The sequence below is a fragment of the Triplophysa dalaica genome, chromosome 9 (assembly GCF_015846415.1).
Source record: "Triplophysa dalaica isolate WHDGS20190420 chromosome 9, ASM1584641v1, whole genome shotgun sequence".
In the NCBI taxonomy this organism is placed as follows: domain Eukaryota; kingdom Metazoa; phylum Chordata; class Actinopteri; order Cypriniformes; family Nemacheilidae; genus Triplophysa; species Triplophysa dalaica.
Window position 1 is genome coordinate 1,274,406 of NC_079550.1, and position 123,053 is coordinate 1,397,458.

General features: G+C 42.2%; 1 protein-coding gene and 4 non-coding genes across 6 annotated transcripts; 3 read left to right on the forward strand and 2 right to left on the reverse strand.

Annotated features, from left to right (window-relative positions):
* The first annotated feature begins 32,003 nt into the window (after window positions 1-32,003).
* Window positions 32,004-32,077, forward strand: trnar-ccu (transfer RNA arginine (anticodon CCU)). The gene has a single exon. It is a non-coding gene; the product is annotated as a tRNA-Arg (tRNA).
* Window positions 32,078-32,698: 621 nt separating this feature from the next.
* trnag-ucc (transfer RNA glycine (anticodon UCC)) lies at window positions 32,699-32,789 on the forward strand. Its single transcript is given in 2 exon segments — window positions 32,699-32,735; window positions 32,754-32,789. It is a non-coding gene; the product is annotated as a tRNA-Gly (tRNA).
* A 182-nt stretch (window positions 32,790-32,971) lies between these two features.
* On the forward strand, window positions 32,972-33,045 carry trnat-ugu (transfer RNA threonine (anticodon UGU)). The gene has a single exon. It is a non-coding gene; the product is annotated as a tRNA-Thr (tRNA).
* Window positions 33,046-40,649: 7,604 nt separating this feature from the next.
* Window positions 40,650-40,739, reverse strand: trnar-ucu (transfer RNA arginine (anticodon UCU)). The gene is given in 2 exon segments: window positions 40,650-40,685; window positions 40,703-40,739. It is a non-coding gene; the product is annotated as a tRNA-Arg (tRNA).
* Window positions 40,740-76,144: 35,405 nt separating this feature from the next.
* Window positions 76,145-103,219, reverse strand: LOC130429107 (membrane frizzled-related protein-like). 2 transcript variants are annotated; one of them, XM_056757471.1, is made up of 10 exons: window positions 102,586-103,219; window positions 96,517-96,736; window positions 95,849-95,979; window positions 95,574-95,705; window positions 95,413-95,489; window positions 92,847-92,995; window positions 92,457-92,587; window positions 78,102-78,236; window positions 76,927-77,054; window positions 76,145-76,392 (listed from the first exon to the last, which is right to left on the reverse strand). In XM_056757471.1, exons 1-10 carry the CDS (start codon window positions 102,710-102,712, stop codon window positions 76,168-76,170), a joined length of 1,455 nt encoding a protein of 484 aa, XP_056613449.1. In that variant the 5' UTR covers window positions 102,713-103,219; the 3' UTR covers window positions 76,145-76,167. The 2 variants fall into 2 exon arrangements, with proteins under 2 accessions (XP_056613449.1, XP_056613450.1); XM_056757472.1 differs by lacking the exon at window positions 76,145-76,392 and adding an exon at window positions 76,618-76,656.
* Between the last annotated feature and the right edge of the window lie 19,834 nt (window positions 103,220-123,053).

A 123,053-nucleotide genomic window follows, 5' to 3' on the forward strand; every position in this document is an offset into this window, starting at 1 on the left:
ACTAAGATGTCTAAGATAGAGACAGCTTCTGATGGTAGTGGCAAGTCAACTGTCTTCTTGGATTTACCCATGCATATCATTGTTTTTCATGATGACACAGTATCTTGAATTATTGTGCACATTGTTCTATTTGAAAACTTCTTTTTAATGTAATTTATTCCCTCGATGACAAATATACATGTTCAACATAATTTCTACATTTAGTATGCCATGTCACAGAAACTCAAATTACCTGTAAATGTTGGAGGCATATATGTTTTGTCCATCCTTATAACGATTACATCTGAGGCATCAAATGCATCAAATCATTATGTGTATCAATGCATCAGAGATATAAAAACACCAAGTTTAAAGCATACTACATTACAAAATTTAAGTTACCGTGCAATAAAAAATGATAATACAAATTTTCTTACAAAGCATTGCAGTGATTATTATAAATAATTTATCCATGCGCATTATTATTTTTGTAAAATTAATTTGCACTTGTAATCTTTAATCAAAAACATAAAGCTCCTCTCCCATCTAAACAACAACTCTTCTCTTCATCACGTACTGCCTGAAAAAAGGAAGAACTATTCCGACTGTCCAATGGGTACCGGTGGTGTAGCAGACAAACTTACAACGATCCAATCAATTAGGGGAAGCCCAAATAATGTCCCTCCCTTCATCTTTTCAAATTTCAGAAGCCGTTTCACACGGATGTATGTCACAATACAGATAAGAAGACAATTTGAACTTCCGTCTTATAGTGACTACTTTAATGCCCAAGTGCAATTCGTTACGTTTTTATAAACTTACAGCATTTAACATTTACATTAACATTTATTAATTTCGCAGACGCTTTTCTCCGAAGCGACTTACAAGTAGAAGAGCATAAAAACATTTTGTCAACACACAGTATCGTTAGTTTACAACTAATGTGTAATGTGGAACTCCTATTTTTGGGTCATCTGGCCCAAATCTCATGTTTTATAAGAAAAAAAGAGCATTCAGTGCCTATTGAATATTGTCAATGACGTTACTGTAAATGGTAGAATAAAGCCCTATTTGCACGTGATCAGTATTACATGGGGAGCTATAGTCATTTAATATAATTGCACAGGTTGTCTCTGATCTTAATCCTGTGCAAATCATCCATGTCTGCAATTTGTAAAGACAAATTCCCCCACGAATGACCTACCATATTTTGATGAACACATAGCTCCATGTGACCTACGGCCGTATGTCTTGGAAACTCGGGTGAAGAGAGGGGCGGAGCTGTCAACTGATCACCACCTGGTGGTGAGTTGGATCCGATGGCGGGGGAGGAAGCTGAACAGACTCGGCAGACCCAAATGTACTGTGAGGGTCTGTTGGGAACGTTTGGCCGAATCGCCTGTCAGAGAGATCTTCAACTTCCACCTCCGGCAGAGCTTCGACCAGATCCCGAGGGAGTCTGGAGATATTGAGTCCGATTGGACCATGTTCTCCGACCTCCATTGTCAACGCGGCCACTCGGAGCTGTGGCCGTAAGGTCTCCGGTGCCTGTCAAGGCGGCAATCCCCGAACCCGGTGGTGGACACCAGAAGTAAGGGATGCTGTCAAGCTGAAGAAGGAGTCCTATCCAGCCTGGCTGGATTGTGGGACTCCAGAGGCAGCTGACAGGTACCGACAGGCCAAGCGGACGGCAGCCCGAATGGTTGGGGAGGCAAAAACGCGGGCCTGGGAGGATTTCGGTGAGGCCATGGAGAAGAACTATCGGTCGGCCTCGAAGAGATTCTGGCAAACCGTCCGGCGCCTCAGGAGGGGTAAGCACTGCCCTACCAACGCTGTTTACAGTGGAGGGGGGCAGCTGTTGACCTCGACCGGGGATATCATCGGGCGGTGGAAGGAATACTTCGAGGATCTCCTCAATCCCGCAGACATGTCTTCCATTGAGGAAGCTGAGGCTGAGGGCTCAGATACGGACTCTCCCATCACCTGGGCCAAAGTCACAGAGGTAGTCAAGAAACTCCTCAGTGTTAGGGCACCGGGGGTGGACGAGATCCGCCCTGAGTACCTCAAGTCTCTGCAAACGAACAACGTCTTGTGGTGCCATCCCATAAAGGTAAAAAATCTCTCTCGCGCATCTTCTCCGGATCTGTTCCACCTATGTGGAATGATCTGCCCACTGCTACAAGATCTGCAGATTCTGTAGCCATCTTTAAGAAACACCTGAAAACACATCTCTTCCGCCAACATCTGACTGATCTGTTCTGACTCTTTTCTTCTCTACTCTTTTCTTCTCTACTAAAAAAAAAAAAAAAAGGATGAATGAATGGTTCCGTATACTGTGTCAGGCTATATGAGACCAGTCTTCTTTTTCATTGCACTTATGCTTTTGTTGTACTTATGCTGTCCTAATTGCTTCCATTATCTACCCCACTTGTAAGTCGCTTTGGATAAAAGGCTCTGCTAAATGACTAAATGTAAATGTAAATGTAAGTCTCTGGATATTGTGGGGCTGTCTTGGCTGACACGCCTCTGCAGCATCGTGTGGGGGTCGGGGACAGTGCCCTTGGACTGGCAGACCGGGGTGGTGGTCCCTCTTTTTAAGAAGGGGGACCGGAAGGTGTGCTCCAACTATCGGGGATCACACTTCAACCTCCCCGGGAAAGTCTATGCCAGGGTACTGGAGAGGAGAATCCGGCCGATGGTAGAACCTCGGATTCAGGAGGAACAGTGTGGTTTCCGTCCCGGTCGTGGAACACTGGACCAGCTCTAGGGTGCTGGAGGGTTCATGGGAGTTTGCACAACCAATCCACATGTGTTTTGTGGATTTGGAGAAGGCATTCGACTGTGTCCCTCGCGGCATCTTGTGGAGGGTGCTCCGGGAGTATGGGATTCGGGACCCTTTGATAAGGGCTATCCAGTCCCTGTACGACCAGAGCAGAAGCTTGGTTCGCATTACCGGGAGTAAGTCAGACTTGTTTCCGGTGCATGTTGGACTCCGGCAGGGCTGCCCTTTGTCGCCGGTTCTGTTCATAATTTTTAACAGGCGCAGCCAGGGGCCAGAGGGCATTGGGTTTGGGTACCACACGATTTCATCTCTGCTCTTTGCGGATGATGTCGTCGTGCTGGCCCCATCAGACCAGGACCTTCAGCATGCACTGGGACGGTTTGCAGCCGAGTGCGAAGCGGCTGGGATGAGAATCAGCACCTCCAAATCTTAGGCCATGGTTCTTAGTCGGAAAAGGGTGGCTTGCTCACTTCAGGTAGGTGGAGAGTTCCTGCCTCAAGTGGAGGAGTTCAAGTATCTGGGGGTCTTGTTCACGAGTGAGGGAAGGATGGAACGGGTGATTGACAGACGGATCGGTGCAGCTTCTGCAGTAATGCGGTCGCTGTATCGGTCTGTCGTGGTGAAGAAAGAGCTGAGCCACAAGTCGAAGCTCTCGATTTACCGGACAATCTACGTTCTCACTCTCACTTATGGTCGTGAGCTGTGGGTCATGACCAAAAGGACAAGATCCCGGATACAGGCGGCCGAAATGAGCTTTCTCCGCAGGGTGGCTGGGCGATCCCTTAGAGATAGGGTGAGAAGCTCGGTCTCTCGGGAGGAGCTCAGAGTAGATCCGCTGCTCCTCCACATCGAGAGGGGCCAGCTGAGGAAAGGTGTTCCGGGCATGTCCCACCGGGAGGAGACCCCGGGGAAGACCTAGGACACGCTGGAGGGACTATGTCTCCCGGCTGGCCTGAGAACGCCTCGGTGTCCCCCCGGAAGAGCTGGAGGAAGTGTCTAGGGAGAGGGAAGTCTGGGCATCTCTGCTTAGACTGCTGCACCCGCGACCCGGCCCCGGATAAGCGGTAGAAAATGGATGAATGGATGGACATAGCTCCTGTGATAATATTAGTCCCGTGAGAATTGGCATTTCTGTGATTTGATGGGTCATATATCCGTTTTCAAGGTTTTATCCACCGTTTGCGAAAAATGGAGGCTGTGTTAAATGTTTTGATATTATTTCGGGTGCTGGGTAATATCCATATCTGCCAACGCTGTCATTTTTGGCCAGGAGTCTCCCATTCTGTTATTTCTCATGGAAACTCTCAGAACATTTGAGACTCAAATGTTATGAGAAAATGCTGATAGGGACGGTCGTACTGCATTATACACCATACACCTATAAGCTATACAAACTATACACAAAGCCTAGCCACCACATCCGAGAAATAAGTCTGTAAATTTTAGGAAAAATCACAGGCTTCACTTATCCCGTGCAAATGCGGCAGATGATTTAAATATGTGGGGATAATGCTGAAAAAACACTTTTCTTTGCCCGTGTCCTGTGAAGGTCACATACTTAAGGTTGGGCTAGAATTACAGTAAACGAGACGTCCTTCGAAGGACATACAGAGAGAAAACAGGAAGTATCGCATTGCTATGACAACACATTGCACTCTCACACCTGTCAAATGAATAAAAATGATTTCTATATGATGCAAGGTGAAAAGTTGGTTACTTTCTACCCTAAACAATGCCAGAAGAGAAATTTACCATGTCTTGCTTGTACTGGTTAAAACATTTAAAAATCACAAAATGTCTCTCTCTCTTCCCATTTCAAGCCTTGAGGAGGAATATAAATGCACCAAAACACGGTAAGAGATGACGCTCAAAGAATCCTGTGATCCCTGTGTAAGAGATGCTGCTCCAACAGTAGCGACAGGAAGGAAATGGAACCTAACAACAGCGGTAGGAGATACAAAGGCAGCCCTCAGACATAAGGACACATTGGGACATGAGTAACATGGCAGTGGGGGACATGGTTTGGCATCAACCACACCCACGCAAGGAAAAAGTGACACCAAAGGAACAGTGGCAGTGGAGGAGGTTCGGTGTCAAGAGGAAACAAGTAGATGTGCCAGAGCACTCTCTCAAGCCCAGCAAGACCCTTGGATGAGGTGAGAAGGCATTGAACGGCGCAAAATCGCTTGGAGTGAGCTGTGGAGTATGGAAACAAACTGCCTAATATTTGTCATAGGAGCTACATATGATGTGCCATCTTAACCAACAAATCTGCATGTTTTGTGTGGACAGGATCCAGCCTGCTGACTATGTGCAGCTCCAGTAAACCTCAAACATATTCTGCGGGTTGGAAGAAGAGCTTGACACAGGAGAGATACACATGTCGTCACAATCAAGTATTAAAGTTCTTGGCTGCAGCAAATGCATCCCACAAAAGGACATGGCTAACTCTCTAAAAATGCAACCCTTCATTCGGGAGGGCCACAAACTGCGGGGCCAAGCCCCTAACCACAGATTCAGGTCTGCTGAGTATAGCCAGGGATTGGGAAATAAGAGTTGATTTAAACCACAGACTTACTTTCCCTTGGAAATCTCAGCGACCAACCTGCAACCAATCTCCCAAAAACATTAATAATGTCTAGAATAGCCGCAGACTCACATGAGGTTTAGTAATATACACCAATATACACCTATAAATCATCTGCATATAGAGAAATTTTATTGACTGTATTTAAAGTGTTAATGGGGAAACCTTGCCTGGTCCCTCTTGGACGGTTAAAAGGATCAGACAAAGTATCACATTTACATTTAGTCAAATAGCCTACCACAGTATACAAAGCTCAGTTTTTCTTTTTTCAAAGAGTAGAAAAGAGATGTGTTTTCAGGTGATTCTTAAATATGGCTGTATTATTAACTAATAACTGTGCTTTGGGGCTTTTATACAGAATCCTAAACAAATTTATAAAAATCTATAACCCACATTAAATTTTCTAGTACAGAGATAAAAAAAATGTCATTCTACTTGATTGAAAGCTTTTCGACATCGAAAGAAATGATTACCACATCTTATTTAGCTTTAGGGTGGTGCATTATGTTAAATAGGCGAATGGCGTTTTGTGAGACACTCCTGCCAGAAATGAATTGATTTTGATCCGGTTGAATTAAAGTACCAATTAATATACCAAGTCTATTTGTTAGAATATCTTACTGTATCTTCTGATCTACATCAAGGTGAGAAATTGATCTCTATCCTTCCACTTCCTCTGTATTTTTACCTTTTTTTGTGAATAATAAATAATTTATTATTGCTTCACTAAATGTTGAGGCTAGCCCAGCCACTAGTACCTATTCAAATGTTCTGAATAGGTAGGAGGAGACTGTATCCTTAAATTTCTTATACAGCTCAGAGGGCAGGCCGTATGTACCGAGGCTTTTACCACTCTTCAGGGAATTTATTGTGTCTTTTAGAGATATATCTTTATTCAGAGAGTCTTGCTCATCCTGAATGAGTTAGTGGAGATTACATCAATTTATAAACTCATTCATAGCTTGTAACTCAGTGCACAAGTCTGAAGAGTTTAGGCAGGGAGCTCAAAAGCGGGCCATCTTGGACGATGCGGGAACTCAGAAGTGGCCATCTGGGACGAAACAGGAAACTCTGTGGAATTCTAAACAGCCTCTGGTGCGGACAAACAACACACTGCCCAGACACTCAGCAGGGCAGCAGCCACCACAAGCAGAGCAGACACCAGACTTGGGAAGAACAGCCAATCGCAGAGTCACCAGTAGAGTGTCTGCCAAACTAGAGTGTCTGCCAAACCAGACATTTGACCCTGTAACCAGCTATCTTGCGAGCAGGCTATGAACTGGCGGCCAACTTGCGAGCAGGTCTTTGACTGGCGGCCATCTTGCGAGCAGGTCTTTGACTGGCAGCCATCTTGCGAGCAGGCTCTGGGCTGGCTGTGATCTTGCAACAAGCTGTGGACTGGAAGCCACCTTGGGAGCAGGCACTAGGCTGGTGTCCATCTTGAGAATGACTCGAGACTTTCAATAGAACAGGTTCAATAGAATCTGGAAGAAAGGAGGCGGAGTCGGCGTGGACTGGGAGACAGAATTACTTTATTCTTGCTTTCACTCACAAGACGTTGTGCTAACGCGGTCTTCATATATTCAAAATAATAAACAACAGTTCTGTTCAGCTTCCTCAGCATACAGTCCGCAAGAATCACTTCCGGGTTACAATACAAGGTTTGATCAGCTTCAGGTCTCCCAGTCCGTCTCTCACACAACTCTCCTCTGAGTTTGTGAGCCTTTTAAGCTGTCTCCTCACAAATCACTGAAACGACACACAGGTGATCTTAATCTGCAGTCGACCTCCTTGCTTACCATCTTTCCCTTGTCTCTCCTCCCCGGTGCAGACTAACTAAACCACGCCCCCCTTGCCACGTACCCCCAGCCGCCCGACTCAGGCCGAGGCCCTATCTGGCCTGCAGCCTCCCCCCTCCTCCTGGAGAGAAAGTCGGCCACGACCATCTGAGACCCCGGTCTGTGGATCACCTGAAACTTAAAGGGTTGTAACGCCAGATACCATCGCGAAATACGGATAGACACCCCTGCTCTAGATTTAAGCCAATCTGATTTAAAATTTGATATTTAATTTATTGATGTTAAATGTTTATAATGTTTATAAATTGACTTCCGTTTCATGACTTTACAGGCTGTGGTTCTGATGAGAGGAAACTTTTCTCGCTTCCCAAGCAGACTGTATTTACACCATACAGTGTTGTTTGCCACAGCCCGCATAACCCTTCTCACACATTCCTGGTTAGACCAATAAGACTGAGATGATGAGTTTGAAAAAAACATCGGATAGAATTACATTTACATTTACATTTAGTCATTTTGCAGACGCTTTAATCCAAAGAGACTTACAAGTGGGGTTAGCAATCAAAGCAATTGGGACAGCATAAGGACAACAAAAGCATAAGTGCAACCAAAAAAGAAGACTCGTCTCATATAACCTAACACAGTATACAGAGCTAAAAAGTTAGTGACCAACACGTGCTGGCTCTGCACTAGAGGCCGGAGCCTTCTCAGCGCAAGCTGCACAGCCCACAACTCTAGGCAATCCAGCGCAGACGGGGGCCCGTCCAGCGCCCTGCTTCTGCGTGCCCGTTGAACACTGCACCCCACCCCTGCAGCGTGGTGTCCGTCGTCACCACCACGTGCCTCGTAACCTGCCCGAGGGGAACACCCCACCCGGAGGAAGGTCATGGAAGACCAAGGGGTTAGGGTGCATCGACAGCAGGGCGCCATCACCATGCGCCTGCTGTCGGTGTGCCACACTGTCCTAGGAACTCGACTCTGTAGCCAGTGTTGAAGCGGTCTCATGTGCATTAACCCGAGGGGTATTACCCCGCGGAGGATGCCATGTGTCCCAGGAGCCTCCAGTTCCGACACTGACTGGGCGCGTGCTGCGGACAGCTGCGCCGACAGAGTTTAGTTCCATACCGAGAAAGAGGATGCTCTGCACTGGGGAGAGTTTGCTCTTTTCTCATTTGTCCTGAGATCCCAATCGATCTAGATGCCGGAGCACCAGGTCCCTTTGTGTACACAACAGATCCCACGAGTGTGCCAGGATAAGAAGGTGGTCGAGATAGTTCAGGGACAGACCGAAAGGGAGGACTCTGTACTGATATGCCCACCCCTCGAACACGAACCGTGGAACGGGCGGTGTCGAGAGGATCGAGACATTAGAGTAAGCGTCCTTCAGGTCGATTGCCACGAACCAATCGTGACACCTGATAGATGTCAGGATGCGCCTCTGCGTGAACATCTGAATGGCAGCTTGTGAAGGTGCTTGTTCAGGGTACGCAGACCGCGGCGCAACCCGCCGTCTTTCTTGGGAATGATGAAGTGCGGGTCGTGACCCACTGAACATCTTGGTTTGAGGGACGAACTCAATGCCTGTTTCGCCAGAAGGGTGGTGACCACTACCCGAAGTACGGAGGCGTCCCTGCCTCTGACAGAGGGAGAGATGATGCCCTGAAACTTGGGAGAGTCTCTGGCGAACTGGATCGAGTAACCAAGACGGACCGCCCGCATTAGCCAGCGAGACAGTGTGGGCAGCCCTCTAGCTCCCAGGGACTGTACAGGGTGACCAAGGGGGCAGGCTGCTTCATCATTCCCACGGGGGGTGGTTCGTCGGCTGGCGAAGCTAACCATCTGTCGCGGGGGTCCCCGAAGGGAAGGTTGGCTCCGCCTTTTTACCTGCCTGGCGGGACAAAGGTACGCACTGTCGGTTTGAGAGTGGTGACAGCTGTCGTATGTGTACAACCTCACACCTCGCCAGGGTGTGAGGTCGGTTTGCCGAGCACAGTCCAGTGGAGTGTGTGATCGGCTGCAAGTACACACGGGGAGAACGGAAAAACTCTTTGAGTAAGTGGGCGCCAGGCCCTGGCGACGATGCAGGAGTCGTCTCGTACCGACCGATCAGAGCCGTGGCTGTGAAGGTTCGGGCCCGATGTTGTTCTCCCTGGAGTCTTCCCATCAGTGTCCCTTCTCGTGAGAAGTTTGCTGATGGGGTGGAGGTTTTCCCCCTCGACCTCTGCTTCCGGGGTGCCGACTGTGGGGGCACAGGAACCGGAATCAATGTCGAAGGGGTCCTGGGTTGCAGGGAAGCAGACGTCACGCGGGATCTCGGAGGCCTTTAGGCGGCCAAGTCGCGGTGAGAAAAATGTGGTTAATTGCCACTGCCTGCTTCACCGTCAAAAACTGCCGAGCGCAGTCCTCGACGGTGTTTACAAACAGCCCACCCTGCAAGATGAGTGCATCAAGAAAGCAGACTTCCTTGGTGTCACTCTTCTGCACAAGGTATAGCCGGGGGTGTCACTCCTGGACCACTACCGTGGACATCGTCTGACCTAGGGCCTAAATGTCTAAATGTAAAATGTAAATCTCCGTGCCGCCGCTGAGAGTGCTCTACGGGTGACTAAGGTGGCGGCACGGAGATTTACATTTTACATTTACATTTAGACATTTAGCATACGCTTTTATCCAAAGCGACTTACAAAGAGTTTAGGAGCAATAAGCGATAGTTCATACAGGAGCCATAATACATTAGGTGCCAATACAAAGTTACTGGTTTCAACAAAAGCTAGACCACTACCTGTTGAGAGAAAGGGTTAGTGTATTTTTTTTCATTTGTTTGTCAAGTATTCACAGAAGAGATGGGTTTTAAGTAGTTTTTTAAATGTTGTGAGAGATGTGGTTGAACGGACAGAGATAGGAAGAATGTTCCACCAAGAAGGAGTTGAGAATGAGAAAGAGCGGGAGAGCGATTTACTGCCCTTATGGGAAGGCAATACAAGAGATCCTGCATTATACCCAGGTCGGCCTTACCCTCGTGGGGCTCTCTCAACGCCTGGCCTGGCATAAATTTATATTAATTGAAGCGTAACGCCGCTAGCATATTAGCGTGTTAGCTTGCCTTCTGTTTACAGTGTGGAATATCATCTCCCCCTATTTGTCTTGTGTGCTAACTGTTTCTCTTTTTAAGTGTATATACTAAGACTCATCAAGCAACCTTGGTAAGTTAGGATTGCACTTCATACCCGGTGAGTTATGGCTTCTATTCCTATTGTTGTTACTTGCACATCATGTCATATGTTTAGCTTAGCCTTCTCTGTCAGCGGCGAGGGTTTTACATGTGATAAATGCAGGGAAGTAGTTAGGCTGACGTTGAAGATCTTAGAATTAGAGTCTCGCATCCAATCTATATTTGAGGATAGTAAGAGTGTTAGGACTGTAGAAAACACTTCGGATGCGAGCAATGTTAGCGCACTCAGCTCGGTTCCGGTTGAAAATCCCCTGCAGCTGGGAAACTTTGTGACGGTGAGACGGCATAGTCGCAGGACAAAACATCACTCAACCGTTCCGATTAAAGTCTCGAACAGGTTTGCCCCGCTCAGTGACGAACCGACTGAGAAACCTGCTGAAAGTGCCCTAGTGATCTGTGATTCTATTGTCTGGAACGTTAATATAGAGACACCAGCCACCATAGTCAAATGTTTACCGGGAGCCAGAGCGCCTGACATCAAGTCAAATTTAAATGTAATGGCTAAGACTAATCGTAAATACAGTAAGATTGTTATTCATGTCGGCACAAATGATGTTAGACTCCGTCAATCGGAGATCACTAAAGATAATATTAAAGAGGTGTGTGAGCTCGCAAAAACGATGTCAGACACTGTAATATTCTCTGGCCCCCTCACTGCTTACCGTGGTGATGAGATTTATAGCAGATTATCATCACTAAATGGCTGGTTGTCTGAGTGGTGCCTGCAGAATAATATAGATTTTATAAAAACTGGAAGAGTTTTGAGGGCAGACCTGACCTGTTGAAACAAGATGGAATCAATCCCTCTTGGGATGGGGTTTCCCTCCTCTCTAGAGATTTGGCACACAGTCTTAATAATGCTAAAGTCTGACTACCTAGGGCCCAGGTCAGGAAGGAGACAGAATGGCTTAACCAACTGTCTGCTTGCCGTCTCGCGTTACAGAATACACAAAATATACAACATGTAATAATCCCTTCTTACAAACAACATAAAATAGAGACTGTGTCTGTCCCCCGGATTGGCAAACATAAGATATTGCATAAACCTCTTGAAAGTAATTTAATAAACGTTAAACAAATCAAACATGAACAAAATACAGATAATCAACTGTTACGACTCGGATCGCTTAATTTTTAGATCTCTCTCAAATGAAGCACTTTTTGTTAACGATTTGATAACCGATCATAAAATAGACATGCTTTGTTTGACAGAAACATGGCTAAAGCCAGATGATTATATTACTCTAAATGAATCTGTTCCCCAAGATTATTACTATAAACACGAGCCTCGTCTAAAAGGTAGAGGGGGAGGTGTCGCTGCACTTTACAATAACTCTTTTATCACCTCTCAGAAGTCTAATTTTAAATACAATTCTTTTGAAGTCATGGTACTTCACGTATCGACACCTATTACTAAGGACAAAACATTTTTAAAATTTATTCTAGCTACTGTATATAGGCCTCCAGGGCACCACACAGATTTTATTAAAGATTTTGGTGGGTTCTTATCAGGACTAGTACTGGCCGCCGATAGAGTCCTTGTCGTCGGTGACTTTAATATCCATGTAGACAATGATACAGAGGCCTTGGGACTGGCTTTCAAAGACACTCTTAACTCCATGGGCGTTAGTCAACATGTGTCAGGACCCACTCACCTTCGTAATCATACTTTAGATTTAATACTTTCTTATGGTATAAATGTGGACGATGTTAAAATCGTTCAGCAGAGTGAAGACATTTCGGATCATTATCTGATATTATGTTTGCTTCAATGGCCTACGGCTGCAAATCAAACTCCTTGTTACAAATATGGTAGAACGATTACTTCAACTACCAAAGATGCGTTTCTCGATAATCTGCCTGAATTGTATAAAATATCTAGCATGAGTAAAAACGCTGACGATTTTGACACTACTATTGAAAATTTTAACACTACTTTCTCGGAAATATTAGACACAGTTGCTCCTCTGCGTTTAAAGAAAATTAAAAATAGCAGCACAACACCGTGGTATAATGAACACACTCGGACTCTAAAAAAAGCGTCCCGGAAAATGGAGCGCAACTTTAAGAAAACTAATTTAGATGTATTTCGTATAGCATGGAAGGATAGTACTCGAAATTACAGGAATGCAATAAAAACGTCTAGATCCGCCTACTTTTCAACACTAATAGAGGAAAACTATCTCAACCCTAGGTTTTTATTTAAGACGGTGGCTAAATTAACAAAAAATAAGTCGTCATCGACGTCAGATTCTGATTATCAGCATAACAGTGATGAATTTATGAACTACTTCAAGAGTAAAATCCAAGATATAAGAGAAAAAATGATAACAATGCAACCTGTAGTGAAATGCGCTGAACAAACTAACTACAGCACCCCTAAGGAGAAATTGCAATTATTTTCTACAGTAGATCACGATGAACTGTCTAAAATCATAAGATCATCTAAATCAACAACATGCATGCTAGACCCTATACCTACAAAACTACTGAAAGAAATTCTCCCAGAAATTATAGATCCTCTTCTCAGTATTATTAACTCATCTCTGACTTTAGGACATGTGCCTAAAGCATTTAAGGTGGCTGTTATAAGGCCTCTTTTAAAAAAAAAAAACTCGACCCTAAAGAACTAGGGAATTACAGGCCTATATCGAATTGACCTTTTATATCTAAAGTTCTTGAAAAAGTAGTTTCAACTCCGTTATGCTCCTTCCTCCAAAGGAATGACATTAATGATGAATTCCAGTCTGGATTTCGAGCATGTCACAGTACAGAGATTGCTTTGATCAGAGTTACAAATGATCTGCTTTTAGCGTCTGACCGTGGCTGTATTTCATTATTGGTACTGCTAGACCTCAGTGCTGCATTTGACACCATTGACCACAGCATACTTCTACATAGACTCGAAAATTACGTCGGCATTAACGGAATAGCATTGAAATGGTTTAAGTCTTATTTATCTGACCGTTTTCAATTTGTAGCAATAAACAATAAGGTGTCCCGCAAATCACAAGTCCAGTACGGTGTACCACAGGGCTCAGTCTTGGGGCCTCATCTCTTCGCTTTATACATGCTACCTCTAGGAGATATAATAAAGCGACACGGAATTAGCTTTCACTGTTATGCTGATGATACTCAACTTTATATGAAACTCAGCAGTTCCATTGAATAAAGGAATGCATAGCTGACTTAAAAATGTGGATGAGTAACAATTTTTTACTACTAAACTCGGACAAAACAGAAGTGCTACTTACTGGACCGAAAACTGCAATGCGTAACAACCAAGAATACTGCTTAACGATTGACGGATGCTCCATAAAATCCTCGTCATCAGCTAAGAATCTTGGTGTTGTATTCGACAGTACTCTGTCATTTGAAAGCCATGTCGCCAACACCTGTAAAATTGCATTTTTCCATTTTAAGAATATATCTAAATTACGTCATATGCTGTCACTGTCAGATGCAGAGAAATTAATTCATGCATTCATGACATCAAGACTAGATTACTGTAATGCACTTCTAGGTGGTTGCCCTGCGGGCCTATTACAAAAACTGCAACTGGTTCAAAACGCGGCAGCTCGAGTTCTTACACGTACAAAAAAGTATGAGCATATAACCCCGGTTCTGTCAACCTTGCACTGGTTACCTATAAAGCATCGCATTAACTTTAAGATCATGCTTATTACCTATAAAGCCCTACATGGTCTAGCGCCGCAGTATTTGAATGAGCTTCTATTGTATTACAGACCTCCACGTACATTACGTTCTCAGGCGTCCTGTCAGTTGGTAATACCTAGAATTTCAAAATCGAGTGCAGGTGGTAGATCCTTTTCTTATCTAGCACCTAAACTTTGGAATATTCAACTTTGTTTTTCCTACAACATTTAAAATGCTATTAGATTGTTAATGATAATCTTAAATCCTTAATTTTTATATTTTATTAAGCCTTGTTGTGCAAGCACTGTTGAGCTTGTGCAGAGGCAGCAGTTTTTGCCAGAGGGGAACTGGAATCCCCTGGTTGGGCCCGGGTTCCCTGAGGTTTTTTTCTCGATGGGAGTTTTGGGTTCCTCACCACCGTTTGCATATTGTTTTGCACTATCTGCCTGGCCTTCTTCATACTTCATAAGTATCTTCATACTTGTATTCAATGTGTCTCATGTACAGCTGCTTTGTAACAATGAAAATTGTAAAAAGCGCTATATAAATAAAGTTGAGTTGAGAGTTGAAGGCTGCTTAAGAAACTGCCAGCATCAGCCTCATCACAGGTGAAACCACTCCCACTAATTTCCTCAGACCTGTTTAACAAAACCAAACCAAACCAAAAAATACAGAACACAAAAGCATTCATAACATTTGTACGTGTAAGAACTCGAGCTGCCGCGTTTTGGACCATTTGGAGTTTTTGTTATAATCCTGCAGGGCAACCACCTAACACTGCATTAAAGTAATCTAGTCTTGATGTCATGAATGCCATCCATAGCTGGAATCTGCTTCCAGAAGACATCAGATGTTCACACACTTGTTTAGCCTTGTGTTTACAACCTGAGCACTGTGCTGGTTTACATCAACTGCATCTCTATTTCTAATTTATTTTTCTTTTGCTCTTTTTATATATATACACTCACATTTTTTATCAATTTTATTGCTTTTTTATTATTTCTTAAAATCTAAAGTATTTGTGAATCGTTTGCGTTTTAAAGATACATCTTATTTCTCTCTGTCAATTATTTTATTTAAAGCACTTTGAATTGCCCTTGTGTATGAAATGTGCTGTATAAATAAATTTGCCTTGCCTTGCGTTACCTACAGGTATGCTTCAAATTTGAATGCACTGCAGTTGTCAAAGCTGTTGAACAGCATCGTCAGTGAGTGGACGTTAAAAACTCAACACCATAGATCTTTTCCTCTGAAGACAAAGTTGTGCAGCAGACTTTGAGCGTACTCTGATTGCTTCTTGAGTAGTGTTGGAGATACTAAGAAGCACATGGCCACGCTGAAGTTAAGGAAATGTTGATACATCGCCTAGAATGCCTTTTAGTACCAGCTTGCCAGTATAGAGCATGAACTTATGAAATTCTGTTGCCTTTCACCTTTCCAGGCTTCGAGGTTTGCGAGAAAAGATGGGTGGGATCTCAGTTCTTAGGTGAAGAAGCCTATTGCTCACCTCCTGTTTTTGTGTAGTGGAAAGTCTGACACCTCTTGCCCCACTAGTCCAACTAAGAAGTAACTTTTTCATCACCCCCAGGCATGACTGATGCATCTAATCACTTGGGAAGCTCTTGAACATATGAATGGGGATCTGAATAAATGCGGGAAATGTTGTGATACTGGTTTTGAAGTTTGTTTCGAAATGACAAATCTGTTCGAAGGTTGAGGTTATTGGTGTCCTGCAAGGAGACTCTGTTGAACCAATAGCCTTCCTTTCTGGTCACATTTATAACAGCCATAATATCCAGAACACAGCTTTGTCCCACGAACCAAAGCTTTAGCTGGAGAATCACAGACAATACTGAGAACATTTACGCTGTACTTTTTTACTTTCAGGTCCGCAACGACATCGTCCAAGAAATGAAGATCACTTGGCCATTTGTTTCCACATGTCAATGTCGTAGGGAAAACAATGACTGGATCAAGATGGATGGCGCAGAGAACAGGTCACATCGATTTCCCTGAGCTTTTAAATAATGGTAAGCCATCAATATTAAAACACAAGTTAATGGAGTTGTGGTATTGTAGCCTGTCTGTAGGGTACTTCTCCAGGTAGTCCAGTAACTTTTGATGCAGTGGGTAGTGTGAGTATTCCATTTGTGATTTTTGTGTTGTTACTATGCGCCTAGGTGTTTTCAGGAGAGTACGGGCAGTAGATGGAAGGTCTGTGTGGCCATGTCGCTGAAGAATATTTAACAAATGATCAACAGCATTGTTTTTTATTTGAAAAGTGGATGCCCAGGTTGCCAGATCTGTTGGCAGGGATGTTTTGTCTTTTGGGTCATATGTTCATTTATCTCTTCAAGGTGGCCATGGCTTCCACAAAGTCATCCTCCCAGTCACTGTCTTCAGAAGAACATGATGTCTCAGTGATGGTGGTCTTCCGTGGGACATACATAAGCTTCATCGGAGTCATTTTGACACTGTGGCGGTAGATCTGTGTGATCTTTCTGTGTTTTCCTTTTTTCTATATTTTTAAGAACACGTTTGGTAGCTCTCCATGATCTGAGATATTATCTTGATCTTTCTTTCTGTTCCTGACTCATGAATGGTTCCTGTAAAACTGTATAGTGATAGTTCCATGTTTTCCTAACTTTATACTTTCAGGCAGATATTTTTTTAATTTAATTTTTTTAATTTAATTTCCTACCTTTATTTTGTATATGTATTTATACAGAGGACTTTTATTTTACATGTTTCCTGAAATATTTTTACGGTCTGAAATTATGAATTTTACATTGAAATTTACAAATGTTTTATAACCCACCATTTTATATTGAAGCAAAAAAAATAAAAATAGAAAAAACTATACTGTAAACACAGAAAATCATGGCAATTGTGCATACGTGGGCTCATGAATCCCGTCGTCTGTTGGGGTCTGGCCACAGGATCTCATCGACATCGCAAGCAATGTCTGGGGAAAATATCCCCTTGCATGTCGAAACCATCCATAGATTGCTGTCACCTGAATGTCGCCGCAGGCCTGTTCCATTGCCTGCAGAAGAGGCATGCGGGCATGTGGTTGGCAGTCATATACACGCCATGTCCAAGCCGAAAATAATTCCTCTATAGGGTTTAAAAAATGGCGAGTAAGGGGGCAAGTATACCACTTCAAATTGATTGTGGTTGGTGAACCAGGCCTGGACCAGTGCAGCCCGATGGAAACTGACATTATCCCATACCACCACAAACCTGGGCTGATCTGGTCCGTTCTGTACAACTATATTATGGAGAGCATTTAGAAATGTTCCTCCTCCTCCCCCTCGCACGTGGGGTCATGCAAATTACTAACTAACATAATGAGCTACTGTTATGAAATTTAAACAAGTTGAATTGGTCTGTATTTTCATTTTTTCCTGTGATTCCTGCCCTGAATCTGTTGATGCTATTGACTTTCATTGACCCTTGTGTTATTATTTTGTTCTCACTACATTATGCCAAGTATATAAGAAAAGAGTTTAAACTTGAATATTTTGTTCAGTTATGCTAATGATGTGTGATTCAAGTGTTCCCTTTTTTGTGTCACCGATCTCCATCTTAAACATGTACACAAAACCTTTGTTGTGTAAACTTTTTCCAATAGGAAGATGGCTATATTTGAGTTTTGCTTATAACAGGCTCAGTGTTTTCTTCTTGTGTATTGTTTTACTAAAGCGATTATTAACTGCGGTACCAGTGCCAGAGCATATTCAACTCTGCATGCAACTTAAATTAAATTCCAGCCTCTCAAACATAACCTGCTTTGTTGTCTCCTTTTCTTTTTTCAGTTAGCAGACTACCACAGATGTTTCACTGCTGTGTCGTTGGCATAAATGTCCGACCACCATTATTTCAGAACTTTGTGTTAGGTTTTTTTGTTCTTTTCATGTGCCATGATTGCCTTTTTTGTTTGCTTGTGTCCTTTATTATTGCATTCAGGCTTTTTTGGTGAAATACATATTTGACATGAAACAATAACCTTATACTTTTGATTTTTTTTGTAAAGCACTACTAACTTTTTGTAAGGTGAAAAACAAGTGAGTTTATGAAGAATTTTGTTGGTTGTTTCAATGTCTTCTAAATGTAATTGTGTTAAGTAAACATTTTTGCATAAATGCATGAACTTGTGGAAATACCTACATTTATTAGTTGATGAGTCAATGTTTTGTTGTTGTTTCAACCAAATGTAAAGCTGTGTAAGGCATATAAAACTAATGATTATAGTATGTGATAAACACCTTCATATGTAATACCTGTCAGTTATACACTTAGCTTTATTGTGAATGGTTACTGTGTAGGAGCCAGTTCGACTTATTCAAGGTTTGTCCAGGAGGAGGAGTAGTCACGATTCTGTTAAGGGTACCTTGGTAATCAGAGAGGAGGTGCGTTGGTTATAGAGCATACAGTCTATTGACCGTATTGAGAACATATTACTTTTTGGCTGCTTCTGCAACCGAACGTGAGGCGAGGGTGGTTCCTGGGCTGGGGTGGTGTTTGGGATCCGCATGGCTTTCGCATGGCCAATGAGAAGTTGGAGTGGCCCGATGACATGGAGACGAGGGAGGGAAAAGCAGCCTTCGGAGCGGCTAGAGGTGACAGGCTCGCGCCAGCGGCCACAGGGCCGGAATTCAGAGAGAGGTGGGCACGCCGTTAGTAGGAGCTAAAGGGTGGAGATTTTCCTGTGGGAGGAAAGCCAAGCCGGGGGTTGGGGCTTGGGTCGATAGTTGGAGACTCAAGCCTGGAGCCGAAATTGGAGCTGGCGACCCCAATGAGAAATTAGTAAATGATGGGGTGGTTGGAGTTGCAGCTGGAAGGCCGGTGGAAGAGACAGGAGCCGGCGCCCGCAGGCTGCTCACCGGGGGCGTGGCCCGAGCTTGCTGAGGTCCTGTGGCGGTGTACTGACCTCGCGGCTGAGCCAATGGCTCGGTTGTCGTGTCCTTGCCGGGAGCGCAACAGAGCGCAGGAGAGTGCTTGAACGAGCAGGTGAGTCACAGACAGTGGAACTGTCTCGTCCGGATGATGAGAAAGTAACAGACATGTCGAGGTTGTTCTTTAAAGGCTTCGGCGTAGAGATTTTGGTTGAAGCAAAAGCAGAGATAATTCCCAGACTTGCGAAGTTGAAAGACTGAAAAAGTGCAGGTAAAATGGTTACCTATTTATTGAAAGGTTCGCTGGGTCTGATTGGTTGAAATTTTGATAATTAATTTGAATCAGCTGCTGAGCTAAAGCGGATCGGCTGATTACTGATGCGCATCAGCCGGGCTTGATCATATGCTCCGGCTCCTCCCGAACTTAGTTAATAGAACATTATTATGTTTGGGTCAAATGAGTGCATAGAAATCTATTGGGGAGTTATGCATGTTGGAACATATATGGTGTATAAGGTATGAACGATTATTCTCTATGTTATGGATGGAAAGAGCCATATGTGATGTACTGAGGCAACACTATAAAGACAACAAGCAGTTATACAGAGGTGTGCAATGCATGGACTTTATTATCAAACGTGTCATTACTTGGTAATTTACAACCACCACCAACATCAGCGGCATATAAAATCAGCCGTAACAGTTACTGTTACTGAATTTTACAAATGTGAGACTTTAACAATACTGTATGTGGGCACTCTTACCTGTGAAGATCTTACAAAAGCTAAATACAGGCCTGATCTCAGGGGGTAGTTTTTTATAGGTTGGTCCGTTAGTCACGTCAAGTCAACTATTATAAAGCGCTTTATACAATATTACTACAAGATGCACAATATTAAAAAAAATATATAATTTGAATATATTCCAATCTATTTTTAAAACATTTACAATTTACGACAAGATTAAAAACTTCGGTACATAACGAGAGTTTCACAGAGTCAGTTTATGCAACATCTGAAAACAGTGCTGCCAACTCTCACGCTTTCACCGTGTGACATGGGGATTTGCCTGTTTTCACACACACTCACCACAGAAAAAACGATTGTGGGAAGAGACTCGTTCGTTCCTTTTTAAAGTCACTGACGGTACATGGTGCTGATGGCTGGCCGCACCCCGAAGTTAGCGACAGAAGAAGAGATACCCCGCCCGAAAGACAACGGGCTCTCACTAAATCCTTGGTGTTTCCAGTCAGATCCATGGGCATGGCTTGTTGATTTTCACTCAATCCTCTGTTTCAACTCTTACGAGACCTTTACCCTAACCCACACCCTAACCTTACTCTAACCATCTAAACTACCTATGATTGTTAAACTTGCCAAAAAACACAGTTGCGTGATGACTACAGACTCGAAAGCAGCTAAATTGTAGGATGAATGGGTAAAGCATGGATATGAAGGTTAATGCGTATTTGGCATGCTGTGCTAGGAGTGGCCTCCGATGGTCTATCCGGTCCCGAAGCACTCTACCCTGGTTAGGGCAAGTGCGCCGGTTTCAGAACCGTCTCGAGCCCAGAACACATCCCCCCGGGGGTCCTGCGGGACTGAGAGGAAAATGAGAAGTGCTGGGGTGGATGAGGGATGTTAAACTCGCGAGATGCATCAGGTAAGACTGCTTGTCTATTTATGATGGAGCTTGCTTGAGCTGATAGGGTAAATGCTGTGATTGCTGATTTTGTACCAGCCGAGATGATTGTGATGAGGTCACATGCTCGAGCTATATTTGATTGCTGATAATAGACCAGCAGGCTGATTATATGCTTAGGTTCCTCCCGAACTTTGTTAATAAAACATCATAAAATACGTATAAATAATGGTGATTAACCATAACTAGTACCATGGGCCAGAGGAGCATGACCTTCTGGGTGAGGAGTTTCTAAATTATCAGACCATGCCAATGATATCCCTGCAGGACAAAACTGAAATGGAAAGCTTCTGGGCTGACATGGCAACCCGGAAACATGAGGTACTTTTTTTTGTCTTTCCTTTTGGCAGGTGTGGCTTGGCTACATTTGTTGCATGCATATACTGTATGTGTCATGCAAGTTGCAAATTATGCAAGTTTTTATCTTTACTTTGTTAATGGATCAACCTACAGTATACTTACAGTATTAATCACTCAAAAGTCAAGGTATGTGTGAGAATCTGGATTTTGTCCTGTCCTCTACAAAAATTGAATCTGTGTTTAATACAAAGTTCATATTCCATTCCATTCCATTTTCTACCACTTATCCGAACTACCTCGGGTCACGGGGAGCCTGCGCCTATCTCAGGAGTCATCGGGCATCAAGGCAGGATACACCCTGGATGGAGTGCAGGGCACACACACTCACTCATTCACTCACGCACTCACACCCTACGGACAATTTTTTCCAGAGATGCCAATCAACCTACCATGCATGTCTTTGGACCAGGGGAGGAAACCGGAGTACCCGGAGGAAACCCCCGAGGCACGGGGAGAACATGCAAACTCCACACACACAAGTCGGAAGCGGGAATCGAACCCCCAACCCTGGAGGTGTGAGGCAAACGTGCTAACCACTAAGCCACCCCACAAAGTTCATATATCATATCTATTCATTCGTATTCATTCCTATTAATATTAGCTTCTATTCACATAAGATGTGCCTTACTTTCTTGTTGTTTTACCTCCGTGAAAGTTGTATCATGTCTTATGCTGTCTTATGTTCATATAAGTATCTGTTGTTCTCCATCTCAAGGTTCCTAATGATATCTAGGGACAATTGTTTTGTTATTGTAATATTAAATATGTAATCATATCTGATTGTTCAGGAGGAAAGACTAAACAGAAAGTCTGGTGATTTTCCACTGTTTTGGTGGTTTTATATGAAGCCTCCTGATGCAAGCTTATAAGTATTAGTCCTTAACAATAAACTTTGGACTCTGATTGAACAAGCACTTGTGTCTGTGTCAAACTTTGTCTCCAGGCCTGAAACTCTGTGTGTTCCATCGATTAGACTATTCAACCGTAGAATATTGTTTAGACAAGGGGACGTAAGAAGTTTACATTCTTTCAGTATGTTTATTCCATTGTGAGCTTGTGTTGCCCCATGCAAACGCAGATGCTGAGATGGTGTTTTCAGTTGTGGGACTGAACAAAACCAAGAGAAGAAACAGCATAGCATTGGATGGCACCCTGTCATCAATAATGACCATGAAGATGGCCAATCTGGAGCCCTGCTTAATATCGGAGCCCACCCTCAGATATCATCGAGGCCTCCAAGTATAACCATGCCCACAGATCCTAGACAAGGACTTTACCCAGCTTCTGATCTGCATCTGATACTGATTTTGCCTCATTTTTTGTTCTTTTTGTAATGCATTCATCTGTTTTATTGCTTGAAAAAGTTGTACTGTTAAAGCACTTTATTTGTTTCTGATGGACCATGTGGTGGGCGGATTTGAATGAAGAATAATGTTCCTCCCTAACTAATCTTGTGTTGTGTTTGGCTAAAGATTAATCGCCAGCAGCCATATCACCCTATAGCCCAAGACTGGTTGCCCACTGGAGCTAAGCAGCGCTGAGCCTGGTTAGTACCTGGATGGGAGACCTAGTGGGAAAGCTAAGTTGCTGCTGGAAGTGGTGTAATTGAGGCCAGAGGGTGCTCACTCTGTGGTCTATGTGGGTCGTAATACCCCAGTATAGTGACTGGGACACTATACTGTCAAAAAACCGCCGTCCTTCCGATGAGATGTTAAACTGAGGTACTGTCATTAAAAATCCTTCGAATAAGAGTAAGGGTGTAACCCTTGCATCCTGGCCAAATTTGCCCTTTCAACTCTGTACATCATGGCCTCCTAATCATCCCATATGTATTAATTGGCTCAGCAACTCTGTCTCTTCTCCACCAATAAGCTGATGTGTGGTGTGTGTTGTGGTGTAATATGGCTGCCTTTGCATCATCCAGGTGGATGCTGCACATTGGTGGTGGTTGAGAAGATTCCCCCCTTCCATGTAAAGCGCTTTGAGTGTCCAGAAAAGTGCTATATAAATGTAATGAATTATTATTATAAGTGCTCTTAAAAGTACAATAATTCACAACAAAGGCTAGGTTTCAGTTAAGAATTACTTAAATACCATTCTTATCAAAAATCAATCAACCTACCTTGGTCAAACCTTAAACACTGGTCTATGAATAAAGCTTTATTGTGGTACATAGGCAGTCATTTAGGCACACCAATAGTTTGTTCAGCTCAAGTCTAGAAGGCCCTACAAGTCCTTATGCCGAACATGAATTAGAATAAATTCAGGCATTGCACATCTTTAGCAGACCATACAAAAATCCACTAGAATGCAGGAAATCACATCTACACAATCCAAAAATTTCCTGGGGGTGGACCTTCAGCTATGTATGCTTCACAGAATGTAACCAATATTGTCCATCTCAAGTAGGCAGCCCCTATCAATGGCTTTGGGCCTCCCCACAAACCACCAGAATGCAGGGTACAACATCAAATTAATTCCAACTCTCTGATATCTGAGCCACCAATTTGTGTGGCTGCATGCGTGGCATAATTTTGATAACCCCTGATAAAATCTCACTCCAAGGTTTTTTGAAAAGTTGGCAGGTATAGAAATACGGAAGTGCAGATACATGTGCCTAGCAGTAAACCGATCTGAGCGCCGCCATACACAGCAGTCAAGGCACCAACAGACGACCATACTCCACTCTTTTCCGTGCATGGGGATGGTGGTCTAGTGGGTAAAACCACTGAACTGATAAATCAAAAAGGTTGCTGATTCGATCCCAGCAGCCACCACCAGTGTGCTCCTTGATCAAGACACTTTACTCCATGTTGCTCCAGGGGGATTGTCCCTGTAATAAGTGCACTGTAAGTCGCTTTGGATAAGCATCTGCCAAATGACTAAATTTAAATGTACTTCCCCGTGAAGGGTGGTCCCAAACAATTATAAAGTATCCAGATACGACTTTGTGCACCAAAGAGCTCCGCTAGCTCCGCTTGTTTGTGAGCGTGCACTCCCGTGAAGGGCGGTCCCCAACAATTATGACGCATCCAGGCACAGAGCCACTCCAGCCTAATATACCCTGCCACGAACAAGTTTTTTTACCGCTATACTAAAACCATTATTATCCTTAATACACTTAATGTTCAAATGAAGATATTCCATTCAAGAGCAACTGTATACTGAAATGTTCTTTCACCGTACAAGTTTTTGAACCTGCATAAATCCAGATCCATAATGCTCTGTCTAGTGCTATAAGAATGGCTTAAGTTAACCCGTGAAAAATAAGATTTAAAATACCCTGGAGCTTTATTTTTAAATAATTTGTGGACCATCTTTACTTTAAAGCAGGGGCGTAGCGAGAACATTTTTTTAGATGTGGCCAGGTAAGACCCAGTGATTTTAACAGGGTTACCAAAAAAAACTTACAGACAGAAATTCTTTCGTTTCTACGCTTTACACCACTTCTTTTCTTCACATAGTTTGCTGGTTAAAAACATACAAAAAGAACGTAGAGTAAACAATTTATTTGCAATGCTTTCATATGTCTTTTCCTGCTTACTCTTAAACGTGTTTGTTTTTTGTTTGGCTAATTAAAAATCTGCCATACAAACAGATAACTGCCATACAAAAAGCTAAGATGTTACAAATTATAAGAACATTAGCAAGGGGTTATATGAAACAAAGTGTGTAAAACAAGAAACTGAAGTCATTTTCTGTTATCAACCACATGTACATTATTTTATCAATCACGCATATATTATAGTGCTAACACCTTAATTCTTTGAAAGACTACATGGAGCTGAGTTTTATAAATCAAATGACATCATTGCATTTCTACAAAATATCAGTACACAGACAATACACTGTCACAAAGCGGTTAGCAGCTTTTCAGCTATAGCGCTCAGACTGTTTGCCTCAGTGCGTTAGCGTATGACATCATATTAAAGCGAGAGTAATGTTCTCGCTTTACATTCATGGTATACGTTAAATGATCTACGCAGCACTCCGTACACTCTGTCACATCTCAAAACTGCTTCACACTACATACAGTTGTGTTCAAAATTATTCAACCCCCACTGAAATTGATTGTTTGGTCGGTTTGACATTGATTATGATCATTCAGTCATCCTGCTTACAATTAAATCAAAGAGGCACGTGTAGGTCAGACAAATATAACATAACATTTATAATGAAATAACCACAAATGTCTTTTCTGAGCTCACATCATTATAAGTTTTATTCAACCCCCAAGTGACATTCAATCTTAGTACTTAGTACAACATCCTTTTACAGTTATAACAGCTTTTAAACGTGAAGCATAGCTTGACACAAGTGTCTTGCAGCGATCTACGGGTATCTTCGCCCATTCATCATGGGCAAAAGCCTCCAGTTCAGTCACATTCTTAGGCTTGCGCACTGCAACTGCTTTCTTTAAGTCCCACAAGAGGTTCTCAATCGGATTTAAGTCTGGTGACTGCGATGGCCACTTCAAAATGTTCCAGCCAACAGTTCTAATTTTGTTTCATCAGTCCACAGAACACTATCCCAAAACTTCTGTGGTTTGTCCACATGACTTTTGGCATACTGCAGTCGACTCTTCTTATTCTTTGGGGACAGCAAGGGGGTGCGCCTGGGAGTTCTGGCATGGAGGCCTTCATTACGCAGGGTGCGCCGTATTGTCTGAGCAGAAACTTCAGTACCCACATCTGACAAATCTTTTCTCAGTTCCTCAGCAGTTACACGGGGACTTTTCTCCACTCTACGCTTCAGGTAGCGCACAGCAGTCGAAGTCAGCATCTTCTTTCTGCCACGACCAGGTAGCGTTTCAACAGTGCCCTTTGCCTTGAATTTGCGAATGATGCTTCCTATGGTGTCTCTTGGTATGTTTAACATCTTTGCAATCTTCTTATAGCCATTGCCCTTCCTGTGAAGAGTAATCACCTGTTCTCTTGTCTTCCTGGACCATTCTCTTGACCTCACCATGTTTGTAACCACACCAGTAAATGTCTAGAAGGAGCTGAGTATCACAGTCATTTTAAAGCTGCCTAATTGGTGCTTATTAGGCTTTATTGCTGCTCCCTGATATCCACAGGTGTTTTCAATACCTGATTGAAAACACTTCATTGAACCTCTGTTCTTCAGAGTGGTAGTCTTTAAGGGGTTGAATAATTATGTCACTGAAAAATTCACAAAAGAAACATTTACTACTGTATTACAAAACTAATTGATGTCATTTTAGTTGCATATGGTTCTTTAAGAAGTCCTTGTAGGATTTCATTCTGAATACAATTACAAATGTACACTAAATTCCCTAAAACCATTAACAGCATTGGGGGTTGAATAATTTTGAACACAACTGTAGGTGCCCAGATAGGTGGCCATCAATCATTCAGGGGTAGCCATGGCCACCCATGGCCACCATGAACCTCAAACTGTCACTATCTAGAAAGCTAGACTACGTGGAGATTGTTTGTGAAGAAGTTTTTTTAACTAGCATTGGCTTTGCCTAAGACACTCCATGCTATACTTTGCCCATTTAAATTTTTGACCAAAATACACATCAGGTAGTTTACTGAAGATTCTGAAGAGTCTTCATTTCCAGCTCTTCTGCCTTACTTGAGTTATAATTAGACCCAAAGAGAATTACCTCTGACTTGCCTAGATGTAAGCTAATTACTGGCCAGCCATTCCTTCACATTAATGAGCTCGTCCACCAGTTTCATTTGAATAATATTGACTGAAAGTGTCTGAAAAAATCTGGTTTAAATAGACACAGGTTAATACAATCATGGAAAATGAGATCGGTCAAAAGGTAATGGGAAATGTGGTGAAGAATAAAACGGGTCATGAGAGGGGGCTGACAGACGTTACAAGTATTGTCTTGATTGTACTAATTGTCTAATCATTTTCTAATTTATGTTACTGTCTTGCAAGTAATTTATGTGATTTATCCCCAAATTCAAAATATTTATATTTTTGGAAAATTAAAGATTTATTTAATTTATCTGAAACTATTTTAATATAGCTATATCTTAACTGTAAAATTGTTTTGTGTTTTTCATGAGGGCTTTTGGCCATTTTCAATTTTCAATATTCAATTGATTAATTTGTTTCCCTAACTCTACAAGTTTTGCTTAATGCATTTTATTACCTTTTGACCGATCTCTCACCCCGCTCATAGACTGTTTACTCTCCTGCCTTCCGGCAGGCGCTTCAGGTGCCTCCGGACAAGAACCAGCAGACTAGGAAACAGCTTTTTTCCCAGAGCTGTTTCATTATTGAACTCTGCTCCCCGCTGATTCCACTACCCCTCATAACTTTAACTGTAATGCTGCTATTACATTGTTTACATTGCACTACATGGCTGCCATTCATGACTGAACTGTACACACCAGTACTTCATGTATCTGCTCTTTCGGACTGTTTATACACACAGCATCATTTGCACTCTATACTGCTCACTTGCACGCCAGGAATACTACACTGAATGCTCATTTGCACTAATGGACTACTCTCATAACTAGATTACCTCATCTAGTGCACTGTAACTTTCATAACTGCATTACCTCATCTACTGCACTGTAACTTTCATAACTGCATTACCTCATCTACTGCACTGTAACTTTCATAACTGCATTACCTCGTCTACTGCACTGTAACTTCAATAACTGCACCAACTTCTCTACTGCACTGTAACTCATCTATTGCATAACTGCATCTATTGCATAACTAACTGCATCTACTCATCTATTGCACTATAACTTCAATAACTGCATTAACTCATCTACTGCACTGTGACCTTATTAACCGCATTAACGCATCTACTGCACTGTAACTTCTATAACTAGCACTAACTCATCTACTGCACTGTAAATGTATAACTGCATCTACTCATGTATTGCACTATAACTTCAATAACTCATGTACTGCACTGTACCTTTAATAACCGCACCAACTCATCTACTGCACTGTAACTTTAATAGCTAATGTCTGTAACTAATGCACACTCAAGTCACTTGCACTATTGTATAGTCTTTATTGTTATCTGTTCATAACCACCTGTACATTAATGTTCACAGTATATAGCCTTCTGTCTATATTGTTCATAGTACATACCGACTGTCACATTTTCATAGTACATGGCCATTGTATAGTATTTTCCTAATATTGTATTCTGAATTTATTCACACTGTATATCCTGCACTTGCTAATTGCACTTCTGGTTAGACCTAAACTACATTTCGTTACACTGTACTTGTATATGTGTAATGACAATAAAGTTGAATCTAATCTAATCTAATCTTATTCCTGGACCCCTAGTATGAGATAACACATCCTCTTCAAAAGCTTTCAGTGTTTCCCAAAGTAGTCCTGATGAAACTTCATGTGTATCATTCTTCTCAAAACATATTTTTAGTTGGGTATCCAAGTAATTAATACATTTGGGATCATTGACAAGATGAGGATCCATTCTCCACACCTGACACAGGGATGTTAAAGGGCCACAATCTCAGAAAATGCAATGGTGTAGCCTTTAGCCACTGACAAAAATGTCTAAAAAACAACAAATGTGTGCTGTTGTTGTATGTAAAATGGAACATAAAAGTAGTCCGGGAGGAGAACTTTCCGTCGAGCCTGGGTTCGTCCCGCTGCCACCTCGTGGGCCAGAGTTAAAACAATCGAAAGTCTCGAATGGGACGATGATGAATTGGCATTTGGAAAAAAATGCTTTTTTCGGATCGACAAATCAACATTCACACAATCTGTATTTCCATTGCAGAGAGACTTAGAGAAACAAGCAAGAAATGTGTCTCTGCCGGGGTATTCGAACGACGCTAACCGCGATTCGATGCAACACCTAGGTCGAGAGCTAGAGCTCCCGGTTGCCGGAAAGGTTGAAAAATCTATGCTCCGGGAACCGGTGGTCTGTCAGTAAATAATGTAATTCACCACGAAAAAAAAGATTCTCAAGAGTGGATGTGAGAATTTGGGTTTTGCCTGTGTTCCAGATATTATGTGAAATGCATTGCAATGATTATTGTTCACGAATCATATTATGTGAAATGTATTTCAATGATAATTGTACATGAACTATGTCTAACCTTACTTGAGTTTAAGTGCTGACCGAGCTAACAGAATGTTCAGTACATCGTGCTGCTTTTTTCTATAAATAATAATGTACTTCTACGAACAATGAACTAACTCACGTGGATAATATCATTATAGGTCTGGTATGTTTCCATGACATAGCTGTCAATGACATATTTACTTCCTCTTTTATGAATATAAGAATTGGAACTAAATTCAGTAAACTTTGGACTTTGATTGAACTGCCCTTCTGTGTCTGTGTCATTCTTGGTTTCCAGATCTGAAACTCTGTGTGTTCCATCGACTAGACTCTTCAACCTTATACCTAGACAAAAATATTCTTACAGTGGATCAGTACCAGCTGTTCGCGATCAAGCTTCATCTCCGGAAGAAGTAAGTATTACACATCGTTTTTTAAATTGCATTTCTTAAATAATGTGTTTTGCATAATAGCGGCTGTTGTTTACAATTTCGCGGCCAGACCTGAGACTTTACATTGGTCAAAGACATGTGTTATGTCGTCACGTTAGTGGTAAAATGAATAGCTTCCCTCGGATCAGAAGACTTGTGACCGACATCATTTCTGTAAAGCTTATTCATTACTACGAAAGAAAGTTATGGCAGTGTCTTTCTCAGTGAGTTCAGTGTTTTCTCAAGACAACCTGGTTGCTGATCTTAACATACCTGTCTGTCATAAACAAGTACTCTGAATGCATGTTTTTGACTCTATCCTTGTTTATGTCTGTCAGTAATTTGCATGCACATGATTATTCATCAATGGCCAACATTTCATACAGCATATGTTGTTCTATCTATATTTAGGTCTTCTCCATTTAATTCGCATTTATGAAGAAGGCATTAAGGTGATTTTTATTGCAGTTAGTGTAGGGTTTTGGTTGGATAGGGCATTATAGACGTAATTGCGTTTTCCGCCATATATTTTTTGTGGTCATTCAAAGCACACCTTTAAGCGCTCTACATCATATTTTTCATAACACTGACTTTTGTGGCAAGTTTCAGTTAAAAACATTTTGTCAAGTTCGCAAACCGTTATTGTTGTATCAAAAACGAAGACCGTGACGGTTTTGAAATAAACTGATCAATTCATGCTTGACTCTTCCCCAGTGAGGCCCTCAGTTCCCATACCCCTCTACGTCAAAGGTGATTTTTTTTCTTGCTCTTGGGAATGGTTTTGGCATGCACCGCAGCCATGGTGAAAAGGGACAGGAATAGGACTTGTAGCAAAACGCGGCTCGACTAGTAGTGACTACGCCACCCCGAATTACCGGGGAAATAATGTAATAAACGGGACACAAGTCCTGTTTGCTCAAGAGAGGCAGGAGGGATGAGTTCACAATTTAAAAAACAATTTTATAATTGTTAGCCAAAAAATAGCCAAATACAAACTAAGACAGGCAAATAAACCAAAACAAATTATGAAATAACAGAAACAAAGCCCTTTAAGGCCCCCCTAGAGCCCAAGACAGATCGCCAGAGCAAAAGACGAGATGGGATCCCAAGTAAGTTCGGTTTCCACCCAAAGCAGCAGACGTGGCTCGAAAAGCAAGGGTTACTGACAGCAAGTTGTAATTATAGCTGCTCAACCTGGCTTTAAGGAGAGCAAAGAAATTTTCTAAACAAATATTTATTAATCATCCAATTAAAACAATTGCAGATTAAAAAGAAACGATAGCTAATGTGCTCACCCTGATTGAATATCGGCATGCACACACACGCGTAATCACAGACACAAAGTCATACGATGGATCTGTTAGTGAGTCAACAAACAGCTGGCATGTTCTGTGAGTTCTGCCCTTGTTTTTATTTTATTTTTAACGTGGCAAAAAAAACACCGTCGTAGAAATTTACATTTAGCAGATGCTTTTATCCAAAGCGACTTACAGTGCACTTATTACAGGGACAATCCCCCTGGAGCAACATGGAGTAAAGTGTCTTGCTCAAGGACACACTGGTGGTGGCTGCTGGGATCGAACCAGCAACCTTTGATTTACCAGTTCAGTGGATTAACCCACTAGACCACCATCTCCTGTATAATACAATAAATACAATAACATCATTCATTCAGGAGAGTATACAAAAAAAAATGCTCTTGCTAGTAGGATGCCTGATTGGGAAATTTTAAATACTGTAGCAACCAGGCAAATGTAAGTCAGAGACCGAACACCACAGGGACAAGTATGAAAGCTTTATTCTGTTAAAACCATAAATACACTTCAGTACGGCACATTGCCCCCCTTTAGTCAAGGCTTGCTTCTCTCCCCCAGCCACCAACAGATCCCTGAGGACAGGAGACACAGAGTTCGATCTCGCACAGGGTCAGGCAGTAGTCCAGGTGTCAGTGGCACCAGCACAGGAAATGCCGCAGCTCTAGCAGTCACTTAGCTCTAGCACGTAGTCAGGCTATAATCCAGGTTTCAGTGGCACCAGCACAGGGTATGCAGCAGCATTAGCAGTCGTCAGCTTTCGCTACGAATCAGGAGCTCTCCTAACCAACAAAGAAGGCCCTCACTGACTAGCTCTATTAACTCCCCCCTCTATCTAGCTACCTGTCTTGACCGCCGGAGACACTAGTTATCTCGAGCGGCCGTTTAGCGTGTACCCACACTCGAGCTCCCGAACACCCGCAGCAGGTACAGGTACAGGGATAGCACTCAAGACTCTGTGGCGCAATGGATAGTGCATTGGACTTCTAGATTGAGTATTGTGGGCATTCAAAGGTTGTGGGTTTGAGTCTCACCAGAGTCGTGGTTGATTTAAGTTTGCAGGAAACTCTTCAAAAGCATCTTAACTAGGAAAGGATGTATTATTAAACACATTCACTTCGCTTTAAACAATCCCTCTGCATGTTTTCCTCCTTTGTACTGGCAGTTTTGCCCCTTAGTAACTTTTCAGTAACATGAGCTGTTGACATGTAGGCGCCGTGGCTTAGCTGGCCAAAGCACCTGTCTCCTAAACAGGAGATTCTGGGTTCAAATCCCAGCGGTGCCTAGTGCTTTTACACTTCTTGTTGCAAATCTTTGTGTACTTGAAAGAAGGGTTTTGTTCTTTTACATGTTCCAGAAACACCCAAGAAGTGAACTTGCTCACTTAATCCTGCTTACCTGCACTTTATTGCAATACTGCAGTGATGATGGATGTCAAGCAGTCCTCACAAAACACTGACTTGTGTGGCAAGTTTCAGTTAAAAAACATTTTGTCAAGTTTGCAAACTGTTATTGTTGTATCAGAAACGAAGATCATGACGGTTTTGAAATAAAGTGAACAATTCATGCCTGACTCTTCCCCAGTGCGGCCCTCAGTTCCCATACCCCTCTACGTCAAAGATGACCTCTTCCATGATTCCAATCTCTTCTTAATTGTTTGTTTTGCCACTTTGTTGCTTGTCAGTCACAATCATATCAAAACCATCATTGGCATCGGCGCGTGGCTTAGATGGTCAAAGTACCTGTCTAGTAAACGAGAGATCATGGGTTTGAATCCCAGCGGTAGCTACCGTGTGAGCTCTTTGCTTACTACTCCCTTGTCTTTGAAGACTGATTTTTTTCTTGCTCTTGGGAATTGTTTTGGCATGCGCCGCAGCCGTGGTTAAAAGGGACAGGTTGCACTCAAGGCTCTGTGGCGCAATGGATAGCGCATTGGACTTCCAGATTGAGTATTTATGGGCGTTCAAAGGTCGTGGGTTTGATTCCCATCAGAGTCGTGGTTGATTTAAGTTTGCAGGAAACTCTTCAAAAGCATCTTAAATAGGAAAGGATGTATTATTAAACAAAGAGGGCACACACATTCCCTTCGCTTTAAACAATCCCTCTGCATGTTTTCCTCCTTTGTACTGTGAGTTTTGCCCCTTAATTACTTTTCAGTCACATGAGCTGTTGACATGAAGGCGCTGTGGCTTAGCTGGCCAAAGCACCTGTCTTGTAAACAGGAGATCCTGGGTTCAAATCCTAGCGGTGCCTAGTGCTTTTGCACTTCGTGTTGCAAATCTTTTTGTACTTGAAAGAAGGGTTTTGTTCTTTTCACATGTCAAACATGATGATGGATGTCAAGCAGTACTCACAAAACACTGAATTCTGTGGCAAGTTTCAGTTAAAAAACATTTTGTCAAGTTTGCAAACTGTTATTGTTGTATCAGAAATGAAGATCGTGACGGTTTTGAAATAAACTGATCAATTCATGCCTGACTCTTCCCCAGTGCGGCCCTCAGTTCCCATACCCCTCTACATCAAAGGTGACCTCTTCCATGATTCCAATCTCTTCTTAATTGTTTGTTTTGCCACTTTGTTGCTTGTCAGTCACAATCATATCAAAACCATCATTGGCATCGGCGCGTGGCTTAGATGGTCAAAGTGCCTGTCTAGTAAACGAGAGATCATGGGTTTGAATCCCAGCAGTAGCTACCGTGTGGGCTCTTTGCTTACTACTCCCTTGTCTTTGAAGACTGATTTTTTTCTTGCTCTTGGGAATTGTTTTGTAGTCATCATAGACTTGATAACTACAAAACATAGACTTGATTAAATCTCACGGAGCCGATCTAACCAATATCGATGTTATACCTCAAAGCGACGATGTTTCCGATCACCATCTTATAACATGTACACTGCGCACTGCAGAAATCAGTTGTATATCTCGTTATCGACAGGGTAGAACAATCACCTCAACTACTAAAGATAGTTTCGTAAAGAACTTGCCAGATCTGACTCCTCTAATAACATTTCCAACTAATATAGAATCGCTCGATGACATGACCAGCAACATGGGCACTATTTTCTCTAATACATTAGAAGCGGTCGCACCTATGAAGTAAAAAAAGATCAATGAAAAGATCATAGCACCATGGTATAATAACACCACTCGCGCCCTAAAAAGAGAAACGCGTAAACTGGAGCGAAAATGGAAACAAACCCAATTAGAGGTCTTTAAAATTGCATGGAAAGAGAGTGCAAGCTGTTACAAAAAGGCACTAAAAGCAGCAAAAGCCGAGCACTTCCGTAACCTCATAGAAAATAACAAAAACAATCCAAGGTTTTTATTTAGTACAATTGCTAAACTAACAAACAAACAGACTCCACCTGATCTGGGTATTCTGCCGCACCTTGGTAGCAATGAATTCATGAAGTTTTTTACTGAGAAAATCGATATACGAGACAACACGGCGAAAACCAAACCTCCAAGTGTGTCGGAAGAATTAGTTTCAACCGTCACCCAAAAAGAAAAGCTAGAGTGTTTTTCTCCTATAAATCAAGAAGATTTAATTAAAATTATTGCAACATCCAAACCGACGACATGCTTATTAGACCCCATTCCGACTACTTTATTAAAAGAGTTACTTCCTGCTGTAATTGAACCCATTTGTAACATAATCAACAATTAATCTAGTACATGTCCCAGGGCCCTTTAAGATGGCTGTAATTAAGCCTCTTATCAAAAAACCAAACTTAGACTCCAATGAACTTGGAAGCTATAGACCGATTTCAAATCTCCCTTACTTGTCTAAAATACTAGAAAAAGTAGTACACAACTCAACTGTGTACCTTCCTACAAAATAATGACATGAACGAAAAGTTTCAGTCTGGCTTTAGACCGCATCACAGCACTGAAACTGCGCTCGTTAGAATTACAAATGACCTCCTTATTGCATCAGATAAAGGTAACATTTCACTCTTAGTCCTGCTTGACCTTAGTGCTGCTTTCGATACTGTAGACCATAAAATACTACTAGATCGTTTACACAATTATATCTGTATTCAGGGACAGGCACTGCAATGGTTCAGATCCTACTTAACAGACATATATCAATACGTCCATTTAAATGGGAAATCATCAAATCTTACACAAGAAAATTATGGATTACCTCAGGGATCGGTTTTAGGACCCTTGCTTTGCATGCAGAGGGCATTCACTTCGCTTTAAACAATCCCTCTCCATGTTTTCCTCCATTGTACTGTGAGTTTTGCTCCTTAGTTACTTTTCAGTCACACGACCTGCTGACATGTCAGTCAGCAGGTCCCTAAACAATCCCTCTGCATGTTTTTCTCTGTTTTGTCTCGGGGCCCCCACGCGCCCGGGGACCCCATGAAAAACGCCGGAAAGCACCCCACGGAAACAAGGTTAGGGCCAATATGAGGCGAAGCAACCAGGGGGCGACTGCACGTATACCTGTAACAAATTTTCGTGCGCGTTGATTAGGTGGCGAGTGGGCAGTCAGAACGAATTCTAAACGTCCCCTTTAACCCTAGGGCCTGGCTCCGCACCCGGCCTCCGCGAAGCGCCTACACATCCCCCTTGGCACCTATCTTGGGCAGGGCATCCCAATGGACACGCCTCCATCCTCAAAATGCCTATGCATCCCCCTTGCAGCCTAAACGTATCGGAGGCCCAGACGACGCCCCGGACGCCCACCGATGCCCCAAAGAACCCAAGACATGGGGTTCTCGTGGCCGGCCGCCGACTCCCGCTCCATATCTGTGCTGACTGGCCAGATTCGAGCCGAGAGGCCCCGAATGGCGGTGCGATGTACACCCAGACACCCAAGAGCCCTTCGCTTCGAATTTCGAGTCATAAAAGCGCGATGTGTATCCAAACCTAGTTTTCTCACACCTGAGATTTATTCGAAAGCGGCCCCAAAAGGTACACAGTGCGAGATCCCTGTCAGTGGTCTTGTTTACTTCGGCAAGGAGTTATACAGCCTAAACCAACTGCAGAGTGCCTAACATACATGGTCCTTCGTGATGATGTACTTTAAAGCTGTCAAACAAGTTATGTGTGGCATGCACATTCGTAACTTATTTAATGGGGCACTCATAGGTAAATAATGGACAAAGCCTATTAATAGTCATTAATTAACCTTGGAAATGAGCCTTTCAGGTAAAACCAATAATATAGATCATATGAGACACAATCCTTCACACTGATATGCAATAAAGCATTAATTCTGTGAAACTAATCAGAGGGATGCACTTTTGTGAATTGTTATTTTGTCCTATAGTTTGGGAATCCATAGGACTTTGTAACACATGGCTATTTCTTACAACTCTAACTTATTTGAAGGGGGGCTCATAGGTAAATAATGGACGCAGCCTCTTAAGGGTCAAAAGCCTAAATAAGGAGTTATATAGCTTCAAACAACAATGGAGTGTATAAGAGGCACATCCCTTCACAATGACGTGCATTGAGGCTCATAGTTGTGTTCCAGAATCTTAAAAATGGTGTGTCCATCATTTACCTATGGAGACCCTGTCAAACAGGTTATATGTGGCATTTACATTCGTAACTTATTGAATGGGGACCTCGTAGGTAAATAATGAACACTGCATGTATGTGTTGTTACCTGTTATTTACAGCATTATAACACGTTTATTAAGCTTAATAACGGCGTGTCCATCATTTACCTATGGAAGCCCTGTCAAACAAGTCATGTGTGGCATGTACATTCGTAACTTATTTAATGGGGACCTCGTAGGTAAATAATGGACAATGCCTATATGTGCTATAACATGTTAATTACAGTGTTATAACATGTTTATTAAGCTTAATAACGGACTGTCCATCGTTTACCTATGTACACCCCATCAAATAGGTTATGAGCGGGATGCTTTTTTTGACTTGTGTTCCAGAAGCTTAAAAATGGTGTTGTCCATCATTTACCTTTGGGAGCCATGCCAAAAGTGTTATGAGTGGGACTTCCTGTGATCACAGGAAGTCCTAATCGTAACGTATCCAATGGGGCCCTACTAGGTAAATAATGGACAAAGTGTATATTCATAACATAGAAATGGTGTGTACATGAGACACGTACGGGGGCACCGTCAAATAAGTTACGACTGGGACTTCCTGTGACTCATCAAAACACCGGAAGTGACAGTCATAACTTATTTGACAGTGGCCTCGTAGGCTTCCATTGGACAAAACTTTAAATGGCTTATTTTAAGACTTTAAACAACTTTCGTATGACAAACCCACAGATATGCATTCTAGAAGCACCCCATAAAGATATATTACACAATTCAGGCTGTTAAAATGCTTATTTTGCATACAAGTGGACTTTTGACAGAATTATGTCTCTTCCCAGCTTCTTATGCATAATTATACTTTAATTTTGTGCAAAAGCTTTGGGGCTTCGAATGCTAGTCCTTCACATCATTAAGCATCACATATTCAAAGCCCATACCCCTCACGGTAGGGCAAGTGCTCAAATTTTTTTCCAAAAATAAAACGTCTCACATGGACCACAAAATGGTGGTAATATATCACATAACGTGGCCGTACACACTCCATACGCTAGGAAACGAATTAGGGGGCCGTGACAAGATATAGAATTTGAACTGGGGTCGTTCTTGGGTCGTTGTACGATAGCAACCTATGACCACACCAGAAAAGGTTGCGCGTGTCAGAGGCTCCCGTATGGCCTGCGCAGGCCCCAGGAGCCCGAAATCTAACAGTAAGTTGCGTCACGTAGCCCTCGCCGACATACCGAGGGGGCTAGGTCGGGACGCAAAGTTAAATATATTTACTTATATTTCATACATGCCACTTCCTGGCGTTGATATGGGCCGTGGGCCTGAAAAAGGTTCATTTTAAGACTTTTAACAGCTTTCGTGTGACAATCTCACAGATATTCATACTAGAAGCACCCCATCAAGATATATTACACAATTCAGGCTGTTAAAATGCTTATTTTGCATACAAGTGGACTTTTGACAGAATTATGTCTCTGCCAGGTTTTTATGCATAATTATGCTTTAATTTTGTGCAAAAGCTTTGGGGCTTCGAATGCTAGTCCTTCACATCATTAAGCAACACATATTCAAAGCCCATACCCCTCGCAGTAGGGCAAGTGCTCGAAAAAAAATCACAAAAAATATTACAAAAAAATTAACGGGTCAGCGTACGATAGCCACCTATGAACACACTTTCGCGTTTTAGTGGCTCCCGTACGTCCCGCGAAGGCCCCAGGAGCCAATACCTAGCATAAAGTTGCGTCACGTGGCCCTACACGACATACCGAGGAGGCTAGGTCGGGACGCAAAGTTAAACACCCCCACCGTATCCCTTGACGAACATCGAGGCCCTGTGACCTTTTGACCCCTGTATTCCAGAGCGTAAATTTCCAGCCTTTTTGTAGGCTGTTGGTGTCTTTCTGGGCATACCGAGTGGTCAACGAGGTCGGAGGGGTGCGGAACTCCAAGACCCTACCCGGGGACCAGTGACGGGCCACATATTTGAAAATTGGGCCAATCGGACCATTCTGCGGCAGTGTCCATCATGAGCCTATGAAAATAAATGGAATAGGTTACGAGTATCAGCGGCCCTCGTAGGGCCCAAGGGGTCTATAGAGTCCTCCAAATTTATATTCTGGTAGTCTGTAGGCCCTGTTTCATATACCAAAAGGGCGGCTTTCTAGAGCCGAAGTAAACAGCTTTCAGTGTGTTTCCCTAAAATCTCTAAATTAGGCCTCTTCGACTAAAAGACACAAAGAGGCTCTTTCATTAGCAAAATGAACCAGAGTGAGGTTCAATCTTGTTTCACAAAAATGGTACTTCGAAATGACCTAGAATGACGACACTCCTTATCAAGGTTCATGGGACGCCTACGGCATACCTTGATGAACGTTGAGGCCCTCTGACCTTTTGAACCCTGTTTTCTAGAGCGTACATTTGCAGCCTATTTGCAGGCTGTTGGTGTCTTTTGGGGCATACCGAGTGGTCAACGAGATCGGGGGGGGTGCGGAACTCTAAGATCCTACCCAGGGCCCGTGACGGGCCACATATTTGAAAATTGGGCCAATCAAGACACAAAGTTAAATATTACCAGGGCGCGTTTCGGCACTTTCGGGGTGTAGCGTCATCAATAGGCAGCAAGGGGCGTCAAACTACCAACTCTTGGTGCGCAATGGACGTGAGGAAGACTGCGGTAGAGTTAGGCTGTTAGAGGGATGCGAAAGGCACCTTTTGGACGCAGTGATGAAGATTAGGCAGTTAGGATGTTTAGGCATTTCGCGTGAAAATGGTACATTTCGCAGTACTTCATCACCCCTTGTGGTGTCAGCACGATGCTAAACTCTAAACTACAATAAGGGAAAAACTGTCACTTGCCATTGCAAAGTGTGTGAATTGGGCATCCAAATGAGGCACACGATCCCTTCGCACCCCTAGTTTTCCAATGGCAATCATTATGAATGGGTTTTTGTCCACCGTTTACATAACTTCCCTTACACGTTACGACGTTCTTTCCACCGTAGGTTGCACACGCATCCAGCTTTTGCGAGGATTAATGCCCATCCATTATCTCTAAAACATTTCAAAAAGGGGCAGTTTAAACTGTGTAATGAGGAAAACTTAATGTCGAGAGGCAACGGATAGGTTTCCCTAGTCTCAACATACGAAAGGAATCACACAAAGTTCCCAGGCACCACTGGGATATGAACCCAGGATCTACTGTTTACAAGACAGGCACTTTGACCAGCTAAACCACAGTGCCAACGCCAAAACTGGTTTTGGGATGATTGTGACTGACAACTAACAAAGGCGAAAACAAACAATTAAGAAGAGATGGGAATCATGGAAGAGGTCACCTTTGATGTGGAGGGGTATTGGAACTGAGGGTTGCACTGGGTAGGGTCAGGCATGAATTGATCAGTTTATTTCAAAACCGTCACAGTCTTCGTTTTTGATACAACAATAACAGTTAGCAACCTTGAAAAAATGTTTTTTTACTGAAACTTGCCACACAAGTCAATGTTTTGTGAGCACTGCTTGACATCCATCATCACTTCAGTATTGCAATACTGTGAAGGTAAGCAGGATGTGATGAGCAAGTTCACTTCTTGGGTGTTTCTGGAACATACGTTCAAGTACGAAAAGATGTGCAAAGGCACTAGGCACCGCTGGGATTTGAACCCGGGATCTTCTGTTTACAAGACAGGTGCTTTGGCCAGCTAAGCCACGGCGACTATGCCCATGTCAATAGGTCATGTGACTAAAAGGTAAAACATAAATCAACCACGACTCTGGTGGGCTTTGAACCCACAACCTTGGAATGCCCACAATCTAGAAGTCCAATGCACTATCCATTGCCCCACACAGCCTTGAGTGATATTCCTGTCCCTTTTCACCACGGCTGCGGCGCATGGCAAAACTATTTCCAAGAGCAAAAAAAAATCAGACTTCAAAGACAAGGGAGTTGTAAACAAAGAGCCCACACGGCAGGCACCACTGGGATTCAAACCCATAATCTCTTGTTTACTAGACAGGCACTTTGACCAGCTTCTTGGGTGTTTCTGGAACATGTAAAAGAACACAACCCTTCTTTCAAGTACGAAAAGATATGCAAAGGCACTACGCACCGCTGGGATTTGAACCCAGGATCTTCTGTTTACACGCCCATGTCAACAGGTCATGTGACTGAAAAGTAACAAAGGGGCAAAAATTCACAGTACAATGGAGGAAAACACGCATAGGGATTGTTTAAGGCCAAGTGAATGTGTGTGCCCTCTTTGTGTAATAACACATCTTTCCCTAGTTAAGATGATTTTGAAGAGTTTCCTGCAAAGCTAAATCAACCACGACTCTGGTGGGACTTGAACCCACAACCTTTGAATGCCCACATTACTAAGTCTAGAAATCCAATGCGCTATCCATTGCTCCACAGAGCCTTGTGCGCTTCATGTTCACCATGGCTGCAGCGCATGCCAAACCTATTCCCAAGAGCAAGAAAAAAATCAGTCTTCAAAGACAAGGGAGTAGTGAACAAAGACACTATACGCTAGGATTCGAACCCAGGATCTCCTATTTACTAGAGCCAGGCCCGGGGTTGGGGCCTCTTATGCGAGGGCCTGGTGGTCGGGCCTCCCCCCATGGGGTCCGGCCGGGCTCAGCCCGAAGGAGCATCGTGGGACCACCTTCCCATGGACCCACCACCTGGAGGAGGGACTGTAAAGGGCCGGTGCTTAGTGGATCGGGCGGCAGTCGAAGGCGGGGGCCTCGACAACCCGATCCCTGGACGCGGAATCTAGCTCTAGGGACATGGGACGTCACCTCTCTGGCGGGGATGGACTCTTCACCACTCTGGAGTTGCCCATAGTGAGAAGTGGCAGGCTGGTGTGGGTTTGCTTATAGCCCCCCAGCTCAGCCGCCATGTGTCGGAGTTTACCCTGGTGAACGAGAGGGTCTTTCATCTGACCTCCGGCCGTATGTCTTGGACACTCGGGTGAAGAGAGGGGCGGAGCTGTCAACTGATCAGGCAGCTGATGGGTACCGACAGGCCAAGCGGACTGCAGCCCGGGTGGTTGGGGAGGCAAAAACTCCGGCCCCAGGAGGAGGTCGGTTAGGCCATGGAGAAGGACTCTTGGTCGTGTAGTGTATTTCGGGGAAACTATGAGTTTGATCACAGTAAAAGACGTATAATTAATGATGATTAACTATACCTATTTTATACACCTTTTATCGGAGTCAGCAGACCTTATAAATAGCAACAAACTAAATGCACTCGTCCAGCGAGTGATCAGCAGATCGTATATCAGATCTAAGAAATATTACTTTCCTGGCCTTGGAAACATAACACTCTTACTGTAGTACAGTACCGCTCCAGAAATTATAACGAAATCAAGCAGTTTAAGTGACGTTAACATGTGATAAAGAGACACAGCCACAGTTCAATTGTAGATAACAAATGCGGGTTTATTGACTACACTAAAGGGAAACAAACCGACTTACTAACAAATTTACAAACACTAACAAACGATACATGAAACATAAAAGCAGTAAAGAAAGGTAAGAAATAGACAAAGTAAAGAGTGGCAGTTTTACAAACAGCTATTCACATCTGCATGAACCATCGAGGACAATCTCCTTAGTTAAAAGGGGTTACAGTTTAAACGCACCTATTTAGGAAATAGTTGATACTTGCATTGGTTTCCTTTTGAGTGTGCTTGGACAAGGTTTTTTGCCCGTGGAAAAGTGTTTTCAGAGTCCTGATGGTTTTCAAAGTAAGCAGGTGAGTCCGTCTACTTCTTTCTTAGAGCCGGGATTGGCTGACAAAGTTAGCCGAAGTAATTCTGCCGAAAGGAAAAACTGTCTTCGAAGAGAGAGACAGGTCTCAGGAGGTGTTCTTGAACTGGAACGCGCGAACACACGGAAGAGCTCAGTGTCGTTTGCTCCGTTCATAGATATGGTATCACACACATTATTGTGCCATCTTTCCAGGAATGACGAGAGAAACATTTAGATATAAAACATGCCAGGATTATAAGTACATTGACATGAAGTTCGTACAAGAATGGAAATATAAGCAGAATACAACTAACACACATGCTTTAAAGGTTATAGGCGAGGCGGAATAACATGGGGACAAAGATACAATGTGGAGATGTAGGTTTAAACCCGTTTTAGACTATTCTTTTGTGGTTAACAAGAGGGAGAATTTCAAGATTTGACTGACCATTTGCCCTTATTCCTGTTTAACACATCTGGTGTCCATGTTTAGTGACACCGACCCCATCCTCCCTGTTGGAATTTCTTTGAAGTCCACGATTGTTTGTTGGGATTTATCCTGGTCAATTGATGGATGTGTTACAAGAGGACAGTTGGATCAGACTTGCTGGCGCCGATTAGAGTTCCACTGAGAGGTCATGGTCTTAACGACCCTCAATGGTCCTCTTTATTTCAAAACCCAAATCTGCTGATGCCGATTAGACCCCTATTGAGAGGTCAGGGTCTTTTATGATGGCCCAAATGATCCTCTTTGTTTCAACACCCGGATCTCTAATCACTGGTGCGACCCCTATTGAGAGGTCAGGATATTTTACGATGTTCCAAATGGCCACCTTTGATCTGGGCAAGATCCTACAGTCAGCCTCGAAGAGATTCTGGCAAACCGTCCGGCGCCACAGGAGGGGGAAGCAGTGCCCTACCAACGCTGTTTACAGTGGAGGGGGGCAGCTGTTGACCTCCACCGGGGATATCATCGAGCGGTGGAAGGAATGCTTCGAGGATCTCCTCAATCCCGCCGTCACGTCTTCCATTGAGGAAGCAGAGGCTGAGGGCTCGGAGGCGGACTCGTCCAACACCCGGGCTGAAGTCACAGAGGTAGTCAAGAAACTCCTCGGTGCAAGGGTAAGAGATATTGTCTAAAGTTTGAGGAAAATACTGCGCACCATTCATTTGCTAGAGATAGGGCTTCAACCTGTAGACTGACTTCTGCATCAACTTGACACTTTGTCATCATGTTTTGGCCCCTTTTGATTTTTCAGTTACACGTGCTGCTATCGGTCCGGGTGTTGGCACCGTGGCTTAGCTGGTCAAAGTGTCTGTCTAATTTCAGGTAAGAGTCGGAGCTCTGTCAAACGTATTCCTATTTCACTTTTTAATTGTGTTATATCTCAAGATTTGTGTTTTACACTGTTATTTTATCGCGTTTAAACCTTTCATAAATTGTTTCTTATATCATAATAATCCTTAAATAAACTGAAAATCATCATCTTTAACCTGCCCAGATAGCAAAATTTATTGTCGCCCAGATTCGGCCTAAGCCTGAAACTTTCATCCGGGCCACTGTAAGCATATAATTATGGCACTTGGACGGTCCGCTTCGATTTGCCAGACCTATTCCACAAGCAAACCATGAAAATGCCACATCTTAACTAAATGTAAACCAAATAAACCGTATCTGAACCAAATCTGGGCCATAGTTCACTTTGATGCTGGACCAGACCCGGACCGGCAACTTTTCTGGACCACATACAGCATGGAATGATGTCCGCTTCTGTTTGCCAAATCTGGCACATTTACGACTTACAGATGGGGTAAGCAATGGAAGCAATTGGGAAAGCATAAGGACAACAAAAGCATAAGTGCAGTCAAAAAAGAAGACTGGTCTCATATAAACCAACACAGTATACAGAGCCAAGTTAGAGTGATTTTTTTTTAAAGAGTAGAGAAGAAATAGAAGTCAGAACTGATCAGTCAGGTGTTGACGGAAGAGATGTGTTTTCAGACATTTCTTAAAGATGGCTACAGAATCTGCAGATCTTGTAGCAGCGGGCAGACCATTCCACATAGGTGGAACCGATCCGGAGAAGGTACGTGAGAGGGATAAACCATGGCAATGCCGCATGTAAACTAAGTGTAAACTATATAAACCAGAACTGAGCCTTACCTTGCCCATAGGTCGCTTTTACTCCAGCCCAGATCCGGACAAGGTCTGGCAACTTTTTACGGGCCACACACACAGTATAGAATGATGTCATTTGGTCGGTCCGCTTCTGTTTGTCAAATCTGGGCCATACAGCGAACTGTATACTTTATAAAGCAGAACTGACCCTATTCTGGCCCACAGTTCATTTTTGTCCAGATCTGGACTAGACCTGTAAATGTTTTCCGGGCCACACACTGCATGGAATTGTGGCATTTGAGAGAGGACACTGCGCTTGCCAGATCTGGTCCACATGCAAGCCAAAACAAGGGTGCAGGTTATAGTAGCTGTAAAAATGTCTTTGTAATTTGACTGAAATATTCATAGCATCAGTAAGCAGGTATTTGTATTAAAATATTATCACATAATTAAATGGTCATATCCATTAAAGTGAAAGTTCATCCAAAAATTTTTATTCTGTCATCATTTAGTCACCCAAGTCATTTCAAACCTTTTTGACTTTCTTTCTTCTGCAGAAAACAAAAGATAATATTTTGAAGTTGCTAACATAACAGCTACTACACCTATTCACGTCTATTTGATGGACACAGAACCAATACAATGGATGCCAGTTATCAACATTCTTCAAAATATCTTATTTTGTGATCTGCGGAAGAAAGTCATACAGGTTTGAAACAAAAAGAGGGAGGGGAAATGATGACTAGATGATGATTTGAATTAATGATCTTTTTTGGGTAAACCATCCCTTTAATGCCAGTGTCAAAGATGTAACAATGTGACAAGAAAACCTTCAAACTCGTTTATACAATGGGACATTCAACCATTTAGTTGTAGCATCATATAAACCGAACATATATATATATATAATATAGCATTAATAAGTAAATATTTAATACATATGGACCCGGTTTTACAGACAAGAAATTTTCTTAAGCCAGGACTATGCCTTTAAATTATGATATTTAAATTGCCAAATAAAATATCACTGGTTTGCATCTTGAGACAATGCAATGACACTAAGGCATTTTTGGATATGTCAGGGCAAAATATGTTAAGTTAATACAGCTCTAACATACATGTTAGTCTGGGACTAGTCTTACAGGAGTTCATCTTCAAAATGAAAATTATGTCGTCATAACAACATTCTTTGAAAATATATTTTTTGTGTTGTATGTAAGAAAGTCATACAGGTTTGAAATGACGAGAGTGTGGCTAAATTATGACATAATTTTAATTTTGAGGTGAACTACTCCTTTAAAGGGATCTTTCACTAACAAACTAAAAGGTCCCCATGTTTTACTTACCCTCAAGACGCATCCTAACTGAATATGTTTTTCTTCTTGTAGAATAATGCAGTCAGAGTTATAATACCACGTATCATTTAACCCTTAAACGGTAGAATGGGAGTGAATGGTTGTTGATTTTTTAATCTCCAAAAAGTTTATCCATAGATCAAATAACTGCTTAACATGGCTCTGTGGTATTAACAAAGGTCTCCTGAAGAGAATCCATTCGTTTGTTGAAGAGAAATATCCATATTGACAACGATATTAACGATAATCTCTAACATCCATTATCCAGATCCAGGTGAACGATAGGCTTGTTTTTCCACCAAATGATAGTGAACCAAAGCACATGTGCACCCATTGTCAACAAATCACAGACATCAGTTTCACTCACCACATGTCCGACATCTTTTGTCACTGGGACGGCTCCATATATCAGTCTCAAACAATCTCCAAATCCAGCATTTTATCCACAGTCTATATAACATTCATCACCCAAATGCAAACAAACAAACACTTGAACTTCGCAAACGTATGCGCTCTCTCTCTCTCTCTCTCTCTCTCTCGTGCGCATGAGCGGAGTGAGTGGGGGAAGCTGGGGCGTGAGTCAGTGGGTGAGAGCGTTACTGAGCGAGTGAATTTATCTTTTCTATCTTAAAACACATTTTCTTGTTGTGATCTGGACTATGTGACTAGGTTTTTTCTTTGCTCAATAGTTGTTTTTTACCTTTGTTTTTTACCTTTTCCGTTGAGTTACGGAACGGCATCTACCAGCACTTGCTGGGCGGTAATGGCGGCACCGGAGAGGCCGAGTTTTGAGCAACTTTCACACAGGCATGGTGTAAAAATCGCACTTGTGATGAGGTGTTCAGTAGAATGTGTCCAATGTCCCCCCATTTATTAAGGATGAATTGGTTATCACAGAACTGTCAAGACATGGTTAAATAGTGTCAAAAATGAAAAGAATCAATTGTAAGTCCCCCTTGCTCAAACATGTTGTCTGTTTTAGAAGGCAGATCTACATGAATTTGAATAACGATGCTGAAGAAATGAACGTGGCTTTTAAGTTAAGAATTGATGGTTTAGATTATGTGATATTTGCAACCTCTGAGATTATGAAATGTTTTGAGTCTGGACATGGAGGCCAAATTTGATGCTCATGTCCTGAGAGGGCGATTGGATCTGAACCAGAAAATGCTAGAGTTATTGTGTCTGATACATCTACTGGTGAAGATGAAAGAACTGGTGTGACTGACAATGGGGTGACAAATAATGTTGAGACACAGGAGCAGGCTGCAGAGAGTGAAAAAAACACGATCGAATCTGATAATAGTAGGAACAATGTGGATGAAGCTGGTTGTAGTGTTGAACCTCTCAGTAATAATAGTGAAGAGATAGAATGATATTACGCCTGATGAAGTTGCTGCTGTGAGTGATGAGGCAATCTTTATTACTCCTATAACTAAACGAAAGAGGCTTGAAACAAGTGTCAAAAAAGGGGTAATTGAGCAGGTTGCAGAAATGCAACATGATGATACTGATTGCAGCACATTGGATGACTCAGAATGTTAGGATTTGGACTATTTTCCTGATCGTAGGGTGTTTCTTGAGTCAACTATGGAATTTTTTAGAGGTGAAGGCAATAAGCAAATTACAGTACAAGATGTCTATAGACTTAGGAAATTTGTTTCAAAAGTGAAACTTGAACTTCAAGTGGATGATGGCTTTGAAACAACATGATCTTCCGTGGCTTGTTTGTTTGGTGCTGTTATTTTCTGTTTTTCCTAACATAATTTTTTCCCATGAGTAAGGTAAATGTGGGTAAATGAGGGTTGATAAAAGAGCTTTATTGTTTGAGGTAATCAGGCATAAAAATGTACAAGTAAATTTTGTCCAGGAAACGCATAGCGATAACTTCAATGAGATTGATTGGTGTCATCCCAGACAAGAAGAGACTCAAGTGCGGGGTAAATCTGGGTTTTAATGAGGGCAAAAGTTCAAACAATTGTCCAGTAATTCAAGCACCACAAACGACCCCCTGTGAGCCACGGGGAATAAGCTGCAGAGACCTGGGTCCGGGGAGGAGACTCAACTCGGAACTCGCTAGTAGAGAGAGTCCTTCGCACCCTGTGGCAGGTGCAATCCAGCAGTGATGATGGTGCCTGGTGAAGCGGGAGATCGGAGTCCGGGACGTCACCGGGATCTGTAATAGGGGCAACAGGAAGGGTGACAAGGTAGGGTAGAGAGAAAACAGATAACGAAGACTGTGATGACGTCAAACAAAAAACTAAGGCTAGGGCTAAGGCAAGGGCAAGGGCAAAGGCAAAGGATAAGTCAAGGTATAGACAAGGATATGAAAGTCTAGCACACGCTAGAAACTTTGGCAGTCTGAGCTGTCAAAACACGCAACGGTCAGAAACGGAATGAGGGAAAACAGATGGGTAATAAAGGGAAATCTAAGGAGAGGAGATAGATGGCAGGTGAGGGGTAATTACGGGGAATGGGCTGCAGGTGTGATGATAACAAATTATCACCGGTGAGGGAAAAAGCCCTGACTGGGGAAACACAAGGGCGGGGTGAATGACGTAGACACCGAGCCTGTGCTAGCCGCTAAACAACGGATCGCACGTGCTCGACAAAACAAACATAACACACCTCCCACGGGATCATGACAGATTTGAGGAAGGAATGGGACGGTGAGGTGTTATTTACACACATGAGTTCCACAAGGGGAGGGGCAGCCATTCTCTTTGCAAATTTTTTTTTGCCAATCTCTTGCGAAATTAAACCGGTGATTCCTGGGAGACTTATTTTTGTACGAGCACAATTTGAAAAGATTATATTTGTCTTTTTTAATGTTTATGCTCCAACAAATGGTGCTGAAAGAGTTTGTTTCTTTAAAAATGTTAACACAGCTATACAGAACTGTATCTCAGAAGAATACTTTTTTTGGGTGGGGATTACAATTTCACCGAAGACGATGTTATGGATAGGAATCATATGGAACCGTATGCTGCATCTAGTCGTGTTACACGAGAACTGTCACAAACTCATAGTCTTTGTGATATTTGGAGAAAACTTAATGGTAATACAAGACAATACACCTAGGCTTATGCTAGAGAAAATTATATATCTTTGGCAAGACTTGATAGGTTTTATTGTTTTAAGCATCATTTTAATATTGTTAAAAAATGTGATATTGCCCCTGGTGGTTTTACTAATCATTGCATAGTCACATGTCAATTTTTTATAGCAAATCTAAAAGTTAGGAGTGCATACTGGCACCTTAACACTTCTTTATTGAATAATGTCAATAGGAATACTGCCAAATTAATGAGAGAGCTTGAAATGAACATATAAAACTTACAAGATTTGATAGGTATTACTGAAGAGCAACATCCTGAAGACATTGTCACTAAGAAATCTCGTCTTGTTGACTTGTTAGGCATAAGGGCACTGGTACGGTCACGGTTTCAGAACTTAACACATATGGATGCTCCATCTAATTTTCTATTTTAGCCTAGAAAATAAAAACGGTCAGAGTGGTTGCATTCACTCCTTGCGCTCTGAAAATGGGCAGGAACTAACAGCACCATCTGACATTAGGCAAAGGGCCGTGCGGTTCTATGCTGGGCTGTATAGCACTCAATACAGGGGCAATGAAGAGTTATGTGCCAGTTTCTTTGAAGACCTTGGTAATATCTCTGATGAGTTCATGCTGACTCCATCCAGGGTGTATCCTGCCTTGATGCCCGATGACTCCTGAGATAGGCACAGGCTCCCCGTAACCCGAGGTAGTTCGGATAAGCGGTAGAAAATGGAATGGAATGGAGTTCATGCTCAGCTGTAAAGACCGTTGTCTGGACAGAACCTTTATGCTGCTCTTTAGAAGATGGATAGTGGCAGGGCACCTGGTATAGATGGGCTTCCGATCGAATTTTATAAGACTTTTTGGACAGTTGTGGGTGAAGACATGCTAGCTGTTCTGAATGAGAGCTTAGTTGAAGGTTCATTGCCTTTGAGCTGCAGAAGAGCTGTAGTAACCCTTCTGCCAAAGAAGGGAGATTTACTGGAAATCAAGAACTGGCGTCCTGTGAGTTTGTTATGCTCAGATTTAAAAATGTTCTCTAAGACTCTGGCCAATAGGTTGAAGAGCGTGATGGAGCATATCATTTCTGTTGACCAGATTTACTGTGTGCCTGGGAGGTCAAAAATGGATAATGTCTGCCTAGTTCGAGATGTATTTGAGGTTTCAGATTTTTTAGGTGTTGATCTTGGCCCCATTTCTATTGACCAAGAAAAAGCCTTTGACAGAGTCGAACATAACTACCTCTGGAAGATTCTTGAGGCTTTTGGTTTTGGCTCAAAATTCATCTCTATGATTAAGGTGCTATACCAGGTCATTGAAAGTGTTTTAAAGATTAATGGTGGTTTAAGCCAGTGGTGTAGTCGGGGCCACACGCACGTATACTATGTATGCTTACTTTTTCCCCAGGGCTATTTGCGTATTACGACTTGGAAGATCAATATTAGTGTAAACCCTCGGTATACTCACTTATTTTGCTGCTTAAAACATCCCTAATCTACTCCTGTGTTAGCGTACCCTTAAACTGTATCCCAAGATTTTTTTTTTGCGAACCTTTGTTGTAATTAGTGCATTTTTGTTTGAATTCCGCCATTCCCCGCCCCCGACGACCGTTATCCATAAGTGAATAACACTCACTTCTGCGTTCATTATCAAAATTTATGTGAATTATGATGCCTTTTCCTCATCATTGTTTTGTATATCGCAAAATATACCCAAGCAGCACAGGACTGCTTAAATTTCTTAATGTTTTAGCTTGATAAGGAAGCATGCATGATTAAGAAAATCAAAGACTAGGTTAATTTGTGAATTGTTTTCTTATGTCTTATTATACCAAGTAAAAAAATGTAGTTAGCTTGCTATATTATGTGGACCATGTTAGTTTAATGATGCATAATATATGTATATCTCTGCCCTCTTTTTCATATAGAAAATGGTGGAAAGAGGGGGAAAGAGGAAAGTCAGTCTAACTGACTATTTTGGAAGGTAACCAATGGAAATTTCATAATATCCCATCTGTAAGGGTAAATGTTGCCTGTTGACCTGTCAGCCATCAGCGAGCTGTTTATTTTCATAATCTGTAACTGAAATAAGGATGTTTAATTGGAAAAAATTTAATGTTGTTATTTTTTTAAGAGTATACAATGAGATTAGGAAAAATGCACAAATGACAAGATTGTTAATGTAATTCACATGAAACATAAAATTAATACATTACTACAGAACCAAAAAAAGCTTCACTTCTGTCATTTTTGGCAACTTTTGTTTTTATTTTTGAGTTGAGTTGGGTAATATTAAACCACTTATTTTTGTAGGACTACATCACTGGTTTAAGCCCCCCTTTTAACATACATAGAGGGAAAAGACGAGGCTGTGCATTATACTCTCTGCCAATAGAACCCATGTTAAGCAAACTAAGATCTAAAATTAAAGGTTTAGCATGTTGTCATGATGTTTATTACAAAGTGTCTGTGTATGCTGATGATGTAATAATGATGGTTTATGGGCTACAGGACATTAATAATTTAGAATATGTTGTCAAATAATTTGAAATCATATCAGCTGCCAATGTAAATTGGGAAAATAGTGATGCAGTGGCTGTCGGAAAATGGGAACAGGGTCTTCCTGCTGTACCGCGTGGACTGACTTGGAAAAAGAGTGGGATTAATTATATCAAAGTTTACCTTGGAGACGAGACCTCACAAAAGAAAAACTGGGAAGGCCTTGGGGAAAGAGTGGAGGGCAGACTAGCCAAATGGAAGTGGATTCATTCACAGCTATCCTTCAAAGGAAGAGTGCTTATAGCTAACAATCTGGTCGCATCTACACTCCGGCATAAACTGGCGTGCGTGGACCCACCTGATGGTTTATTGTCGCGGTTACAAGCAATTCTTGTAAAAAAAATATTTTGGGATAAATTCCAATGACTTCCTAAGAGTGCACTTTACCTGCCGAAAGAGGAAGGAGGTCAAGGCTTGGTTCATCTTGCAAGTAGGATGGCAACCTTTCGACTACAGTTTGTGCAAAAGTTTTTAACAGGCTCTACAGATTTAGGGTGGCGAAACATGACCAAAGGGGTTCTTCAAAAAGTGGATGGACTTGGACTAGACAGTGCTCTTTTTCTTATGAATCCTAAAAATAATGGTCTGAATGGACTACCTTCTTTTTACAGGGAACTTTTTAAAATCTGGGGTTATTTCACTCTGGATAGACCTGAGACAACAGACCCTCTCTTCTGGTCGATGGAAGAACCGCTCATTAAAGGGGCAAATCTAGATATAACGGATGATGTTTCGGGATTTATGCATATGCTGTTTATCAGTAAATCTTTTAAACTGAAGAATTTAGTCAGCGTGGCTGGACCTAAGTTTAACAACTAAAAAGCAGTGGCTACCTTGCTGGGACAGAGATCAATTCGCCATACTCTGATGATACTGGACTTATGGAAACAAAAGCTTGCCCAAGAGGAACTTGCTCTGCTTTGGGAGTATGGGACAGGTAATTTATTTCCTGATGACAGAGATCCTTTTCCAGTGCATGGGATTACTCAAGATTTGAAAGATGTCTCTGGAAATCTGTTGAACATCAATAAAATACAAAACTTGGACTTAGATACTGTTGAAGGAATAGTAATGTACAAGTGTTTTGTTAAAACTTTAAATAAAGCGGCTTTGAATGAGAGGGTTGACGCAGTATGGAAAGATAAGCTTGGGTTGGGAGAAGATGTTAACCCAGTTTGTAAGCATTCAGGTGATTTACAGTGGATGCCATTACACGGTGCTGTAGCCGTTAATGCATTTGTGTCTGTTATAAATTCCAATGTTTTAGATAAGTGTTTTCTGTGGCTTAAGGGAAACAATTTGTCATTGTTTTACAGAGTGTGCAAGACTCAATCCGCTTTTCAAGTTTTTGAGTGTCAAGTGTTTTTAAATTGCGGTGTTCATTTCACATTGAATGCGTTTGTTTTGGGTGTGGAATAGAATAAAAAAAAAACAGGATACAATGGTAGTTTATCAAATTTCTGATTGGGGAAGCCAAACTTGCCGTTTATATGACAAGGAAAAACAAAACAGAAAATAAGAATGGTTAAGATATCATGCCTCTTTTCAAAGCATATGTAAAATCAAGAATTGTTGTTGAGTTTAAGTATTATAAAGCAATGAAGGACTTGGGGATTTTTGAGTTTCAGTGGTGTTTTAATAATGTTGTTTGAGCCGTGGTGGAAGGTGAATTACTTTTTACTTTGTTGTGGTGTTAAGTATATATTTTTTTATTTAATTTAATTTAATTTAATTTATTTTTTGTTGTCTCTCTCCCTCTCTCCTGCTTACAAGTGAAAGTGACCTCTGCGGATGCTCCTTGCTCTCCTTGCTCTCTCTAGCTCTCCTTGCTGCGGTGTGGCCGTGCTGCATGCTTTTCAGGGAGAATTGTCCAATAAGAGACTAAGAAAAGTTGTTGCAAAACAGTTTTATATTTACGAAAAAAATATCTGAAACCCATACGATCGCTGGGTGTACAGCAACACCCTCTGGAACATCTGTGTGAAAGAGACAGTTTCATCTCCATGATGGTACACTATGACCCAGCATCAAGACCTGAATCTGTTGTTCTTTCCTTAAAAACTGTTGAGTGGCTAGTTCTCCAGAGCCATCACGGTTACAAATTGTAAATAACAAATGTATCTAAAGTTTACATACAACCTGCAGAAAATGGAAAACATTGCAGATGTTTACGTAAACTCAACAACAATGTAATGTTAACTGAACAGTTACTGTCAGTTATATCTCATAGCTGTTGAAGAGATTCTTGTTCGGTCAGAGCTGACAAAACATAAAAAATTGACATCAAGGGTGTGTGGTCCGTGACCAGGGTGAAAAACCTTCCCAGCAGGTAATACCCACTTAATGGCGAGGGCTTCCTTCTCTACCGTGGCATACTTGGTTTCTGCTGGAGTGAGCTTCCTACTAATGTAGATCACCGGGTGTTCCTTGTCCTGAGAGAGGACTGCTCCCAGGCCGGTGTCTGAAGCATCCGTCTGTAGTACGAAGGGGCAGCAGAAGTCTGGGGCATGAAGGATGGGTGAGGAGGAGTGTGCCTGCTTCAAGGTCTGGAACGCCGCCTGGGCTAGGGGTCTGGCTAGAGAGGAGAAAGCAGGGATGAAACACCGGTAGTAACCGGCTAACCAGAGGAAAGCACGTACCTGGGTCTTGGTGGTCTGCCGGGGAGCCTCTTGGACAGCCTCTACCTTTTTGGACTGTGGTTGGATGATCCAGCGTCCAATTCTGAACCCGAGGTAGTGTGCTTTTGCTAGACCCAGGTGGCACTTCCTCTGGTTCGAGGTCAGCCCATTACTCCTCAGATCGAACAGGATGTTCCTCCCAAGTGTAGTGATTTTAGGTGCATGTTAAAATAAGGTTGAGTTTAACTCACCAAAATAAGATTCTTCACCATATCTATCAATATCACACACATGAAATGAGTAATTTAAAACGTCAATTTCAGTTAAGGAATAAGTTTAGCACAAAGGAAAATACGTATAATAATCGTTATTACAAATACATATTTTACAATTCTGATTAGCAGTAGAGTGATAAAAATTCTATATGTATTCGTCCAGCAAATGCATTGATGATTTATAAACTAACGTTATCTCATGACCATAAGTAACGTGACTTTACCGAACACAATTAAGAGCAGAGGTAGCATAGATCGAAACACAGTTTAAGTGACCCGTTTGTGAGCGTAAACACAGAGAACCCATCACAAATGCCTTTATGGTTTTTATTAAACTCTACTCTACATGGTAAACATAATGACAACAAACAAATACATGAAACACAACCACGCTAGGAAGCGCATAGAGAGAGAGAGAGAGAGAGAGAGAGAGAGGGAGAGTGAGAATGAGAGAGAGAGTGAGAGGGCATGGCCGCGAGGCAGGTAAAACATGTCTGAAAACCAATAAAATCATCTTTAACAAAGAGGCACGCTCTTAACGCAGCTACTCTATATTTAGAGATGGGATACTTGCAATCTCGGTGTTGGACCAATATCTGTATGCGCGTGGATGGAAATCTTGTATGGTTTCAGAATGCAGTCCTGTTGAAACGCTGAGTTTGGGTTCTGAGTCCAAAGTTTCATGGCCTAATGGGACTCCCAGGGGGGAGCCCCAAGCGGGGTGTCCCTTGGATTGTCCACCGCGTCCTCTTTCTTTCCCTTCCAATTCCTAATTTAAGACCAAGTAAACTGAAGTGGATCGGTGATGGTGTTTTAAATGCATACCTGCCCTGCCCCCCGATGGTCTGCGGGCCAATGCCATGAAAGTGATTAGTTTGCCAGAAAAAGTTCCTTTGTTCCTCATGGTGCCTCGTTTGCATAGCTCTGACAGGATGGTCAGTTTGCATTTAATATCTAAACTTAGTTATGGACATAGTATGATGCATCCTATGTTTCTATAACATAGCTCATCATATAGGGAATTCAAGAGGAGTAGTAAAAGATGAAACATGCAAGGCATTGAACTGTGAATCATACCAACGTATGAATATGTCAAATGAACCCTAAATCAAAACTTGTATATCTAACAGTTACAGACTATTTAAAATGGCACGAGTGCCAACACACAATATAGACATTTAGATACATTTAGAGAAAAGGATAGTTTAAATCACATAAATTCCTATTTGTCAGAGAAGTTTCTCTGGTTAACCTCAGATGTTAAGTTAGAGATGACACAGACACTTATCACCAATGCTTTGAAGCCTATGAGTCGTAAATATCCTACAAAGAAACCAAATGGTTATCACACTCTCTGTGAGAGTTCAAAACCTTAAACCAGACCCCATGGAGCCATGTTTGCTATGGTCTTTTGAAGATGGTATCTAGAAACCAGGACCAAAGGGAGTGAGCCTTTTCTCAATGATCCAGTCACTACACAAGTCCCCAAGTGGATGACCAAGTCGTCTAGGTAAGCCTCAGCGTATGTCTGGTGGGGCTGTAACAGAATGTCCATCATGCGTTGAAATGTGGCAGGTGCCCCATGTAGTCCAAACGGCAACACCCTGTATTGCCATGGCCCGATGATGTACTGAAGACCGTCTTCTCTCTGGACTCGGGTGAGAGGGGCACCTACCAGTTGCCCTTGGTAAGGTTCCCTCATTTCCTGGACGTGTTCAATAGTGCTCCGATGTGGGGCCGGTTGTTGCTCCCAGGTATCTCGAGCGACGTCGAGGAGGCAGCGATGCAGGCGACCAAACAGGAGTTCAAATGGGGTAAACCCGGTGGACGCCTGGGGCACCTCTCTGACACCGAAAAGCACGTAGGGGAGCATGAAGTCCAAGTCACGCCCATCCTCTGCCACCACTCATCGCTTTTCAGAGTCTGATTGAACCTCTCGACCAACCCGTCCGTCTGCGGATGGTACACCGAAGTGCGAAGCTGCTTCACCTTGATGAGGTGCTAGAGGTCGGTAATCAGCCGGGACATGAACGGAGTGCCTTGGTCCATCAGGATCTCCGAAGGTATTCCGACCCTTCTGAACAAGAGGAGCATTTCCTTGTCAATCGCCTTGCTCATGGCCTTTCGGAGCAGGAGGGCCTCCGGATATCGGGTGACGATCACAACCTGTACTTGGCTCCAGCAATTGCGTAAGCGGCCGTCCTCCCTTTGTTCTCTTCCAAACGTTCCACCCGATGTGACTCTCTGAAACAGACCCCAGCCAAGGTTAGTAGAACGAGAGCAGGACTCACCCCCTTGATCGCTCCCGGTAGCCATCAGGACTGGTTGTGGTCTTGGCGTGCGTTGTCGTCAAGGGGGTCAGCTGGTGGTTGTGCTGCACCGTTATGGCCAATAATCCGTTGAACCCCGTCCAATCCCGACCCAGGAGAAGTGGAACGGGCAGATCGTTCACTACCCTTACTTCGAGGAACCATGATCCAGACTCAGCTTCCATCTCCACGCGACGGCTCGGGACCTTTGTAGGGAGAAGGGTCCTCCTTTTCTGACACGGGGAGAGCACGCCGTTCCTGATGTAACTTCCGGAGTCGAGAGTGGCCACTACCGCCTTGCCGTCCAGCCTTATCACTCTCTCTGGGGCATCCGGTGGAAGCTTCCTTTGGACGATGCAGCCCGCGAGCCATGCACGCAGTGTCAGAGACGTCGGCTCCGTCCGCATTGGTTCGACCTCAGGTGAGGCTACCGGTGGTCTGCTGACTGGCCGAGAGGTCGCCATGGGGATTTCACCCTCCGGGGTTGAACGACCGCTCTGTCTCCTCCGTCGCGGGCGAAGGACGCTGTCGGCCAACTCGACGGCTTCCACGAGATCTAGGAGGTGGGGTTTCTCATACCCACGGGATTCTGGAATCGTCGAGGCAAGGCCCACAGGAGACGGTCTGTGGCAATTTTCTCAGCCACTTGCCCAGCCGTGGATTCCTCGGTCAGAAACCAGAGATGGGTGAGTCTGATTAGCTGGGCGGCCCATACCCGAATGGGGAGTTGCTCATCTTACCTCCACTGGTGAGAGTGCTGTGCCGCGGCTACCGGGGACAGTCCTACCCGGGCGAGGATTTCGGCCTTCAGCCTCTCAGTAGTCATCCTGGTGTGGAGCTTGGAGAGAAAAATAGGCTCTATGGGCGTGGCAGAATATTTTAGATGTCTCCCTATTGAACACATGAACAAGTTAATGAGATAATGAAGTGATGATTTATCAATAATGATGAACAGGTGATGTTAATCATTGAAGAAAACATCATAAGTTCAAAAACCATAATAATGTTTCCTTTAGTGGGGCTCTTACCCTTGATTTATTTTTTATAACAGCTGTTATAGTGTGTTTCTGAACAGCCGTACAAAAGACAAAATTGTTGGAATGAAACCTTCTTAAATTGTTATAAGACAGATACAAATAAGGGGGATTTAAGTCTGACAAATATCTTGACACACCAAAAATCAACCAACATTTGCACAGCTATTACCAACACCAGGACAAAATAATTTTGTCTTTTGTCAGGCTCTTATAAATATGCTTCAGAAGCAAACTATTTCAGCTGGCAAAAAATGTAACATAATAAATCAAGGGTAAGAGCCACTTCATGAAAGCTCAACACTATTATGATTTTTATTCTAGTGATTGTGTTTGTTAACATATCCTGTTCATCATTAATGACTCAATCATCACTTCATTATCTCATTAACTTATTCAGGTGTTCAATAGGAGTTCATTGTGATCTGTGTTAGAAAATAATTGCAATTTCTCTTTAGGGGCGCCGTAGTTAGTTTGTTCACAGGGTTTCACTTCTGGTTGCATTGTTGTAATTTTTCCTCTAATATCTTTTTCTTTTTTGTGAAGTAGTTCATAAATACATCACTGTTATGCTGATACCAAGAATCTAAAGTCGCTGTCAACATTTTTTTTTTGTTATTTAGCCACTGTGTTAAATAAAAACTAGGGTTGTGCTGGTTTTCTTCTATTAGTGATGAAAAGAAGGCGGATCGTTTTTATGGCTTTCCTGTAGTTTTCTTAAAGTTGCGCTCCATTTTCCGGGTCGCTTTCTTTATAGCCTGAGTGTGTTCATTATACCACGGTGTTGGGCTGCCTTTTTTAATCTTCTTTAAACGAAGAGGAGCAACTGAGTCTAATGTTTCCGAGAAGGTGGAGTTAAAATTTTCAATAGTAATGTCAAGATCTTCAACGTTTTTACCCATGCTAGAGAATTGATACAATTCAGGCAGATTATCAAGAAACGCATCTTTGGTTGTTGAAGTAATCGTTCTACCATATTTGTAACATGGAGTTTGATTTGCAGCCTTAGGCAAGTGAAGCAAATGTAATATCAGATAATGATCCGAAATGTCTTCACTCTGCTGAAGGAATTTAACATCGTCCACATTTATACCGTAAGATAGTATTAAATCTAAAGTATGATTACGAAGGTGAGTGGGTCCTGACACATGTTGACTAACGCCCATGGAGTTAAGAATGTCTTTTAAGGCCATTCCTAAGGCATCTGTATCGTTATCTATGTGGACGTTAAAGTCATCAACAACAAGGACTCTATCTAAGGCCAGTACTAGTTCTGATAAGAACCCACCAAACTCTTTTAAAAATCTGTGGGGTGCCCTGGAGAACTATATACAATAGCTAGAATAAATTAAAAAAATATTTCTCCTTAATATTAAGGGTTGATACATGAAGTACCATGACTTCAGATGCTAAAATAATCATTGTAAAGTGCAGCGACTCCTCCCCCTCTGACCTTTAGACGAGGCTCGTGTTTATCATAATAATCTTGGGGGACATACTCATTTAAAGTAATAAAATCATCTGGTTTTAGCCATGTTTCTGTCAAACAGAGCATGTCTATTTTATGATCTGTTGTGGTTTATTAGAGAGCGATCTAATATTTAGCAATCCGAGTCGTAACAGTTGATTATCTGTATATTGTTCATGTTTGATTTGTTTAACGTTTATTAAATTACTTTCAAGAGGTTTACGCATTATCTTATGTTTGCTAATCCGGGGGACAGACACAGTCTGTATTTTAATGTTGTTTGTGAGAAGAAATTATTACATGTTGTTCATTTTGTGTATTCTGCGACATGAGATGGCAGGCGGAAAGTTGGTTAAACCATTCTGTCTGCTCCCTGACCTGGGCCCTAGAGGGTCACGTTTTAGCATTATTAAGACTTTGTGCCATATTTTAGACAGGAGGGAAGCCCCATCCCAGGTGGGATGGAGACCATCTTGTTTCAACAGGTTAGGTCTGCCCTCCAAACTCTTCCATTAATTTATAAAAACTATATTATTCTGCAGGCACGACTCAGACAACCAGCCGTTTAGTGATGATAATCTGCTATAAATCTCATCACCACGGTAAACAGTGAGGGGGCTAGAGAATATTACAGTCTCTGACATCATGCTTGCGAGCTCACACACCTCTTAAATATTATCTTTAGTGATCTCCGATTGACGGAGTCTGACCATATTTGTGCCGACGTGAATAACAATCTTACTGAATTTACGATTAGCCTTAGCCATCACATTTAAATTTGACTTGATGTCAGGCGCTCTGGCTCCCGATAAACATTTGACTATGGTGGCTGGTGCCTCTGTGTTAACGTTCCAAACAATAGAAACCAGATAACTAGGGCACTTTCAGCAGGTTTCTCAGTTGGTGCGTCACTGAGCGGGGCAAACCTGTTTCGAGACTGTAATCGGAACAGTTAAGTGATGTTTTGTGCGTCTATGCCGTCTCACAGTCACAAATTTTCCCAGCTGCGGAGGATTTTCAACCGGAACCGAGCTGTGTGTGTAAATTGACCAATGATGCAGCGAATAGGTGCATTTCTTAAATGTCTTTCCTTTCAAATAAATAAAAATAGGATAAAGATTCATTAGATTTATTTCATTAATAGACTGTAAAAAATTCCTGTTAAAAAACGGGCAATTTCCATAAAATACTGTTATTACAATAGATAGTTTAATCCTGTAGATCAACATAACAATGCCCCATAGATTAATCCATTTCTGTAAATTTGCAGCATTTAACTGTACATCCGTCTTGTGCTGTGAAAAGTAGCATGTGGGGTTGGGGATTTTTAACACATCCCACTCTTTTCAAAACAGCTTGTCTCTTCCCAGATAGCAACAAATTCTGTCTTATTTCTGACATTTTTTAAATGATTTTTTTCACAGTTTTTGTGTGAAACAGAATAAGGGTCGTTTTTGTCTGATCAGCCAGAGGCTACATCCTGGTTTGAGTTACGCGTGCCATAGAAAGGACGTAGTTCCGTTAAGATTTCGGTCGGTTTTGGTTAGCCACAAAGTTTAAAGCAAAAAACTGATATTTAAAAATATGATGATATATAACCAATAATAATATATAATATAATGATACTGTCATGAAAACCTTTAGCAGGCACATCAAAACCAATTTATATCAAATGAAGGAATACAACAGCAAATTTTAAGAAGGAAAATATTTATATGATGTTTGGAGTAGAGTAGGCGGGGTGAGACCGTGGTTCGAGTCCGGTGAGTAATTGTGAATTAGCGCCAGCTGTGCACACACCGGCCTCGAATCACGTAGGAGATGGCAGCATATAAAACGAACGAGCGACCGGACCGTCGAATAGAGAGGACCGGGCCCGAACTTGTGTTATGTTCGTATTTATATTATGTTTTGTTCGCCGGCGGTCGTCCGTGAGGGGCCGCCGGCTGTTATATTACTTTATTAAATGTTTAAATGTCTTCCGGTTCCCGACTCCTTCCTTCCTTTTTATAGAGATGTGTTACATTGGTGCCGAAACCCGGGAGGAAGGAGAGACATGCTGTCGGAGAGTCCTCGCCGCCGAGTGGCCTCGCGGTGCCGGAGAGTTCGGGCAGCGCGGACGAAGGGCGTCCGCCAGTGGCTGCCCGAAGCGGTGGCTCTGGGGAAACGGAAGTGCACAGTGCGGCCACCGTCAAAGCTTCGGTGGAACGGCGACCTTTGCTGCCGCGCCCCTGGGTCGAGGTGGGGTGGCTGTCATCCAAGCGGGAGCGGGGGGGTTGCCGCCGTCCGCCAGAGGCCGGAGCCTGCGTCCGTCCCCCGAGTGGGAGGAGCAGGAGGCGGAAGTGCCGAGTGCGGCCACCGCCTGCCAGAGGCCGGAGCCTGCGTCCGTCCGCCCAAGGGGGAGGAGCAGGGAACGGGGAACCCGCCCCGACTCCCAGATAAAGGAGGAGCCACCGCCGGCCGCCAGGGGGCGGACGGTCGAGCCGTCCACCGAAGCCCCAGGGCCACCGCAAGGCACCGCGAAGGAGAGTACTCCGGCTGGTTGAGGAACGAATTTTTTTTTTCTTTTCTCCCCTCTCTTTCCGGTCGCTCCGAGGGCTCCCGTCTCCGTGCAACCGGACCGTCGGGGAGAGAGGACCGGGCCCGAATTTATGTTATGTTTGTATTTATATTTATATTTATGTTCATGTTTTGTTCGCCGGCGGTCGTCCGTGAGGGGCCGCCGGCTGTTAAATTGCTTTATTAAATGTTTTGAATGTTTGCCGGTTCCCGACTCCTTCCTTCCATTTTATTGAGATTTGTTACAATGTTATATTATATAAACATTTATATCATTAAAAACGATTTTATATAATTTTTTATATTATTTGTATTGGAGTTTTTTGTGACTGAATGGTATAGTTTGAGCGTTGATAGCCGACTGCTTCGCCTGCTTTTTAATCACTGATCCAGTTTTCACAGTGCTTCATGAAATCGAGCAAGCCTGATGTCTTTGCAGATACGATGATGTAGTCTGCCATGCATCTTGGCAGTTGTAGTCGATTTGCGAATACAGCGTTAAATGCGGCCTATGAAAAGGTCTTTGTTTCCCAGAATGCTTGGTCTCACTAAAAGAACCAGAAGTCCGTAATTCAAATTCTACCGCAGAAGCATCCTTTGTGTTGATCTTCAATATAGTTCGGTAAGTTGAAACTTTTATGTAAATCTAAACTAACAGGTTTTGCTACTTGCTCGATTGGCTTTTTTGTTCATATGCAATCTTTTTTTTTCAAAGTTTATCCATGATTGAGTCTTACTCGTAGAAAACATTGTCAGCTTTGTTGGCACTAAATAAGTGGATGTTGTGCTTGCAGTCTGGGTATAGAGTGATGTTTGTTTTCATTTAAAAGCTATGTGTGTGCTTTGATTTTGGAAATTATGTCGTTGACAGATTAAAAAGCACACGACAGAAGCATCTTGTTGAACAGCGGACTCATCTCCAGTCAAAGACACAGAGACTCCCTGAGGCCACCAAAAAGGAAAACAAAGCAAGGCTGTATATTATTTCTTTCTTTAACATTTTTCTAACACGTCATTGTCCTTTTGTACAATTTCAGCTGAATCTGTAACAATTTGAAAATGATATGTTTCTAATTGGTCTTGTATGTACTGTAATTTGCCTAATATAAGTATAACATCAAAAAGCATGTTGTAGTAATTTTGATTAACACTGCATGTTTTCACACATTTAACATACTTAATCATGGATTATTTGGTGAAGTGGATATGAAAACAAAGTCTAGGGAATAAAGCTGGCAATAAAAAACCCAGGCCAAAACTGTGAACTGGATAGGTGTACATTGGAAAATAGGATTCCCGATTTTTTTGTGAATGTTAACCGCTTACATTAAGAGCCTGGAACTCTTAATTGTACAAAAAAATCATGTATTAAATGTACTCTTAGGCCTGATGGTGTGTTATATTGTGAAATGTCTCCAGTTATAAATTTTATTTAATCAAATTTTTAACTCTTAATTTGTATGCTATATTCTAGAGGCAGTAAGAAGTATTTCATGTGCACGGTTGACTGAGCTGGAGGTTAAAAACAGTTCTAAACCTGGGTTTCATCTAATGGTTTTCATCTTCTACAGTGTTGTTTTGTAACTTATTTGACTCATATATATTTGCACCGTTGTACACATATTTTTTGTCATTAATTTCTCTTGTTTGTTTATTCAGTTTTTTTAATGGTTTCTGTTATTATATTTTTATGCACTCAATATTTTACATTGTTTTCATTTAATCCTTAATATATGAATTTAGTGCTCAGTTTATTGTTGCTGTGTTTTTTGTATTGTGTAACTATTTACATCATGTGTGTTAGGGATAGCACAGAAGAACCCAAGTGCAGGCAGCAGTGTAGACGAGTATAATATAAACTTTATTTAAACACAAAACAAAGACCCTAGATGGGGTAAAACCAAACAAGATAACAGGAGAGGACTAACCAACACTAAACATCACATACATAAACTGAACTTAAACACTTACTAGGATAAAACAGGAACTAGAAAAACAAGAACAACGAGGACAGGCAATAACTCCAAGAAACTAGACAAGAGGTTCAAGCAAGCCTCTAAGGTACATGTAATGCTAGGACCATGAAGTACATACAACGAACAAGCACAGGACAATGAAACAAGAGAGGTATAAATAGGGGAACAAACACAGGATAATTAATAGGGGTCAGGTGACACAGATGAAACACTAAGGGAAAGCTAACGAGACAGAAAGGGCGGGAACAGACGAGACTCGGGGAGAGAGTATGGAAGGCCAAAAACTTCTCTCCCCACATAAAACAGGGAATTCTGTTTTGGTTCTGCCTTAAGACCAAGAATTAGCCAAACATGAAAGGCAGAACCGTGACAATGTGTTGCTTTTAGTTTATTGTTTGACATTATTTGTTCAAATTTTCCATTGTACTTTTATGTTTCTCTTGTATTGTGTGACTTTGTTTTTGTTGTTCTTTTTCTGTTGTCTAAATGTTAGTTTAATTGTTTTTTGGCATCTCTTTTGACATTGTATGTATCTTTGCTGCATTTGAGTCGATTTTATTGTCAGCATCAATTAAACAAAATAATTGCATTTGCTTGGTGTCAGCTGCAAACCTGTCAAATTACAGTTAATGGCTGGAACTACTGCTGCCAGTACTTTACTGTGAAATTACAGTAATGCCGTAAAACAGATAACTGTACTTAAATTGTACAATTGCGGTATATAGCTACCAGTACTTTACTGTGAATTACAGTTCAGCCGTAAAACAGAAAACTGTACTTGAACTGTACAATTGGGGTAAATAGCTTTTAAATAAGTAATAAGTAACTAATTGTTACTTACCGTAAACCTCTTGATGCTGTTACCTTATGATTAGTTTATCTTTCTTCATTATTAGTTATCAGTAATGATTAGATTGTTAAACCAGCACTAAACATTTGTTGTGCATTAGTTTCTGCATAACTACCTATTAAGTGTGAAACATTATTATAAATTGTTACCCAAACATGTACAACAAAATGCCACATAGCTGGACAGCACAGGTCTTGATGAGCCTGGGGCTGATGCCATTGGGTCCAGTAGCATTCCTCGCCCTAAACTCACCTAAACTCCCTCCTCACCTGATCTTCTGTGAAGGGCAGTTGTCATTTCTACTGTACTTAAGTAGAAATTTCACCTATCTTTACTTTACTTCGCTATTTAAATTTATGTCAACTTTCACTTTTACTCAACTACATTTCCTAGATAAAATGTATACTTTTAATCCGATATATTTCCACTAAGCATCTTCGTTACTCGTTACTACTAAATAAAATAATCAGAAGAAGAAATGTGTGCGACTGCAATATGAGAGGTTTGGTGAATCACTTCTCCTAGATTGCATTGCGCATGCTCCGCACGCTCTATTTCAGCGTAGTGCTTATTTGTTGCCAAAGGCGGAGGAAGCACAACTGAAACCGCCGGCGCCATGGAATCACCTACTGGAGGACCTCCCGTTATCTTAGACGACCACCCCAACGATAGTGGTGAACTCGGTGAACAGGGTGAAGATAACAATATACATCCGTGGCCGTATTTGCAAGAAATGTTTCTGTACATTGGAGTGAAAGACTACCTTCCTGCCTCTTATGCCTACCGAAAGTCACTGAAATTTTGGCATTCAAAAACTCCCCGTCCAACCTGAAGTAGCACATCGAGGCAGGTTAAATTAATAGTTATTCAGTAAAGCAACAATGTCAATGTGATTCAACATTAGTTCTAAGCCGTATCAGATATATCTGGCTAACGTGATGGCCAGGCTAACGTCTGCTTGTTAACATTGCTAAGTAACGTTAACTGACATGGCGCACATGTTAGAACCCCCTTAGCTGTTCTAAATCCACTGTAAAACACGGCTTCAAGGGGCTTTCTGCTTTTATAAAACTGTTACTCCTTTAAAATATTCATTTTATTCATAAATAAACATCAGCAACAACAAAAATATAACGCTGTAACACATGTATTCCTCCGCCAAGCAATGTAGTTCCAAAGAGGTTACCAAGCAACAAACAAACAAACCATCACAAATGGCGGTTGCACAGTAACACTTATGTAATGCGGTCACAGCTGTATGTTTGTTGAGTAATTTACAACGGCTTTGAACGCGGCTTAACCAATCAGAATCAAGGACTTGAACTATAAATTGTGAATGTACGCTTGCATTGTTGATCAAAGTCACAGTGCTTTTATTGCCACACAACGAGTTGGCTGATTTTTTCTTAGTAGAGCAGCTAACTAACTTAAGGTACATGCAGTGGGAGATAAACGATAACACAAGTACAGTAAAGTTACAGGCAAAACACAAACAACAGCAGTTTGTACCAGTTAATAGTGTTGTTGCCTCTGTGTTAAGGGTGGCAGTCTGAGTGTTGTTTATAATTCTATTTTATTGAATCAAGATAATATGGTGACATTTAAGTTATCACGTTTTTAAAAATGAAACCATTTTCCCATCAGTGATGCAAGTTAGAACTAGTTTCTAGTAATTTGCATCACTGATGGAAATATAGTTTCATAAACATTATCTAACTGCAAGAAAGTTAAACAGTCAAATGACAACTGTTTGTGACTTTTAAATCTTGTAGCTAAAGTTGCTCATTAAATGTCTCTCCCTCTGAAACAGAGAAAGCATGTAGACCACCTCAAAAAGTATGACGGGCTTACATCAACAAAGAGAAAAAGGGCTCCTGATACTCCCACCACCACCTCAAGCATCAAGCAGACCACATTGGTGAACACCTGGACTGTGTCTCAGTGGTCTATTGACAAAGCTATAGTGACCTATGTGGTCCAAGGACTCCGGCCATTCCATGTTGTTGAAGAACAACCATTTCAAGATTTTGTGAAGGAACTGCAGCCTTAATGCAAAAATTATGTCACGGCTGACTCTGCGCTCCATGATTGATGATGCAAGAGGGCTGTGACTGAGGCCATGAGGGGAGTTGACCATATCGCCACCAACACTGACTGCTGGTCTGTCAGAAGGCGGAGCTTCATTGGTGTTACTGCCCATTGGATTAACCCCGACAGTCTCAAAAGATGCTCAGCAGCCCTAGCCTAGCCTAACAGCTGAGAGGTTCGAAGAAGAAGATCAAGAAGGGGTTGAAGAAGTGGAGTGTGTTGATGTGTCAGCAGTTCTGACTGAAGATGATGGTTTAGAGTAACAGCTCCCAAAGTACCAGCGCTGTGCTTGTCATCTACTCAACCTTAGCGCTACTGTTGATGCCATGAAAGCCACATCCAATGAGGTGTACAAGAAAGTGTACCGTTCAACATTTGGCAAGTGTAGTGCACTTTGGAACAAATGTGGAAAATCCACCCTTGCAGCCGAAATGGTTGAAGATGCTTGCTCCCTCCAGCTGCTGCACAAAGGGAGAGGGGACCATCAGAGTCATTTGCACTGACTTAAAGCTTCCAATGTACATAGGAATTATGTGTTTTCTTTTGTTTTATTTAATAATAATCGAACATCTGGAATGTCTTTCTTTGTTCCATTCTTTCTTGGACACTGATAAGAACTTTACATTACATCACATTGTATCCCAAATTCCACTTATTATTGGTCAATTTTACTGAATTACTCTTCCAGCAGTTATTTTGATGAATCCAATGAAATGGTTACAGTGTTATAAAAACAATTTTGTTGTGTTTTGTTTTCAACAGGTTTAATCCAGCTGAACTCGCCTTTCTCACAGAGTATGCCACTGTCATGAGCCCTGTCGCCCAGGCTTCCAACATCTTGGAAGCAGAAGCAAATGTCATGATGGGGTGGCTACTTCCATTCATCAACCTGCTCACTATCAAGCTTGACAGAGTCAAGTTGCCACTGAAGTATTGCAAGCCTCTGGTGGAAGATCTACAGGTAAGTTTTATTATTGTATTATTGTATTTCTATTGTCTTAACTCTTCAATGATTAATTTTAATTATATTTAAGTTCATTTGGCACTTGGTCTCAATGCTTAAATGTTTTATGTAACGTACATTTTGAATTGCCTTGTTGCTGAAAAGTGCTATAAATAACCTGCCTTGCAGGTGGGAATCATGAACCGTTTTGGCCACATGTCAGGAGAACCAGAGTTGATCGCTGCTGCGATTCTCCTTCCGAAATTGCGAACGATTTGGACAAAGGATGAAGCCACAATCAAAACGGGTAAGATATCATGGTGATAGTGAAAAATTAGATGCATATTTTCACAATTTGTCATACTGGCAATTCACAAATCAAGATTCTGATTGCTGCACAACAAATGTACCATCGGTACTAATAAAGAAACCTTGAATTATAGGTGCATGGATAGTACATGAAACCAATAAAACAAACCTTAAATTAAAAGATTATGTTGGGGTCATGGCAGATTAGACAGTTGCATTAGTTGTATAATTAATCATTTTATCCACACTATTTCAGGAACTGACTACATCAGGCTGCATCTGAAAGAGCCCTCATTGCAGATAGGCGATGCTTGCAGGTCCACTTCGCCTGATGAAGATTACTTTTTCTCTGCCCTGCAGTCGTCTCAAATACAAGACGGCGCCAAACAGCTAGATGGGTACTGCCTGTTCAGCAGATCACATGGACTTGCTGAAGTCCTTCCCAGCAGTGTGCAAGCTTTCTGTGAAGCTGAACACTCCTCTACCTGCCTCAGCGCCCTGTGAAAGGCTTTTTAGCATCGCAGGACTTGTCTTCAGTCTAAGAAGAGTAAGACTGAATTCTGGCAACTTTGAAAACCAGCTTCTTTTGAAGATGAACAGACACCTTTTCAGTTTCAACTAATGACTGGCGTATTAGTAGCTGCTGGACATGTGTGTGTGTGTGAGCTGGGGAGTAACCCCTACAAATGTTCATACCACATGACCAAAATGTTCTCCCTAGTCCCTACCAGCAGGTCTTTTTTTGTTTGTTTGAAAAAAATGCTATTATTTATTTTTCATTTTACATTTTTAGTTAATACAAAAGTGAAGTTTCTGTTTTTTTTTTCTTTGATGTCAGCTCAAAAATATGCTGTTTGTTTTTTGAACTTAAGAGAATTGTGCCTGAAAAGTCCTGGAAAAGACTGATTTTGTGAGAGTGAGATTAAGAAGATATCCTGAATATGCTTCATGCTTTACTATAAGAAAGCCACAATAAAGTTCACAATCAAAGTTCTAATCGCTTGCTTTAAAAAAAAATCTTTTTTTACTTTTACTTCAAATACTTAAGTACATTAAATATCAGAAAATTACTTTTAATACTTAAGTACAGTATATATCAGATACTTTAAGACTTTTACTTAAGTACTATTGTAAAAGGTAACTTTCACTTCTACCAAAGTCTTTTTCTAGTACGATACTTGTACTTTCACTCAAGTATTGATTTCTAGTACTTTTTACAACACTGGCTCTTACCACTGAGCTGCAGGAAACCATACAGTAATATACTCTGAGCTTTTTATATATCTTCTTTAAGAACAACGGCATAGGGCATGTGACATCCGTGCCCTACTGGCCTGCAACAAATGGCTGAAAGATCTGTGCAAAGCTTGAAAGATTTCATGATTCTGCCTCATCATGTCATGTCCCTCTTGGTCTAGTGGCAGGATCAAGACAGAGGTCCGAAATCGCATACTCAATGAGTAGGTACTCAATTTCAGTAGGTACGTCCTCAACGGGGCTAAATGGGTACATACAGTTTTCCCTGAATGTGATTGGCTGTTGTCCGCGATATTGATCATATCCTTTTCCATTTTAATGGTGCGGAGCAAAATACGTTTGAGGTGCACATCCGCCACCTATTGTACTGGAGTGTACATGGGCCAGAGATTAACCACGCAACGTAATAACAAACGCAACAACTTAAGTTATGAGAAAAAGGGTCTCTAACATTCGTAATGCTAACTTTACCTTCCATGAGTTTTCCCAGCATTTGCAACATGTTTGTAATGTCTTCACTGCTGCTCGATTGGTGCTCGACAATCTCGCCTTAGGAGAGTACTTCTGAATATATAGGCTATTAAATGTAATTGTATTGAAACGCCATCTATGCATTGACACAGACTACAAATATGTGAATGCATACTTTTTCAGTGAAGCAATGACAATGCATGAAGTAATGTAATTGATTTTTTAACAGAAAACTATAAAATAAAAATGAATTAAAAAAACGTAAATTTTAATCTCAGAAAATAAATGAACTTCATAAATATTAATCCATATACAAGTAAACATCACATAAATCAAAGCTTTATTTCAATTTTTGGTTGTAACAAATTATCCTGTATCTACAGGCGTTGAACCCCACATCCTACTGCCATCTCGCAGCTGATTATTGTCGCCACCTTCGTGATTTTAACGAGTGTTCTCTTCTGTCCCCGTAACAGAGGGATGTAATCAAATTACATCTATGATTTGTGCTCAATACTGCATTTAAATGTGTCGGTAGTTGCACATCTGTTAACTCGCTGTTTATTCAACTCAAAATTTTCTGAATTTATCAACAGTACTAATGGACAAATAAAATATGTACATTATGTTTAGTTACTTAAGAAAATATGTTTATTTACATTACTTATTACACATTACAGTGAACAACAGATGTAAGTTACATTACTGTGATGTGTATTTCATATTGTGATTTTCTAATTTGCAATACTTTATCGAGAAAATGACAGGTCACATGTTACAAAGACATTAAAAAGTCTTTAACTTGCGTATTGGTTTAATATATGTAACGTTAAGTCTACTTCAAAGACGGGTGTGTGTGAAGCGCCCCTTTAAGCTAGACATATTAAAACACTGCATTTTCAATGCAAAATCACAAATATACTATACTATGAAGCATCTTACAGGTTAACTTTACGCTACAGCACAAATGCGACTACAACGCAAAGAAAAGCGTTGTTGGCTAGTAATACTCACTTTTTAAAACACCTGCCTCGCAATTCTCTGCCATGCTCTTGTAGGAACTTATCCTGTCCAGTGGGCTCATGGGATAGATAAGTATTCCAAGTATCTACCGCTGGGTGCTTCGGAATGTGGGCGTAACTAGTAAGCCATCCGGAAATTTCTCACCTACTCATTTATGAATCCGGATTCGGACATACTGCTGTATTTTCTCATACTATATAGAAGGTAATTAGGCGTATTCGGATGCAAGAGTAGTATACGCACTTCCAAATCTTGCAAGACATAGTGCGCCAGCTGGGAAATTCTTGCCTACTGTTTTCTTGCCCCAGCCTCATGTTTTGTGTAGAGAGAGACACGTTATTGTTGGTTCTGACGGGTACATTAACATTACTTTTTTTGCTTTGTAAATTTTACACATTTCAATTAAATTAAATGATGAAATTAAAACGTTCCTGTGGCTCATTGGTTAGAGCAAAGTATTAGCAATGCCAAGGTCATGAGTTTGATCCCAAGGATTGTACCAAATGAATAATATAATGCAATGTAAGTCGCTTTGGATAAGAGCATCTGCCAAATGCATGAATGTAAATGTAATGTAAAATTTTCAATAAAAAAGTGTCTGCCAGATGAATAAATAACCATTTTATTATTGAAAAGAATTTGTATATTTCTCCTTGTGTCGGTCTCTCGACGTTGTGTCGAACAGACAGATGGGGTTTGACTTGAGAACCTATAATCTTCTTCTGGCATGTTCTCTACGACTGCTGTATTCTGAACGATGTGGTGCAGCGGACTGTCCCTTTCTGCAGTGACTTCCCCTGTGCGTCACGTCAGTTCCAGAAGTGTCAAAGTTTTTTTTCTATAAGAGCTAAATTCTCCAGTGCGGGATGTCCTGCTGTTCTCGTGGGAGAAACACACACATCGAGGAAGGGGACGGACACAATGTCTGCCTCAATTGCTTGGGGTTAAAGCAGGGTGAGGCAGCCTTTGTGGATACGTCTTGCCCGAACTGCGGGCGGATGGTGATCCAGATGTTGCGGTCACGGATGGCTGTGTTCTATCCATACTCAGCCACTTCCCTCGATGGTGGGGCAGCTAGAGGCTTTGTCGATGTGCACCAGGTGGAGCATGTCATCACAGTGCATCTGTGCCCATAGACGGCGGCCACCTGGAGAGGTCGACCTAGGTGTTGAAGGCTTACACTGCCGTGCGCCGAGCAGCTTCCTCTCTCCATGCCATGGCTATCAGTTCATGGCATTGAAAGATCTCTACGAGGGTAAAACCGACCCAGAGCTTATGCAGGAACTCCGACCCGCCACCAACCTCGCCCTACGGGTAAACAAGGTGACCGTGCATGTCCAGGATTGGACGATGTTCACACTAGTGGACCAGGAGAGACAGCTCTGGCTGAACCTTGCGCAGCTGCGTGATGCCGAGAAGTCTACTTTCTCTACACTCCCATACTGTCAGTGACATCTCCCAGCAGTTCTCAACAGTAAAGAAGCAGACGGAGGCTTTCAAGCTAATCCTTCTCCGCCGCGACTCAGCCGCCGCCCAGTCGAGATCCCGTGCGATGTCTGCTCCCAGTCAGCCCTGGTCTTCTTTGATACCAGGCTCATTTATCTAGCGTATAGCTCTAACTGGACCTAGTGCTCCAGACGTAGCAATCCCCCAGCAGGGTGGTTCTCTATGATCTATTCCTTATGACTGGTTCCCACCTTTGTTACTCATAAGATTCCGTAGGTGGATCTCCACCTTGCAGCACTTCCTTCAGTCCGCATATTCCTCCCATGAGTCGTAGTGGCCGTATGGTGCCAGGTGGCTTATCGCTGTTAGAGAAACAAGTCCTCCGCCTGTGACGGCCGTTGGCAGGGGCTTCCCACCTTTCAAAAAGAGCTGTCAGCAGTCACATGTCAGCAGTTTGAAGTTATAGCTGTATTTGGTGGCCCTGATTGGAGGTTGTTGGGTGGGTGTTTGTGGGGAGTGGGGGGGCTCGTTGGTTGTGGGGATTCATCTGTTGGGGCTGTGTGGGTCCGGTTTTGTGGTCGATGTCGGACAACAGAGGAATACAGTTACAACACGCCATTACTATTTTCCCTGGTTCTTCCTCTGTTTTCTGGTGTCGATCGGTGGAGTGGGACCGGGTTGAACCTGCATGGTTTTTCGGTGAGTGGGACTTATGGGTTGCGAATGGTGGGCTCTCCCTCTTCCTCGTGGATATTTGCTCGGTGCCTTTTGGTCGGGGTCACTGAGTGCAGCTATGACACGTCAGAGGGGATCTGGCCCTCCCGGCTGAGCCTGGTTTCTCCCAAGGTTTTTTTCTCCATTAATCAATCATTGGAGTTTGTATTCCTCGCCACAGCAGGGCAGTGTTGGCTTGCTCACCGGGAGACTGCTGTCATGGTTCCACCTCTCCTTGTTAGGAATTTCTTGGTCTTGAGGTGGAATCATACAGGATCCTTTGTTTCATGTGGGAGAGACACGATTTCTTCTCTCTCTGGTCTGCGTCGTCGTTCCTACCTTCCTGTTTCCTAGTTTGTGTTAATTAGCTTTCCTTGAGTGTTAATCCCTTGCACCTGTTCCATCTTGGTTCCTCTCCCTTTAAAACATCCTTGTGTTCATTGTACTGTGCTGGTTCCTTGTATATGTATACCACACCTTGTTGTGTATGCTGTTTTGCTGTGTCTTGCCTGTGCCTTACCTGTGTCTGGTGTTTTGCCGTGTTATCTACCCTGAGTGTCTAGTAAGTGTTAGTTTAGTGTTTGTTTCAAGTGTTTTGTTTTCTAAGTTTAGTTAGTCCGTGTTCTTGTTTTTTTTCTGTTAAAGGTACCCTGTTTTGTTTTCCCCCTCGTGGGTTTTGTTTTGCCTTTTGTATAGTCTTGTTTGTTTGTAAATAAATACCTTTGTTAAAACCCCTTCATCCGCCTTTTCTTCTGTCTGCACTTGGGTTCTCCTACCATGTCTTGCCGTAAGAACCATGACAGAATGAACGAGCCCTACAGAACCCAGCAGGCAGCCAAGTTGAACTGCTTGCGGTCCCGCCAGGCACGCCACCTCTGCGGTATCTGTCAAGGAAATGATGATCTGGGGACCTACGTTGATAGGTTCCTCGATGCCACAGAGGAGGTGGTCTTTGGGGAGGCGGAGTTGGCGGTGTTGTTCAGCCGCGGCTTCAGGGATCCTCTGTTGCCAGCGGAGATGAGGATGCTGAGACCGCTGGACTTCGATGTTGTGTGGCGGTATGCCACGAACAGGTCTGGGTCCAGGGTCCCAGTACAATCCTGTTATCCATCTCCGCTGGTCACTATCCCGGAGGGTCGTACCCTGCAGGTCGGGGTTATGGGCATCACCGTTCCCTCCGCCTCATCCGCAGCTTCACCAACTGGTCTCCGTGGCAAGCGGGGGAGGAGAACGTCTTCGGGGTCCTCCTCGGAGGCTTCCAACCCTGAGCCAGCTGTGCCCTTCACCTCCTTTCCTCAGCCGACCACCAGACGGGTGGCTCGGCTAAAAAAGAAGAGGCATCGGAGGGCAACCGGGAACCAGGGGGTCCCGAGTCCAGAGGTCCCTAGTCCGAAGGTCCCGAGTCCGGATGTCCGGAGGCCCCAAGTCCGGAGGTCCCGATTCCGGAGGTGTCAAGCCCCAAATATTTTTTTGGGGGGCACCGTTGGCATGTGACGATCCGAGCGGCCAGTCCGGCCGCAGATTCAGTCCAGCAACCGGCACCAAGCCGGTCCAGCAACCGGCACCAAGCCCGGTCCAGCAACCGGCACCAAGCCCGGTCCAGCAGCCGGCACCAAGCCCTTTCCAGCCGGCCTTCCGACCGGCACCAAGCCCTGTCCAGCCGGCCTTCCGACCGGCACCAAGCCCTGTCCAGCCGGCCTTCCGACCGGCACCAAGCCCTGTCCAGCCGGCCCTCCGACCGGCACCAAGCCCTGTCCAGCCGGCCTTCCAGCCCGTGACCAGCCCGGCATTCCAGCCGGCCGTCCAGCCCTTGTCCTGCCCGGCATTCCAGCCGGGGTCCAGCCCAGCAAGCCTGCCGGGGACAAGAACAGTTCCCCCCAGGACTTCCCCCGTCAAGCCCCCTGGGGCTCCGCACTCTGGCGCGTCCCCAAGGGCTGGAACTCTCCCACCCAGGCCTACCCCTTCTGGACTTCCACCCATGTTTCCTTGTCTGCCCCCACCCCCTCCCTTGTTTCATATTTTTATTGTCCCACCCGAACCCCTTTATTGTTCTTGCCTGTCTGCACCTACTCATGTTTTACATGTTGTGTTTGGTCTTGTCAGTGTCCCAGTCTGCCTTGTCTTGTTTGTGCCTTTGAGGAGCATCAGGTTGCTGCTCCTTAAGGTTGGGGTTCTGTCATGGTTCCACCTCTCCTTGTCAGGTATTTCTTGGTCTTGAGGTGGAATCATACAGGATCCTTTGTTTCATGTGGGAGAGAAACGATTTCTTCTCTCTCTGGTCTGCGTCATCGTTCCTACCTTCCTGTTTCCTAGTTTGTGTTAATTAGCTTTCCTTGAGTGTTAATCCCTTCCACCTGTCCCTCTTGGTTCCTCTCCCTTTAAAACATCCTTGTGTTCATTGTCCTGTGCTGGTTCATTGTATATGTATACCACACCTTGTTGTGTATGCTGTTTTGCTGTGTCTTGCCCGTGCCTTGCCCGTGCCTTACCCGTGTCTGGTGTTTTGCCGTGTTATCTATCCTGAGTGTCTAGTAAGTGTTAGTTTAGTGTTTTGTTTTCTTAGTTTAGTTAGTCCGTGTTCTTGTTTTTTTCTGTTAAAGGTATCCTGTCTTGTTTTCCCCCTCGTGGGTTTTGTTTTGCCTTTTGTATAGTCTTGTTTGTTTGTAAATAAATACCTTTGTTAACCCCTTCATCCGCCTTGTCTTCTGCCTGCACTTGGGTTCTCCTGCCATGCCTTGCCGTAAGAACCATGACAACTGCATTTATTTATTTATTAATTAGATATTATTTATTAGAATGATCTCGCTTGTTCTATAAACACCATGCACTGTACTGTGTTTTACCTTTTCTGTTTTTCCTGTTTGCCCCTGTAAAGCTGCTTTGGAACAATAAACATTTTGAAAAGCGCTATATAAATAAACTTGAATTGAATTGATTAATTGTTTCTTCTCTGAATATAATTGTCTATTGCCAATGAAAGTAGCTAATCTATCATTAATTTATTAGTTGATTGGACACATGTGTGTTGATATGTAAGTGATTAGATATAAAGATGAACCGTTTCAAGAGAATGTAAAACACTAAAGAAGGTCATGTGTGACCGAAACTTTGTTGATGTACTTTGTGAATAAAGAAAATTCGGCTAGTAATCCTCTTTTGGATGCATGGTAAACAAATTTCAAGAAGATCGCTGTAGAAAGATTCAGACATGGAAGGAAGGAGGCGGGAACCGGAAGACATTTTAAACATTTAATAAAGAAATAATAACAGCCGGCGGCCCCTCACGGCTGACCGCCGGCGAACAACAACACAGTAAAACATAAATACATATACAAACACTTCGGGCCCGATCCTCTCTCTTCGACGGTCCGGTCGCTCGTTCCTTTTATATGCTCCCAATCTCCTACGTGATTCGAGCCCGGTGTGCGCACAGCTGGCGCTCATTCACAATTACTCACAGGACTCGAACCACGGTCTCGCCCCGCCTACTCTCCTACAATCGCTTTTTGCTTTTGAATGAAATTATTGAAAAGAGGCCACAAAAGGATAATAACCTAAATCATCAGTTTGCATTTAATCTTATTTTCAGAGTTTAATAATATTGCAAGCCATTCACTTTTAGACAAGGTGTCAGCACAGTTTTGAGGTTGTGGAGTGTCCTAGGGAAGTGAACACTGCATGGGATCCTGTGAATCAGGCAGGAGTTGACAGTTGAAGGGCCAGTTCAAGCCAAGAACATTCAGGGCTTCACTGCATTGTTGCTCTGCTGTCGAGCAGATAGACTGGCATGGCTTCACAACTCCACTTTGTGGGCTACATTTGGGAAAGAACATACCGCATACTAGCTGGCGAAGAGCATCAAAACATGCAAACTCCATCAGCATCTACAACCAAATAAGAACAAATGTACTAATTTTACAATTGTACTAATGTAAAATTATACATTTTTAAATGACAAACAGGGGTTCAGAACACTTTAAATGATTAACTCTTTCCCCTCCAGCCCTAAAAAAAGTTGCCAGCCAGTGCAAGGCTCTGCTTGCAAGTCTCTCCAAACTAAGGAAACCATATTCTTCCATCTTCATTTGTTCTTTTTATCTCCCCTTAGATGTGGGTAGGTTTCTTCAAAATGCATCACTTTAATTAAACTAGCGGAGATAATAAAAAAAATTGGTCAAATCCTCCACCCATTTTAGACTCAGAAAAATCATTAAAAACAGATCAAATATATACGTTTTAGGTTTAGAGATTCTGTACTATTTTTAAAGGTGTGTAACAGCGCCACCTGCTGTACAACAGTTCAAACACCGATTACAGTAATAACTTGTCTTTTGCAGGGGAACGGTTGATTTTTAAATGACGAGATAACTCGTCTATGGCGGGGAAGGAATTAAAGAGAAGTGAACACACTTTCTCACCCTATACTTTTGCAGAAGGGATGCAGCCTCTTTCTGATCAGAAATAGAAAGCCAGATGTTTGGAAATGAGGTGAGATTATAGCTTAGACCTCCGCATATTTCTACCTGGATGGACTCACAAGATGAAGCTAAGAGACAAAGAGACAAAGTTTTCAAATTATGTCATTATCATTTGCATTTCTTTCAGAGAAACATTTAATCATTCAGTTTCTAGCGTATTATATTATAATGTTTTCTGAGGCAATTGATAACCAATATCTTGCAACAAAATATCTTTTGTTGCAAGATATTTTATATATTATCATACTACTTGCTGAGAAATGTGTCTGCTAATGATGTGTTTAATAAAACCTTAACTGAGAACTTACCACGGAGGAGACTTCTGTCCAAATTGTAAGTATTTTTTAAAATGCTTATGATTTAGGTCAGACTTGCTTTACTTTACCTAACCTGAGATAAACAAATAATTAGGTTAAAGGTGTAAACCTTAATTTCAAAAATAATTTTAGTGGTCTCTTTTGGTCTGTTTAATATCCCACATGATATCTCTCCTTTTTCCTTGTGTCTGGGTTCTTTTGGGCTATATCTTTATTCATTCTGTGCTTCTTTAAAGGCCCCCTAAAGCAGAAAATGCACATTTAAATGTTGTTTGAACAAAAATTTTGGTCAGAAGTGCGTTTACAGAACTACCCTAGAATTATAAAAATTATTTTTTTAAATACCCAATAAACCTCAACAGTCCTCTTGAACAAGCTGTCTCTCAGTAACCTGACGTCACCATTGATTAAAGCCTACTTATGGCTGTTGATGGACTGCTGTCTCCATCCCTCTTTGAGTTGTACACTGTCCGCCAGTGTTTTCACGCTGGACTACTTACAGAGAGCTACAAGAATGTTTTGTAAATCAAGAAGGGGTTTTGTTGTTGGATGCAAGACTCAACATAAGTCTTCATTTACTCCCAAAATCTGAGCCTCTTAAGAAGCTGAAGAATAAGTGAAGACCCTTCACTTATAAGAGCACCCCCCCCCCCACCATACATAATATTGTTATGGCTATACTTCAAATTGTTTTGTGAATGTTTATATTGTCTTTGAGAAAGCTTGTTAACAGTAGAAGATCAAGATCAGGAAGCCAGACTCGTAAGAATAAAAAAATGATATCTAATGCATTCTCACTGAAAGAAGGGTAGCTTGTGTTTACACAGTTGTGTTCATCTGCACCATCTGGACAGTCTCTCCATCCATCACACAGCCAGTCCTTGTGAAGACATTCTCCAGTGCTGCAGGAAAACTGCTCTGGACTGCATTTTTCTTTAAGCAGAAAGACATAAGAAATTTACTTGATTAGTCCTCATGAAATCAAAACAAAGTCGTGTTCTTCCTTTTAGTAAAAATATGTTAGCCTTAAACAGATAGTTCACTCAAAAATGCTGTCATCATTTTCTCACCCTCAAGTTGTTGCAAACTTGTAGGCCTATACATTCCTTTATTTAGCTGGATACAAGAATATTTGTAAGAATGTTTGTTTAAGGCTAAATAGGCAAGGCAAGGCAAGGCAATTTTATTTATATAGCACATTTCATACACAGTGGCAATTCAAAGTGCTTTACATAGAAGAAATTAAAATAATAAAAAGAAATAAGAGTAATTAAAACAGTTTATAAAAGTAAAATACAGTACAGTACAGACAGTCGGACGAACATTGGCACAGTGCTCATTCATTAAATGCATAGCTAAACAGATGCGTTTTGAGTCTGGATTTGAAAGTGACTATTGTAGGAGCACGTCTGATCTCCTCTGGAAGCTGGTTCCAGCTGCGGCTGGCATAATAGCTAAAAGCAGATTCGCCATGCTTTGAGTGAACCCTTGGTATTTCTAGCTGATATGATCCTAGTGATCTGAGTGATCTGTTGGGTTTATATTCATTGAGCATATCTGCAATGTATTGAGGTTCTAGGCCATTGAATGATTTATATACCAGTAATAATACTTTAAAATTAATCCTAAATTTAACTGGGAGCCAGTGTAAAGACCTGAGGACTGGTGTGATATGTTCATATTTTCTAGTTCTGCTCAGAATCCTGGCGGCAGCGTTCTGTATGAGCTGCAACTGTCTAATGGTCTTTTTGGGAAGGCCAGTGAGGAGTCCGTTACAGTAATCCACCCTGCTGGTGATGAAAGCATGAACAAGTTTCTCTAAGTCTTGTCTGGAAACAAAGCATCTAATTCTTGCAATATTTTTCAGATGGTAGTATGCTGATTTGGTTATTGCTTTGACATGACTACTGAAACTAAGGTCTGACTCTAGTGTCACACCAAGATTCCTGACTTGATTTTTAATTGTTTTACCCCTAGAGTGAAGGTATTCGTTCACCTTGAGAACTTCATCTTTGTTTCCAAATGCAATTGCTTCAGTTTTGTCTTTGTTTAATTGAAGAAAGTTTTGACACATCCAATTGTTGACTTCATCGATGCATTGGCACAGAGAGTCAATGGGGCTGTAATCGTTAGGCGATAGAGCTAAGTAGATCTGTGTGTCGTCTGCATAGCTGTGGTAAGCAATTTTGTTCTTTCTCATTATTTGGCTCATTGGGAGCATATACAGGTTGAACAGGATTGGCGCAAGAATTGAGCCTTGAGGGACTCCGCATGTCATGGATGTCCTATACTCACATAATAACCTCTCCCATCTAAGTATGACCTGAACCATTTTAGGACTATCCCAGAAAGCCCCACCCAGTTTTCCAGCCTGTCAAGAAGTATGTTATGATCGACAGTTTTATATGCAGCACTGAGGTCGAGTAGTATCAGCACTGATAATTTGCCTGAATCAGTATTTAAGCGAATATCGTTTATTATCTTTATGAGCGCTGTCTCTGTGCTGTGTGGTCGGAAACCAGATTGAAAATTGTCAAAGTATCCATTCGCGCATAAGAATTTATTCAGCTGATTGAAGACAACTTTTTCAATGATCTTGCCTATGAAAGGAAGATTTGAGATCGGTCTATAGCTGCTTAATATGGTCTTATCCAGATTGTTCTTTTTCAGGAGGGGCTTTACAACTGCAGTTTTCAGGGAGTTTGGAAAACTCCCAGAGAGAAGTGAGGCATTTACCACTTCTAGAAGATCTGCTTCTAAGCTGTTTAACACACTTTTGAAAAATGATGTGGGAAGTGTGTCAAGAGAACAGGTTGATGTTTTAAGGTGTTGTACGGTTTCTTCCAAAATTGTGCCATCAATTTCTTTGAAGTCAGACATAGTAACAACTTTCTCAGGTGGTTTGATTATCTGTCTAACCCCAGGGCAACTCAAGGATGTGCTGATCACCTTTCTGATATTATTGATTTTCTCACAGAAGAAAGAAGCAAACTCACTGCACTTGTTGTCTGAGAGCATTTCACTGGGAATCTGGTTTGGCGGGTTTGTCAGTCTCTCTACAGTAGCAAAAAGAGTGCGTGTGTTGTTTAAATTACTGTTTATAATATTTGAGAAGAAAGTCTGTCTAGCTTTGCCTAGTTCCATATTAAAAGCATGTAGGCTGTCTTTGTAGATGTTATAATGGACTACAAGTTTTGTCTTCCGCCATATGCGTTCTGCTTTTCTGCATTGTCTTTTCATATTTTGCACTGCTGTTGAGTTTCTCCAAGGTGCTTTTTGTCTGCCACTCTTCTTCCTGACTTTCACAGGAGCAATATCATCAATTACAGTTTTAACTTTTGAGTTAAAGGAATCAAGGAGAAAATCAACAGAGTCTGCAGATATGCTTGGTGTTAAGGATATAGCCTTCATAAATAGTACACTAGTGTTCTCATTTAAGCATCTCTTCTTGACAGACACAGACCTAGCTTCAGTGGCAGGAGAGATCAATATATCAAAGAAAATACAGAAATGATCAGACAGTGCTAAATCCTTGATAACAATCGATGAAATGTTTAGACCCTTACTGATAAGTAAATCTAGAGTGTGCCCACGATTGTGTGTGCATGTACATGCTGAGTAAGATCAAAAGTTTTTAAAACAGTATTGATTTCTTTTGCCATATTGGATTCTGCATTATCTATGTGGATGTTAAAATCTCCAGCAATGGCAAAACAGTTAAACTCTGAGGTAATTGTCGATAACAGTTCTGTAAAGTCCTCAGCAAAGGCTGGAGAGTATTTTGGAGGCCTGTAAATAATGTTAAGTAAAATGCGTGGAGCACCTTTTAACACAATACCCAGATATTCGAAAGACAAATAATTCCCAAATGATTTTTTCTTACATTGATAGATATCTTTAAAAAGAGCAGCTAGACCCCCACCTCTCTTAACAGCTCTGCAAACACTTATAAAAGTAAAGTTAGGGGGGGCTGCTTCATTTAGGATTGTTGCACTGCAGCTGTCTTCTAGCCAGGTTTCATTCAGAAGCATAAAATCCAGATTGTTTGTGGTTATTAAGTCGTTGACTAGAAGTGATTTATTTTTAAGTGAGCGGATGTTAAGGAGTGCTAACTTAACAGTCTTACTTATCCCCACAGCAATATTAGTTCGACGTGTAATAGGCACCAGATTAGTTAGGTTTGCAGTACGGCTATTGAAGGCCTTAGACTTTCTATCTTGTAATAGAACAGCAATAGAGGAAGATGCAGGCACACTGGGTTCCCGCTTGTTCTGTAAACATTTGAGAAAGTTACTGTTATCAAAACGGGGACCCGACACACATCACTGAGAGCTGGTATCAGTTGTTTTCGGTTCACCTCGAGCAGATGAAGGAAGGTGTGGGGCCTGGCGTTGTGGCAGAGACCGAAGAATTCTCACAGGAGCGGTAGGGCGAGCTGGGCCCGCAAGCTTTGCTGCAGGCTTCGAAGTCGGTGGTAATGGAGCCTGTCTTTTTTTGGTTGTTATCTGGGGGCTTGCAGCAAAAGAGTGGGATAGTCTGGTTCCAGCATACACCAGTTCTTCCATTTTCTGTGAGAAGCACAGAAGGGGCGAGGCTGGTGAGAGGGAAAAGGTGTCTGGTGAAAGGTCCCGTTGCTCTGCTGTTATCGGAGGTTGTGATATGCTGTCCTGGCTTCCCTGGCTGTTTTCCAGGAAGTCGTCCTTGGGTGCTGAATCTTCAAGCAGTTCTGATATGTCTGTCTGTGATGAGCTCTGTGGGCAGGGCTCAGCTGAGATTGTGTCCGTGAGCAGAGGTTGTTGTGGTGGAGTGGTGTTATCATGTCCATTTTGCTGCTGAAGTGAAGTCCCATGGTCATTCATACTATGTCCAGATGTGTGTGTGCCGTTCAGATTGAGTGGATTGGCACAAACTGCAGAAGGATTGAGGGAGAAGTAAATATTATCCTTTAACACTATTGAACTGTAACAAATCTCAATAAAAGGGAAGGAAGGAGGCGGGAACCGGCAGACATTAAACATTTATTAACAGAAATAAAAACAGCCGGCGGCCCCTCACGGACGACCGCCGGCGAAATAACATAAACATAAATACAAACACAAGTTCGGGCCCGGTCCTCTCTCTTCGACGGTCCGGTCGCTCGTTCCTTTTATGCTCCCATCTCCTACGTGATTCGAGCCCGGTGTGCGCACAGCTGGCGCTAATTCACAATTACTCACCGGACTCGAACCACGGTCTCGCCCCGCCTACTCTACTACATGAACCAAGTTTGTTTGGGAGATGCCCATCCCGATGAAAGAGTTGTCTCTGACTCCAGAAAAGATTGAAATTGTCAATGAAGTTCACTCCTTTTATATTGCAGGTTTTTTGCAGCCACGTATTTAGCCCAAGTAACCGTGAAAACCTGTTTGTTCCTCTTGCTGGGAGAGGTCCACTGATGAATGTTTGAACTTTCAGTCTTTCAAGTGTTTCAAAAAGTTCATTGAAATCCTTCTTAAGGAGTTCTGACTGCTCTTTATGAATATCATTCTTCCCCACATGAATGATGAGTTGATTTGCAGTTTTATGTTTCATCAGAATATTCTGAAGTTCCCTGTTAACATCAGAAGTTGTTGCTTGTGGAAGGCAGCACGTAGTTGTATCCCTGCCGCTAATGTTTCTGATTATGGAGTCCCCCACTATCAGAGTCCTGGGCTCTGCTGCTCTCTGAGCGGAGTGCCGGTGTCTGCTCAACCTTGAGCGCCAGTTAGCATCAGTGTTAGCTACTGGCCCATTCAGTCTGTGTTCGATCACATTCATCACGTTTGGGGATTCCTCATTTATATTCATTAGCACTTCAAATCTGTTCTCAAGATGTATAGGCGGTGGTAGGAGACTAGTGTTTGCAATCCTTGTCAGAGCTGTATCTGGGGTAGAGGATGCTACTGCAGTAATATGTGATGCTCGTGACAGTCTGATGTCTCGAGTGCCTTTGGGTCTCGCTCCCTGTTTGTGCCATCGATTAGTAAGTCGATCGGCTTGTTTCTCTACCTGTCGAGGAGCACTAGTTTCATGGGACTCACCGGTATGCTGAGGGTGTCCATGACGAAGCTCCGTTGTGTGCTCCGTCTGGTTTGGTGGTCTCGTAAGTAACTTTGTTTCAAGAACTGCAATCCTTTGTAAAAGTCTGTGGCAGTTTGTGCAGCAAGTAGATTCCAGAAGAGGCATTTTCTCTTATCCTTTGGGCAGTTGTGTTTTCCTTTCCCGGAATGTAAGCTGGTCGGGTAAAAGAATTCTCAGTTTTTGTAGTAATCCAAATATAATTACACTAAGAAGTATTTATTTATGAAACAAGCGGAAGACTGAAAACTGGGTGTACGGTGGTTTACACGCAAAATTTGGCATTTATTAATATGGACGGGAGTGGTTGCTACGATCAAATTTCACCACAGGTCTCAGTTCGTTTATGCAAGTTTTGAGATAGGGTGAAGTTAGAAATAATAGAATAATTTACATCAAAGCAACCGTTAACCTTGTATGTTCAAACAATTACACAATCATAATCATCTGACTGATCAGTTCTAACTTCTATTTCTTCTCTACTCTTTAAAAAAAAATACTTTTGTTTTCCTTATGCTGTCCCAATTGCTTTTTTTGCTTACCCCACCTGTAAGTCGCCTTGGATAAAAGCGTTTGCTAAATGACTAAATGTAAATGTCATATAACTAGGCTAGAAAGGAAAATACTTTTTTAATTTAATGAAAATAAGAAATCACATAGGAATCAATTTTAACATTTGTTATACTCAACGAAAAACGTTTTTTTTCTCCATTTATACATTACTGGAGTTGTGGTTCCTTGCCAACGTGCTGTGTTGGCTTGTTCACCGGGAGACTGCTGGTATTACAGCCTGCCACTCCATCGAAGGCGACAGGTAAGGCCGATGCAGGTCTGTAATTGGCCTTGGCTCACCCACATATCCTCCCGATTTCCTCCTCCAATCCCCTCCCAGGTCAATAGCCCGCTGCCCCACCGTCAAACTCCAGTGCGAGGCTGCATCCACTGGCAACGCGGGATCAGACTTCCCCGCTTTCCCTCTAGTCCCCGGCCAGGACAACGGCAGTAGCATGAGATTGTCCCCGCAAGCAGCCCCAGCGGCCGTTATTCCCTCTCTCATGTCTCTCTCTCTCAGGCACGTCCCTCCTTCTCACTGTCATCTGCAGCAGCATTGCCTGACTTGCCCAACGCCCTGTCCCTGGAGCCACCTCCCGTCTCAGCAAGCATCAGGTCGCAGATTCTTGCAGAAATTCAGGCGGCTGGCAGCGGACCCCCTACCAACACCAATACCTCCTTATTCGGAATTGATATTCCCATAAATCACTCACTAAGAACTCTCCTAGACTCTTCCCTCAATTCTATCATCCAAGCTGTCTCCCCCAGGACCCTTCAGTCTTACCTAACCGTGTGGAGGAGTTTTAGGTCAACATATAACATGTCCTTTTCTGAGATCTCGCTGCTTACCATCATCTCATTCATATCCTTCCTGAATATCAACAAAAACCTTTAAGCGAGCTCAATTAAACGGTACCTAAGCGGAATCCAATTTTTCCACAAACAAATTATCAACTGAACCTGCCCAGCTATAGCCAGTTATTTAGCATCCATGCTCATCAAAGGAATCCAAAGAGCTCAACTCACCCGCCCGGACACAAGACAACCTTTAACTTTGGTTATATAGACCAAATTCATTTTTACCCTCCGCAGAGGCTGCCACTCCACCCACACCGCCCGCACAATTGATGCCATTTTCCCTCTGGCCTTTTTTGGATTTCTCAGATGCTCTGAAATGACCACCATGTCCAACTATATCCCTTCAGTCCACCCCACCATCTCTGACTTAGCATTATTCAAGCAGAAACAATCTCCTTCCACTTCAAGCAAAGTGAGACAGATGAATTTAAAAGCGGCAATTTCATCTACATATTCATCCTTCAATCTCCCGTCCAGCCTTACCAAACCCTCCTTGCCTACCTAAATTTTAGAAGATCACAGGCAAAATCCCCATCCGACCCACTCTTAATAGACGACTCCAGTTGTCCAGGCTCACGTTTTTGGTTCCAAATCATCTCAAAACAATCTTGCTCCAATCTGGCATCCCCGCAGAACATTTCTCTAGCCATTCCTTTCGCATAGGCGCAGCTACCACAGCCGCCCCAAAAGGTTTCTCCAGCCTCAGATCCAAGCACTTTGCCGCTGGATGTCACAGTATGTCATGATTCCACTATCATGTCATGTTTATTCTTGTTGTTTGAGTGGAGTCATGGCATAACCTATGGTTTTGTGTGAGATTGAGTGATCTTTCTCGTGTCTTGTCATTGTTCCCTACATCTCGTCCCTCGTCAGCTTTCCCTGAGTGCTAATCCCCAGCACCTGTTGCTCGTTTCGATCCTCTGTTGTTTCCCCTATAAAGAGTCCTCATGTTTCTTTGTCTCGTTGCTCGTGCATTACTTGTTGCTACTTGTTGCACATGTTGCTGTATGTTACTGTATGTTACTCTGTTCATGTTCTTGTCGCTGTACTTGTGGATGTTCCTGTTTGCTTATCTTGTGCCTTGTTCCTGTTTCCCCGTGAGTAGTCAGTGTTAGTGTAGTGTTTTTTCCAGTGTTTGTTTTGTTAGTAATAGTTTTAGTAAGTCAGTGTCCCTGTTTAAAGTATATTTATCCCTGTATTGTTTTCCCCCATCGTGGGTCCTTGTTTTGTGTTTTTTTGTCATAATAAAAGTCTTCGTTGTTACATCATACCGTCTGTGTCTGCCTGCACTTGGGTTCTCACGCCATGTCTCAGAGAGAGATTCATGACAGAATGCACGAGCCAACACAGAACCCAGTAGGCAGCATGGACGGTACGACGTTGTCCTTGCGGTCTCGCAAGGCCCACTTGATGCTTGGATTCCGCCAGGGGAATTATGGTGACCAGGAGTTCGCCAGGGCATTCTCGGCGGTGGCGGAGGTGACCGAGTTTGGTGAGGAGGAGTTGAAGACGATCTTCAACTGCTGCCTCACCCGGCGCCTCACACCGTCAGAGAAGAGGCTGCTGGCTCCCTTGGGGTTTGCGGACATGGTCAGGTACGTGGCCAACCGTAGCGATCCCGGGGGTGAGGTTCCACATGGGACTTTCACCCCACGGTCGAGCGCTGCGGAGGGTATCGTCCTGGCCGCCGCTGCCCTTGGGGAGTCAGTACCCTCTGGCTCGAGCTCCACGGTCGCCAGCCCTTCTGGTGGAGTCCAAGATGAGTGGGTGGCTAGAGACTCGAGGACGACGTCGCGGGAGTCCTCCTTCCCGGTACTCCCTCGGTTCCCCACTGGCCCGGCTGAGTCAGCCGTGGGCCAGACTGACCGTAGTGGGAGGAGAAGGCCACGTTGAGGACGTCCCAGGCCGAAATTGCTGTCCTGTCGCCCAGTTCAGCAACCGGCAACAGTTCCGGGTTCCCCGAGTCCTGTGGTCCCGAGTCCGGTGGTGTCAAACCCCAAATATTTTTTGGGGGGGCGCTGTGGGAAAGTGACGGTCCGTCCGGCACCGAGCCCGGCCCAGCAGCCGCCGGAGGTCGCTGCCCAGCCGCCGGAGGGCGCTGCCCAGCCGCCGTCAGAGAGCGCTGCCCAGCCGCCGTCAGAGAGCGCTGCCCAGCCGCCGTCAGAGAGCGCTGCCCAGCCGCCGTCAGAGAGCGCTGCCCAGCCGCCGTCAGAGAGCGCTGCCCAGCCGCCGTCAGAGAGCGCTGCCCAGCCGCCGTCAAGTCCGGCTGCCCAGCCGCCGTCAAGTCCGGCTGCCCAGCCGCCGTCAAGTCCGGCTGCCCAGCCGCCGTCAAGTCCGGCTGCCCAGCCGCCGTCAAGTCCGGCTGCCCAGCCGCCGTCAAGTCCGGCTGCCCAGCCGCCGTCAAGTCCGGCTGCCCAGCCGCCGTCAAGTCCGGCTGCCCAGCCGCCGTCAAGTCCGGCTGCCCAGCCGCCGTCAAGTCCGGCTGCCCAGCCGCCGTCAAGTCCGGCTGCCCAGCCGATCTTCCAACCCTGGTCCAGCCCGGCATTCCAGCCGTGGTCCAGCCCTATAGTCCTGCAGGGGACTAGGACAGTTCCCCCCAGGACTACTCCTGTCAAGCCTCCTGGGGCTCCGCGCCCTGGCGCGTCCCCAAGGGCTGGAACTTCCCCACCCAGCCCTCCCCCTTCTGGACTACCCATGTTTTCTTGTCTGCCCCCACCCCCCCTCCCTTGTTTGTTATTTTTATTATCCCACCCCAACCCATGCATTATCTTGTCGTGTTTGCCTCTTGTTATGTTTGCCTTGTCTGTCTGGTTTTTGTCCTTGTCTAAGTTAGTCTTGTCTTGTTAGTTACCCCTTGGTGAACACCTGGAGGTGTTCATTAAAGGGGGGGCTTATGTCATGATTCCACTATCATGTCATGTTTATTCTTGTTGTTTGAGTGGAGTCATGGCATAACCTATGGTTTTGTGTGAGATTGAGTGATCTTTCTCGTGTCTTGTCATTGTTCCCTACATCTCGTCCCTCGTCAGCTTTCCCTGAGTGCTAATCCCCAGCACCTGTTGCTCGTTTCGATCCTCTGTTGTTTCCCCTATAAAGAGTCCTCATGTTTCTTTGTCTCGTTGCTCGTGCATTACTTGTTGCTACTTGTTGCACATGTTGCTGTATGTTACTGTATGTTACTCTGTTCATGTTCTTGTCGCTGTACTTGTGGATGTTCCTGTTTGCTTATCTTGTGCCTTGTTCCTGTTTCCCCGTGAGTAGTCAGTGTTAGTGTAGTGTTTATTCCAGTGTTTGTTTTGTTAGTAATAGTTTTAGTAAGTCAGTGTCCCTGTTTAAAGTATATTTATCCCTGTATTGTTTTCCCCCATCGTGGGTCCTTGTTTTGTGTTTTTTTGTCATAATAAAAGTCTTCGTTGTTACATCATACCGTCTGTGTCTGCCTGCACTTGGGTTCTCACGCCATGTCTCAGAGAGAGATTCATGACAACAGTATGTTTTTGGCCCAAAAGTAACCAGTCTAATTAAATGATAAAAGCTCATTCACACCCTACGCTCTTGTAGTTCACTGAGCTTTGAACGATTCACTGATCTATAACATTCTGTGTAACAATAATGGTTCATTAGTTTGCGAGTCATTCTGATCGCAATGTGCGTTCATACTGGTGAACTCGCTGTGTACATAATAACGAAGATTCAACAAGCCAACTTCCCAAATATATATTACAATGATGTACAGCAAGTTCATTTAGGAAACCTTTCCAAGAAATTGAACGTAAAAGACCTAAACAGCTGTGGAACAGAGCTAATGCAGCTCCTAATATAGCTCTTTTACTCTTCAGTGTCTCTCTGTGCTGGTGAAGAAACAGCACCTCCATTGTGGCGTAACTGCAGCTACAAATGACAATCTGTTTAATGCATGCAGTTTTTTTTGTGAAGACTATCCATGTATTTTTGACGAGAGTCTGATGCGGCATGAAATTTGATTGCCTCCAATTTCTTTATGCAGAAAAAAAACCTGATCTTGGATTACTATATACAAAGTGTGCCATCACTTTGTGTGTTTTTCGTGGTTTATGAATTTTCATGCATTTAAATGTGACCAAATTTCTGTAATAGTGCGTACAATACGAATCGTTTGCACTGTACTGACGTTATTATATTATGTCTTTATGTGCCCACCGGTCTGCGCAGCGGAGTCAAAAGAATGTTTGCCTTGTCTGTCTGGTTTTTGTCCTTGTCTAAGTTAGTCTTGTCTTGTTAGTTACCCCTTGGTGAACACCTGGAGGTGTTCATTAAAGGGGGGGCTTATGTCATGATTCCACTATCATGTCATGTTTATTCTTGTTGTTTGAGTGGAGTCATGGCATAACCTATGGTTTTGTGTGAGATTGAGTGATCTTTCTCGTGTCTTGTCATTGTTCCCTACATCTCGTCCCTCGTCAGCTTTCCCTGAGTGCTAATCCCCAGCACCTGTTGCTCGTTTCGATCCTCTGTTGTTTCCCCTATAAAGAGTCCTCATGTTTCTTTGTCTCGTTGCTCGTGCATTACTTGTTGCTACTTGTTGCACATGTTGCTGTATGTTACTGTATGTTACTCTGTTCATGTTCTTGTCGCTGTACTTGTGGATGTTCCTGTTTGCTTATCTTGTGCCTTGTTCCTGTTTCCCCGTGAGTAGTCAGTGTTAGTGTAGTGTTTATTCCAGTGTTTGTTTTGTTAGTAATAGTTTTAGTAAGTCAGTGTCCCTGTTTAAAGTATATTTATCCCTGTATTGTTTTCCCCCATCGTGGGTCCTTGTTTTGTGTTTTTTTGTCATAATAAAAGTCTTCGTTGTTACATCATACCGTCTGTGTCTGCCTGCACTTGGGTTCTCACGCCATGTCTCAGAGAGAGATTCATGACAACAGTATGTTTTTGGCCCAAAAGTAACCAGTCTAATTAAATGATAAAAGCTCATTCACACCCTACGCTCTTGTAGTTCACTGAGCTTTGAACGATTCACTGATCTATAACATTCTGTGTAACAATAATGGTTCATTAGTTTGCGAGTCATTCTGATCGCAATGTGCGTTCATACTGGTGAACTCGCTGTGTACATAATAACGAAGATTCAACAAGCCAACTTCCCAAATATATATTACAATGATGTACAGCAAGTTCATTTAGGAAACCTTTCCAAGAAATTGAACGTAAAAGACCTAAACAGCTGTGGAACAGAGCTAATGCAGCTCCTAATATAGCTCTTTTACTCTTCAGTGTCTCTCTGTGCTGGTGAAGAAACAGCACCTCCATTGTGGCGTAACTGCAGCTACAAATGACAATCTGTTTAATGCATGCAGTTTTTTTTGTGAAGACTATCCATGTATTTTTGACGAGAGTCTGATGCGGCATGAAATTTGATTGCCTCCAATTTCTTTATGCAGAAAAAAAACCTGATCTTGGATTACTATATACAAAGTGTGCCATCACTTTGTGTGTTTTTCGTGGTTTATGAATTTTCATGCATTTAAATGTGACCAAATTTCTGTAATAGTGCGTACAATACGAATCGTTTGCACTGTACTGACGTTATTATATTATGTCTTTATGTGCCCACCGGTCTGCGCAGCGGAGTCAAAAGAAACCTTTCTACATTTGAACTGGCCCTCTCCTACCAAGAGGACAGCACTCTTTGTTTGACAGATGTTTTTGGTCGTCAGTCATTATAAAGGTGTTGTAAGTGTTCATGGAGAAATACTCACCGGCACATTATCATTGCTTGTGGCCGGGAGAGGCCTGTGTTTGCGGGAGAGAGAGCCGCTGCTGCTATAGGAGCAGCGGTGGAGTTTGTGTGGGGAAAAAGCAGAGACTTTGGCAACAATCTTTTGTAAATCATATGTTTCCACCCGAGCTGTGGGTCATGACCGAAAGGACAAGATCCCGGATACAGGCGGCCGAAATGAGTTTTCTCGGCAGGGTGGCTGGGCGATCCCTTAGAGATAGGGTGAGAAGCTCGGTCACCCGGGAGGAGCTCAGAGTAGATCCGCTGCTCCTCCACATCGAGAGGGGCCAGCTGAGGTGGCTCTGGCATCTTTTCCGGATGCCCCCTGCACCTTCCCGGGAAGGTGTTCCGGGCATGTCCCACGGGGAAGACCCCGGGGAAGACCTAGGACACACTGGAGGGACTATGTCTCCCGGCTGGCCTGGGAACGCCTCGGTGTCCCCCCGGAAGAGCTGGAGGAAGTGTCTAGGGAGAGGGAAAAGTCTGGGCATCCCTGCTTAGACTTCTGCCCCGCGACCCGGATAAAGCGGAAGAAAATCGATGGATGGATGGATGTTTCCATCTCCGCTGGTGTAGCTGCGTTTTTTTGTTGTTTTATTTCCCTGCGATTTTAACTTTGTTTTGCAGCTAATGTATCACACAGTGACACACCCTCGCTATGGGTAATTCTACTAATTCCGCCACGGTGTTAACTTACTCGAGAGTGTTGAACTTGTCTCGCGCATATACGGTGACATTGGAATGGTCCACTCCAATCTATAATGGGGGGGAGTGCCTTCGTACAGATGTCATAACGTAAAACATTAACAGGGATATCCCAACTATTTCTTGGGGCTCTACGTGGCTACTGACATAGCTTAGTGATTAAGTCCCCCCATTCCTTTTGAAGGCCCCTGGTAGCTCGCGGCCCTAGGCGATTGTCTACCATTGCCTAAAGGGTAAGTCGACCCCAGGTTGAAGAATCCTTCTTAAAAAGGGTTAAGCATGATCTTCAGAGCATGAGCTTCACCAGGTATGGAGAGCCCTTGATAAAATAAATATTCCTACTACTCTGATGGAGTTTGTTCATTTATTGGAACCATATAAGGATGTTTCCTTTGTGCTGTTCATTTTATTTAAATGAAAGTGAATATAAAAGTGACTTATTTGTCAGATAGGGTGACCCATACCCTAAATGTGACCTCTGCATTTAACCCATCCAGTGAGTAATGAACACACGCTCAGCAAGTCATGAACACACGTACACCCGGGGAGCAAATGGGGGTAAGCTGCCGAGCACTAGGGCACCTCAGTCATTACCCACCTGCCCTGAGAGCCGAACCGGCAACCTTCTGGTCATGAGTCTGACTCTCTAACCATTAGGCCGTGAGGCAGAAATCATCCTCATCATCGGGTCAAACTAAAGGCCAGGTGTAGCCCACCCTCAGCAGCAGGAGTGTGGGCGGGGTTTATGTCCATTCCCCCGATCTCCATGAGGACTCCCTCTGGCATGTGTGTTGTAGCTGGCTCAAACACTTAATCAGACGGGTGCTGAGGCTATGGCTCCAGGGCGAAGATCAGCGCTGTGCACTCCTGGGGGATGCCTCGTTGCTCATGGCAGGCACGGGCTCTCCATCTGCGGTGGGGACGGGCAGACGCTCTGTGCAGCGGGGTAATGGTTTGATAGTCTCTGGTCAGGAGTGAGGCTGGAGAGGTCCTTAGTGGGGCAGACCGAGAAAAAGAGTCTCTAGAAAGAGAACATTTTTCTCCAGCACCCACTCCACAAAAGCAGTTGCCGCTGACATCTAACTGTCAGTCTGGTGCCGTTTCCATTTCAAAACGAAACGAAACGCCTGTTTTTATTCATCCAGTCAAGTAAAAAAAAGAAAACGTTACACTGTGCTACTCACTTTCTGAGAATGATATGGCCTGATATGATGCCCAGAAGCCACTGTCTGCAACACCTTCATCTGTCACAAAAACGACAGTCATGGTAGGTCCAGAAGAGATAAGATCAGGAGGCACAGTTGATCCACAGTATCTATTGAGTTTGTGAAGATGAATAATTATCAGTAGACTACAAGAAGCTAATACATGGATACTTGTTCAATAATGTATAAATACATATGTGTGTAGAAATCATTCATCATAATGACTAAAAACCTGTAGAAGGATAGAGGATTCCATTGCAAAAACCTTACAAATACTGATGTCAGTGGTGCTTGCAACATGTTCAGATATTATGTAATATGTTATGTTGTCTGTTGAACACCACAATGGTGGTGAAAATATTGTCTTACCTTCCAAGCACAGTGTTGTCAACAGTGTTTGCACCGTCATATACCTCCACGTAGTCAAACTCACAAACATCATGTGTTTCCAGACTAAAGTTATGAAAACTCAGTCTGATAGTTTGTCTGTTTTCCACAAATATTTCCCACGTACAAACCTGTGTGACATCAGTAAATCATGTAGTTTGTAAAGAGAACAAACAAAAAAATAGATGTTTTTGTCTTGTTTAACAACCTACCACAAGGTGTTCAAAACTTTAGTAAATAACAATTGCATTTTGTATAACCTAAAAAATCTGGTGAAACCATTTCATCCAGTTCAATAAAACATTCATTGACCTATAAAGCCTGTTTGATTTAACTTTTGAAGTTGAAGTTTTTACAGTGTATACACATTCCTAAAATTATGTTTTATTAACTAAGTACGGGAGGAGCACGTTCAGATAACTACCACGGCTGGTTTGTAATGATCTATCTCACCAAACAGATAATCAAGCCGGCTGGTTTTCCATGACCAATCACACAATCAGATAACCAACCCAGCTGGTTCCCATAAACCAATCTCACCAATTACCCGCAAGCAAACGCTTACAAATGGACAAACAGCCTTACCTTCACCATCTCTAGTGTTTTCATCATGGCAGAGATAGAAATTAAAGCAAACAACGCTATTTTTGACACGGCAGATCCTCCTGCTTCTCCAAGCAACGAGCAGCAGGCAAACACAGGCCTGGCTGCCTCAACGAGCCTTCGGCTCCACCTAAGACCCGCCGATCTCAGCGCACCGCATCTCGCACACCGAGGCGTGGAGCATCATCATCACCTCAGCCGACACTGGGTTCTTCTTACGTTTCAGCTCTTAACACCATCTCCAACATCAACAAATGGACCATCATGAGCCTGATACAAGCTCTCTCATGGTGGATGAACAAGGCCGAGCTGTACGAGATATACTGTTCCGAGTCATCTTTCCCAGCGAAGGTAACCAGCTCTCTCAGCTGTACACGCAAATCTCCGTATTCAAGGCCGGCACCAAATGCCACTCCAGCGGAGACTCACCCCCGATCTTCAGACTGCCGCAGCAGACACTCGGCCGGGCTCCCAACTTGCTGGTGTCGGCACTGCTCAAACCCCATGGTCCGTGCTTCCTTCTCTCCTTCTCTCTCCCAGCTGCAGCAGACACCAATCTCGAAGCCAGGATCGCCCTCAGGGGCCCGCGCTTCTATCTCTCTCTGCTGCAGCCACTGCCTCCACTCCCTCAGACCCTCATTCTTTATTCAGCACTGCCGCAGCAGTGTCGCTCCCGCAGGAGCCTTTTCTTACTCCCCACTGCCACAGTAGTGCCGCTCCCAGGCAAGTCTTCTATCTTCCTTCATCACTGTGCAGCAGCGCTCACTGCCGTTGAGCCCAGTCCTCTTCTCTAAGGATGCTGCAGATTCACTTGTCTTCGCTCCACAGGACCCCCTTTCTTTATTCAGCACTGCCGCAGCAGTGTCGCTCCCGTAGGAGCCTTTTCTATACTCCATACTGTCACCGTAGTGCCACTCCCAGGTGAGCCTTCTATCTTCCTTCAGCACTGCTGCAGCAGAACTCGCTCCAATGGAGCCCAGTTCTCTCCCACGAGGCCGCCGCAGCTTCCCATACCCATGCTCTGGCAGGCAACTAACTTTTCTCATCACTACCGCAGTAGAGCCGCTCCCGCTTGAGCCTTCCTATCCATTTCCCACATGCTCCCAAGGAGTACCTGCTCCCCAGTACCTGCTCCCAAGGAGCTCAACCCTCTCCTCAGAGGGCAGAACAGCATCTCTCCCATTCGCTCCCACAAAGCCCTATCCGCACCCAGCACTACCGCAGTAGTCACTCCCGCAGGAGACCTTTCCAGACTCTGAACGGCTGCAACAGTGCCTCGCTCATGTCTCACAGACTAGCAAGTGGTATCAACCTCAAGCCTGCCTTTATTGAGGATAGCGTTGCTCTGGCTGCTGTCCCACGTCAATTGTATGTTTTTGGGGAAGGACCCGAGTCCGGGCACACACCGGCCCCGGGGCCCTCTCCGAGAAACTACCGAGCTCGGAGCCCTCTCACCAGTCATTATTATATGTGAGCCAAACTCGTGAAATTATGTTTTATTAAATAAGTTCGGAAGAGCACGTGCAGATTACAAACAAGCCTGGTTTGTAATGATCTATCCCACCAAACAGATAATCAACCCGGCTGGCTTTCCATGACCTATCACACGATCAGATAACCAACCCAGCTGGTTCCCATAAACCAATCTCACCAATTACCAGATCTGCCTGCAAGCTAACCCTTTTCAAATATACAGTACAAGCACCCTAACCTTCACCATCTCTAGTGTTTTCCGCACCCCTCCTCCACCCAGTCTCCTCCCTCACGGCTCAGTACCTTTCAGCCAAAGAGGGGAAATACCAGTTCATTTAAACCATTTATTCTCCATCTAGATGCAACTCATCTTAAAAAATCGATATTCATACATAGAATGTAGTCATTAGGATGTAATGGCCGTTTCTTAATCTGTGCTTTTCTGTACAGTTATGTACTAATAGAAGTCTACCTGTTTATGTGGATAAGCCTTGGGGTGGTTTGGACTGGACAATGATCCAGATTTTCCTGTCATTTTCCCGCCACACACTAACAATCAAGGGACAGTTAATGCATTATACACAATTAAGTTTTAGTGCAAAACTAGAGTTCTTTGTGTAATGTGTATATTACGCCAATCTTTGTGCTTCTGGCTACAGTTGACTTCATCTGTGTGGTCCAGACAATTTGGATGACTGTCACAGACAGAAATAGGCAGTAAACAACGACCACTGTCACACTTAAACTCCTCTCTGGAACAGCTTTCTGATCGCAAAGAAAAAGAGAAGTCAACTCAGACAACGTTGTTTTACAGAGCTCATACTACATACATACAAACCTAAAATTATACTATTATAGCATCAACATCATTTTGAAGTTTATGTATAGAATAAATAAATTATGCTTACTCTGTTCTGGTAATATAGAATGGTATTGTGCAATGAATCCATTCCCTCCAATGCTGCCATCTGAGTGAAATGAAACCCACACTATACTGCTATTTGTGTTCACTGTTGGTGGTGCCACGTTACCACAAAATCTAGGAAGACGTTCATCTTAATTGGCAAAAACATTTACCTTACAAATGCGATTGCCTAAAGCATGCCCTTTAGTGTGAAAGCTGTGGTATTTTGTGTATTTATGCCCATTCCCTGGAGTGTTTAACTTAGCATTTTCTATCAATAAAAAATTAAATTATTCAAATGAACATACACAGGGTTGGAAGTTAGACCACCAACACTCTTCAAAATAAAGGTACTTCAAAATGCCATAGAACAAACTTTTTTGTCTAAATGGTTCCATAAAGAACCTTTAATATCCAAAAAAGTTATTTGTGTCAACAAAAGATTCTTTAGATTTCAAAAAGGTAAGAAAGAGATGGTTCTTTAAAGAACATTCGACTAAATGGTTCTTTGTGGAACCAAAAATGGTTCTTCTATGGCATCGCTGTGAAGAACCTTTAAAGGACATTTAGTTTTCAGAGTCTAAGGGCACTGTCTTACTGTCATAAAAAAATACATTTTAGGATGATTACATTTATCAAAATGAGAAAATGGTCTATTATTGATGGTCAAACCTTGTTGCAACAGACATCTTTTCTGTCTCCTCTTTGATTTCTAGCCAATCAAACAAGCAAGGAGAAGGACCCTCGACAGCCAAAAATGACACATAGATTTGTATGAGGAAAGGAGGAGACACCCTGATCACCCACACACAGTTGGAATAGGGAGGATATGGGACGGGGTAATTTGGTGAGCTGAGAGTCCCCTTAGAAGCCATCAACACGCCACCGCATTCTATTAGAGCAGAAAAATAAACATGCATAAAATACTGTGGGTTCCTGGTAAACTTTAGAAAAGAACACTGACAAAATAAATCTGATTTGTTTGTCATTTTGATATTTTGTGTATTGAAGTACAAAGAGCTATTGATTTAGTCACCGTTGTCACAGAATCAATTAGTGCAGGTTTTTTTTGGTGGTTCAAACATCATTATATTATGCACTTATTACACATTAAAGTTATTTTTTTCAAAGTTTACGTTTCTTAATTATTCTGTCAAAACACCATTTTACTGTTTGAAAGTTAAAACTGATCATAATATTAAATCGACCAAGCAAAATGAGGTCAGTGCAGTACGCGGCAAGACATTGCGGCTTTACCCAGTTTCTTTCTCTGTGAATATTTTTTCGCATCGTCAGCCAAAATATCAGAAATAGTCCTTTTCCTGCGTGCCAAAATAATTTGGTTCTTGAATGACTTGTAAATAAGGCTCAATGTGGGACGGCACTCTCGCAATTCACATGAAGCAGCTTTTGAAAGGGGATTTGTAGTGCAGTTTAAGTTTAGGAAACTATATGTATGCTATAATTGATATCAGGTTTAATTGATGATTGGAAATATGTTGTTTAAGTGTGATTTTTCCATGCGATTTTAAAAATAAATGTTGCCAGGGTATACTTTCAAGTTATCTGAACCCTGCACTTTAAATGCCTTTTAATAATCAGCTCACACAACCTCCATCAACCACCACCTCCAACCACAGGAAGAAATCACCCTAAAAACTCAAAAGAGGTGTCTACTGAGAAGTGGCATATTTAAAAATAGATTCAAATGTAAACAGGGATTTTTACCTCGATTACTTTATAAAGAGCTGTATTGATAGAGAAGATATGAAAACAATTAATTGTTTGTCATTTAAACGAGAGGTCATTACAGTGTTTAAATATGTAAAATAAAAATAATTGAATATGTTACATCAATTAGGAGTATTATGATTGTAAAAAGCATATTTCAGAAATGATGTTTCTCATCATTGTTACGGTGTCTTACATTTATTTTTCACCCTGCAGGTAAAACGTTAATTCTTAACTCTGCTTGTTCAAAAAGTGAGTCATTCACACCTCTCCTGGTTCCCATCCCCCTTCAACTGAGAAGTGAAGGTGATCTGCTTTTAAAAGCGTGTAGCCTACTGACATGGAGAGAATTTAGACATTTCAATGCTTGTCATTAAAACGCAGGTCAATACAAAATTTTGTCACACTTTAATATAGTAGCGATGAAACGGTCGATAAACTGCATATTTTGGCAAAAAAAATATGTTTTTTCATTCACGTCTTCATACGGGCCTCTGTTCTAGCTAATTAACAATAATTGATGCTACATTTTCACCTTGTGCAGTTTACCTTCTCCGGTCCGTGTTCATTTATAATTATAAAAATAGTCATAGTGTCTCACATTCGCCCTCACGTATTGGCTGAACGGCGGCTTTTAAGAGCATTCAGGTTGACTACCTACTGTAGGGAAAACTCAGAGAAGAGAAGTACTGTTGACGTTTGACAAGTTTATTTACACAGCAAGGAAGCAACAGATAAATAGAGAGTGTAGATACTGGTATGTGTAGTTTCACAGGGAATATGAATAAACAGGAACATCTTTTAACTTTGTAGGTTGAGGCAGAGATCGAGACGATTGAAGAACCAGGTAAGTGTATAAAGACCACTTCACCTGATGTAAACACTGGTCAAGACGCGGTTTCATTTGAATTTTGTTATTTTTATTAACATCTATGATTAAATCTTGAAGATGTTCCTTTAACATTTTGATTCGTTTTAAAATATTTTGGCTAAACGTTTGTGCAGTGTTCAAAATCTGAAAAGGGTTCTTCCATTTTCCAAAGTGTAAAAGAGTGTGACAGGGGATATTGACGGAAGCTCAGAGGGGAATCACAAGGAACGATGGACCCAGAAAACAATGGAGAGAAGTAGCCATTCATAGCTTTAGAGTCCTCTTCATAGCTGTCATCGTGACTGGATTCTGTTTGGCGTGAGGCAGTGCCTTCCATGAGGGGAGAGTGTCGGGATCTGAAGCGAGCACTTGTCTATGTTTGTGTGTTAGTGTATTTGTGTCTGAGCACATGGGGATTGGTGGTTACAACCCCACGTGCTCACAGTTTGTGTGTTCACTCAGCTGCTACTCAGTAGCATTCATTTTCCACAAGTGTTTTCACCGGGTGTTCGATAATTTTGTCCCTATTTAAATCCCCATCACTCCTCACTCCCCTTGAGTGATCGTCAACTCTGGTTGACCCAGTTCCTTTACGCTTAAGTTTTCCCTGTTTAAATCTTGCTCAGCCTTGCCTTGCCTTGCCAAGCCTAGTCTTATGCAGCTGTATCTTGGTGTGTGATGGTGGTTATACTTGGGTTGTGGATTACCTTTACTCTACGGATTGCTTTCCGCTCTAGTTTCACACCCTCAGTATCCTTGAGGAGTCCACGAGGCCTTTGCCTTTACCACAGTCGACCACGCCATCCCTCACTTACTCCAAACCTAGGAAGCGGCACTCTCAACCCACTGGTGGACATCTAATCCTGGGCACGGTGGCCGTGAGGAACGCTGTTGGCTACATCCACGCCTACACCGTCACCAGGATCTTCGGCTGTCTTCGTGCCGTCAGTGAACCGGCCTGTGAGTCCTTGCTGATCATCTCTCAACATCCCTCGCTGGCGCTGCCGTATACTGGGATCTCCCAGTTGGCCTCGCAGCCAGCGTGAGAGACTCTGACCCTTGGCGGGTTCAACATCACGAACATTTCTATTGCATCCTGTCCGTGATTCGCTGCTGATCATCTCTCCACATCCTTCGCTGGCGCTGCCGTATACTGGGATCTCCCAGTTGGCCTCGCAGCCAGTGCAAGAGACTCTGAACCTTGGCGGGTTCAACATCACGAATATTTATATTGCATTACCTGTGTACGAACTCTAATAAAGTCATCCTTACCCCGGAATTGATTCCGAGTGTTCCCTCACCTGACAGAGAGTACTGTCACTCAATTCACCTCACCGTCTTCTGTCACCACTGCACTACATTTCCTATTTCTCCTCAACTTATAGTACCCTTTCTATACCTGAAATTACGATGAGTTAAAACCTTGACACTGGAAGACACGGCACCCACACTGTACTTTATGGTCCAAGCACACTTTCATCATTATGATGCAACCACTTTGAAGTGAACATACACAAAGCAATCTCTCTCTCAGCAGAGTTTAATACATTGTAATGTGTAGTTTGAGGCTTATTATGCGTGTTTAGGGGTGAAACAGTGGCTCAGTGGTTAGCGCTGTAAGAAGGTCCCTGGTTTGAGCCCCAGTTGGAACTGGAAGGCCTTTCTGTGTGGAGTTTGCATGTTCTCCATGTGTCAACGTGAGTTTACTCCGGGTGCTCTGGTTTCCTCCCACAGGCCAAAGACATGCAGGATAGTTTGATTGAGGATTGCACATTGTCCCTCTCCCAACTTATGTATGGATCAAACCAAAGAAACACTTTCTAAAGAAAACAAACTATGGAAGTTATACCCCTTGTTTATTTTTTTACAAAATAATGACGCAGGGAAATTTTGAATTTGAAAAAACTTTGAAACATGAACTTGGACAAAGTGTCCGGCTTCAGGCTCATCCGGTGTGCACGGGACAGTAATCTAGCAGCGGAAAACACTCGCTCAGCACTGGAAGAACCATTGCGGATGCTGAAGATTTTGCAGGCGATCTTGTCTAGTCGAGGAAGAGATCCAGCATTGGTTTTCCAAATTCCCAGGATGTCTTCCTGTGGACCTTTTCACTTTTTCCCAGGTACTCCTCCACCTAGCCTCTCACACTGTCAACCACGGTCGACTTGCCCTCATATGAGCCAAAAATGCGAACCTTCTTGGGAGCTGCTCTGGCCTCAGTGACTGTGTCCACAGACTTCACACCACTGCATTCTGCCTCTTTCACATTTTATGGATTTCTGCCAGTTAAAACGTGGATCCAGTACAGCCGCCAATACAAGGTGCTTGTCAGAATAGAATCTGCTAAAACGAGTACAGAAATTATTTGACAGTGTCAAAATACGAATTCATTTATCGAACAGCTCACCTTTTAATGTACAACGTTTGCGTAGCACTGTCATGAAACGCGGAAGCAGACAAGAACATAGTAAAAGAGGACCAAATAACAGACCGCGGGTAAGGGGTAATTAAAGACTTTAATAAAAGGTACAAAACAAGAAACAAACACCCACAAGGGGGTAAACCAACAGAACGACTAAGCTACACAAGAACTCACTAAACTAACTAGACAAGATACAACATAAGACATGACTTCAAATAACTAAATTAGACTTACAAGACACTTCAGGACAAGTCGGGTGACACGGGCACATGGCAAACATTCCAAAAACACCCACACAATAATCCAGAACAAGACAGAAGGCACATGGGCATTAAATAAGGGGACAAAGAGGGAACAGTTGTGGGGAATGAAATCATTTACAAGCAATAAAGGAAACGAGAGGGCGGGAACAGAGACGAGACCGGCGATGAGTATGGAGAGCCATAAGGGCCAGAATTGTCTATCTCCACATAAAACATGAGGTTCTGTCATTATTCCGCCAGTAGACAAAGAGAAACATGACATGATGTGGCAAAATCATGAAAGAAGCCCCTCCTGGCGCTCCTCAAGGAGACAAAAAAGACAAGACAAATTGTGACGGACTCCATCCCCGGATATCCATGTATAAAAGGGGACACGAGCTGCATTCATTTACCTTTGGGCTAAGGATTCTCTCACGACTGCTGCAGCGGGCAGCACGAGTTGTGAAAATAAGGACACAATGTCTCATTCCCTCCATCAGGGAACTGAGGTAACATCCATAACCAAGATGATCCCTTTCTGTCGGCTCTCAACGTTGTGTTCCTATTGAAAACGCCACGGCGCTGTGCCTGGGCGTGTCAGACGTAAACACTTTCATGAAATTGTAGATAGGTCGGGGGTCCTAGACAGGCTGCCATGCAGGACGCGGGCTGATACCGGTTCTACACGGAGGCTGGCAGTGGGGTTCCCTCGCCGTGGGGAGGCCCCGGGGAGGAGATCGGGTCTGCTGGTTTACTTGCCTGGCGATGCAGCTCAACGCACCGTCGATCTGAGAGTACTGGAGGCTGCAGTTTATGCTCAACATTGTGTCTCGCCATGACGCAATGTCGGGTTGCCAAACACCGTCCTTTAAAGGGTGAGAGTGGCTGTGAGAAACACCCAGAGAGTTTTGTCTTTTTGTGAGAATGTGGGCGCTAGTGTGAGCGAGTAGTGTACTTGAGCGAGTGATGCTGAGCGTATTGAGCGAGCGGAGTTGGATTTTCAGAAAGGCGCTCTCCATTCCGCTATAATAAATAGCCTTAGGCGCTGGAATGGTATTAGGAATGAAACAATAAATAAATGTGAGGGGGGAAAAAGCTCCGGGGTACAGTTCAATTAAGTGTGAGCGGGCCCATAGAAAACTAGTAGTGTGAACTGAAGAGAATAGAAGTACAAAAATCTGAAAAGAAGACAGGACTGTCACATGTTATGTGTTTTTCATATGTATTCGACATTCTAGGTAAAGACTGATGTCTTGGCAAATTCGTATTAGAGAAAACCCTTTAGAATGTAAAGTACTAACTAATTTCACTGTCTTAAAAGTTTACTTTTTAAAATCTGTGTGAACCTACATGACAATAGGAACGAAACTCATCAAACTCTCCTGTATATATTAAACTTTTCAATGTATGTACACATGAATTTAATGTAGTTGTTAAAGATCTTTACAGTTGATACAGCAGATCAAGGAACTGACCTGTAAATGATGCAGGTTCTTTCTCTGGCAGTGAGGATATGGAGCTATTCAGATCATGATTTAAAGAGAGATTCTGTGGAAATTTGGTGGAATCTGTAGGGGTCATCCAATCTTTATTGCTCTTCATTTCTATACAAAGCAAGGAGGCAAAACAGTTATGATTTGTAATAATTTATAATTGTGATTATTAACCACATAAACCCCGAGAGGTACAGTCGGGAAGAGATGGCAATTGTATGTTAGTCTGTGCAGTAACATGTTACTAGTTAGCTAATAATTAACCTATTTCACATATGTATATTTATATTGTATACTGCTATATTTAGTAACTATTTAGTGCATTAATAATCTGAATTAATCCTTACTTCCCCCTCGGTTTATGCAACAAGCCTTTTGCTGCCTTTTTGAAATTTCTAGTATTGCAAACACAACGCAATAATATGTTAACAGGCTGCTGCAGCAGGATACATGCACAGCTCGAGTATGACTGATTGAAGAATTTCAACTCAATAATGTCAGAAAAAAGGACATATCCTTCTGGTGCAGAGAAAAGAAAAACGAAGGAAACCGAGGAAGAGAAAAACAGCAGGATAGAGGTTGAGAAAATTAATATAAACTAAATAGGCTTAGCCTAGTTAGCCTAGTAAACTATATTGCAAGGTAAAGTTAGCTGGCTAGTTAATAAAGCAAACAATAAACTATGTTTAATCAAACATCCGCAAATATCTTTCAATATCAAATATCTACATATTAATTAGCTGGTTTAAAAAATAACTTTCCTGGATTATATTTCTGTAATAAAAATAAGCTTCTGTTTCATAAACTTGGTACTGATAACAGTTTAACATCCTCAACATTCCTCAATGTTTAGGTGTACAGATGGCTTGCTGCCGTGCTGTGTTATATAGTTTGATTTTAAAATAACTTCTGGTTGTTGTTGTAATAGCTTTTTTAATGTTAAAATAGCATTCTGTTCCTTCAATAACGGAGCTTTTTCAAACAATTTGATTAAAAAAAATTGAGATCTTTCATGGCTCAAGAAAGACTGACTGGACTTGCGCTAATTACTATTATTAAACAAAATTCCTGAAAAAAGCCTGAATAATATCGCAACGGCATGCGCATCAACTACAAACGTTTCATCCATTTGCGGAGGTGCGCAAGCACAAGAGGTTTGATACAGGCTCGTTTCAGTTAAAAACACATTATACCATTTATATTTATTTCTCGTAGCCTGTTAACTGTAACCCGTTCCGTTTACAGGACAACTAAGTATGCGTCAATATTGTGCATGTAATTGCTAATCGAATCATGACAAACTATATATCTTTGGAAAGGTCTAAGACTCTTTAATACAGATTTGTTTGGTGTTTAAAAAAATAAAATTTAGGGAGAGTAATTGATTCTTTTTTATAAAGAGTGTGCTTAGATTTTTTGTTATCCTTTTGCTACGCTTATTTTTTATGTATTTTTTAAACAAAGAAAAATATAAACTTATTTTATTTATTTTTTGCCATAAACCTAACAAAGTACCTTTAAATTTTTTTGTGTGTGCGATTTTTTTGTTGTTGCAATAATCAGCTACTTTTCTTTTTTCAAACGAGACCACCCAGTAGTCTATATTCCAGAGAATTCATGAGTTACCGCCATTTTAGTTCCAACATATGTTTTCATGTGTAGGCTCAAAAAGGGCTCGGCCAGTTTACAGGTTAACCTTACCCGCTGTCTGCACTTGGGTCCTTTGTCCGTGTCTCACCAAAATTCATGACACTTAATTTAAGAGCCTTTCAAAGGTATAGTACACTAAAAAAAGAAAATTCTTCTTCATCATTTACTCACCCTCAGGTTGTTCCAAACCTGTATAAATGTGTTTGTTCTGCTGAACACATAGGAAGATATTTGTAAGAATGTCCATAACCAAACCAATCTCATCATCCATTTACTGACATAGTTGGGAAAATTAATACTACGAGAATCAACGGGGGATGAGATCTGTTTGATTACTGACATTCTTACAAATAACTTCCTGGTGTTTACTTCATGAGTACGTTGAGCTCTTAATCATAGAGAGTATAAAATGTTTAGCTGTGTGAAAAAAACACAATCATTTGTCAGAGTCATGTTTTTACTCTGCTGTCCAATTACAGTGCAGGAGGGGTGGGACTAATACCAAACCATCCAACCAGTACATCCTGCAATCACGTCTGTACCCAACCACGAGAGTAAAACAATGCATTTCGGTACCAGATGACATTTCCTCAATAGAAATATTTGTTGACTATACAACTAGATCCATTACTGCAGAAAGGTAAAGGAAGTGTTGAGTTATTGTTCCTCCACAGCCCGATGCAACAATGCGCAAGATGTAGAAAACAACTTATTAGGGCAGCTTGTTTTCGAAAATACTTCTGTGGAAATAACAATAACTTATTTAAATGCTGATATCTTACAGAAGTCTCATGTAAATACAGTGCAAGGTGAAATAAGACAAAATTAGAGTTTCTCTTACGCTTGAGAAGAAGCAGTATGATGCAGAGTACAGCCCCGGAAAACAACACACCTGTTGACATGATTATCATTCCACGGCTGCCCAGCTTTTCTCTTAAACCCACCAAAAAGCCATTAAGCACAGTTTTACCTATAATAAAATGCAAGATATTAAAACGAACAAACAAAACAAATTCTGGGTATTACAGTGTACCTATCTGTGGGTATAGAGGGACAATATGTTGAGCTCGGGTAATAAAGGGGTAACAACCAGATATGTCGACAAAGAACGCTGTAGGTAAACCTCAATTTACAGTGGAAGTTTTGGTAATTATAGTATACCTGTGCATGTATAGGGAAACAATATTTTACATACTTTTTAAAATGTGGCTGCAACCAAATATAAGTGGGAACTGTTACCCTTTTGTTCCACAAAGTTACAGGGTAAGAACAATAAATATACACACAATCTGATATCCTTGACTCTGAAATCTTTATTTAAATAAACAGCACATGTACATAATTAACTGTAGTAAGGTTCATTAAAAGGAAGGAAGGAAGGAGACGGGAACCAGAAGACATTTCAACTTTTAATAAAGTAATAACAGCCAGCTGCCCCTCGCAGCCGACCGCCGGCGAACAAAACAATAAATACAAACACAAACATGTTCGGGCCCTGTCGTCTCTCTTCGACCGTCCGGTCACTCGTTCTCTTATATGCTCCCAATCTCCTACGTGATTCGAGACCAGTGTGCGCACAGCTGGCGCTCATTAACAAGTACTCACCAGTCTTGAACCCGCCTACTCCACTACATTAACTAATTGTAAAAATAATGTACCTCTAGAGTGGGCTGAATATCAGTAGGTAAAAGGGAACATTATGCAACATTTTGGGGAATAATTGGGTAACTATTTAAACTAAGGGGTAACTATTTTAATATTATGTGGTATGCATGACCTAGAGTATGGTAATAGGATAAATTTAGCATTAGCATGCATTGCATATCAGTCTGGGCTGTCTGTATGCAAATTTAACAGGGTTTTGACTTTAGAATACATTTTTATTTGATTGATTTTACGATTTTTGGCCACATGTGTAAAATATGTCAAATCAATGTTGACCTTTTAAGTGTCCCGGAATGAAAAAGTTTAAGAACCACAGCTGTATGGCCTGAAGTTCATGGATAGGGTTAATTTATCTTTATAACCCATTTACAATCAGTTTGGACTCTTAATCACCGGTTCTTGTCATGTTTTAATTATTTGGCATATGAAATTTAAAAAATGTGCAAAAACAGGCGAAAGATGAAGCGTAATTCTATATTCAGCAGGTGTTCATGTAAATTGACTGAGCCAGGGACAGACTTTCAACTAATGTAAATATGTTTGTTCTACCTCAATTTAAACCATGTAAACAGGAAGACCAGGCTACTTACTGGAGTGTTCTTATGTTCTTTAAGTTATGGGCTGCCCGCTTTATTTAACTAAGTTTCCCGTTCTGTGTGAGATAAAATCCTTAGCATCATGATTAAAAGAAAAAGCTGAACATTAGGTTACATGTAAATCTTTATTCTTTGGGTTTTTTCACTTTAAAATACTAAAATGAAATGAAAATATTACATTTAATTCAAGGAAACTAAAATTTAATAGAATTTAAAAAATATTATATTTTGTTTTGCCATTTATATGAAAAACTCCAACACCTTGCTTGTCATTTCTGTGTCTCCTACTGGCATGAATAAGACACATGCAACATTTGAGGTAAAATAAAATGATTTAATTTCTGCTCCAGATAGCGATTCTTAAAAATATACAGTTTTACAGATATATTAAAGCGGGCGTAACACACATGGTTTCTGCCAATCTCATATTAATCTTGAGTACCTATAGAGTAGTATTGCATAGGTCCTATCTTCGAAGAGTATTTAGTTCAATCTCATTTATAAAAGATAGATACAACTTACGATTTTTTTCATAAATCATATGGCGCGTGCGAGGGGAGGGGTAGGCTGAACTAATGAACATTGCCAACAGAACATAGACATCAGTTTTACTCACCGCATGCGGTTCTATCCGGCATCTTTTAGGGCTGGGACAGTACCATATATCAGTTTCAACCGATCTCCAAATCCAGCATTATATCCACCATTTATATAACATTCATCACCCAAATGCAGTGAACAAGCAAACACGCAAACCTATTCTCTCTCTCTATCCTGAACACAAGTGATCGTGATGTCTGTGCATGCTCCTTCTCCTGCTCTCCTCGCTGTTGCGTGACCATGCCGCATGCTTTTCTGAGAGAATTGTCCAATAAGAGACTAAGAAAAGTTGTTACGAAACAGTTTTATAGGAAACCTGTAAGATCGCTGGTGGAGTGTATACACACAGAAATACTACGTCATACGCCAAACTCGTTTTTTACAAGTTGACCATGTTGAGCTTGAGAAGACAGCACTTTTAACATTGTAAAGAAGTCTGAATGTGCTGGTTTAAAAATGCATGTCATTGTCATTTAAATTACAGCAATTTGTGCAATATGATAAACCTGCAAAAAACCGACCCCATGTTCCACTTTGTTGTCATCAATGTTATTTAAAATAATATAACGATTAGTACCAGTCCTTGACCGCTGAACACAATGATTATTCTGTTGCTGTTCACAGTCGACCAACATAGGGCAGATTAAGTAATTTACTTCCTGGATTTACATGAATTTGATGAAATTAACTTCATCAATTGATCCATAGTTTTGTCTTTAATATTTGTATTGTGTGGTAACCATATTTATAAAAGAAATAAGCTGTTTGAGGCTAGTGCTGTATTGTGGATTAGACAAGATTGAAGGGGTTGCAAGCACTTTAAGCCATGACGTATTCACAATAGCTAGAGCACAGGCTCTGTACCTTCTTATTTAACACTATTGAACATTTCATTTACATGTATAGTATATGTGTTTAATATAAATTGTTTTCACAATAAATGCTGCAGAGTGAAGGATACCGATTTGTGTATATTTATTGTACCCTGTAACTACATAGAAAAAGGGGGTAAAAAAGTCTCTCTTCATTGTTCGGCCGCAGATGTTATACTTACTCTGTAACTATATAGAACAAATGGGTAAAATAATCTCGCTTCATTTTATGACCCTTAGATGTTATACTTAACGTGTAACTACATATAACAAGGGGTATATTTACAGAGTAATTACACAGAAAAATGTTGTAATTGTTTTTGTTTGACTTGCCCTAAAAAAGATGACCAAACTAAATTAGCTTCACTTTGCTTTCATGATATAATTATACAGTATGTATGCACTCAGATGAATTTTACTTCTTCATCTCATAATTCTATTTGATTTGCTGACATGATTTGCAGCTGAGATCAACCTTATACATAACACTTTCATCATGTAAGTAGCATTTATAAAAAAATATATAATTAAAACAAATCAGAAACTCATAATTTCCTCATCTGTCCAGTGTAAATGTAAAAACAAATGTAGAAAAACTTTGGAATGAAATAAGTTTGTTTCTACTTAATCTGAATCGCTAAGTTTTTTTTAGATCTAGAAATGCGTTTCAAATTTAAATGTTTGTATTTAAAATGCATTCATTGTTGGTTTACCTGAAGTTTGAAGTTTGGAGGGTTCTTGATGTATGATGTCAATTCTAAAAGTTCCTTTAGTTTCTTCACATTCATCTTCATTCTCAAAAACTGGGTTACAGAACACATTCTATGAATGTTAAGACACATGATTAGTTCATAGCCAGGTTACGAAAATATTTGTAATATTCACTGTTTTTATAGTAGAGTAAACAAACTTCAATTAAATATGTTTTACCTCATATGCATCTTGACTCTCAGCTGAAATATCCAAGTCCATTACCTTTATTTAAAAGAAAACATGGAGATAATGATTAGTTACTGTTTCAATCCCTTTAACTGTTAGAAACAAATCAAGTTGTCACAAAGAAAATGAACATCTGAAGAAAAGTTATATAGAAATAATACCTTGTTGTCTTTAGGACTTCAGGATTAATTCAATATGTTGTAAAGACTTTCCACAAGTCTATTTCTAGCATTCTCCTTAATAAGTCCTGCTTATACTAGCTCTACTTCCAAACAAAGAAGTTTCCTCTCAAATATCTCCAAAGCCATGTCAGCTGAGAGGATTGAGCTACGTATTAAGCACACACACACACACACCCACACGAAGTATTTAAAAATAAGTAAAAAAAGAGAATTCATTATAGTGACTCAATGTATTTGAATACAACCTGTTACTTTACGCAACAGTTAAGGGTTACCACCTGGCTATTTGTTCATCGTAAGACATAAGACATGCTTTTGAAATACAATGTGGGACATGAGAAAGAACTTACAATTATTTTACTTATTATATTGAATATGTAAATGGGTATTTATTTTCAATTAATTTTCATATTTCACATTTTTGCAGTGATTTTGCCCATCCTTATATAACATGTTCATATCGCAATGACAATAAAAATACGATCAATCGTATCTTTAAGCCCTACTTTCTAAACTTAACTAAAAATAATCAAACTTGAATGCTAACTATGAAAAATGGCTCTCTTTGTGATGCCTTTGCAGGTGTCGAAAATGAGAAATTTGATGTTGTCCCACAGGTTTTCGGGGACAGTTTTGTTACAAAAAGTTTCCTTTTAAGCGCACTGTCGATACATTCTTTATGGTTTGTAAAATCAAATTGTATTGTGGCGCTGCTCGCTGACATCGTGCATGATGAATGATTGATGTTCTCCGGTTAGCACCACGGACGAATAGTTCATTTGAACCGGTTCTTTCTTTTTATTGAACAGGTCGAACCAGTTCAGCTGAATCGTTCGCGTGTGAGCGTCTCACATAAACACATAATATTATCTAGAAATTAATTAAGTTTTCACTTTCTGGTGTGCATGACAGACCCTTGGACTTGAACCAATATACCGGAGTTATTTAGTTACATCAACAGCACACACTGAGCTGAACTGCTGTTTGAAGAGATAAAACTTATGACGCTCGCAGCCTTGTTCTTGAGTGAAGAGTCCGCAGCTGTTTACGAATCATTCCTTTACGGATCACAAGAATATTGATCTATCAATGTTTTGTTCTGAAGGAGGAAAAAAACATATATTGCTGGATGCTGGATTGTGTCGCATCAGGTTGAACGCATCTATACCTAAAGTCGCTGATTATCTTGTTCGGGTGTTCTATATCAGAGTTGGGGCTAAACTCAGCAGGAAAATGGATCTTGCGGGCCTGAGTTGAGAACCACTGATCGATGGTATTGAATCCGGCACTAAGGTCAAGTAAAACTAGGGAGTGAAAAATAGCCTTGGTCTGATGCTAGGAGTAATTTGCAAGGAGAATTGTAATTTTAACAGGTGTTGATTGTAAGAAAGAGCACAGTTGCGCAGATAATACTTTTCCATTATTTTAGACGGATATGGAAAATTTGATATCGGTCTATAGTTTCCTTATTTCTTAATAAGAGGCTTAATAACGTCTACCTTTTTAGTTTTGGAGTATGGGGTCTAATAAACATGTTATCGGTTTTGACGCAGGCAGGGCTGGACGACATGGAAGTGCAGGCAGAGCTGGTAGCCTGGATGTGGCAGGAGAAGTCAAAGGGGCCATCTTGACTAAGGCACCTGGCACAGAAGAGTCCCGAGCATCGATCTTGTCAGCGATCTATGGAGCAGAAGAGCAGTAACACCACAAAGCTGCAGCCACAACAGACAGAGCTGACGGCCTCAGGAAAAGATGCCTCCGGGACCGCCGGTCTTCAGACCACCAGCGAAGTGACCATGACGGCTGGAAATTCTGGGCCAGCAGCCATCTTGCGAGCGGGCTGTGGCCTGGCGGCCATTTTGTGAGCGGGCTGTGGACTGGCGGCCATCTTGCGAGCGTACTCTGATAGGGCGGCCATTTTGCAAGCAGGCTCTGGACTGGCGGCCATTTGGAGTGAATACTCTGGTATGGTGTTCATCTTGGTTGATGACTGAGGCTTGGTGGCTGGAGATTCAGGCTTGGTGGCCATGATGGCGGGAGACTCTGGCTTGGCGGCTATGACGTGAACAAATCCAAAACATAAGAGTAATGGCATGAGTAGATTTCTGTGTGGCAGACACTATAGGCTTGCAGGACACCTCATTAGCCAATCCATAGTGAAAAATGTCTTTCTGTGCCACATCATTAAAATCCACTTAACAAGAAAGTTCACAAAACTCTGATACATATTGCACAGTGGAGCCATTACCTTGATGTAATTGAAGCAGAGATAATGTAGGAAGCTGTTTGCTTGGCTTAAAACACTCCTTCTGGATTCTGTTTTTTGGGCAAAGTGTTGTGTAACGATTGAGACACTGCCGAGATGAGAATCCAAGTTCAGTTTGTTTAATAAAAATAAAAAACCGGAAACAATTCAAAACGGCAGGCAAAACATAGTCGAGGGCAGGCAGATAAATCCATAAAGAATGAAACCAAAAGTCAAAACAAGAGAGTAATCCAAAAGAGTAATCCAATAAACAGGCATAAGGGTCATAACAAGAATCCTGGACATGAACATGAACTATGAATGAACAGTGATACGCAGATAAACTGACAATACTTCACAAAGTATACATGGCTTATATACTAACAAATGTGAATAGTGAATAGCAAAGGTTCATATGGTCAAGTCCAAGCAAGTTTCAAGTCTTAACCATCAAGTCTTGAGTCAAATCTTAAATCACAGTTTAGACAAATTATGCAAGTAAAGTCAAGTCTATGTTTCACCCTCAATTTGAGTCCTCACAAGTCAAGTCGCAGTACTAAAATAAACAGAGGTCAATTTTGATAGGCCTACATGTTTATTTTTGCACAGAAAAGATGAATTTATTTACATATATTAAGGAAAATCAATTGTAAATATAAATACATTTTAAGTTATGATCACTTGCCTACGTATGTGCTTAAAATTCTCATATGTTTACAGAGACACAGAAATGGAAATACTGACAGAATGTAAGACTTGAGCATTTATACAGGCTATGAACCTCATAAACTGAGTATTGTGACTGAAAATCTCCCTATTATAAGGCTGTAATACTTATGCTGTCCATTATAGGGCACAGTATAGGGAATTTACATCTATTGATGGGAATATCGGATCATTTTATTGTCTTCGATCTTGAATCTCGTTCGTCAAAATGAACAGATCTTTTTCATTCTTTTTTTTTCAAGTTATGATGCTTAATCGTCATCTCTGCGTTGGACTCGCAATGTGCACGTTTTATACGCAATAATCAGAGAAAATTTTTTGACTATTTGAAGTGGTTTCATTATTTTACAGCAAAAACGTTTTGTTGTTATTGTGAGTGTACACAAAAAAAATTAGACACTGAACAGATTCGACAATGAATTTTTTTTGTCAGTATTTTCAAAACGTTTTAAAGTGCAAGTGATCGCACATGCGCGTGCGTCCGTGTCAGCCTGTCATGCAGTATAAGCAAGCTGCTATTCAGCTTCCACACGCAGTACACACAAACACTTGAAAATGCGCACATTTAATATAGACATTAGCCTACATGTAATATAGAGAAGCCCCTTCATTTAAAGATGACCCACAACATTAAAATTCGGGCTACGCCCGTGTTATGGCCAAATTCCCCAATCTATATGAGATGAGACGTAGGCCTATCAGTGATTATTGATGATCACATTTCTAATAATAATAAAAAACCTAAAGCCAAATTATGATTAACAGAAAAAATTAATTTGTTACGATCGTTTTGTTTCACTGACTATAAAGAAATTACTTTCTTACCTTTTCTTTTGGGTCTTGAAATGTTGGGTGAAATTTGACGTTGTGGTTGTCCTGTCAGATATTCTGTGCATCTGGCAAATCTTTTTGTATTGGCACTCTCCAGTTCAAAGTCCTTATAGCCAAACGTGATTATTTCTGGAGCTCGACTGTTGTCTGCCATGTTTGCCGCGATTTGAGTTGTGCCGCGTTAAAGGCACAGGTGCTGATTGTAGTGCTGTAACAATAATGATTTTTAGAACAAGTTTTATCACTTTATTTTACTTTATTAAAAGTAATGTCAAGCTTTATTTAGACAGCACTTTTTAGAACCCAAAGTGTTAATCAAAGTGCTTTACAAACATAAGAAATACAATATAAGAAAATCTAGAGGACATACTATAAAAAAGTTCTTAAGTAAGATTAGATAAGTATAAAATAAAATACACAGAGTTAAACGCCTAGCTATTAAAATAGGGTTTTAAACTGGACTTAAAAATAGTGAGACCTAAGTCCCCTCAACGTAATGTATGGCTGTACTCATTCTGACAGGTAAAACTATAGTAAGAATCTTAAAATCAATTCTGAACCTAACAGGTAGCCAATGAAGAGAGGCCAAAATGGGAGTAATATGTCCCCACTTTAAGAGTTCAAGTCATTGTCGAGTCTTCCACTTTGAGTCAAGTCAAGGCTCAAGTCGATTCCTCACAAGTCAAAGTCAAGTTAAGTCATTTTCTTACATCAATCAAGCAAGTTCCAATTTCTTTTTACTTGAGTCATACTTGAGTCCCCCACCTCTGGTGAATAGTGAGAGGGTCCATAATCCATAAGGGGAGAGGGGGCCCCCTAGTGGAAGGGATTGAAGTGTAAAATGCCTGTTCCATACAAAGTGGCGCGACTTAGTTTCAAAACTCAATCTCCGCCACTTTGTTTTGTGGCTCCAGTAACAAAAAACTGCTGTTCCGAAACTATAAAATTCTTGTTTTTTCGACTCAACAACATATTAGGCATGTTTTTTCTCTGTCAAGTTTGTCTTGGACCAACACCTTTGGATAATATAAAAAAAATTGGCAACCATTAATGTAATGTTGTATTCTTAGCATGAAAACACTTCAAAACGCTGGGTTTATTTAACTTTAAAATTGTATTTGTATAGATTGCTCATGAGGACAGAGACTTTGACAATGAAAATCTGCATCGCTTGGAAGCACAATGGAGAGATATAAACAGTTAGATGGGAGAGATTCAAATACAAATGGGCAGTGCTAGACAGCTATGCTCAGAAAGCAGCCGAGCCAAATACTCTGATAGTGGGGGACTCTATTATCAGAAAGATGCTTAGATTCAACTTTATTGTCATTACACATATACAAGTACAGTGTAACGAAATGTAGTTTAGGTCTAATCAGAAGTGCAATTAGCAAGTGCAGGATATAGAGTATGAATAAATACAGAATACAATATTATGAAAATACTATACAATGGGCATGTACTATGAAAATATGACAGTCGGTATGTACTATGAACAATATAAACAGAAGGCTATATACTGTAAACATTACAGTTTTTGTCATTTGCTAAGACACGCTCAGTGAAACTGGGATCCACTTGATCTTCATCATCACATTCTTAGCACAGCAGAAGTCTTCTCTTTCAAAATGCCTTAACACTTTTTCATTTGTTTCACACATTTTTCACACCCTTTGTCAAACAGTCACCAGAGATCTCATTGAAAGATCCCAAACTCCACTTGATTCACTGTGTTGAACAAAAGGAAAACATCTATTCACAGCTGATAGAAGTTACTTGCATAATTATGAATCTCCAATGCACCTGTGTGAAACTTGTTTGCACAACTCTTCAATCATCAATCAATCCTCATCCCTCTACAAAAGATGCCACCTCTGTATTGCTATTTGCAAGCATGGATCAAAGAGGCCATAGGCACGGAAGGAGAGTAAGAGGTCATGGCAGAGGGGCCCGAGGAAGAGGAGCTCGTGTGCGTGGTGGAGGAGCTGCAGCAGCAAGAGGACAAAATCGAGCTCAAGTTTCAAATGAAATTCGGGCAACAATTATTGACCATGTCATCAATCATGGCTTGTCCTTTAGAGAGGCTGGACAAAGGGTCCAGCCCATTCTGAGTCGGAGCACTGTGGCATCTATTGTCAGGCTTTTTCGGAATGAGAACAGGTAATTCACAGTGTTACTGTAATGTATACCACTGTGTATTTCAGCTTTACTGCATTGCCCTGTTAGCAGAACAAACCGTGTCTACAGTAATGCAGATGTTTTATCCATCCCATTTATGTGAATGTCATACAGTAAAGTCAATTTTGACATGCTTTTTGCTTTTACTTTATAGAATCCACACATTACCACACACTGGTGGCAGAGGAAGGATATTTGATATTGAACAGGAGTCTGCCATTGTAGATATGGTAGTGGCAAACAATGCAATCAGACTGCGTGAAATCCAGGCAGCAGTAATTGCAGATCAGGGAGCGTTTAGAAATATGAACAGTGTGAGTTTGGCAACTATAGATCGAGTCCTTAAACGAAACCATGTCAGAATGAAGCAGCTGTACAGAGTTCCATTTGAAAGAAACTCTGACATCGTAAAGGAGGCACGATTCCAGTATGTGCAGGTACAGATTTTTTATTGTAATAGCTTCTTACATAGTTACATGCGACTGGAATAATTTGCTTTATGAATTTGCTCTTTTTGTTAGAGAATAATGGATTTTGAGGCTGAAGGGGCACATCACAAATTCATTTTTGTGGATGAAGCCGGCTTCAACCTCTGTAAAGTGAGACGACGCGGGAGGAACATCATTGGGGAGAGGGCCACTGTCACAGTGCCAGGTCAGAGGGGTGCCAATATCACCATGTGTGCTGCCATCTCCAATGATGGGGTCCTTTGCCACATGCCAACTATTGGCCCATACAATACAGAACGCCTCATCACATTTCTTGATGCATTGAAAGACATATTGATTCCACCCGAAGAGAGAGGGCTGTTGAGGCCTGGCATGAGTCTGTATGTCATAATTTGGGACAATGTTGCTTTCCACCACTCTCGCCTTGTGAATGAATGGTTTGCAGCACAGCCTCGTATCATGATGCAATTCCTCCCTGCATACTCGCCTTTTCTGAACCCAATCGAGGAGTTCTTCTCTGCTTGGAGGTGGAAGGTGTATGATCACCGGCCATGTGAGCAGATGCCCCTCCTGGAGGCAATGAATGCTGGTTGCCTGGCAGTGGGTGCAGAGGACTGCCAGGGATGGATACGCCATGCAAGGAGGTATTTCCCTCGGTGCATTGCAAGGGAAAACATTCAATGCGATGTTGATGAGAACCTGTGGCATAATCATCAAGAACGAATGGACTAAATGTGAAAGATAAAATTTATATATATATATATATATATATTTTTTAAAGGTATTTCCACCCATAAGTTTCCTTTGGTAGCTTTTTTTTCCAGTTTCCATTTGAGTTTGTGAAGTATCATATGTCATATTGATGGCTGTATTTTGTTCCATTTTGTCCATCGTGTAATGATTGATTGAAAGAATAAATTAAAAGTTACAGTGCAGTAGATGAGGTAATGCAGTTATGAAAGTTACAGTGCAGTAGATGAGGTAATGCAGTTATGAAAGTTACAGTGCAGTAGATGAGGTAATGCAGTTATGAAAGTTACAGTGCAGTAGATGAGGTAATGCAGTTATGAGAGTTACAGTGCAGTAGATGAGGTAATGCAGTTATGAGAGTTACAGTGCAGTAGATGAGGTAATGCAGTTATGAAAGTTACAGTGCAGTAGATGAGGTAATGCAGTTATGAGAGTTACAGTGCAGTAGATGAGGTAATGCAGTTATGAAAGTTACAGTGCAGTAGATGAGGTAATGCAGTTATGAAAGTTACAGTGCAGTAGATGAGGTAATGCAGTTATGAAAGTTACAGTGCAGTAGATGAGGTAATGCAGTTATGAAAGTTACAGTGCAGTAGATGAGGTAATGCAGTTATGAGAGTTACAGCGGAGTAGATGAGGTAATGCAGTTATGAAAGTTACAGTGCAGTAGATGAGGTAATGCAGTTATGAAAGTTACAGTGCAGTAGATGAGGTAATGCAGTTATGAAAGTTACAGTGCAGTAGATGAGGTAATGCAGTTATGAGAGTTACAGTGCAGTAGATGAGGTAATGCAGTTATGAAAGTTACAGTGCAGTAGATGAGGTAATGCAGTTATGAAAGTTACAGTGCGGTAGATGAGGTAATGCAGTTATGAAAGTTACAGTGCGGTAGATGAGGTAATGCAGTTATGAAAGTTACAGTGCAGTAGATGAGGTAATGCAGTTATGAAAGTTACAGTGCGGTAGATGAGGTAATGCAGTTATGAGAGTTACAGTGCAGTAGATGAGGTAATGCAGTTATGAGAGTAGTCCATTAGTGCAAATGAGCATTTAGTGTAATATTCCTGGTGTGCAAGTGAGCAGTATAGAGTGCAAATTATGCTATGTGTGTGTAAACAGTCCGATAGAGCAGATACATGAAGTACTGGTGTGTACAGTTCAGTCATGCATGGCAGCCCTGTAGTGCAATGTAAGCAATGTAATAGCAGCATTACAGTTAAAGTTATGAGGGGTAGTGGAATCAGTGGGGGGCAAAGTTCAATAATGAAACAGCTCTGGGAAAAAAGCTATTTCCTAGTCTGCTGGTTCTTGTCCGGAGGGACCTGAAACGCCTACCGGAAGGCAGGAGAGTAAACATTCTATGAGCGGGGTGAGAGGAGTCCTTGATAATGCTGCGAGCTCGACGCAGACAGCGTTTCTTTTGGATTTCCTCAATGGAAGAGAGTGTAGTTCCTGTGATGCGCTGGGCTGTTTTCACCACCCGCTGCAGTGCCTTGCGCTCAGCAACAGAGCAGTTCCCGTACCAGACTGTGACACAGTTGGTCAGGATGCTCTCTATCGTGCAGCGATAGAAGTTCACCGGGATAGTTGAAGACAGTTGGTTCTTCTTCAGTGTCCTCAGAAAGAAGAGACGCTGGTGAGCCTTCTTGACCAGGCATGAGGTGTTTGTGGTCCAGGACAGGTCCTCCGAAATATGGGTCCCCAGGAACTTAAAACTGGAAACACGTTCAACAGCCGTCCCGTTAATGTGGATGAGGTTGTGTGTGCCTCCTTTTGCCTTCCTGAAGTCCACAATGATCTCCTTTGTCTTGGAGGTGTTAAGGAGCAGGTTGTTGTTTGAGCACCATGTGGCCAGGTGCCGTACCTCCTCCCTGTAAGCAGTCTTTGTTGCTGATGAGACCAATCACTGTTGTATCGTCTGCGAACTTGATGAAGGAGTTAGGTCCATTCACAGGTCTGCAGTCGAGTGTGAAAAGGGAGTAGAGAAAGGGGCTCAGTACGCCGCCCTGTGGTACACCAGTGTCGTTGGTGATGGTGGTGGAGCAGATGTGGCCTAACCTAACAAGCTGAGGCCTGTTCGTCAGGAAGTCCATAATCCAGTTGCAGGTTGAATTGTTAATGCCTAGGTCTCCAAGTTTGATGATTAGCTTGGAAGGGATGACGGTATTGAATGCAGAGCTGAAGTCTACAAACAGCATGCGTGCATAAGTGTCCTTATTCTCCAGATGTGTGAGCACGGAGTGCAGCGCCATGGACACTGCATCATCTGTGCTCCTATTGCTATGGTAGGCAAATTGGTATGGGTCCAGTGTGGATGGTAAAGAGTCTTTTAGTTGTGACAGGACCAGCCGCTCAAAGCACTTCATAACAATGGGTGTGAGTGCTACAGGGCGGTAGTCATTCAGGCATGTCGGGCTGGAATGTTTTGGAATGGGCACAATGGAGGTTGATTTAAAACATGCTGGAACCACTGCTTTTGAGCGAGGGACAGGTTGAAGATATCCGTGAAGACCCCAGCGAGCTGCTCCGCACATGCCCTGAGTACGCGACCAGGGATGCCATCAGGACCAGCAGCCTTGCGTGCGTTTATCCGGCTTAGTGCAGTGTAAACATCTGTGGAGTTTAGTGTGATGATTGGGTGGTCAATAGAAGATGTGAGCCTGGTGGCGGGTTCCGTATTGTCTCTCTCAAAGCGTGCATAAAAGTCATTAAGCTCGTTCAGAAAGGCAGCATCTGTGGCTATGGGCATGGAGGGTGTGTGTTGTAGCCCGCTAACTCAATAGCGTTCTCCGGTATGCCGCTGTGTAGCCATGTTTCCGTGAAGATTATGACATTGCAGTTCAAAAGTCTATTATTATTGATAATGCGAAGTCGAATCTCATCCATTTTGTTCACTAATGATCGTACATTAGCAAGGAAAATGCTGGGTAAAGAGAGCCGGTGTGGTGTTAGCTTTAGCCTAGCTCTTAGCCCTCCGTGCTTCGCCCGCCTTTGTTTACGATCTCGACACCGCCGGCGAGCACTTCTGCCCGGCTGTGTGGGGTGCGTAGCATCGGGTGTTTTGGCGATCTCAGGAATGAGTTAAATGTTGCTGATATAACTTCCGGGAATGCGCAAACCGATATCCAAAAGCTCATGCCGGGTGTACGATGTGAATGCACAACTGTTCTGAACGAACAGGCCCGAGATGAGCAAGAAAAACAGTATATAATTGCTAAAACTGGAGAGACGCTGAGCCTTGCGATATTCGCGCGCCGCCAGAAACCTTCGTGGCAGGGCTATACGTACATACTATTTCCCTCAAGCAATGATTGCTGATGTAAGCAAGGAACTGTCAAAAATCCTGAAACAACATAAGTCTGTAAATCGGATTGTCGTACATGTGGGGAAAAATGATACTTGAAAAGAGCAGTCAGAGCTCCTAAAAAGGGATTTTAATGAGCTCTTTGAAATGCTTGGAAAGCTAAAAGTACAGGCATTTATCACTGGACCTCTCCCAGCTCGGGGAACAAATATGTTCTCGGCTACTCAGTCTGAACATATGGCTGCAAAAACCTGCAACATGATAGGACTGAACTTCATTGACAACTTTAATCTCTTTTGGAGTCAAAGACAACTTTTCACAACAGATAGCCTCCATCCAAACAAACTTGGTTCAAGAGTGCTAAAGGACACTACAGTGTGCCACTACACTCCTAAATGGCACAAATATATCTGGCCATAGTGACCCACCTCAGCAGTCGGATGGACATTTGGATAACACCATTCAGCCTGTACGCTGCCCAGTGACATCACATCAGTTGGATGATGACGAGGACTTGACACCCAAGGACGTTTCTGTGGATAACAACCGGGAGAGCCAAAACAACATACTTCAGTCTTCAGAAACACCAGACTCAAACCCCCTCTCACTACATACTCTCTCCCTCTCTACTACATCATCTCTTTTGAGCTTCTCAGAGAAAATGGAGGAACTAGTATTTGCTGGAACAAAACTCTCCCACTCTAATGTCCCGAGTCCACATGTTTCAACTGAAAAGCGAAGGGCCCCACAACCACCAAATCCTCTGGGTCAACCTGGCCAACCTGTTCCCTCTGAAAGAGCTCTCTGGCCTCTGCCACAACGCCAGGGATCACACAAACCCCCATCTGCTGGAGATGGACTAAACAAACGTGGGACAAGTGGGAACCCAGTGTTCCTTTTGTTTTCCCTATATCTGTCCTGATAAGTGAACATAAAACTAAGGCTGAGAATGACAGGAGTAAAAAACAAAAAACAGTTACTTTTCAATTAGCACTTTTAAACATCTGATCACTAAAAAACAAATCCTTTTTGGTAAATGACCTCATCACCAGTAACAAACTGGACTTCATGTTTCTAAATGAAACTTGGTTAGATGATAGTTGTAGTGCTACAATCCTCAATGAATCTGCCCCCCCAAACTATACTTTTATAAATATCTGCAGAGCTGTTAGGAGAGGTGGAGGAATAGCTGCTCTATTTAAAGATCACTTTGACTGCAAGAAAGTTTTAATTGGTGACTACCTGTCCTTTGAATACTTGAGTATTGCTTTAAAAGGTGCACCACGCATTCTGTTTACAATTATTTACAGACCTCCTAAATACTCAGTCTTCGTTGATGATTTTTCAGAACTGCTATCAGCTATTTCCTCAGAATTTGACTGCTTTGTTATTACTGGAGATTTTAATATTCATGTAGACAAGACAGAAAAAAATACTGCAAATGAACTTTTAAATGTTCTAAACACTTTTGATCTGATCCAGCATGTGCACGGTCCCACACACAATCGTGGACACACTCTGGATCTGTTCATTTGCAAAGGTCTAAACATTTCATCCACTATTATTAGAGATGTGGCACTTTGTGATCATTTCTGTATTTTCTTTGATACATCAATCAGTCCTGCCACTGAAAATAGACCCATCTCTATAAAAAAAGAGATTCATAAATGAGAACACCAGTGAGCTATTTATGAACGCTATGTCTTTGTCACCAAGTATATGTGCAGACTTATGTTCTCCTCGATGACTTTAATGCAAAAGTAAAAAAAGCTATCGATGCCATTGCTCCAATAAAGGTCAAGGCGATAACTGGCAGGCGTAAAGCATCCTGGAGAAACACACCAGCAGTACAAAGCATGAAAAGAACATGCTGAAAAGCTGAGCGTACTCTTCTTGCAACTGTAGAGAGACTAACAAATCCCCCTAGTCAAGTTCCGAGGGAAATGCTGTCTGATGACAAATGCAATGAGTTTGCAACTTTTTTCCTTCAAAAGATCATTTATATCAGAATGGAAATCAGCAAAACTCCATGCCGCAGTCGGGTCAGTCTGACTTCAGTACATCAGAAATTAGAAACTTTGTCTGAATTTCAGACAATTGATCTCAAAACCCTGTGGAAATGGTACAGCATCTTAAGGCGTCAATTTACAGCCTTGACACACTTCCCACATCCTTTTTCAAAAGAGTGTTTAACTGTTTGGAAGCAGATCTCCTAAAAATAGTTAATACCTCACTGCTCTCAGGAACTTTCCCAGAGTCCCTAAAAAATGTAGTTGTCAAACCTCTTCTAAAAAAGGGCAATCTAGACAAAACCTTACTGTCTAACTACAGACCAATATCAAATCTTCCTTTTTTAGGCAAGATCATTAAAAGGTTGTCTTCAATCAGCTGACCAAATTCTTTGACACAAATGGCTACCTGGACAATTATCAGTCTGGTTTCCGTCAGCATCATAGCACAGAGACAGTGCTCATAAAGATAATTAATGATATCCGATTGAATTCTGATTCAGGCAAAATATCAGTTCTGGTTTTACTAGATCTCAGTGCTGCTTTTGACACGGTAGATCACACTATACTCCTACATAGGCTGGAAAACTGGGTAGGGCTCTATGGGTTGGTACTTAAATGGTTCGGGTCATACCTTAAAGGGAGAGGTTACTATGTGAACATAGCCAACCATAAATCTGACTGGACACCCAATGACTTGTGGTGTTCCACAGGGCTCAATTGTTGCTCTGCTCCTCTTTAATTTGTATATGCTCCCACTTGGCCAAATAATGAAAAAGTACCAAATTGCCTACCACAGCTATGCATACGACACTCAGACCTACCTAGACCTCTCACCCAATGACTACAGGCCTATTGACTCTCTTTGCCAATGCATGGGTCAAAACTTCCTTCAGTTAAATAAAAACAGAACTGAAGTCATTGTTTTTGGTAACAAGGAAGAAACTAACAAGGTAAACACATACCTTGACTTAAGAGGTCTAAAGACAGAAATGAAGGTAAAAATCTTGGGGTCATTTTGGAGTCTGACCTTAGTTTCAGCAGTCATGTCAAAGCAATAGGCATATCAGCCTACTACCATCTCAGAAGCAAAGATTTAGAGAAACTAGTCCATGCTTTCATCACCAGCAGGGTGGATTACTGTAATGGACTCCTTACAGGTCTTCCCAAAAAGACCATCAGACAGCTGCAGCTCATACAGAACGCTGCTGCCAAGATTCTGACCAGAACCAAAAAATCTGAGCATATCACTCCAATCCTCAGGTCATTACACTGGTCACGCTTTACGCTATAAATCACTCAATGGTCTAGGACCTAAATACATCTCAGATATGCTTATTGAATATAAACCAAACAGACTTCTCAGATCATCAGGATCAAGTCAGTTAGAGATAACAAGGGTTCAGTCAAAACAGGGCGAGTCAGCGTTTAGCCATTACGCCTCCCGTAGCTGG

Excerpts from the sequence above, each read along its gene's own strand:
- LOC130429107 (XM_056757471.1), bottom strand. The coding sequence starts at position 102,712 with ATGAAGAGCAATAAAGATTGGATGACCCCTACAGATTCCACCAAATTT. Across the intron at positions 95,706-95,848 it reads TTCTATATTACCAGAACAGA|AAAGCTGTTCCAGAGAGGAG; the intron begins GTAAGCATAATT and ends CTTTGCGATCAG. Across the intron at positions 95,490-95,573 it reads CCAGAAGCACAAAGATTGGC|TGTGTGGCGGGAAAATGACA; the intron begins GTAATATACACA and ends CTTGATTGTTAG.